Source organism: Pristiophorus japonicus, chromosome 12 (assembly GCF_044704955.1).
Source record: "Pristiophorus japonicus isolate sPriJap1 chromosome 12, sPriJap1.hap1, whole genome shotgun sequence".
NCBI lineage: Eukaryota > Metazoa > Chordata > Chondrichthyes > Pristiophoridae > Pristiophorus > Pristiophorus japonicus.
In genome coordinates, this window is record NC_091988.1 from 78,831,457 (window position 1) to 78,975,635 (window position 144,179).

The following is a 144,179-nucleotide window of genomic DNA, read 5'->3' on the forward strand; positions in this document are numbered from 1 at the left end:
TACACAGGGAGAGGGACAGGGAGAGGCACAGGGAGAGGCACAGGGAGAGGGACAGGGAGAGGGACAGGGAGAGGCACAGGGAGAGGGACAGGGAGAGGGACAGGGAGAGGGAGAGGGACAGGGAGAGGGACAGGGACAGGGAGAGGGACAGGGAGAGGGCACAGGGGGAGGGCACAGGGGGAGGGCACAGGGAGAGGGACAGGGAGAGGCACAGGGAGAGGCACAGGGAGAGGGACAGGGAGAGGGGCAGGGAGAGGGACAGGGAGAGGCACAGGGAGAGGGACAGGGAGAGGCACAGGGAGAGGCACAGAGAGAGGGACAGGGAGTGGGACAGGGAGAGGGACAGGGGGAGGGACAGGGAGATACACAGGGAGAGGGACAGGGAGAGGGACAGGAAGAGACACAGGGAGAGGGACAGGGAGAGGCACAGGGAGAGGCACAGGGAGAGACACAGGGAGAGGGACAGGGAGAGGGCACAGGGAGAGGGACAGGGAGAGGCACAGGGAGAGGCACAGGGAGAGTGACAGGGAGAGGGACAGGGAGAGACACAGGGAGTGGGACAGGGAGAGGAACAGGGAGAGGGACAGGAAGCGGGCACAGGGGGAGGGCACAGGGGGAGGGCACAGGGGGAGGGCACAGGGGGAGGGACAGGGAGCAAGGCACAGGGAGAGGCACAGGGAGAGGCACAGGGAGAGGGACAGGGGGCAAGGCACTGGGAGAGGGACAGGGAGAGGGACAGGGACAGGGAGAGGGACAGGGACAGGGAGAGGGACAGGGAGAGGGACAGGGAGAGGGAGAGGGACAGGGAGAGGGACAGGGACAGGGAGAGGGACAGGGAGAGGGACAGGGAGAGGAACAGGGAGAGGAACAGGGAGCAAGGCACAGGGAGAGGCACAGGGAGAGGCACAGGGGGAGGGACAGGGCGAGGGACAGGGGGAGGGACAGGGGGAGGGACAGGGAGAGGCACAGACAAAGACAGGGTGAAGGGCGGAATCATCACCAGCTGCCATGGGAAAGAGAAGAACAAAAGGGGGGGTGGGAAAAAAATATGGGCAGAGGTTATGATCTGAAATTGTTGAACTCGATGTTGAGTCCAGAAGGCTGTAAACGTGCCTAAATGAAAGAGAAGGTGCTGTCCCAGGACACCGAGGAGAACTCCCTGCTCTTGTTCGACATTGTACCATCGGATCTCTTACCTGAGTGGGCAGATGGGTGCCCAGAACTGTACGCAATCTTCAACTCAGATTCAGTTGTGTATGGAGTGGCACTGGGATAAGGAAGGAGAAAATGAGAGCTGAAAGAAAGTTAACTGAGTAACATAAAGAAAGAAATACAGAAATTGCAGAGAAAAATGAGAAACACAGAAACAAGAGAAATTAAAAGAAGCACGAACTCCGCAAGGATACTATGATATATTCTTACGACATCACTAACAAACGCACTCTATAAGATGGCTCCAACACGGAAACCTGTCATCATGTGACTTTCTCAGATATACCCTTTATTGTATTTACATCAGTAGTTGAATTACCACCATAGTCCACTACGTGGAGCAGTAGTGCACTAGGTGGAGTTCTATTACACTTCTCCCTCCTTAATGAAGAAGTAATCATAACAAAATAATCATACATAACTTGCAGGTTAGACACAACAAAATATATAAACTTATTTTTTTCCATATTTACAAATCAAACTTAACCACTGGTTTTCTGTTTCGAAGAGGATACATTCGCTCTCAAACAGAACTTTCCAAACATGGTGTCGAACTTAGACTCATTCTAGGCTGAGCCTGAGGAGAGTTTTTCTCCAAGGGCAACCCTTGATCTACATTTTGACTCTTTACAACTTCAGACTGTTGTAAGCCTGACTCAGACTCACACTTAAATTCTGCCTTTCTTTTGGACTTGTTTCTAGTACTTCTGATGTAGGATTTGTTACCGGTACTCTAGTTACTGGTAACAAGACTATCTGATTCATCAGAAATAATCGAATCATTCCAACTTTCAACTCTGTCCACATCTATAGATAAAATATGATCAATGTGAACAAACCTAACCTGTCTATGATCAAACATCTTGATCAAAGGTGAGGACCACCACACACCTCCACTACTCTTCCTGATAACCACTTTAACCATTTATGGTGATGCTCTTCACTCTAACCTTCTGATTCAATTTTACACTTCTCTCTCTTATTCTAGCTTTATCATGACTCTGTGCCTTGATTGTTTCTCTTCTACTCACTGCCAAATTTGGCTTTAACAATGAGAATCTGGTTCGTGGTTGTCGTTGAGTAACAACTCTGCTGGTGTTCTACCAGTAGTTGTATGAGGAATACTGTGATAAGTAATTAGAAAATTAGCCAATTTGTGGTCCAACGACAACTGCCAGTTCCTTGGATTTGAATCCAACGTTTGCTTGATGAGGGCACATTTTACAATTTGTACTGTGCGCGCTGCTGCACCATTTGAAGCAGGGTGATATGGTGGAACTTTGATATGTTTCACACCATTTCTGCTCATGAACTGTGCAAATTCTTCTGAACAAGATTGCGGCCCATTATCAGACACAATTTCTTCTGGGAGGCCATATGAAGAAAGCAATCTTCGCAAGTTGGCTAGTGTTTTACTTGTCGTTACTTTCTTCATCGGAAACACCGCTACCCATTTCGAATGACTATCAATCACAATGAACGATTGTTGTCCTTCTAGATCAGCAAAATCTACATATAACCTTTGCCACAGCCTGGGAGGCCATTTCCATGGCTGTAATGGTACTGATTGTGGTTTCTTGCTTACCGATTGCTATGTTGTACACTGACTAACGATGTACTCTATGGGTTGGATTTTCCGGTCCTTTGCGCTCCAGGTTTCGCCCTGAAGTGGCGTGAAAGACGGCGTTCAGGTCTCCTGCGCCCCTTCGAGATCCTCCGGTCCGTTTTTGCGACGGCACTCAGCAGCACCGCCACGAAGAGCTGCGGCGGGTGTGCAACACCATTTGTTGCAACACCAGCAGTAGTTTGGCCACTTGCCCAATCTGTCTGCCCGGAAGTATGCCCGCTATGACCGTCTGGGAAATCAGAACGGTCCAGTCATGCCGGCGGCGGTGAGGAAGGTAAAGAAGTCTGAAGATAAATGCGAGTGTTTGTTCCTTTAACTTTTTCAGCCATTTGTGCTATGCTGGCATGGGCAATGTTTTGGGAATATTTTTGTGTTTTTTTTTCAAGGTCTACCCCTCCCTCCCCACCCCCCCCACCCCCCCCCCCCACCCCCAGGCCTCTCTCGGAGCGCACACGGCCCGGCACTTTAGTTTGCGAGTTTCCCATTTTTGCGCCTCGAAAAGTGTTCAATGCCTCCCTTCGTGCCATGCACCCTGGCGCAGGACCCAGATGGCGAAAATTCCTTACCAAAGCGCAAACTATTCCCGGACAGTAACTTTCCCGCTGAAAGCAGAAAAGCCTAAAATCCAGCCCAATATCTTTATCGAAACCTGGCCACCATAAGTAACTGTGCAAAATTCTTGGTCAAGCACATTCCCAGGTGCTGGTCATGAAGATCTCCTAAATATTTGGACCTGAACTTATTTGGAATAACTACTCTTACACCTCAATCTTTATCCACTGAAAATTCATTCCTACAAACGTAGTATGAATAACTATTTTCCTCTAATATGTTGTTTGGCCAGCCATTCTCTATGTAATCATACACCTTTGACATAACTGGGTCACGATTTGTTGCTCTACCAATCTTTTCAGCTATGACTGGCAGTTCATCAATGTATGAAAAATAGAACACTTCTTCTTTTGAGTTCTTGCTCAACTTTCTCCTTGAGTACGTATGGTATGTGATGTGGCTTGCAGTAAACTGGCCTTGCATCCTTCTGCGCTCTGACACTCACCTTGAAGTCTTGGATTGGATTGCCTGCTTCGCGGATCACCTTCGGATAGTGCTTGATGATGTCATCTTTCAATGCAAATTTTGTTTCCACACTAAAAATCTAATTCCAATCCGGCTTCCGTGATCCCAACTAATTTCTACCTATCAAGGCAATCTTGTCTCCTGCCAGTAGAGAGGGAAGCTCTGAAACTGATCTTTGTATTTCACCGGTATGGTGATATGTCCTACTACAGGGATTTGCTCTCCTGAGTAGCCTTGCAACTCTAACTTCGATTTCTCCAGTCGAAAATCACGCAATAGCGATTCTGGTACTACGCCCATGGATGCACTGGTGTTGATTTCCATGAGTATCTTGGTTCCTGCAACATTTACTTGGATGATGATACTTCATTAATCGTTATTAGATACCCTCGTGCTCCTGATGATGTGCATCTCCAAAACCTCCTCATCCTATTGCTTCTCTTCAATGCTATATAGTGTCTGGCGATTTCTACTTCTAGAATTGAACATTGGTATACTCTTCAGTCGGCATGCCTTCACAAGATGCTCAGGTTTCTTGCAGAAGAAACACTCTGCCTTCACATATAGACAACTTTAAGCAATGTGTTGCCCTAGGCACCGATAACATGACTTCAAAGTACTTTTACCTTGGACAGTTGCTGAGCCCTTGGGGCCCAATTGCCTTTTAGTGTTAACCTGCAGGCGATTCACCTCGGTTGTCTGCCGGCTGGAAAGGACATGAAATTTTTGGGAGTATTGGTCGGCTATATCCATCGACATAGCTGTCTGACATAGCTGTACTTACATAACTGTACTTCTAGGAAGGTTCACAAACACAGAACCTTTTCTGCTAAACAAAAGTTAAATATTGTTCTAGCTAAAATGGATGCAGCTCCATGTTTGCTGGCCGTGCTTCTGCCTGTCTGTGTCTAATCAGAAAACACCACCCAGTGGTGGGAAACAGTAAGACAGCTACAGTGGCTCCAATCTGTCAAGAAGCACCACAGTCCATCACACTCAGAATTGGACACAAGCGGGAATGTATGAAAGCTTTGCTTAACATTGGTTGCAGGAGTCTTTCGACCTACTGCAGGAGATCTAAGCTGCCAATCCTCCAAATCAGCCCTATCAAAAATTGCCATTTAGATAACTCCCCTGATCTGTAAGCACTTTCAAATTATTTCATGGATCCCCCTGGAAAGCTGCCACAGTTTTCAGATGAGACGTTAAACCGAGGACCCATTTCAGGTGGTTGTAAAAGATCCCAAGGAACTATTCATAGAATCATAGAAATTTACAGCACAGAATGAGGCCATTTCAGCCCATCGTGTCCGTGCCGGCCAACAAAGAGCTATCCAACCTAATCCCACTTTCCAGCTCTTGGTTCGTAGCCCTGTAGGTTATGGCACTTCAAGTGCACATCCAAGTACTTTTTAAATGTGGTGAGGGTTTCTGCCTCTACCCTTTCAGGCAGTGAGTTCCAGACTCCCACTACCCTATGGGTGAAGAAATTTCCCCTCATAGCTCCTCGATACCTCCCCCCAATTACTTTAAATCTATGTCTCCTGGTTGTTGACCCCTCTGCCAAGGGAAACAGGTCCTTCCTATCCACTCTATCCAGGCCTCTCATAATTTTATACACCTCAATCAGGTCTCCCCTCAGCCTCCTCTGTTCCAAAGAAAACAGACCCAGCATCTCCAATCTTTCCTCATAGCCAAAATTCTCCAGTCCAGGCAACATTCTTGAAAATCTCCTCTGCACCCTTTCCGGTGCAATCACATCTTTCCTATAATGTGGTGACCAGAACTGCACACAGTACTCCAGCTGCGGCCTAACCAGTGTTCTGTTCAATGAAGAGCAAGTGAGTTCTTCCAGTGTCCGAGCTATCATTTATCCTTCAACCAACACCTAAAAACAGATGACCTGGTCATGCATTTTATTGCTGTTTGTGGGAGCTTGCTGTGAGCAAGTTGGCTATTGTGTTTCCCACATTACAACACTGACTGCACTTCAAAGGTACTTCATTGGCTGTAAATTGCTTTGAGGCATCCAGTGGCCATGAAAGGCACTATATAAATGCAAGTCTTTCTTTCATTATTATGCAGTGCAATATATTGTGATAGCATGCCCCACTGGCATTAAGTTAGTGTGTTATAAACCGGGTGTGGAGTGATCCATAAAATATATGTCAAATTATGCCTGTGGCACAATCCAGAAAGCACCAATTAATGGCCTGTGTGTTGGATTTAACAGAGCAGAAGATTAATTAGGCCTTCAGCAATGCTCCTACTTAAATCATTTGGCAGCAGTTAATTCCACCAGCTGTATTTGTTCAATTCTTCTTCAATGGGGCAGTTTATTGCAGGAGTTGATATTTGGTGACTTTGTTTTAAGAAGTTTTAAATGCTCCATTTTTACAAGAAATGATAATACCACACCCTGAGGGGTGGAAAATGTTTTTTCGGTTTTTTTAAATGGTGTTTTGCAAATCATTTATTATCAAAGAGATTTCTCTCTCTCGAGACCAGCATTAAATCAGGTTTACTACCCCCTGCCCCCCCCCCCCCGCCCCCCACCCGCACCACCCCAAAGCCGGGTCTCAGCCTAACAGAACACAACGGCCCTGAAATCCCACTCCTCTGCTTCCCGCGGGCGCTCGACAGAAAATGGTAAAAAGGATCCGCACTTACCTTATCCCGCTGCGCCCACCAGCGATCCCAGTCCTGAGGCCTCCTCTCCGTGCGCATCGGAGCGCGTGCACATCTGGACAGACGTGTGCTGGAGCTGGAGTCACATGGCACTAGGCAGCCAATCCAGGTACAGTATTTTCTCATTCATAATAATGGGAACCCCGTAAGTAGGAGAAAATATATATGTTTCCGATTTTTTTTTAAGTTGTTTGATTATGGTTTCAAATAAACTTACATTAGTGGACAGGGTTTTTAACATTAAAATGTGTTTTTTAAATTTTATCTTACTATATTTTTGTATGTTTTAAAACTCTTACGGTGGTAAAAATAGGTGATGCGCCTGCTTTTACTAGGCGCAAGAGTTCTCAGGACATTCGCTGGACAAGAGATGGGTAAATACCGCAATCTTGCCCATGCGAATGTCCTGGCTGTGGGGATACAGAGGATCAAGCCAGACGTGCCGAAAACTGGCTTTTACGATGCCTTCCCGGGTCCGTACACACTCTGTACGGACCCGGGGAGGTCGGGATTTCTGCCCCAATAAATGATAGGGCACTGAGAAGTGTAGAGGAACAAATGGACCTTGGAGTGCAGGTCCACAGATCCCTGAAGGTAGCAGGCCATGTAGATAAGGTGGTTAAGAAGGCATACGGAACACTTGCCTTTATTAGCCGAGGCATAGAATACAAAAGCAGGGGGGTTATGCTTGAATTGTATAAAACACCAGTTAGGCTACAGCTAGAGTACTGCGTGCAGTTCTGGTCACCACATTACAGGAAAGATGTGTTTGCACTAGAGAGGGTACAGCGTGTATTTACGAAGCTGTTGCCTGGACTGGAGAATTTTAGCTATGAGGAAAGATTGGATAGGCTGGGATTGTTTTCTTTGGAGCAAGGAGGCTGAGGGGAGACGTTATTAATTTGTGTAAAATTATGAGGTGTCTAGATAGAGTGGATAGGAAGGACCTATTTCCCTTAGCAGAGGGGTCAACAACCAGGGGGCATAGATTGAAAGTAATTGGTAGGAGGTTTAGAGGGGATTTGAGGGGAAATACTTTCACCCAGGGGTGGGGGGTAGGGGGGGCTATGGCATTCACTGCCTGAAAGGGTGGTAGAGGCAGAGACCTCACCACATTTAAAAAGTACTTGGATGTGCACCTGAAGTGCTGTAACCTACAGGGCTACAGACCCAGAGCTGGAAAGTGGGATTAGGCTGGATAACTCTTTGTCAGCCGGCGTGGACATGATGGGCCGAAATGGCCTCCTTCCATGCTGTAAATTTCTTCCACCTTGTCCAGAGCTGTAGAACCAGAGGACACAGCCTGCGCTCGAAGTGTGGTCAATTCAAAACTAATTTGCACAAAGAATATTTCAGTCAGCGAGTGGTCAATCTATGGAACAGACTCCCTAGGAAGATGGTGTCCCTCGGAACACTTGGGGGTGGATTTTTGGGTCTTGTGCGCCCCGTTTTTCGCCCCGGAGCGGCGGCAATGGCGGCGTTGAGGTGTTTTGGGCGGGTGGTCAACCTCCAGTGCCCCGCAGCGATCCTCGGGTCCGGTTTTGCGGCGGTGTGGAGCGGCACCGCCCGGAAGAGCTGCACCAATGTCACCAACAAGGCCAGCATTATTTCCCAGTCCTAATTGCCCTCGAGAAGGTGGTGGTGAACCACCTTATACAACTGAGTGGCTCGCTAGGCCATTTCAGAGGGGCAGTTAAGAGTCAAACACATTGCTGTGCGTCTGGAGTCACATGTCGGCCAGACCGGGTAAAGACGGCAGATTTCCTTCCCTAAAGAAGCGGATGGGTTTTTAAGACAATCCGATAGTTTCATCGTCACCATTACTGATACTAGCTATTTTGAAATGCGATGCTATATGGATGACATGGAAGACATTTTGCCCAAGGCAAGGCCTTGCCGACAGCATTAAAGTGAATGACCTGTTAATCTTATTTTTGGTGATGTTGGGGAAGAGTATTGCTGGGGACCCTGGAAGATCTACTTCCTCTTCTTTGAATAGACTCGCCTCTAACAGACGCGGACACAGTTTAACGTCTTAACCAAAGGATGCAGCACTCCCTCTGTACTGCACCTTAAGTGCAAGCCTAGATTTTGTGCTCAAGTCCTGGAAACCAAAACCTTCTGACTCAGAAGTGACAATGCAACAACTGGGCTAAGCTGATCCATCTAATTCCGATCCTTCTATTTTTTGAAGCTTTATTGCTCTAATAAAAACCCAACTAATTCACCAATGTCCTTTAGGGAAGGAAATCCGCTGTTCTTACCTGGTCTCCCCACAGCTCGGCTGCCAGATTTAAATGAGGCCAGGGAGGCTCAAAATCACAGGGGGGTCTCCTTGCTATTGGAGGCTGAACAACCCAGTCCGCCAGCCCCAAAAGACAAAATGGACCCCTTGGTCTTCAATCTATTGTGTCATCTTAAAATTTAACTCTTAGAGTACTCATAGCTCTGAGGAATCTCATCCTCATGGGACAGACATCTTTTTTTTTAAGTTTGCAGTACACACACCAAGACCTTGAAACAAACATTAATATTATCTTTGAAATTCTCTACCCCGGAAGGCTATGGATGCTCAGTTGATGAGTATATTCAAGACTGAATGGATTTTTGGATATTAAGGAAATCAAGGGATATAGGGATCAGACGGGAAGGTGGAGTTGAGGTCAAAGATCAGCCATGACCTTATTGAATGGCGGAGCAGGCTTGAGGGGCCGTATGTCCAACTCCTGCTCCTATTTCATATGTTCTTATTTTCTTATGTTCTAAAAGGGGCCAATCGTCTGATACCAGTGGGTGCTTTGGACACAAGACGGTAGGACCCGTTAACGGGGCGATAAGTCGACCGACCACATTTTGAGGCCGTTATTGCCCCCGTTAAGCCCCAGTCGAAGGCAGTGAAAACCAGCTCCTGACAGAATGAGCCTGATCCCGTCAGCACTGCTCCGTGTAACAGCAGAGCACTGAGCATATCGCAAATCGGTTTAATAACAAAAGCCTACTTTATCATAATACCTTATTTCCATATAAATCTTATGGCCGTTCATTTGGAACGCATCATATTTGGAAAATGAAATGATGATAAATGTAACAGGGAGAAAATCGTGCAAGTCAGTTATAGAAAACAGTCAGAAATAGAGAGTGTAGAATTATCTGCTGATATTGTTACATGGGTGCATCAGGATTGCTTCTCTCTCTCCCACCTTTCTCACATTTCCTTGTCCGCCTCTCTCTCTCTCTATCACTTTGCTCCACTCTCAAGTCTACTTCCCAGCCCTTGTTCTCGCCTCTTGTTCCTCTTTCCACCCATTGCATCTCAATTATGCCTTCTCCTTGTTGCTGCTTTTCCATCTTTACCTCCCCCATTCTGTTCATTTCACTCTCCCTCCCCGTACAAACTACACTAGCAGCATCCCCTCTGTTCACTGCTCCCATTCTCTTTCTGTGCCTCTGTTTCTTTCCCTCTGTTCCCTGCCTCCAATCTCTATCTGTGTCTCTATTTCCTTCCCTCTGTTCCCTGTCTCCACTCGCTATACTTGTCTCCATTTCTGTCTCTCTGTTCCCTGCCCCAAGTCTCTATCTGTGTCTTTATTTCCTCATCTTTTCTGTTTCCTTTTTTGCACCAATGCCACTAGCTAATTTATCCTCGGAACACCGGTGACACAAAGTCAATACCCCATGTGCTGAGCTACATGTTTGCAAGTCTAAGCCATACTGCCATGCAGTCAACACAACAGAAACAAGTAACCAAGATTGCACGCTAAGCTGGACTGTGTGCACTGGAAAATCTTTTCTGTGACTCCACATCTGAAGCAAAAAATATGTTTCCTGTTAACGTCTATTTGAAACTGCTAATATCAAATGTAGCCAGTGGTAGCACAGGCTTGGAACCAGCTTATTTCCTTCCAGTTACAGCACAGTGTAGCTGCCCTCATCACCCCATACTTGGCAACACAGCACAACACTCCAGTGCAGTGCTGAGGGAGTGCTGCGCTGTCAGAGGTGCCGTCTTTCGGAGGAGACATTAAATTAAGGCCCCCTCTGCCCTCTCAGGTGGACGTAAAAGATCCCATGGCATGATTTCGAAGAAGAGCAGAGGAGTTATTCCCTAGTGTCCTGGCCATCTCTTATCCCTCAACCAACATCACTAAAATAGATTATCTAGTCATTATCACATTGCTGTTTGCGGGAGCTTGCTGTGCGCAGATTTGGGTGCCGTATTTCCCACATTACATCAGTGACTGCACTTCAAAAAGTACTTCATTGGCTGAAAAGTGCTTTGGGAAGTATTGAAAGGACGATATAAAGAAATGCAAGTTCTTTTTTTTAAAAAAAGATACTAGCAGTAAGGTTTGATCTCGAACAAGACTGTAACACCATAGAAACATAGAAACATAGAAAATAGGTGCAGGAGTAGGCCATTCAGCCCTTCGAGCCTGCACCGCCATTCAATGAGTTCATGGCTGAACATGCAACTTCAGTACCCCCTTCCTGCTTTCTCGCCATACCCCTTGACCAGCTCGATTAGTAGCTATAGCTAGGAAAGTATACTACCGCTGTTTGTGCTGGCTGTTCAGAGCCTTTACAATATTTCCTGATGATTGACCTGTGGCAGCAGCCAGCGCAAACCGCATGCCTTGAGTGAAGGGCGGGGGTGGGGCAGTGGCGGGGGGAGGGTAGTTGAGGCTTCCTGCGTCTTCAGCCTTGACTGAAATGGCTCTAACAACATAATGGGATGTCACTCTGAATTTAGGCATTGTGCATCAATGTGAAAATCAATTTCAATCTCTTCACATTCCAAATACGTAAACGATTGTCCCTCGCATTTATTTATGGCAAAAATGACTTTTTCGGTAGGGGGTGGGGAGCTGTAATCAATAAGCAACATCACAGGAGTTGTCACGGTTTGAAATAAGATGAGATCTCATGCAATGTTATTTAAAGATCCTCATTCAGTTGGATGTATTTGATGTAGCGCTGGTTTTTGAATATGATTTACTTCAACATGTATGCTGCCTATTTGAATGTTTGAAATATGTTGTAATGTGGGAAACGCAGCAGCCAATTTGTGCACAGCCAGGTCACACACACAACAATGTGATCATGACCAGATAAATTATTCTTTGATGAGCCGTGGTTTAGTGGGTAGCACAACTTGCCTCTGAGTCAGAAGGTTGTAGGTTCAAGTCCCACCTCCAGAGACCGCCGCATAAAAATCTAGGCTGACACTCGCAGTGCAATGCTGCGGGAATATTAGGTGCTGTCTTTCGAATGTGATGTTAAACCAAGGCCCTGCCTGCCCACTCAGGTGGACATTAAAGATCCCATGGCACTATTTCGAAGAAGATGAGGGGAGTTATCCCCGGTGTCCTGGCTAATATTTATTCCTCAATCAACATAACAAAAATAGATTATCTGTTCATTTATCACATTGCTGTTTGTGGGAGCTTGCTGTGCGCAAGATGGCTGCCGTGTTTCCCACATTACAACAGCAACTACATGCCAAAGGTACTTCATTGACTGTAAAGCGCTTTGAGACCTCCGGTGGTCATGAAATGCGCTTTATAAATGCAAGTCTTTCTTTCTTTTAGTGATCTTGGTTGAGGGATACATTTGTTCAGGACTGCAGGCTCTTCTTCCAATGGCATTGTGGGATCTTTTACGTCCATCTGAGAGAGCAGACAGGGCCTCAATTTAACGTCCCTTCAGAAAGATGGCACCTCCGACAGTGCAGCGCTCCCTTAGCACTGCACCAGAGCGTCAGCCTAGATTTTTTTGCTGAAGTCTCTGGGGTGGGACTTGAACCCACAAGCTTCATGAACTCTGCTACCCACTGAGTCACGGCTGACTTCCCTCACTATTGGAGAGGTGAATGCGGCATGATAGGGCATGTTCATAGATGCCAGGCATTGTGGGTAGGGACAACTGCCACTACTATCACATTTAAAAATTGTTTTCTTCCCATTTGTCTTCATTTCAAGTTATATACACATATTTATATTACAGTAATTATATTAACAATGAAAGCTTCTGGCTTGGGATTTGCACTTTACTTAATTACTCCAAAGTATAAACAGAGAAACATTGAACGACTATTTAGTGATCGAAAGAATCATATATCACTAAAAGATCTTTCCCAATGGTACTGTTACTCATGCTTTAAAGCCATTTAATACTAACTAGATACAGAGCAATTTCAATGAAAATGGACGTTTGGGAGTCAAAAACAAGATTGTAATTTAATGGAGGTTTTCCAGTAGTGCCATAAAGTTTGAGAGCGAATTCTGACTGTTTATGCGCCTCTCTGAAAGAAAGAAAAAGAAAGACTTATACAGCGCCTTGCACAACCACCGGACATCCCAACACACTTTACAACCAATGTCGTGCTTTTTGATGTGTAGTCACTGTTGTAATGTAGGAAACGCGGCAGGCGATTTGCACACAGCAAGCTTCCACAAACAGCAATGTGATTATGCTCTGATCATCTCTTTTAGTGATGTTGATTGAGGGATAAATATTGGCCAGGACACCAGGGAGAACTCCCCTGCTTTTCTTCAAAATAGTGCCAAGGGATGTTTTACGCCCACCTGAGAGAGTAGACGGGGCCTCAGTTTATTGTCTAATCCAAAAGGCAGCTCCTCCGACAGTGCAGCACTCTCTCGGCACTATATTGGAGTGGCAGCTTAGATTTTTGTGCTCAAGTCTGATGGAGTGGGATTTGAACCCACAACCTTTATGATTCAGAGACAAGAGTGCTACCCACTAAAGCCACAGCTGACATATCTGCAACCTCAGCTTAGATCCTTAAAAGTAAAGCCATGTCTCTTCTGTGACTCTGCTCATTAATTACTTGTCCAGACTTGGGTTCAGTCAGAGACATTGAGTTAGCTCAGCTGAGCAAAGGTGACGAGAGGTTCTTTGAGTTGCTTGTCTTGGGCAGGGGAAGGAGAGCGGTGTATGGAGGTGGTGGGAATAAGCCAGGCTTCCCACTCCTGATTCCTATCTATTGTCTACCACTGTCGGACAGGATCGTTGGAACACAGGATCAGGACAGGCCATTCAGCCCCTCAAGCCTGTTCCACATTCAATCAGATCATGGCTGATCTGTACCTCAGACTCCATTCACCTGCCTTTACTCCATATCCCTTGATACCCTTTGTTGTGTATAGAAGAACTCCATGAGGCTGAGTACTGTGAGCTAAACTTAGGGTGACCTTAGTCTTCTTTATTACAACTCCAGAGTGCCTAAACAATATGGGAGCCAACCTTTTACACTGGCCCTGCACGTGTGCGCAAGTGACCATTAGGACTCCAATAGTCGCGCACTCCGGTGGCAAGTATTACATAGTTACATACATAACATCACTCCCCCCCGCGCCCACCCCCCAAAGTCTTCAGTACAAGTTATTTACAAGTTGAGGTGATCCGGAGCCCTTCGCTCTCTGGTTGATCGTCTAAGTTCAAACCCTGGCATGTGTGAGTTGGCCGGAAGATTGCTGCACTGCATCGCGGCTGGTCTGACCAGACTGTCAGGAATGGGGTTCATCCTTGTGATTGAAAGTGAGGTCGATTGCTGGTTGGGTGTGTGTTGGTGGATCGTCGATGGCGATGTCCTCTTCAATTCGTTCCTGGTTGTCAGTACATCGCAATTTGGTCTGATCTAAATGCTTTTTGCACGTTTGGCCATTTAACAGTTTGATTTTAAACACCTTATTCCCTTCTTTGGCCAAAACAGTGCCAGCAACCCACTTGGGACCATGACCGTAATTCAGAACAAACACAGGATCGTTAACATCAATATCATGTGAAACAGTCGCGCAATTGTTGTACATGTTCTGCCGGTGTCGCCGGGTTTCCACGTTATCGTTAAGATCCGGGTGGACTAGGGAGAGCCTGGTTTTGAGGGCTCTCCTCATTAACAATTCTGCCGGGAGAGCCCCAGTGAGCGAGTGGGGTCGCGTCCGGTAACTGAGCAGAATGCGAGACAAGTGCGTCTGCAGGGAGCCATCCGTCACGCGTTTCATGCTATGCTTGATTGTTTGCACTCCACTTGACCGTTAGATGCGGGCTTAAACGGAGCAGACCTGACAGGCTTGATGCCATTGCGGGTCATAAACTCGTTGAATTCCGAGCTGGTGAAACATGATCCATTGTCGCTGACAAGGACGTCGGGCAAGCCATGGCCAGCGATCATGGCCCGGAGGCTTTTAATGGTGGCTGTGGACGTGCTGGATGACATGATTACGCATTCAACCCGTTTGGAGTAAGCGTCCACAACTACTAAAAACATCTTTCCTAGAAAGGGGCCGGCAAAATCTACATGGATCCTGGACCACGGTTTGGAGGGCCATGAACACAGACTCAGTGGAGCCTCCCTTGGTGCATTATTCAGTTGCGAGCAAGTGTTGCACTGATGCACGCATGACTCCAAGTACGAGTCAATGCCGGGCCACCAAACCTTCATCTTGACTATGCCTGGGTGGGTACTGTGTAGGTCGCGTATAAACGTTTCCCTGTCTTTTTTGGGCAAAACCACGCGATTACCCCATAGAGACAATCCGACAAGATGGACATTGCATCTTTGCGTCGGTGAAACGGCTTAATTTCATCTTGCATTTTCCCGGGAACAGCCAACCAGTTCCCATTTAGGACGCAACTCTTTACTACTGATAGCACAGGATACTGGCTGGTCCAGGTCCTGATCTGGTAAGCTGTGACGGGTGACCCCCTCGCTCTCAAAAGCATCCATGACCAGTAGCATGTCTGTAGGCTGTGCCATTTCAACCCCAGTGGTGGGTAATGGTAGCCGGCTGAGAGCATCGGCACAGTTTTCAGTTCCTGGTCTGTGGCAGATAACATAGTCATAAGCGGATTATGTTAGTGCCCATCTTTGGATGTGGGACAAAGTATTGGTATTTATACCTTTGCTCTCTGAAAACAGTAAAATGAGCGGCTCGTGGTCAGTTTCAAGCTCAAACCGGTCCAAATAGGTATTGCTGCATTTTCTTAACCCCATATATACATGCTAATGCCTCTTTCTCGACCATACTATAGACTCTCTCAGCCTTAGAAAGACTTCTAGACGCGTATGCAACCAGTTGGAGGTTGCCCGCTACATTGGCTTGCTGTAACACACAGCCAACCCCATACGATGAGGCGTCACAACTAGCACTAAACGTTTACATGGGTCATAGTGTACAAGTAACTTATTTGAACATAGCAGGTTCCTGGCCTTCTCAAAGGCTGTGCCTTGAGATTTGCCCCAAACCCAGTCATTACCCTTACGTAGCAACATGTGCAAAGGCTCCAACAACGTGCTCAACCCAGGTAGAAAGTTACCGAAATAGTTGAGGAGTCCCAGGAACGAACACAGCTCCGTCACATTCTGTGGTCTGGGTGCATTCTTGATGGCCTTTGTCTTTGAGTCCGTGGGCCTGATGCCGTCTGCTGCAATCTTTCTCCCCAAAAATTCGACATCTGGCACCAGGAAAACACACTTGGAACATTTCAGCTGAGTCCCACTCTGTCTAGGCAACTTAGAACATCTTCCAGGTTGTGTAGGTGTTCGATGGTGTCACGACCAGTGATCAGGATTTCGTCTTGAAACACAACGGTGCGCGGAACAGATTTCAGCAAACTCTCCATGTTTCTCTGGAAAATGGCTGCTGCCGAGCGAATCCCGAAAGGGCACCTGTGGTATATAAACAGCCCTTTGTGTGTGTTGATGCATGTCAGTCTTTTTGAAGATTCAGCCAGCTCCAGTGTCATGTAGGCGGAGGTTAGGTCTAAACATCCCCCCCCCGTTAACATTGCGAACAGGTCATCCACCTTGGGCAGCGGGTACTGGTCCTGTAATCGTTACCTTGTAGTCTCCGCAGATTCTGACCATGCCATCGCTTTTCAACACTGGAACAATTGGACTGGCCCACTCGTTGAATTCAACTGGCAATATGATTACTTCGCATTAGAGTCTGTCTAGTTCGATCTCGACTTTCTCCCTCATCATGTACAGAACCTCCTGAGCCTTGTGATGGACGGGCCGTGCATCGGGGCCTAGATGGATCTATACCTTGGCACCTGTAAAGTTGCCGATGCCTGGTTCAAATGGCGAGGGGCACTTGCTCAGCACTAGAGCACACGAGGTGTCATCCACTGAAGATAGTGCTTTGATGTCGTTCCAATTCCATCTAATCTTTTCTAGCCAGCTTCTGCCGAACAGCGTTGGACCATTGCCTGGAATAATCCACAATGATAGGTCATGCACAGCTCCATCATACGATACCTTCACTGCCGCACTTCCAATGACTGGTATGAGCTCTTTGGTGTAGGTACACAGCTTTACATTAATCGGGCTCAGTTTCGGCCTTTGTGTTTATTGCCCCACAGTTTCTCGAAAGCCTTTTGGCTCATTATTGACTGCCTCGCACCCATGTCTAACTCCATGGATACTAGAATTCCATTCAATTTGACTTTCAGCATTATAGGAGGGCTCTTGGTTGTGAAGGTATGTACTCCATACACTTCTTCCTCGGGTTGAGTTGCCTGTGCTGTGTGATCCGCGACTGGTCGATCATCCTCTGCCACGTGGTATGTCGCAGCATGTTTGCACATTTGCTGGAGGTGCCCCATTGTTATGCAGCCTTTGCACACATAGTGCTTGAATCGACATTGATGGGCTCGATGATTACCCCTGCAGCGTCAACATGGTGCTAATGGATTCACATTCACCCCCGATTACGGGCTCTGAGTCAGCACAGGTCTTGCAGCTGCAGACGTATAGGTCCTGCCATATGCAGTTCGGCCTGCTAGCGACGTCATTTTATGCACAGCACTTGCTGGTGAGCTTCGATGTTGAGAAGATATATGTTTGGTGTTATTGTCCGTGGCCATGCATGCCTGGCTGATCGCGATGGCCCTGCTCAGGTCTAGAGTTTCTGCAGCCAGCAACTTTCAAAGAATGACCTCGTGGCTGATGCCCAGCATGAAAAAGTCCCGCAGCATTTCCCCCAACGCAGCTCCAAAATCGCAAGGTCCCGTGAGGCGTCTCTGGTCGGCGACATAATCCGCCACGTCCTGGACCCTGGAGCGATGGTGCGTGTAAAAACGATATCTGGCCATGAGGATACCCTCCTTCGGCTTGAGGTGGTCCCGAACCAGCGTGCACAACTCTGTATATTCCTTCTCCGTTGGTTTTGTCAGTGTGAGCAGATTCTTGATGAGGCCGTATATTTTAGGCCCACAGATGGTGAGGAGAACCGCCCTGTGCTTAGCTGTGTTAGTGTCTCTTTCCAGCTCGTAGGCCACGAAGTACTGGTCGAGGCGCTCGATGAAGGCTTCCCAATCATCACCCTCAACGAATCTCTCTAATATTCCAAAGGCAGCCATGGTTGCGTGAAGGTTCGTATTCTGTTTCTCGTCGCCAGTTATTGGGAATAGAAGAAATCCACGAGGCTGAATACTGTGAGCTAAACTTAGTAAAAGGCCGCGAGGTCGGGAGGTGCGTCGCTGAGTCAGGAGTCCGTGAGTTCGGCGAGAGGCGTGCCTGTGCAGCTACAGGGAGAAGGCAAAAAAGAAGTAGAAAGATATAGAAAGGTGATGTCACAGCCAAGGGGGTAAGTGATTGGCTGGTGATTGGTAAGTAGTTTTTCTTTTTTCTTTTCTATATCAATGAGTAACTTTTAGCACAGTTGTTGCCAATTTAAGGGTTAAGTCATGGCAGGAGAGCTCAGACACGTGTTATGCTCCTCCTGTACTATGTGGGAAATCAGGGACGCCTCCGGTGTCCCTGACGACTATGTGTGCAGGAAGTGTATCCGCCTCCAGCTCCTGACGAACCGCTTTGCGGAACTGGAACTGCGGGTGGATTCACTCTGGAGCATGCACGATGCTGAGAATGACGTGACTAGCACGTTTAGTGAGTTGGTCTTACCACAGGTAAAGGGTACACAGCCAGATAGGGAATGGAAGACCAACAGGAAGAGCAGTGCAAGGAAGGTAGTGCAGGGATCCCCTGCGGTCATCCCCCTGCAAAACAGATACATCGCTTTGAGTACTGTTGAGGGGGATGACTCATCAGGGGAGGGCAGCAGCAGCCAAGTTCATGGCACCGTGGTTGGCTCTGCTGCACAGGAGGGCAGGAAAAAGAGTGGGAGAGTGATAGTGATAGGGGAGTCAATTGTAAGGGGAATAGATAGGCGTTTCTGCGGCCGCAACCGAGACCCCAGGATGGTATGTTGCCTCCCTGGTGCAAGGGTCAAGGATGTCTCGGAGCGGGTGCAGGACATTCTGAAAAGGGAGGGTGAACAGCCAGTTGTCGTGGTGCATATAGGTACCAATGACATGAGGCGAATTTAGGGAGCTAGGAGCTAAACTAAAAAGTAGGACCTCAAAAGTAGTAATTTCAGGATTGCTACCAGTGCCATGTGCTAGTCAGAGTAAGAATCAGGATAGCTCAGATGAATACGTGGCTTGAGGAGTGGTGCAGAAGGGAGGGATTCAAATTCCTGGGACATTGGAACCGGTTCTGGGGGAGGTGGGACCAGTACAAACCTGACGGTCTGCACCTGGGCAGGACCGGAACCAATATCCTAGGGGGAGTCTTTGCTAGTGCTGTTGGGGAAGAGTTAAACTAATATGGCAGGGGGATGGGAACCTATGCAGGGAGACAGAGGGAAATAAAAAGGAGGCAGAAGCAAAATATAGAAAGGAGAATAGTAAAACTGGAAGGCAGAGAAACCCAAGACAAAAAACAAAAAGGGCCACATTACAGCAAAATTCTAAAGGGGCAAAGTGTGTTAAAAAAAACAAGCCTGTAGGCTCTGTGCCTCAATGCGGGGAGTATTTGGAATAAGGTGGATGAATTAACTGCGCAGATAGCAGTTAACAGATACGATGTAATTGGCATCACGGAGACATGGCTCCAGGGTGACCAAGGCTGGGAACTCAACATCCAGGGGTATTCAACATTTAGGAAGGATAGACAGAAAGGAAAAGGAAGGGGGGGTGGCATTGCTGGTTAAAGATGAAATTAATGCAATTGTAAGGAAGGACATTAGCCTGGATGATGTGGAATCGGTATGGGTGGAACTGCGGAATTCCAAAGGGCAGAAAACGCTAGTGGGTGTTGTGTATAGACCACCAAATAGTAGTAGTGAGGTTGGGGACAGCATCAAACAAGAAATAAAGGATGTGTGCAATAAAGGTACAGCAGTAATCATGGGCGACTTTAATCTACACATTGATTGGGCTAACCTAACTGGTAGCAATGCGGTGGTGGAGGATTTCCTGGAGTGTATTAGGGATGGTTTTCTAGACCAATATGTCGAGGAACCAACCAGGGAGCTGGCCATCCTAGACTGGGTATTGTGTAATGAGAAGGGACTAATTAGCAATCTTGTTGTGCGAGGCCCCTTGGGGAAAAGTGACCATAATATGGTAGAATTCCTTATTAAGATGGAGAGTGACACAGTTAATTCGGAAACTAGGGTCCTGAACTTAAGGAAAGATAACTTCGACGGTATGAGGCGTGAATTGGCGAGAATAGACTGGCAAACGATACTAAAAGGGTTGACGGTGGATAAGCAATGGCAAACATTTGAAGATCACATGGATGAACTTCAGCAATTGTACATCCCTGTCTGGAGTAAAAATAAAACTGGGAGGGTGGCTCAACCATGGCTAACAAAGGAAATTAAGGATAGTGTTAAAGCCAAGGAAGAGGCATATAAATTGGCTAGAAAAAGCAACAAACCTGAGGACTGGGAGAAACTTAGAATTCCACAGAGGAGGACTAAGGGTTTAATTAAGAGGGGGAAAATAGAGTACGAGAGGACACTTGCAGGGAATATAAAAACAGACTGCAAAAGCTTCTATAAATATGTGAAGAGAAAAAGATTAGTAAAGACAAACGTAGGTCCCTTGCAGTCGGAACAAAGAAATGGCAGACCAATTGAACCAATACTTCGGTTCTGTCTTCACGAAGGAAGATACAAATAACCTTCCGAAGACATGAAGGACAGTGGGTCCAGTGAGAAGGAGAAACTGAAGGATATTCTTATTAGGCAGGAAATTGTGTTAGGGAAATTGATGGGATTGAAGGCCGATAAATCCCCAGGGCCTGCATCCCAGAGTGCTCAAGGAAGTGGCTATAGAAATAGTGGATGCATTGGTGATCATTTTCCAACAATCTATCGACTCTGGATCAGTTCCCATGGACTGGATGGTAGCTAATGTAACACCACTTTTTAAAAAAGGAGGGAGAGAGAAAATGGGCAATTATAGACCGGTTAGCTTAACATCAGTAGTGGGGAAAATGTTGGAATCGATCATGAAGGACGAAATAGCAGCGCATTTGGAAAGCGATGACAGGATCGGACCAAGTCAGTATGGATTTATGAAAGGGAAATCATGCTTGACAAATCTTCTGGAATTTTTTGAGGCTGTAACTAGCAAAGTGGACAAGGGAGAACTAGTGGATGTGGTGTATTTCAAAAGGCTTTTGACAAGGTTCCTCACAAGAGATTGTTGTGCAAAATCAAAGCACATGGTATTGGGGGTAATATACTGACGTGGATAGGGAACTGGTTGGCAAACAGGAAGCAGAGAATCGGGATAAATGGGTCCTTTTCAGAATGGCAGGCAGTGACTAGTGGAGTGCCGCAGGGCTCAGTGCTGGGACCCCAGCTCTTTACAATATACATTAACAATTTGGATGAAGGAATTGAGTGTAATATCTCCAAGTTTGCAGATGACACTAAACTGGGTGGCGGTGTGAGTTGTGATGAGGATGCTAAGAGGCTGCAGGGTGACTTAGACAGGTTAGGTGAGTGGGCAAATGCATGCCAGATGCAGTATAATGTGGATAAATGTGAGGTTATTCATTTTGGGGGCAAAACCATGAAGGCAGAATATTATCTGAATGGTGGCAGACTAGGAAAAGGGGAGGTGCAACGAGACCTGGTGTCATGGTTCATCAGTCACTGAAAGTGGGCACGCAGGTACAGCAGGCGGTAAAGAAGGCAAATGGTATGTTGGCCTTCATAGCTAGGGGATTTCAATATAAAAGCAGGGAGGTGTTACTGCAGTTGTACAGGGCCTTGGTGAGACCTCACCTGGAATATTGTGTTCAGTTTTGGCCTCCTAGTCTGAGGAAGGATGTTCTTGCTATTGAGGGAGTGCAGCGAAGGTTCACCAGACTGATTCCAGGGATGGCTGGACTGACATATGAAGAGAGACTGGATCAACTGGGCCTTTATACACTGGAGTTTAGAAGGATGAGAGGGGATCTCATAGAAACGTATAAGATTCTGACGGGACTGGATAGGTTAGATGCGGGAAGAATGTTCCCGATGTTGGGGAAGTCCAGAACCAGGGGACATAGTCTTAGAATAAGGGGTAGGCCATTTAGGACTGAGATGAGGAGAAACTTCTTCACTCAGAGAGTTGTTAACCTGTGGAATTCCCTGCCGCAGAGAGTTGTTGATGTCAGTTCACTGGATATATTCAAGAGGGAGTTAGATATGGCTCTTACGGTTAAGGGGGTCAAGGGGTATGGAGAGAAAGCAGGAAAGGGGTACTGAAGGAATGATCAGCCATGATCTTATTGAATGGCGGTGCAGGCTCGAAGGGCCGAATGGCCTACTCCTGCACCTATTTTTCTATGTTTCTATGTTTCTGTGTGTGACCTTAGCCTTCTTTATTACAATTCCAGAGTGCCTAAACAACATGGCAGCCAACCTTTTATACTGGCCCTGCACGTGTGTGCAGGTGACCATTAGGACTCCAACAGTTGCGCCCTCTGGTGGCAAGTATTACATAGTTACATACATAATAAAAATCTATCAATCTCAGTCGTGAAAATTTTAATTGGCCCAGAGATGGGGTCTGACCAAGGCTCTGTACAACTGAAGCATCACTTTCTTCTCTTTGTATTCCTTGAGATAAAGGCCACAATCTATTAGCCTTTTTGATTATTTTTGATATTTGTCCACGAACTTTTAGTGACTTGTACGCATGGATACCTAAACCCCTTTCCTCCTCCACAGCTCCTAGTCTCTCACTATTCAGAAAATATTCTGATTTGTCTCTCTCAGGTCGAAAGTGGATGACCTCACACTTCCCCACATTGAACGTCATCTGTCACAGTTGTGTCCGCTCACTTCATTTGTCTATTACCCTTCACAGCTTCACGCACGCATTACACAATTTACTGTGCCTCCTAACTTACTATCATCTGAAAACTTATACAACTCTATATTCCTTCATCCAAGTCATACAACAACAACTTGTATCTACATTGCGCCAGTAATGTAGTGGAACATCCCAAGGCACTTCACAGGAATGTTAAGAGACAATAAATTTGACACCGAGCCACTTAAGGAGAAATTAGGTGACCAAAAGCTTGGTCAAAGAGTTAGGTTTTAAGGAGTGTCTTGAAGAAGGAAAGAGAGGTGGAAGGCAGAGAGGTTTAGGCAGGGAGTTCCAGAGCTTGGGGCCTTGGCAACAGAAGGCACGGCCACCAATGGTTGATCAATTAAAATCAGGGATGCTCAAGAGGGCAGAATTGGAGGAGCGCAAATATCTCGGGGGGTTGTGGGGCTGGAAGAGATTCCAGAGATAGGGAGGGTGCAGCCATGGAGGGATTTGAAAACAAAAAGTTTGAGAATTTTGAAGTCGAGGCGTTGCTTAACCAGAAGCTAATGTAGGTCAGCGAGCACAGGGGTGATGAGTGATCAGGACTTGGTGAGAGTTAGGACACGCGAGCCGGGTTTTGGATCACCTCTAGGTTATGTAGGGTAGATCGTGGGAGGCCAGCCAGCAGTGCGTTGGAATATTCAAGTCTAGAGGTAAAGGCATGGATGAGGGCCTTATATAGCACTATATACAGCAAGTCATTGCTACATATGGTGAAAAGCTGAGGCCCCAGTATAGATCCCTGGGAATACCACTTGTCACATCCTGCCAATCAGAGTGCATTCCCTTTCTCCCTACTCTGTGTCTCCTACCTCCCAACCAATTACCAACTCATCTCACAAGATTACCACCAATCCTGCACACTTTTAGTTTTGTTTATAATCTCTTGTACAGCACCTTATCAAATGCATTCTCGAAGTCCATATAGATAACTTCCATCGACACTTACCCTATTCACCATGTTTGTGACCTCATCAAAAAACTCAGCAAGTTTAGTCAGATATGGCCCACCCTTCACAAACCTGTGCTGATATCTCTCCAAGTGCTCAGTTCCCAAGTTCTTTTGTGTTGTGATTCTCCTGTTAATTGTGTTGCTGTTAATTAGCCAATCATCTATCCATGCTAATATATTACCCCTAACCCCGTGAACTTTTATCGTGTGCAGTACTCTGTCAAATGCCTTCTGGAAGGCTTTTCGTCTGGCTCCTTTTTTAAATAGGGGCGTTACATTTGCAGTTTTCCAATCTCAGAGGGTTAGAGAAGATTACAGAGATAGAGACGGGGCGAGGCCATGGAGGGATTTGACCTCGAGGATGGGATCTAGATCACAGCTCTGATGTTTACTTTTTATGCGGACCTATACCTTTAAGACCACTGCTCAAAACCAGAGAGTCCAGGTAATTGCAAGCACTTATGAACTGCTGAAGACAAAGGGTAGTCATTACTGCTTGTCAATTGCAGGCTGCAGATCAATGAAAGGCTGTTTCTTTTTTTAGGCTGCATTTTCAGTTGCCTAATGCCTCAGTTAGCAGCCAGAGGGGGCATTAATGGGAGGGCCATAATGAAAGTTTGGTCGGTACATTTGGCAGACCCATGGCGCATGCGTGGAACTCCGAATCAGGTCCCAGGAAAAGCCGAGCTTAAAGGCGCAGTATAGTAATGCACCCTTTAAAGTTCTCAAAATCACTTGTTTTCAACCTGCATTGTTATGTCTGTATGCCGCTGTAAATTCAGAGGCTCACGCAAGGTGCTGTGTGTAAACGTTGCACTGACTGTGACCTCCGCGGGAAGTGCTTCCTCTTCCCTTTAGGTAGCCACCAGTTAACGACTCTGCAAGCCTGTACCGACTGTCTTCCCAGACGTTGTTCATGGCGGGCACTCAGTGAGGCGACCGCACTGAATTTACTGACAAGCGTTTGCGCCCCACCAAAAATTCATTCGAGGCTCACCAGGGCAGTAAACTACTAGCGCCTGGCTGCTGACGATCAGTGACGATCCTGGCATCAGTCCTGGTGCAATGCCCACGCTTGCAACCCGGTCGGTAAATTCGTGGAGGTCAAGGGGGAGGTCGGGGGGGAGATCATAGAGGTTGGTGGGAGATTGTGGAGGTCAGGGGGAGATTGTGGGGGGGATTTAGATCACTGGGTTGAATCGCGAGGAGGAAACGGGCTTGCTTGAAGGGGCCAGGGTTAAGGATCCTGCTCAACCTGGCCTGCAAGCAGTGCTGACTGCTGCTCGATCCAGCCGTTCTTGTCTACCTTAATCTGCCGGGTTTGCCCAACCCCGGGAAACTTGGCCTGCAGTACATAAAGCTGAAAGCCTGTAAAAATTTGAGGCACACAGCCTCATTAACAAATGACCGTTTTGCCTCGATTGGAACGGGAACTGGCCGCTGTAATATATGCACTTGTGGGTATGCTCACAGGTTTGCAGAGCTGTTAATTGTGAGTGGTTCAGCCAGTCACATGATGTTCACAAGACTTAATAAAACCCCAGCCTGTTGAGTTCGGGGGATCCATGATGAGGAATGCGGTTGTGAGCCTGGTGGATGAACTGGTAACGTGTAGTGTGATTGTTAAACCTTTGTTAATAAGCCAACTAGTTCTTAATAGCAATGTGTTGCTATGAATTCTTAAGCAAAGAACCCAAGAAAGAAAAAAAGAAAGAAAGAAAGACTTGGATTTATATAGCCTTTCACGATCACCGGAAGTCTCAAAATGCTTTACAGCCAATGATGTACTTTTGGAGTGTAGAAGCAAATACAATTCAGTCGCATTCGAGGCGGGTTGCGGTTGGGTTCTGGATTTTAACCCATTCCCCCGACCCTCTCCTGCCCATCCAGGGAGTGGTTTAAATTTCCACCACAATCTCAAGGCTGTTATACGGAGCTGATGTTTGCGGGTGGGGGAGGAGAGGGGTGTGGGGCAAAGGCAGGGCATAGTGGTGCAACCTTCGGTGGCCTCCTTCCGCGTCGTAATTTTTCTATGATTCTATGAACTGAAGAAGGCCACATAATACTTTATCGGAAATGCGATCGGCGGCATGTAAAGCCAAGCACCGAGTGCAGAGTAAAGTCTAACCGGGGGGGGGGGGGGGCGGGGGGTGGGGGAGGGGCCGAGGTTTGCCGGGGAGAGAATGTGTTGGAGAAAATTACACCTCTGAGAAGGCTTGTCGGGCAAGTCACTGGAATTGAAATTCAGGAGAGTCCAATTTAAAAGCAGATGTTGCTACATTCTCGCTGGCTGTAGATTGAAATTGAGTTATTTGATGCATGAGACAGTCTGTGAGACACTATCTTGGGAAAAGCAGGTGGGACAAGATGAGATGATTACACTGAGGATAAGAAACCAACACGTGCAGGCTTCTTTGTTTTCTCCTTAACACGCATTAATCATGAGGTGATTTGAGTTTAACCCATTCGCCGGGCTAAATATAATTTCCTGTTAGGTTTGCCAACAATGTTGCCTCTAATTTTTTGTTTGGACTGCGCTGCCCCTTTAAGGGGCTGCGTGGGCTATTCAAAATTCCGTGCATGAGCGGTTTTCCTATTTATAAGCCGGGTCACCGGCTGCCGAGGACCTTCAGACTGCAGCGCGGCCACTCAGCTTAACAGGGCCGTTGGTCGTTGTAATGTATTTGCTTCATGCTTAAGAATTCAAAGCAACACATTGCTATTAAGAGCTAGTTTAAAACATGATAAGAACATAAGAAATAAGAGCAGGAATAGGCGTTTGGCCCCTCGAGCCTGCTCCGCCATTCAATAAGATCATGGTTGATCTGATTTTGGGCTCAACTCCACTTGCCCGCCCACTCCCCATAACCCTCGACTCCCTTATCATTCAAAAATCTGTCTATCTCCACCTTAAATCTGTCTATCTCCACCTTAAATATATTCAATGACCCATTTAATAATCACACTACACATTATCAGTTCATCCAGCAGGCTCACAACCGCATGCCTCATCGAGGATCCCCCGAATCCAACTGGCTGGGGTTTTATTGAGTCTTGTGAACATCACGTGACTGGCTAAGCCGCTCACAACTCAACAGCTCCACAAACCTTTGAGCATCCTCACAGGTGCATACATTACAGTCGTCAACCCTTGAGGTTTGCCCTGGAGTCTGTTAAGACTAGTCTCCAGGTCACTGCTGCAAGCAAAAACCCAGGAGAAACATCAGAGAGGCAATAAAAAAAATGTGTTTGAAGATTTACTGGTTATTGGTTATATAAACATATCGGAGACGGGGGAGTGTGGAAGTCCAATCCGGTAACAAGGAGTCTGTTTGCGTTCCGATTGGCCTGGGAAGGAGGGGTGCATGAGGATGGATGTGTCGGGCAGCTGAGTGTGGGGGCGGGGCAGCTGGAGACAGGAAGTCATGTGATGACACCCCTAGGAATAAGCCCAACCTCATTTTAAGTGTCACGTCCAAGGCGGATACTTAGGGTGGGGGATGGGAAATTGCACCCATATTGGGGGCGGTAATAGCCGTGAGTTCCTGCGCCAGGCGCGGACATTCTGCCTGGCTCGGGATATTGGGGTTACCGGCCCCGAGTGCAAGTGGAGAGCAAAATGGCGCACTGCACTTGCTCTGTGGGGCACAAGCAGGGCAGAAGCAATCCGAGAGGAGCACAGCGCTACACGCAGGGACGTCTAGGAAGGACCCTGCGCTTCATTAAAGGGGAGAGCCAAGCTGCTGACTCTGCAGGTCCCTACCTGGACCACCGGGGAGTGGGGTGCTGTGGCATCAGCCTGGCACTCAAGTGAGTGCCGGGCTGCCAGGTCGCGGCATAGACCTCGCGATCCTCCATGCAATGGCCGATTCTATTTTTTTCTTCCGAGCGCCACCTTCCCTTTAAGTAGCACCCCCCGAGCAGTGTATGGCCTGGTACGTGCCCCCTGAAGCTGCCGCAGCTTCAGAGCGTGCTCCCGCATTTTCACTCCAGGATGAAAACAGGTCGTTGCGCATAATGATGATGTCGTCATCGCCGGCGCAGTGGAACGGGCCGCTACCGGTTACCAGTTCCATGGGAGTTTAGCGGGAGTCGTTAGCGGTGCCGTGCCCAGGCAAAAAGTCATTTGTGCCTCGTTAGCGCTCCCAAGCGGGGTGCAAACAACCCAAATTTCTCCCCCAAAGATTTTTAAAAAGTGACTCAAAACTTTCATAAGAACATAAGAACATAAGAATTAAGAACAGGAGTAGGCCATCTAGCCCCTCGAGCCTGCTCCGCCATTCAATAAGATCATGGCTGATCTGGCCGTGGACTCAGCTCCACTTACCCGCCCGCTCCCCATAACCCTTAATTCCCTTATTGGTTAAAAATCTATCTATCTGTGACTTGAATACATTCAATGAGCTAGCCTCAACTGCTTCCTTGGGCAGATAATTCCACAGATTCACAACCCTCTGGGAGAAGAAATTCCTTCTCAACTCGGTTTTAAATTGGCTCCCCTGTATTTTGAGGCTGTGCCCCCTAATTCAGTTAAAGACTGAAATTGGAAACTTAGAGGAGATGGGGGAGCGATGGGCAGATGGGATGGTGATGATGGAGGGGGGAATGGGTGATGGCAGGGGTTCATAGGAAACCTAACGGAGAAGAGAGCACAGTGAAACATGTCACAACATAAAATAGCCAAATGAATAAATGAAATCCATGCCCTCAAAAAAACTTGGCTTCAAAAATTCATGCTGCTTCTCCAAAATCCGCAACAAAAATGCTGACAAAACAGCAGATGCCAAGAAAAAAAAGCCTCCAGACCGAGACGAGAGTGAGTTTTGGATTTCTGTTTGCCTTTAAAATTAGTTTAATTTCTTCAGGAAAAAAAATTAGTGCCGCAGTCAATCGCAAAAATCAGCCCCCTGCCTAGAAAATTGCCAAGAATCATCCTCCTATTAGGCTCTGAATAAATCAGATTTCATTTTTAAGGGACAATTCTAAACTCATTGGAATGTTTAAAAGCTTAAAGGTCACTCCCATTATGAATGCTTTTAGTTTGTGTTGAGCCATATAGACTGGTCCAACCCTGGTGTGTGGTGAATGTGTAGACTGGTCCATTGGTAATTCATCAGTAATGAGCACTTTGGAAGATCCAAGGACATGAAAAAGTGTTGTATCAGCAGTGGCTCAGTTGGTAGCACTCTCACCTCTGACACTGAGTGCAGTACCGTTGGATTGCTGCACTGTCGGAGGTGCTGTCTCTCAGATAAACTGAGTCCCGTCTGCTCTCTCAGGTGAACGTAAAAGATCCCATGGCACTATTTCGAAGAAGAGCAGGGGAGTTCTCTGGCCAATATTTATACCACAATCAGCATCACTAAAACTGACTATCTGGTCATTATCACATTGCTGTTTGTGGGAGCTTGCTGTGTGCAAGTTGGCTGCCGCGTTTCCCACATTACAACAGTGACTACGCTCCAAAAATACCTCATTGGCTCAAAAAACGCTTTGGGATCTCCGGTGGTCGTGAAGGTTGCTATATACGTGCAAGTTCTTACTATCTTTCTTTATAAATTAAAGTTCTTTCTTCAGCCTTGAAGGGAGGGAACCGAAAATAGGACTTGATAAGAAAGAAATTGCATTTATATTGGGCATTATAACATCGCTCAGAAACATTCCAAAGTGATCCACATGGAATAAATTGACTTGTGTTCCTCCTGTGGGTAACTCTGGCAACCATTCTGCACACAGCAAGATCCCACAAACAACCATAAAATGAACATGCAAGTAATCTTTTAGTTGAGAGAGGAATCTTGCTGTTTTTCTTCAATAAGTCCAAACAGGACCTCACTTTAATATTTCATTCAAGGCAAATTATCCCTGACAATACAGCATTCCCTCAGTACTATGTTGAAACGTTCCCCTCCAAGTTACATACCATCCTGACTTAGAAACATGTCGGCCGTTCCTTCATCATCACCGGGTCAAAATCCTGGAACTGCCTCCCTAACAGCACTGTGGGAGGACCTTCACCAAACGGACTGCAGCGGTTCAAGAAGGCAGCTCACCACCGCCTTCTCAAGGGCAATTAGGGATGGGCAATAAATGCCGGCCTTGCCAGCGATACTCACATCCTGTGAACGAATATCTAAAATAACCCGACAACAGTGCCTCTCCCTCTCTACCCCACATCAGGGCCTCTCTTTCCAAACTCGACAACGTACTGAACTATGCATTCTGTTCTTTTCTGGTCCAGTACAATCCTACACTCCCTCTTCTTGCAGAACCCCCCTCGGCTAAGGCACTAAAAAAAAAAGATGCCTGTAATATAACTCGCACAGACTACTGCCAAAATACCAGAACACTCATTCTGCAATATTAGAAAACGTTTTATGAACATAATGAATACTGACTGCAACAACTAGCTTGTTACTTGGCAAGTAATTGAGGAATGAGCGCAGCAGCCCTCAGCAATCCCATAAATAACAGAACACCAATCGTATTGTCAGCCTGGCAAAGGCTACGAGGCTGGGTTTTGAGCAGGGTGAATGCTTTGCTTTGGCAGTGAGCCACTACAATTGGGAAGGTTACAATTTGGAAAGAATAACAATGAGTAGCTAAGGGCAGAGGTAATTAATTATTTTTTTTTCATGGTGCAATAGGACTAGGAAAAATTCCCCTCCCCCCCACCCCCATTCAAGGGGAGGATGAAGATCTTTTGCCTGTGGTGGGACGGAGGAGCACAGTGGGTCAGTCTGAAGCCCTCCTCCTCCTCTCCCCCCACAGCACCCACCCCACTCCCCGATGCCTCGCCCTCTCCGATCCTGAAGGCATTGACTCATGTTGAGGAAACTCTATTTTTTTAAGCCAATTGGTCGCTCTTCATCTTTGAGCCCAAGTACTACATGCTGGCTGGCTTTTCAACTATGGAGGGCAGGGAGGGGTTGAAAGCTCAATCTTGTTGTCACTTGACATTCACACTTGCACATTTTCCTGCCGAGGCCGCAAGATACTGATCGGCAACAGGACACCTCGCTGATTTTCCCATCTCATAGGATCTTACAACACAGAAGGAAGCCATTCGGCCCATCGTGCCTGTGCCAGCTCTTTGAAATGGCTGTCCAAACAGTCTACTCTTTCTCCATAGCCCTGCAAAATGTTTTCTTTTCAAGTGTTTATCCAATTTAATCCTTTTGAAAGTTACTATTGAATCTGCTTCCACCGCCCTTTCAGGCAGCGCATCCCAGAGCATAAGAACTCGTGTAAAAAAAATTCTCATCTCCCTCTCTGGTTCTTTTGCCAATTATCTTGAATCTGTGTCCTTTGGTTACCGACCCTCCTGCCAGTGGAAACAGTCTCTCCTTATTTACTCTATCTAAGCCCTTCATGATTTTGACCACCTCTATCAAATCTCTTCTTAACCTTCTCTGCCCTAAGGAGAACAGCCCCAGCCTCTCTAATATAAAATAAAAACAGAAAATGCTGGAAATACTCAGCAGGTCAGGGAACATCTGTGGAGAGAGAAGTTCTGACAGAAGGTCATCGACCTGAAACGTTAACTCCAGATGCATCTCTCCACAGATGCTGCCTGACCTGCTGAGTATTTCAAGCACTTTCTGGTTTTATTTCAGATTTCCAGCATCAGCAGTATTTTGCTATTGTATCCAGCTTCTCCAACAACAACAACAAAACTTGTACTTATATAGCGCCATTGATGTAGTGAAACGTCCCAAGGCGTCTCACAGGAGTATTATGTGATAAAAATTTCACACCGAGCCGCATAAGTAGAAATTAGCGCAGGTGTCCAAAAGCTTGGTCAAAGAGGTATGTTTTAAGGAGCATCTTGAAGGAGGAAAGAGGTTAGAGGGGCGGAGAGGTTTAGGGAAGAAGTTCCAGAGCTTGGGGCCTAGGCAGCTGAAGGCGTGGCCACCAATGGATGAGCGATTATAATCAGGGATGCACAGGAGGGTAGAATTAGAGGAGTGCAGACATCTCGGGTGGTTGTGGGGCTAGAGGAGATTACAGAGATAGGGAGGGGCGAGGCCATGGGGGGATTTGAAAATAAGGATGAGAATTTTGAGATCAAGGCATTGCTTAACCGGAAGCCAATGTAGGTCAGTGAGCACAAGGGTGATGGGTGAGCAGGACTTGGTGCGAGTTAGGACACCGGCAGTCAAGTTTTGGATCACCTCTAGTTTACGTGGGGTCTCTCCACGTAACTGACGTCCCTCATCCCTGGTACCATTCTAGTAAATTTCCTCTGCACCCTCTCCAAGCCTTGATATCCTTCCAAAGATGTGGTGCCCAGAATTGGAACACAATATACTAGCTGATGCCTAACCAGTAATTTATAAAAGTTTAGTGTAACTTCCTTGCTAACGTCGATATGCACATCCCGGCATTGAAGTTTCTGCACTTTTCACACAACATCGGTGAGGCAGATGAGATGTCCAAATGTTCCACTGGGAAAATATATTAGTTTCCGTTGTCAGTCCTGTCACCACCTTCACCCCACGGCAGAAATAAAGGGAAGATCCTCTTGCCAGAGGGTGAGGTGCCAGTCTGTCATTTTACCAGCATCTCCCTGGGGAGGCCATATACTAGTGTAACGATCTGGATAAGATGGCATGCCGTTAAAAACTACCCATCACGCATAAACATTGACAACTCTGATTGTCACGCAAGCCGAGATTTTAAAGATGCAGGATTCTGTTAGTTAAAAGTGTAAGAGTTCTACTGTGTCGAGATGAATCTGTACACGTGAGTGTTCGCCCCCTGAATATTCGTGCTCTAAACTGGGTATTGTGATATCTTCTGTACGACCTCACAAACACACAGACTTTAAGATGGCTGATAACTTCAGGAACCTGTCAGGTGACCTGTCCCCTCTTTATTGTTGTAAACAGCAATGGCTGCATTACCACAGTAGTCCAGTGGGTGGAGCTATATATATTACATGTATCAATGCTTGCCACAGCAGAAAAGTTGGTATTTTGCAAGGTCTAATCACAAGATAGTTATGGATGACAATGGCCATTTGACCCACTCCAACTCACCCATCTACTGCCCCTTCCCATCAAAGCATCCAATTGCTTCTTAAATAACTCCGCTATCCTACTCAGAAGTCCGTTCCCAGTGTGGTCTAATTTTTGCTTGAAGAATTTTTCGACCAGGGTCCTATTTGCCCTTCCCCAGTTTGAACCTATCCTACAGCCATGGGTGAGCTTGAAGTTGTGCTCCAAATTTTCTTTTTTCTAAATCATTTAAGATCTTCAGTCCCACCGCAAGTGTTAGCATGCTTAGCTCTGAGTCAGAAAGTTATGAATTCAAGCCCCCTTCCAAGTCTTAAATGTACAGTCTAGAATCAGTTTTCACTCATTCTCGGGATGTGAACATCCCCTGAGAAGATGGTGGTGAGCTGCTTACTTGAACCGTGGCAGTTCATGTGGTGAAAGTCCTCGCACAGTGTTGTTAGGGAGAGAGTTCCAGGAGTTTGACCCAGCGACGACGGAGGAATGGCCGATATATTTCCAAGTCAGGCTAGTGCATGACTTGGAGGAGAACTTGGAGGTGCTGGTGCTCCCATGCACCTGCCGCCCGTACCTTTTTAGATGGTAGCGGTCGTGGGTTACTTACATAAGAACATAAGAAATAAGAAATAGGAGCAGGATTAGGCCATAAGGCCCCTCGAACCTGCTCCGCCATTCAATAAGATCATGACTGATCTGATCATGGACTCAGCTCCACTTTCCCACCCGCTCCCCATAACCCCTTAGCCCCTTATTGTTTAAGAAACTGTCTACTTCTGTCATCAATTTATTTAATGTCCCAGCTTCCACAGCTCTCCGAGACAGCGAATTCCACAGATTTACAACCCTCTGAGAGAAGAAATTTCTCCTCATCTCTGTTTTAAATGGGCGGCCCCTTATTCTAAGATCATGCCCTCTAGTTCTAGTCTCCCCCATCAGTGGAAACATCCTCTCTGCATCCACCTTGTCAAGCCTCCTCATAATTTTATACATTTCGATACGATCACCTCTCATTCTTCTGAATTCCAATGAAGCCCAACCTACTCAACCTTTCCTCATAAGTCAACCCCCTCATCTCCGGAATCAACCTAGTGAACCTTCTCTGAACTACCTCCAAAGCAAGTATATCCTTTCATAAATATGGAAACCAAAACTGCATGCAGTATTCCAGGTGTGGCCTTACTGTATAGCTGTAGTAAGACTTCCCTGCTTTTATACTCCATCCCCTTTGCAATAAAGGCCAAGGTACCATTGGCCTTCCTGACCAATTGCTGTACCTGCATACTATCCTTTTGTGTTTCATGCACAAGAACTCCCAGGTCTCGCTGTACTGCAGCACTTTGCAATCTTTCTCCATTTAAATAATAACTTGCTCTTTGATTTTTTCTACCAAAGTGCATGATCTCATACTTTCCAACATTATACTCCATCTGCCAAATTTTTGCCCTCTCACTTAGCCTGTCTATGTCCTTTGGCAGATATTTTGTGTCCCCCTCACACATTGCTTTTCCTCTTATCTTTGTATCATCAGAAAACTTGGCTACGTTACACTCAGTCCCTTTTCCCAAGTCGTTAATATAGATTGTAAATAGTTGGGGTCCCAGCACTGATCCCTACGGCACCCCACTAGTTGCTGGTTGCCAACCAGAGAATGAACCATTTATCCCGACTCTCTGATCTCTGTTAGTTAGCCAATCCTCTATCCATGCTAATATATTATCTCCAACCGTGAACTTTTATCTTGTGCAGTAACCTTTTATGTGACACTTTGTCAAATGCCACATCCACTGGTTCCCCTTTACCCACCCTGTTCGTTACATCCTCAAAGAACTCCAGCATATTTATCAAACATGACTTCCCCTTCATAAATTCATACTGACTCTGCCTGACCGAATTTTGCTTTTCCAAATGTCCTGCTACTGCTTCTTTAATAAGGGACTCCAACATTTTCCCAACCACAGATGTCAGGCTAACTGGTCTATAGTTTCCTGCTTTTTGTCTGCCTCCTTTTTTAAATAGGGGCGTTACATTTGCAGTTTTCCAATCTTGTCACTTATCACTTGCCACTTATCAGCCCAAGCTTGAATGTCGACCAGGTCTTTCTGCTTGTGGGCATGGACTACTTCATTATCTGAGGAGCTGCAAATGGAACCAAACACTGTGCAATTATCAGCGAACTTCCTCACGCCTGACCTTATGTTGGAGGGAAGATCATTGATGAAGCAACTGAAGATGATTGGGCCTAGGACACAGCCCTGAGGAACTCCTGCAGCAATGGGGCTGAGATGATTGGCTTACAACAACCACAACCATCTTCCTTTGTGCTAGGTATGACTCCAGCCAGGGGTGAGTTTTCCTTCTGATTCCCACTGACTTCAATCCGGAGGGAGCGGCCCCTGTTGTACGATTGGAGCAAGAGACCCTGTTGTTGGGTTTGGAGGGAGAAGCCCTATTGTAGGGTTCAGAGGAAGAGGTCCCGTTCTACGGTTTGGAGGGGCACCCATTTTGTAGGATTTGAAGGGACAGCCATTTTGTAGGGTTTGGAGTGGCAGCCATTTTGTAGGGTTTGGAGGGAGGAGAGACTCTGTTGCAATGTTTGGAGGCAGCAACTCTGCTTTTAGATCTGATATGAAGTTATAGTTGTGAATCCTTTGAGTTTTTGTAGCACGGTTCGTAAATATTGACTTCAGCGTGGATTTCAAGCTGTGAGTAACTACTTCTGAAACAGTCCTCGAGAATTGGAAAGAGAATTAAAATAATTTAAATCCAAAATAAACGCTAAAGCCTAACTCTTACAGAAAATCATTTAATGTCATTCATTTTGTTCTTGCTTGGGTGGCTGTTTTCCCAGAACCCGCATTGTTAAAGCAGCAAAGAGCTGAGTTTTTTAAGACACTCCAGTGCGGTACTGAGGGAGCGCTGCACTGTCGGAGGTGTTGTCTTTCGGATTTGAGATTAAACCGAGGCCCCGTCTGCTCTCACGGGTGAGCGTAAACGATCCCATGGCGCTATTTCGAAGAAGTGGAGGGGAGTTATCCCCGGTGTCCTGGCCATAGAATAATATCATCAAAATTTACAGCACAGAAGGAGGCCATTTGACCCATTGTGCCTGTGGTGTCCAAAAAAGAGCTATCCAGCCTAATCACACTTTCCAGCTGTTGGTCCGTAGCCCTGTAGGTTAGGTCAGTTCAGGTGCATATCCAAGGAGTTTTTAAACACCTTGGTTGAGTGTTTTTGCCTCTACCACTCTTGCAGGCAGTGAGATCCAGAGCCTCACCACCCTTTGGCCAATATTTATCCCTCAACCAAAATCACTACAACAGATTATCTGGTCACGATCTCATTAGTGGTTGTGGGAGCTTACTGTGCACAATTAGTCTACTGTGTTTCCTATATTAGAACAATGACTACAGTTCAAAAGTTCTTAAGGTGGCCATCAACCAGTCCAGGCAGCGGGCGGTCGAGGGGGTCGTTCAGCCCGACTACCTGCCTCTCTTCCGTGGTTACATCTGAGCCAGGGTGTCCCTGGAGGTGGAGCACGTGGTGTCCACCGGTACGCTTCCGCGAGAGGTGGGCGCCGGAGGAACTGGAGTGCATCATCACCTCTGGCAACCAAATTTTAATTTGAACCACATGTCTAAAGTTTAATTTTTTTAAGATTGTCGGTTTTAGTGCCGCCCCCCCTTTTAGCCAGTGGGCACTTGTATAATTTGTGTTTATGTGCCCTCAAAAAAAAACAAGTGGGCACTTGATTGAAAGTTTTTGGAGTGTGACCCCCCCTTTAACCAGTGGGCACTTGATTATTGTTTCTACAAAAATAGTTGTTGGCTGTTGGGCAAGGTGACCTCGATGGAGGAGGAGTGGGCTGGATGGCGCCTGAGGAGCTGGCTGGCCTATCCTGGGCCGACATCCGGCATGCGGCCAATGCCATCAAGCACTGGGCCCTGACTCCGTTAGGTGTGTCGAGCACGTGGGGCGATCCCGTCCGAACTGACCCCAGTCTGGACGGAATTCCTCATCGGCGCCAAGCCCCGAAACCTCCCTCGGGAGCTGGCGCCTCACAACTTGAGCCTTCTCCGGGAAATCCCCTCCGTGCCTTTCAGTTCTGCGTGGAGGGGATTCCTGTATGGGCTGCTCTTGCACACTCTCCACTTTGCCATCCTCGTCTGCCGTCCGGACACGCCATGGCGCACCATCTTACCGTTCGGAGGAGGCGGGGGTCCTCAATGGAGTGCTCTCTGCGCGGGAGTCCTCCCTTTATTTATTGGGGACTTGGCCTGGAGGGTGTTGCACGGAGCAGTCCCGTGCTTTAGGTTTTTAAGTCGGTTATATTATTTGAAGGTTACAATATTTGAAGGGGCTGCTCCTCAAATTCTGGTTGCATTTCAGTCTCAAGCTCCTGATCTTTGGGCACCTTGTGCGAAGGGGAGTGGGCAGGTCGGAAGGCTTCCTCGTTAGACTGCTCTTGGACATGGCCAAAGGAGCCATTAGCAGGTCCAGGCAACGGGCGGTCGAAGGGGTCGTTCAGCCCGACTGCCTGCCTCTCTTCCGCGGTTACATCCGAGCCAGAATGTCCCTGGAGATGGAGCAAGTGGTGTCCAATTGCGGCCTTCTGCGAGAGGTGGGCGCTGAAAGGACTGGAGTGTATCATCATCCTGGCAACCAAATTTTAATTTGATCCATTTACTGCTAAAAGTTTACTTTGTTTAATCTGTCAGTTTTTGTGGCCCATTTAGTCAAGACCAAACAACAAAATAGTTGTGGAGCTGTTGCATTGTGAGTGGCTTAGCCAGTCACATGATGTTCCCAAGGCTCAATAAAACCCCAGCCAGTTGGGTCTAGGTCATCCATGATGTGGTGTGCAGTTGTGAGCCTGGTGGATGAACTAGTAATGTGTCGTGTGATTGTTAAACCTTTGTTAATAAACCAACAAGTTCTTAATAGTAATGTGTTGCTATGCATTCTTAAGCAAGAACTCATGAAGCAAATATGTTACACCCTCCCCCTCTCTTTCACCTTCTATCTTCTCCCTCTCTCTCCCTCTTTCTCTCCCTCTTTGTCTTCCTCCTCACTTGCTCCCCATCTCCCTATCTGTCTATCTTATCCCCCTCTCTCCCCTCTCTTTTTCTCCCTCTCACTCTATCGTACCACTCCCTCTACCTTCCCCCCCCCCCCACCCCTCACCTCTCTCTCTCTCCCCCTCGGGTGGAACGGGTCTAAGGATTCTGAACCCAGAAGCTAGGAGTGGAGATTCCACAGCATAAAGCCAGCTGTAAATTGAGCACCAATTTAGCAATCCCTCTCTGAGGGGCTTGCAGGATGGATGGTGTGAAGAAATAGAAAAAAGGCTGCATTGGTAAAGCAGTGGATGCTTGACCGAGGTTAGAGCTAATGCACTTTGTTGGGGTAATGTAGAGGGAGCTTCACGTTCCATTTAGCTTACACCCACCCTTCATGTTGCCATAGGGCAGGTAGCAGTATAAAACGTTGTATTATGTCAGGCTGACAATCTTCCATGCGGCAATCCCCATGAAAGACTTGTAGTTAATTAGTGCCCTTATCACCTCTCTCAGAGCTTCTCATATGATGAATGGCTTTGAAGGGCAGCCATTTTGTGTAGAGTAAGGACCCACAAACAGCGATGAGATGAATGTTGTCGGTAGCCTTGATTGAGGGAGAAATGGTACAGAAAATAATCAAAAAGACTAATGGAATGCTGGCCTTTATATCTAGAGGACTAAAATAGAAGGGTGTAGAAGTTATGCTGCAGCTGTACATAGCCCTAGTTAGACCACACCTGGAGTATGGTGAGCAGCTCTGGGGACCACACCTTAGGAAGGATATATTGGCCTTGGAGGGAGTGCGGCATAGATTTGCCAGACTGATACCAGGACTCCAGGGTTTTAAATTACGAGGAGAGATTACACAAACTAGGGCTGTATTAGCTGGAATTTAGAAGGTAATGGGGTGATTTGATCAAAGTTTTCAAGATTTTAAGGGGTTGACTTAAAAGAGAGGTTAAGCAAGTTGGGTCTATACTCATTGGAGTTTAGAAGAATGAGAGGTGATCTTATTGAAACATATAAGATTCTGAGTGGGCTGGACATGATAGATGCAGAGAGGATGTTTCCACTTGTGGGGGAATCTAGAACTAGGGGGCACAATTTAAGAAAAAAGGTTGCCCATTTAGAATTGAGATGAGAAGAAATTTCTTCTCTCAGAAGGTTGTAAATCTGTGGAATTCTCTGCCCCAGAGAGCTGTGGAGGCTGGGTCATTAAATATATTTAAGGTATAGATACACAGGTTTTTGAGCAATAAGGGAGTGAAGGGTTATGGGGAGCGGGCAGGGAAGTGGAGCTGGGCCCAAGATCGGATCAGCCATAATCTTATTGAATGGCGGAGCAGGCTCGAGGGGCCAAATGGCCGACTCCTGTTCATATTTCTTATGATCTAACAGAAAGGGTAAATAGAAACTATCTCCGCTGGTTGTGGAGTCTAGGACTAGGAGGGGCATAGTCTAAAAATTAGAGACAGATCTTTCAGGAGTGAAATAAGAAACATTCCTACACACAAAGGATGGTAGAAGTTTGGAACACACTTCGCAAACGCCAATTGGTGCTAGATCAATTGCTAATTTTAAATCTGAGATTTTTGTTAACCAAATGTTTTAAGGGATATGGGCCAAAGGCGGGATTGTTGTGGAGTATTTAAATATAACACTCGACACAAGTTTGTATATGGAGAAAAGAGTTGTTTATTTTCACTCGATCGATCAAGGGAAAAATGGCTCACACCAGTCCCACGCTGGATACATCCCACCGCTCTCACTGAACAATCGTCGGGTTATTGTCTTTATACAGTCAAAATACATACAAAATCATGAAGATCCATGTGGAAGCTTTCCATTTGTTGTTTCCATGACGCGTCACAAATTTTCGCCTAACTACTATGATTACATTGGTTAATACAATTATAGCGACACAAAGTTTTGTTGCTTCCCCTGTGCGTCCTTTATCTGATTATTTACATGCTGCATCATTTTCATGCCTCTGAACTCTTCCTCCTCCTGGCCGATCTGCCCTCAACCAGCTGGGATGTTCTCAATCATCCTTTGTTTCCCGTTATCTCTTACCACCCTATGTAACCTAGCCTTGGAGTTTATTTTTCGTTGAATAATGTCTCCAACCTAGCCCAACTCTCTTTTTTTCTGTGATAAGGTGATTTATCTTCCTGAGAGCTCTAGTTCAACATTTTCCCTGTGTTCCGTAGCACGTGTCTTTCTTTTTTTCCTCAGCCTTGCTTATGGTTTTAATTTTACTTAATTAGGTTCCCTCTGATTAATTTTTTTCCTCTACAGGGCATGTGGAGTTGAGGTGGCAGATCAGCCATGATCTCACTGAAAGGCGGAACAGGCTCGAGGGGCAGAATGGCCTGCTCCTGTTCCTATGTTCCTAACACTCACCTCTTATATTGCAGCACTCCCTCAACATTGCCCCAAAGTGCTCTAGTTTATGTGCTCCAGTCCTATAGTGGGGCTTGAACCAATTGAGCCAAGCTGTCTCTTAATTTGTGAAGGCTGACCAAGTGGCAAAGCCTTGGCCATCTATAGGGGGCACTATCACCATTCTCAAGGGCACCGGACAGCCAGCCCTGTATTATGGACTGTCTTCAGTTCCTGATACAGAAAAAGAAATTATAATTGCATGTCCAAGTTTTATCCTTTAATTGGTATTTTCTAATTTTCTTTACAGTTCCACTTCTCAGAGCAAGCCCTCACAGCAGGCTTTGACACATGACAGGAAAAGTAATTAAACTCAGATTTCCAACATGGTAAACCTCAAGTAATCATGGCATTTAGTTTAACTGTTTAAAATAAATACACAACTAAGCCCCGTGTGAACTGGTCTCCTGGGACAATAAGATCTAGCCAGAGAGTATCCTATGGGATCACGCACTGCTCCAGATGAAATGGGGGAGTTGGAGAAGAACTCATCTCGGTCTTGCAGAAATATGTGGCAATTTCCTAGTGTTTGTGTTCAATTCTGCCAAGCAAGCCAGTGTAACTGGCAATGTTCCCTGTAGGCTGCACTATGTTCTCCGCGGCCTGTCCCTTTAAATTTCGGCACATGCGCAGTATTTACAATGTGAAAGCTTCAGAGCCGCGTGCACGGCAACTCGCAGATTACTGTGCGGCCGAGAGCACACGCGCAGCTTAGAGGAAACATTGGTAGCTGGTATATGATTACATTTAAAGGGGCCCTGCACTTCAAAGAGGCAAGGTCTCCAATGAGAAGTGTTTGGAAAACATTTTTATGTTGGCGAAGGAGAGAGCCGCGTGTTTCTGTCATGACGACATGCCCCCCGAAGGGTGTCACATTGATGAATTTGAATGTGCTTTCAACATGGGGTCTCTAGTACAACGGTCATCCACTGCATCAGGCCCGAAGGATTGTCAAACCGCTTGCACCATTGAGCTTAGTCACGCCGGCTCTCGATGTGCAGCCCTCCCACAGCTGAAGTCAACAACAAAGTCAATTTATGAGGTAGAACCATAAAACCATAGAAATTTACAGCACAGAAAGAGGCCATTTGGCTCAGTGTGCCCGTGCCAGCTGACAACGAGGTATCCATCGACCCTCCTTGTTACTTCCTCAAAAAATTCAATCAAGTTAGTCAGACACAACTTTCCCTTAACAAATCCATGCTGACTGTCCTTGATTAATCCATATCTTTCTAAATTAAGATTTATCCTGTCCCTCAGAATATTTTCAAATAATTTCCCCACCCCGAGGTTAGGTTGACTGGCCTGTAATTACTCGGTCTATCCCTTTCTCCCTTTTTTTACCAACGGTACAATGTTAGCAGTTCTCCAGTCCTCCGGCACCACACCTGTAACCAGAGAGGATTGGAAAATGATGGTCAGAGCCTCAGCTATTTCCTCTCTTGCTTCTCTTAGCAGCCTGGGATACATTTCATCCGGGCCTGGGGATTTATCTACTTTCAAAGATGCTGAACCCCTTAATACGTCCTCTCTCATTATGTTTATTTCATCTATTATTTCACACTCCTTCTCCCTGATTGCAATGTCTGCATTGTCCCTCTCTTTTGTGAAAACAGACGCAAATTATTCATTAAGAACCATACCCACGTCTTCTGCCTCCACACACAGATTACCTTTACGATTTCTAATAGGCCATTCTCTTTCTTTAATTATCTTCTTGCTCTTAATGTATTTATAAAATATCTTTGGATTTTTCTTGATTTTGCTTGCCAATATTTTTCATGCCCCCGTCTGCCCTCTCAGGTGGACATAAAAGATCCCATGGCACTATTGTAAAGAAACGTAGGGGAGTTCTCCCCAAGGTCCTGGCCAATATTTATCCCTCAATCAACTTCACTAAAACAGATTATCTGGTCATTTATTTCATTGCTGTTTGTTGAAGCTTGCTATGTGCAAAATGGCTGCTGCAATTCCTACGTTAAAACAGTGGCCGCACATCAAAGAAGTACTTCAGTGGCTGTAAAGCACTTTGGGACGTCCTGAGAACGTGGAAGGCGCTAGATAAATGCAAGTTTGTTCTTTCTTCGGTCAAACAGCTTGTCAAAGTTAATAGTCTAGGCTCATACATGCAAAATGGTCACAAGGTGGAGAGGCCACTGTCAGATGTTTAACTGTTTCCCAGCACTAGTCAACACCTACAAAAAGTGTTTCAAAGTGAAGGGGAAGTGTGGAATTCTCTTACCCCAGAAGGCTGTGAATGCTGGGGGTCAATTAAAGTTTTCAAGATTGAGATTTATAGTTTTTTGTTGGGTAAGCATGGCAAGGAGCAATGGAATCGGGCTACAGTTCAGCCATGATCTAATTGAATGGCATAACAGGCTCGAGAGACTGGCTGACCTACTCCTGTTCCAATGCTTTGGAGGGTGGGAGGGGGAGGAAAATTAGGGTCGAGGTTGGGTAGCGAAAAATGTTCAAAATTCTTTCCTTCCGATGTGGCGGTATGTTTCTGCTGCAGTGTCAGCTGTGGCTCAGTGGGTAGCACTCTCAACTGTAAGGGGTGGTTTTCAGGGGGTCAGCTTTCCCTTCTGACCTTATATGAGCGGTTTCGAATCACTCCCACACCCTTGGTTCTAGACTCTGGAATTATGAAGGGGCTGTGACAGACTTGGACAGACAATCGGTTTCAAGATAGGAAGCAGGTATGGCTTTATTGTGTTTAAAAGGAAGTAAAAGGCACACCTTTAATAACACACACTGAATAGTAATACCAATACACACTGAGGGGTACAACACGTTGAATAAAATCTCAAAGTACAGCCAAAAGAATACAGCTTAAACTCTAAATGGGGTAAAGAGGAGAATGCAGATACATTTACACAAGTTATCCCAGCCTCCCCCTCCCAATTCCCCTAACTAACTAAGTTATAGCTCTGGGGGTTCAGGGGGTTATGCTCACCAATCCCTTTTGACAGTTACCGGTGAATCGCGGTCTTGGGGTTTGCTGCACTTTGCCTTCTAGGCGAGCCGTACCCCGGACGGAGGAGAGGACTTAGGACTGCGTAGTCTTCAGTTGGGGTGAGTCCGCTGATGCGGTAAGTCGCGTTTTGGATGTATGGGGTAAGTACCCACTTTCTTTAGTTAGGAATAGTTTTAGTTAGTCCTTTTTGGTAATTTCTCACCTGTTGGTCATTCAGAAGTAGATTGTAGAGTATAAATAAATGTCGATTCTTCGGCTTTTGCTGAATTGGTTTCAATTGGTCGTTTCGCTGGTTGTGGTGGCCTGGGTTGTCAATTTGGTTGCTGACAACCTTCTGTTTCATGGGCCTCTTGCTGTCGGCATGCTCGGTCGGTCCTTGATGGTTTCTTGTAGTTTTCTCCACTACTCCATTTCTTCATTCCCGACCTCCTGCTGCTTGTCCATTTTCCCTTGTAAAACTGGGAATAGATATACCCCAAAAAGGCTTCCTTATCTCCTGACAAATCTGGCCCAGCTCTTTGTTTTAAGGGAGCTGCTCATTAGTTTTGAGCTCTCTTCTTTGTCAGAATTTGTCAGGCTTGTTCAGCAGTAATTTGATTATGATGTGGTAATGTGGAAAATCACTGGTTGGCATTGTTGAAGCAGTGTTTAAACTCTTGGGCCGTTTGGCTGGGCCCGTGATTTCTATCGGTCTATTTGCACATGCATACCACTAATGGTCTCCGGTGATTAGCCTGATAGCTCTTGATGCGTTTATGTCTTAGGGAGCGAATTTTTATGCCTCACAGTTCTTGTTAGTTATCGATTGACCCATTCTCCCAGACAAATTGAATTAGCTCCAATACCCAATTCCTGAGTGAAGTCCCATCCTCTGTTCCTGAGTGAAGTCCCACCCTCTGTTCTGGCAGTCTCTTCCTACATGCTCCTTTAGAGATTTTAAACTTGTAAAGCTCTTAGGTATCTTCCTCAGAATTTTTCCTAGGATACCAAAATGTTCATTGAGTTCCAAATTAAATTCCCTTTCCTATGAGTCCAAACACTGGGGGCGGGTCTCCATGAATGCATCCCCTTTTATCCCCTGCAGGCCTCGTCTGCCCTTTAAACTCATTTTAAAAGTCCAAAAAGGGATTCTTCTCCTCTGCAGGGGAAAGGTACAAGTAATCTTTGCGAAATATTGGTAAATTCTACACACCTCTGAGTCAGAAGGTTGTGGGTTCACTTCCCACTCCAGGGACTTAAACACAAAAATATAGGCTGATACTCCAGTGTAGTGCTGATGAAATGTCGGAGGTGCCGTCTTTCGGATGAGACGTTAAACCGAGGTCCTGTCTGCTGACTCAAGTGGACATGAAAGGTTACATGGCACTATTTCGAAGAGCAGGGGAGTTATCCCCGGTATCCTGGCTAATATTTATCCCTCAATCAACAGAACAAAAACAGATTATCTGGTCATTATCACATTGCTGTTTGTGGGAGCTTGTTTATGCGCAAAGGCCACGTTTTCCAAATTACAACAGTGACTACATTCCAAAAGTACTTCATTGGCTGTAAAGCACTTTGACTCGTCCGGTGGTTGTGAAAGGCGCTATATAAAAGCAAGTCTTTTCTCCTTTCTTTCTTTTAGTGTAAATGGGAAACTGATGGGACGGAAATGCAGGTTTCCAGAACTTTCCTCTCAACCAGTTCTCGGTTCATCATACGAACAACTAAACCCTTGAAAAACCAAATTAATTTAGTTCTTAATAGATCTCTGCTCTGTTTCTGTGCTTTCAAGGTCTTTGATTTTTTTGGGGGAGTGAAAATGTTCTTCTATGCTCGTGTGGTAAATTGCAGGCAATGAGAAAAGCCCTTTATTTCTGCGCTTCGAGCATTTTTCTCTTAAAAGCATGTGGACTCTTTGTACTCCATCTCTTTTCTTCTCCCATGCTGTGCCTCATTGATTTTCTGTAAGAAGATGCTTTATATTGTGTGTCCTTTTCAGTAATGTTCTTGCCCTGGATGACATGTCAGACAAATGGTATAACAATTGCATATTATGTGCGAGGTGCTATTACGCAATTGAGCTTTTAATTGAAATGCTTTTTCCCCCCAATGGCGCCTTCGGCTGTGATTGCGTTATCAAGATGCCATAGTTAGGGCTCCTAGATTGGATTTAAACAACATCAACAATCAAGTTTTATCACTGTTCTATTTCACAAACTCAACCTTGTAATCTTCAAACTATTAACAGCTGGGCTTCTCAAAGAAGATGATTGTATCCTTACAAAAGTGTCTTGGAGACATCTTAGCTAATTATACCGAATGTTATTAGGTTTCTTAAAGCTTTTGGAACTAACTTTTTATTGAAGGCCATGGGGTTTGGCCAAAAGTTACCATTTCCTCACAGTGCAATTTATTTTAATATGTAATCATGCTGGGGATGTGGGCGTCACTGGCAAGGCGAGCAAAGGTGCTATTGGGTAGGGAGTTCCAGGATTTTGACCCGGCAATGTGTAGGGTGTTCGTTTTACACTCTACCTTGATTTGTAGACCTCGGGAATTACAGGAAAAAGGACAACACGTGACGCAAAGTTTAGGCTTAACCCAGCTGTCAGTTTTATTACACAAAAACTAACTTAAAACTACAGCATAAGACTTCTGAGAGAATTGACCGAAGACCTACAATCACCCATCCAGTTAGTTGCTATAGCAGGAGATTGTAGGTTCATGGTTGTTGGTTCCGTGACCGGTTGTTCCTTTTCGACGTTCCCTTTTCGACGTTCCCTCTTCTGATCGTGTTCGTTCCGTTCCTTTTCATTCACCCCGAGCTGCTCCCAACTTGTGTATATATATCCATTTTATAAATAAAACACCCGCTGAGCTGAGGTTTTCGTTAATGTGTCTGGATCGATTCAGTGTTTGTGGAGGTCCGTTTGACTGACTGCGATGATGGGCCTGGATGTCTCCAATTTGCACACGGAGTCTACAGCGCAAAAGATAACTCCTTATCTTATGTACCATGTTCTCCAAAAATGTACGCTTTGTGGGATTTCTTTTGTTGTCCTGATTTCTTGCAGCCTTGTAGTCTCCAGAGGGAATTGGTTTTCCCCCTCCGGCCAATCAATCCAGGGGCTCTTTTGTGGGATTTGATGAATTGTATCAATCCCTTTGGTTCTATGCATAAACATGTCTGGCTCTCAACCACAGAGATTGGTTTTAATTGGTGATGAGCCACCACCTGCCCCAGGCTGGCGCCTTTTCCTCCCTTTGTCCAGTCAATCCCAAAAGCTTGTATTAAATCATTTTTAGTTTGTGGCCTCTTCCTATGCTTTCTGTAAAAGTGTGCCATCCTTACAGATGATGATGGAACAGTGATGTATGCTTCAAGTCGGAATGATGTGTGACTTGGAGGACAACTTAGAGATGACGGTGTTCCCATTCATCTGATGTCCTAGTCTTTTTAAATGGGGGAGGTCGCGAGTTTGGGTGTTCCTGTTGAGAAAACAGTGCTGTGGCATAGTAGCCTAGTGGTTATGATACTGGACTAGTAATCTCAGCATTTGAGTTCAAATCACAAATTAAAATTGAATTGAATAAATCTGGTCATTTTTGGCTGTCACCAGAAAATAAACGTGTAAAGGCGTTGAATTGTTGTGTAAAGAAAACTGGTTCACTAATGTTCTTTGTTGAAGGGGACTTGCCAGCCCTACCTAATTGATTCTTAATGCCCTCAGGACAACCTGAGATGGACAATTTGGGGGCGACATTGCCCTGTGCACCGATTGAGGGTGGTAACCCGCTCAGGGTGCGACTTCCTGTGCCCGGCACAGAGGTCTCGCCCCAGCTGCTGAATTGGGCTTACCGCCCATCAAAGGAATTGCATTCCAGTTCCTTTAGGGTCACGACGGGAGTGCTACACGGAAGCTCTGCATAATGCTGAGGCACTTCAACGCCACTCCTCTTCACTTAAAGGGGAGGGCCATTGTTCAGTCTGCAAGGCCTCCGATGGCCTCCGCTGGACCACCACGGCAGCGTGCGACTGGGCCTGTGGTCCGTCACCCAAAACGGAGTGCCAGGCTGCTCAACGGCAGCCCAGACCACACAAAGAAATAGGTAAGAACTTAGAACTCAGCAGAGGAGGACAAAGGGTTTGATTAGGGCAGGGAAAATGGAGTAATAGAAGAAGCTTGCAGGGATCATTAAGGCGGATTGCAAAAGTTTCTACAGGGATGTAAAGAGAAAAAGGTTAGTAAAGGCAAACGTAGGTCCCCTGCAGTCAGAATCAGGGGAAGTCATAACGGGGAACAAAGAAATGGCAGACCAATTGAACAAGTACTTTGGTTCAGTATTCACTAAGGAGGACACAAACAACCTTCCGGATATAAAAGGGGTCAGAGGGTCTAGTAAGGAGGAGGAACTGAGGGAAATCTTTATTAGTCGGGAAATTGTGTTGGGGAAATTGATGGGATTGAAGGCCGATAAATCCCCAGGGCCTGATGGACTGCATCCCAGAGTACTTAAGGAGGTGGCCTTGGAAATAGCAGATGCATTGACAGTCATTTTCCAACATTCCATTGACTCTGGATCAGTTCCTATCGAGTGGAGGGTAGCCAATGTAACCCCACTTTTTAAAAAAGGAGGGAGAGAGAAAGCAGGGAATTATAGACCGGTCAGCCTGACATCAGTAGTGGGTAAAATGATGGAATCAATTATTAAGGATGTCATAGCAGCGCATTTGGAAAATGGTGACATGATAGGTCCAAGTCAGCATGGATTTGTGAAAGGGAGATCATGCTTGACAAATCTGGAATTTTTTGAGGATGTTTCCAGTAAAGTGGACAAAGGAGAACCAGTTGATGTGGTATATTTGGACTTTCAGAAGGCTTTCGACAAGGGTCCCACACAGGAGATTAATGTGCAAAGTTAAAGCACATGAGATTGGAGGTAGTGTGCTGACGTGGATTGAGAACTGGTTGTCAGACAGGAAGCAAAGAGTAGGAGTAAATGGGTACTTTTCAGAATGGCAGGCAGTGACTAGTGGGGTACCGCAAGGTTCTGTGCTGGGGCCCCAGCTGTTTACATTGTACATTAATGATTTAGACGAGGGGATTAAATGTAGTATCTCCAAATTTGCGGATGACACTAAGTTGGGTGGCAGTGTGAGCTGTGAGGAGGATGCTATGAGGCTGCAGAGTGACTTGGATAGGTTAGGTGAGTGGGCAAATGCGTGGAAGATGAAGTATAATGTGGATAAATGTGAGGTTATCCACTTTGGTGGTAAAAACAGAGAGACAGACTATTATCTGAATGGTGACAGATTAGGAAAAGGGAAGGTGCAACGAGACCTGGGTGTCATGGTACATCAGTCATTGAAGGTTGGCATGCAGGTACAGCAGGCGGTTAAGAAAGCAAATGGCATGTTGGCCTTCATAGCGAGGGGATTTGAGTACAGGGGCAGGGAGGTGTTGCTACAGTTGTACAGGGCCTTGGTGAGGCCACACCTGGAGTATTGTGTACAGTTTTGGTCTCCTAACTTGAGGAAGGACATTCTTGCTATTGAGGGAGTGCAGCGAAGATTCACCGGACTGATTCCCGGGATGGTGGGACTGACCTATCAAGAAAGACTGGATCAACTGGGCTTGTATTCACTGGAGTTCAGAAGAGTGAGAGGGGATCTCATAGAAACGTTTAAAATTCTGACGGGTTTGGACAGGTTGGATGCAGGAAGAATGTTCCCAATGTTGGGGAAGTCCAGAACCAGGGGTCACAGTCTAAGGATAAGGGGTAAGCCATTTAGGACCGAGATGAGGAGAAACTTCTTCACCCAGAGAGTGGTGAACCTGTGGAATTCTCTACCACAGAAAGTAGTTGGGGCCAATTCACTAAATATATTCAAAAGGGAGTTAGATGAAGTCCTTACTACTCGGGGGATCAAGGGGTATGGCGAGAAAGCAGGAATGGGGTACTGAAGTTTCATGTTCAGCCATGAACTCATTGAATGGCGGTGCAGGCTAGAAGGCTGAATGGCCTACTCCTGCACCTATTTTCTATGTTTCTATGTAAGTGAGCTGACCCGAGTTGGCAAGAAATGTAAGATGGTGACATGGCTGGCGACCTCCCCTTTAAATTCCGCCCCTTGAACAGATTTTGGCCAGCTTTGCGACCCACAAAGTTGGTGTTCACACCTGCTCATGCCAGCCTCACAGGCCGCGGAGCAATTTCCCCTGCGGTGCTGATGGGTTGACGCATGACGTTGAGGGGTCATTGTGTTTCTAATGGCAGCCTCTGCAAAGTCCCAAGCAATTTCCCAGGAGCCAGAAGTGCCTCCCCACCACCCCCCCCCCCCCACCCTCGCCAGGCGAAAAGTGTCTTGCCCCCAGAGGTGCTAACGGGCCTCTCAAAATAGGGCAATTTCGCCCCCTTGCCAACATTCCAAGAACAAATTTAAAAAACCATCCCAATGTTGTCAAGTGGAGACTAAGGGGCTGATTTTCATCAAGGCCTCAGCCCGCCCAAGTGCCACTCAATGTGCCGCTGATGGCCGCCGTGATACCGGACAGTATTTTGGGCGGGATATTGAGGAAGAAGGTCCTTCGAAGGTCGGCGGGGGGGCAAATGGATGACGTACGCTGCCGATCTTGGCGGCAGCAGGTGGGAGGTCTTATTCTCGGTGGCAGAGGCATTTGCCGCCCAAGTGCCGCTGAGGATGGAGTCGGGCCCATGGAGGGTCGAAGAGCTGAAAATAAAAATCAATAACAAAACATAAAAAAACTATTGGAAGACCTTCAGGGGACCCCATCAAGGTAAGTTGCTGTGGAAAAACCAATTAAAAAATGTTCACAAACCTTTTTTCAATGACCTTCATATTTACCGTCGGGGACAGACCAGCCTCCTTGCAGCGGTTCACCCCTGTTCTGCCGCCGAGTCCCACCGACTCCCGCCCGCATCAGTATGGGATCTCAGCGGGCGGGAGGCCAATTGCAGCACTCAGCCATCCACTGACGTCAGTGGGTGGTTCCCGGCAGCTCTCCCCGCCCGCCCGTTCCAGCACACCTCCTTGACCTTCTCTACGGAAGCCATCTGATAACGTCCCCTTTCTTTTGCTGGAGAGGAGAGTGTAATGTATTTGCTTCATGGGTTCTTTGCTTAAGAATTCATAGCAACACATTGCTATTAAGAACTGGTTGGTTTATTAACAAAGATTTAACAATCACACTACACATTACCAGTTCATCCATAGGGCTCACAACTGCATACCTCATCGTGGATGATGTCGACCCAGCTGACTGGGGTTTTATGGAGTCTTGTAAACTCACATGACTGACTCACTCACAACGCAACAGCTCTATAAGCCTGTGAGCATGTTCACAGCTGCATACATAACAGAGCGGGTCCAGCAATGAATCAAAGATTTATCAATCTCTGACATTCAGGTAGGCATGAATGGATGTCTAGACACACATGGAACAACAAATCTGTCAATGACCACAGGGAAGGGGAGGGAAGCCCCAGACAGGCCACTGGACTGCATTGTTTATATGTCTGATCTGGCTGAATTTTTAATGGGTTTTATATGTACATCACCTCCCTCTTTGCGAATAGCTTTTTGGTCTTATTGGCTTCTTTATGTATGTGTCAGCCTTGGCTCAGTGGCAGCCTGTCTCACGCCTGAGTCATAAGGTTATAGGTTTAAGTCCCACTGCAGAGACTAGAGCGCTTAATCTGGGGCTGACGCTTCAGTACAGTACTGAGGGAGCGTTGCACTGTTGGAGATACAGGTTCGACCTCCCGAATCCGGCAACCTCGGGACCGAGGCCGAGCTGGTTTTCGGATTTTTCCAGACTTCGGAACGTGTTTCTAATGTTCCGAAGTCTGGAAACGCCCGAGTCCAGGTTCGGGTATTTCCAGATTTCGGAACGTCAGAAGCGCGTCCCGAGTCCGGAAATGCCCGGGCCCAGGTTGTGATATTTCCGGTTTTTGGACGTCATCTTGTAGTTCTTCTCCTTGCAGGCCTTGTAGTCCTTGCTTCCTCGCAACGCATGGTAAGCCTTCCTCTCTTGTTTTTGCAACACAGTACACCTGTACTCTGTAACTGTACTGAATGTGAGCTTCCTGATCTGTATCTTTTGCTACCATCTTCAAATTTGAAAAGGAATGTACAGTGCTCAAAGCGTGAAATATAATAACGGTTTTTATTTGTAAAATAGTTAAGTTATGAAATATAATATAAAACTGTAAATTAAGGCTTTTATTTGTTAAACAGAGTGAAAATAAACAGGTACAGTTACAATTGGCTGCAGGTTGTGCTTGAGGTGGAGGGCTCAGCTATGATGTCTGGGGCTGACGATGGGCCAGCAATAGGATTATCAAATGTGGAAATTACTGGTGTAGTTCCTCGCTGTAGGTCTTGAGCCTTCTGTTGCGACCTCTTTTGAAAGATATTTAATATTGTTGATTGTTTACATAATTTGGGATTTTCTTTCACTAATCTTTCCCGAATTCTGTAGACCTGCAGTATTTCTTCTTCACTTATGAAGCTTTGTTGCTCTAAGGCGTAAATTAATTCTTGACAAAGATTGATTGCTTTGTCAATCGGCACTTTTTCAACTTGATCACAGGCATCACCATCCTCACTGCTTTCATCCTTTTCTTCTGGATGTAAAACCTTCTGCATGATTTCTTCATCTGTCACTGCATGCACAATGGGAGCATCGTTGTCTATGTCTATGACAACATCATCCTCATTCAATTCCTGCACAGCTTCGCAAGTCAGCCCTCTTGCATAATCTAAAAGTTGAGCAACCATTGCTTTCTCCTTGGACACAGGAAAGCCTTGAAAGTCCTGAGCAGCATCATCAGCATCATCGTCAGCAAACATAGTTGCTGGCCAGATGTTATGCCAAGCATTGACCAAGGTGTCTGCAGTTACCAAGTTCCATGCATCCGCAGCTGACCATATGGCGTCCTTGATAGAGAAAGTTTTTGAGAATGCTTTTATTCCTATGCCTGTGTTCACAGCAAAAATACGTTTTTGTAGAGACACTTCATCGAGCTCAAAATTCATTGGTCCATTGGTTGTATCAGTGATGTAACATTTGGAGGTAAGTAGATTCCATGGACATTATCCTTTACCAGAAGCTCAGCATCGGGATGTGCTGAGCAATTGTCTAGCAGCAAGTATATTTTGTAGTTTTTCTCAAGGCCAGCTTCTGTGCAATGAGCACGTGCCTGAGGGACAAAATTCTTCTCAAACCAGTTCAGAAAGATTACCCTGGTTACCCATGCTTTCTTATTGGCATTATAATGCACTGGCAATACTCTCAAGCCCTTGAAATATCTTGGATGCTGACTTCTCCCAATGACTATAAGCTTACAATTATGTGTCCTGGGCGCATTTGTAGCAGCAAGCACAGCCAACCTATCCTTGGCGTCTTTTACACCTGCTGGCTGCGTTTCTTCTGCTGCTGATAATGTCTTTCACAGTATGTAGCACCAAAACAGTGCTGTCTCATCAGCATTGTACATTTGCTCAGGTGAAATGTTTTCATCAGCAATTAGTTTGATGAACTCATCAATATAATTTTCAGCTGTCTCATGATCTGCTGAAGCTTTCTCACCACATACTTTCAGTTGCCTGATGCCATGACACCTTTTAAATTTGGCTAGCCAACCAGAAGAGTACTCGCATTGAGTTTCAATCCCCAGTTGTGCATGGAATATTTTAGCTTGTTGCAATTGGGCCAGACAAAGGAACCATTTCTCTTACTCATTTCCTTATGAACATCATACTCCGCATAAAACTTCATGAGCTGTTCTTTCTGTTTTCTAATATCATAGATGGTGGAGAGTCCAACACCATACTCCTCACTCAATCTTCTCACTGAAGCACCTCTATCTAATCTCTGAAGTAACTCAACTTTCTTGGCAATTGAAAGTGAACTATGCTTCCTCTTTCCTTTATCTGAACCCACTGGGGTACAGGGACCTGTATCTGTTGGCCATTTTGACATGTTTGCAATGACAACACAAATTCCACAATCTTTACCTGTGCAGATCTTTAAATCGGGAAAAACACCACAGCAATGGAGTCAGGTTGGGTGGGGTCTGATCATGGGGTGTAGGTGGGTTAGCTGGGGTAGCCCTATAATGTTTAATGCTACTAATTTTTTTTTAAATGCTGAATTTAAAAGTGCATGTACAGTACAGGTGCAGGTAGTATTTTTTATTACAGGTACATGTACAGGTGTGCAAACTTAAAATTGCAGTGAGGTCAGGCCAGCTCAAGTGAGGTCGGGTCAGCTCCGCTCGGAGTGATGGGGCATGGCGATCCGATAGCATGGTTGCTGCTTTGGGGAGCTGCAGTGTGCTGTGCAGTTGGTTCTGGCCGGGAACTAGCGCGCAGGAGGGAGGGGACTTGCGCGCGGGAGCTTGGTTGATTCTGGCCGAAGGGTCTGTGTGTGCTGTGCAGAGTTGATTCTGGCCAGGGACTTGTGTGCTGTGCAAGGTTGCTGCAGACCCAGGAGCAGCGGCGCGGTGACTGTGAAGACCTGGCCTGGAACAGGTAGGATTGGTGTTTTTATTCTTGCAATGTTAGTAACTGTACAGTCGTTGGATTTAATTTTTTGACTTTCCACTAGGTACGGATGGCGGCGGAAACGGTTTGACAGGGTCGTCCGGATTCCAGAACATTTTACGGATTCCGGACGACCCTGCCACAAATCGGTCCGGAGTCCGGATTCTGGAACATTCTGGATTCTGGAACTCCGGATTTTGGAGGTCGAACCTGTACTGTCTTTCAGATGAGATGTAAAACAAAGGCTTCATCTGTCCTGTGAGGCGAATCTCAAATGCCTGTGGCAGTGTTTGAAAAAGAGCAGGTGAGTTAAGAACATAAGAACATAAGAAATAGAAGCAGGAGTAGGCCATTTGGCCCCTCGAGCCTGCTCCGCCATTTAATAAGATCATGGCTGATCTGTTCTCCCAGTGTCCTGGCCAACATTCATTCCTCAACCAACACCATCAAAAACAGATTACATGGTCATTGATCACATTGCTGTTTGTGGAATGGAACTGTTGTGTTTCCCTGCAATGAGAACAGTTTAAAAGTAATTATTCGGCTTTGAAGCACTTCGGTCCTGGTCCTGAGGTCATGGAAGACGTTATATAAATGCAAGTTAGTTCTTTCTTTCTTTCTTTCCCTCTTTCTCTCATAAGAACATAAGAAATAGAAGCAGGAGTAGGCCCTATGATCCTTCCAGCCTTCTCCGCCATTCAATAAGATCATGGTTGATCTTCGACCTCAACTCCACTAAACTCCAAAGAGTATAGGCCCAATCTATTCAGTCTTTCCTCATAAGACAACCCTCTTCTCCCATCAAGGGATCAATCTAGTGAACCTTCGTTGTACCGCCTCTAAGCCATATATGTCCTTTCTCAGATAAGGAGACCAAAACTGTGCACAGTATTCCAGCTGTGGTCTCACCAAAGCCTTCTACAATTGCAGGAAGACTTTCTTACTCTTGTACTCCAAACCCTTGCCATCCTAATTACTTGCTGTACCTGCATGCTAATTTTTTGTTTCCTGTATGAGGACAACACCTAAATCTCTCTGAACACCAACATTTAATAGTTTCACACTATTTCAAAAATATTTTCTTTTTCTCTTCGCCTGACCAAAGTTATTAGAAACATAGAAAAAAGGTGCAGGAGTAGGCCATTCGGCCCTTCAAGCCTGCACCACCATTCAATAAGATCATGGCTGATCATTCCCTCAATACCCCTTTCCTGCTTTCTCTCCATACCCCTTGATCCCTTTAGCCGTAAGAGCCATATCTAATCTCAATAGCCAATAACCTCACATTGTACTCCATCTGCCACCGTATTGCCCACTCACTTAACAGGCAGAATTTTCTGGTTGTCAGCGGGCGCGATCTGTGGTGGCTTGGGTGGAAAAGTGTTTTCTTTTGAAGACGGTTGGGACCATGCTGTCAACCCACTGTCACACGCCTTTCCCCACTGTCGGGTCTGCCAGCACCAAACAGACCTGACACACAGTGGCAGGGGAGACAATTGAAATCATTAGTGGCTTGTTTACAGCCTCAACAATGTTTTATTCACAGCTTATTGATTTTGACAGGTCGCCCACCGGTTTCCCACTGTGCCTAGACCTCGTTAGTGAAGCCATTGTTTCAGCTGATGAGTTGACAGCTTCAACTGTTAAGTCAAAGCTCACAGCTGATTAAGAAATGTTCTCTTAGACATTAGCTTCTCTAAACTGCATTTCCACTACAGATTCAGAATGCTGCAAGTCTTTACACAATTCTCCATCAAGTCTGACTTCATTACCTTGCCCACCATTGATCGATCACTTCTGTCATCTTTAATTCACCTGCCATCAATTCCATCAGCATCGATGCCCTTGAAACTCTCTGACCTTGGTCCTCAGAATCCCACCACAATCAGCCCCAACACCAGCATCACCAGGCACACCAGCAGCGCCAACAAGAACAGTAATCTTCTCCGCAATCACCTGATGCTGCACAGGAGAGAGAGCATCAGCGCCCGACCACGTTGCTGCCTGGGACCATGGCCACATTTACTTCACTTGATGCTGTACATCCTGGCTGCCACATGATGCACCAGGTTGGCACCACCCCACACCAACATCATAAAGCAACCCTATCAAGCCCAAGCCATTCCTTTCACACTCATCAGCATTGTGTGGTGGTGGTGGTGGTGGGGGGGGGGGGTACCGTTATGTCTCATCATTCACTGATACTCACTAAGCTCTTCCAAAGGTGTACACAAATCTGTTTAAGAATGTAAAGTGTTGAAAATAAAGATTGAAATGTTTGACACCACATTAACAAAAACTTCACATGAACATTGGCTGAAATATACAAGTGCTGACCATTGTGTGTAGTTTATCAGAGGAGCAGTTTGGAGTGCAAGGCTGGAGCTGTGGGCAAATCAGAAAAAGCTAGCCACTGCAGCAGCAGAATCAACAGCACGGAGGTCGGAAGCAGTGAGGAGCAGAGGCCGGAAACGACGAGGAGCAGAGGCCGGAAGCGGCGAGGAGCGGAGGCCGGAAACGACGAGGAGCAGAGGCCGGAAGCGGCGAGAAGCGGAGGTTTGGAAGTGGTGAGGAGCGGAGGCCGGAAGCGGCGAGGAGCGGAGGCCGGAAGCGGCGAGGAGCGGAGGCCGGAAACGACGAGGAGCAGAGGCCGGAAGCGGCGAGGAGCGGAGGCCGGAAACGACGAGGAGCAGAGGCCGGAAGCGGCGAGGAGCGGAGGCCGGAAACGACGAGGAGCAGAGGCCGGAAGCGGCGAGAAGCGGAGGTTTGGAAGTGGTGAGGAGCGGAGGCCGGAAGCGGCGAGGAGCGGAGGCCGGAAGCGGCGAGGAGCGGAGGCCGGAAGCGGCGAGGAGCGGAGGTCGGAAACGACGAGGAGCAGAGGCCGGAAGCGGCGAGAAGCGGAGGTTTGGAAGTGGTGAGGAGCGGAGGCCAGAAGCGGTGAGGAGCGGAGGCCGGAAGCGGCGAGGAGCGGAGGCCGGAAGCGGTGAGGAGCGGAGGCCGGAAGCGGTGAGGAGCGGAGGTTTGGAAGCCGCGAGGAGCGGAGGTCGGAGAGAGGTCCTGTGGGAAGGAGGAAGGGAGCAGGACAGTAGGAGTATGTTTGAGTTTGTGTGTATGTATTGGCACATGCGGCGGAGCCTAGTCTCCAGTCATCTTGGATCTCCTTGCCACTGGACCAAGACCTTGATCCATCAAGCCCGTGTGGTGGCTGGTGTGCAACGGCCACCCCACATTAAAAGAATTCACGCACAGGCAACTTCTAACATTTAAAATTAGTTCATTAGTCAGCTGAGTACTCATTTTTAATGTGGAAGCAAGTCATCCTTGACCCCGAGGGACTGCCTATGATGATGATGATGTTTGCATTAGGATGAAGGTGAATGTGAGGGGTAGCTCATGAGATGGGGTGTAATAATGTAGATAGAGAGCGATGGTTGGTGGTGCAAGGTAAGTTGGTGTAAGGATGTGCAGAGGTTGGGTAGGGAAGGCAGAGTGATGGGGATGTGATGAGTGGTACAGCAGGATGAGGTTGCGTGTGGTTTTGCAGTAATGTTTTGTGATCGCCCGAGCTCATTGAGAAGTTTGCGCCACCGCAGCCTGGTCCTCCTGATGACATCCTTGCTTGTGACCTCCTAAGCAAATGGAGGGAGTCATGGAAGAGCCTGGGTGCAACCGTGCACCTCTGCAGTGCTCGTCAGTGTTGGCAGTGTCTCAATGCTGTAGAACACTGACAGCACAACTGTCAAAATCAATGTGGGCCATGGTCCCTTTAAATAAACCGGCTGATGACGTGTCACCAAATGACGTTACCAGACCCACTTCCTTTAATTGGCCGGCAAACGCACAGCGTGGGCTTAACAAGCCCCATCAAGGGAAAATCATTTTACACAACAGGCTGGAGCCAGCAGCGAGGCTGGGATCCGCCACCAACAGTGCCCACCATGTAAAATCCAGCCCAGCCTGTCTATATCCCTTTGCAGCTTCTTTGTGTTCTCCTAACAGTTTACTTCTCCACCAAGCTTTGTATTGTCAGCAAATCTGGATACATTACACTTGGTCTCTTCGTCCAAGTCATCATCATCATCATCATCATAGGCAGTCCCTCGGAATCGAGGAAGACTTGCTTCCACTCTTAAAATGAGTCTTTAGATGGCTGCACAGTCCAATATGAGAGCCACAATCCCTGTCACAGGTGGGACAGATAGTTGTTGTGGGAAAAAATGGGTGGGCAGGTTTGCTGCTCGCTCCTTCCGCTGCCTGCGCTTGATTTCTGCATGCTGCCTGCTATGTCTTTAGATGCTCTGATAATGACTCCACGAGGCAATGTATTGTATTTGAACTGTAGTGACCTTCGTCCATTTAATGTAACTCCAGAGTGAGGATCACACCTGGTGGCCTGCTTTTTATACTAGGCCTGGCCCACCTGTACAGGTAACCTACAAGTCTCCCACTGCAGTGCCCTCTGGTGACACATCTTAGCGACCATACGGCTGGTGTACAAGTTTCTCATAGTAGTGCCCTCTGGTGGCACATCATTTGTAATAATACAAGCAGTAACATGTCTAGATACATGACATCACTCTCCCCCAAGTCCTTAGCGCAAATTGCCTTCATGCATTGACTGTGCTCTGGACTTAGCTCTATCTGGTTGACCCTTGGGGGGCCGTTTCCATCTTGGGTGAGTAGGTGGTGTTTCATTGGCAGTAGAGGTGCTGGTGGTTTCTGTTTGTGAGTCCATGACCACTCCATTCTCTCCCCCCCCCACATATAGATTATGCTGGTGGCTAGTTACATTCATATATATTTGTGGTACAGTTGTGAGGCAAGTGCATTTGACTGGTGAGGTACACTCTTGAAACATACTTGGACTCAGTGCTGGTGTCAGTATCAGTGCGCGAGGGCAAACTAGTTCCAGAACCGCTGGGTGGTATCCAGGTAGTCTGGTGGCAGCGCGGTGCCCAGTGCTGGCAGTGGGAACCCAGTTGGCTGAAGTTGCCTGCTCTCGGGGCCTTTGCCGTTGCTCCGAGAGTTGGGCAGGTTCACAGATGACTGTGACCTCCCTGTCCTTTCCTTGCACCCCGGGTCGCTGCTGCTCCCTGAGGGGCAGTCGTCCAGCAGTGCGCAGGGAACTGCTGACTCGCTTGCCTGGGCGTTATTTGGTTTGGGATCCTGGCTGGTCCCGGTCCCAGTTGGGAGGACCGTTGCTGGTGACCCTTCGTTCCCAGGTGAAGCCTTAGGGGCGATAGGGTTTGGGGGCTGCACCTTAGCGCGGTTTGCTCTTTCAGGCTCATGGTGGTTGGTGCCATCGGGTGCCTGAGAGCCTGGAGCCGATCGGGGCAGGGTATCGATACCGGTGCCGTTGCCCTCCTGAGGTCACTTGCTCTGCAGCTTGTCTATTTTAGCTGCTTGTGGCCACACTCCATGGTGCATCACTCTGATCCCAAGGACGCAGGCTACAGCATTGGGTAGCCTGCTGGACCTGTGTGCTCCCGATGGGTGTTGGCCCATTACATGATCAGAATGCAATTGAAATCCTACATCGCACAACGTTTCATTACTCATTGTAGATAAACTGTATCTCCAATCGCAATCGCACGACTTTTCTTTGCTTATTACGTATATAAAACTCTGATCATCAATTACAAGCTTTACATTTGACTCACAGTTGCTATTACATTGATTGAAAATGTGGAACTGTCCTTTAAGTGTGGTGGGTTGCTGGTTTCCTTTAAGAGAACCTTGCTAACTTTACCCCAATCCTCTTCTTCGTTAGGTACCATGTGTTGCTCCATCAGCGCTGCACCTCATGGCCTGGCCGTCACCATCTTTTTCTTCAGCGCTTCACCTCGTGGTTTGGGCACCATCTTTCCTCCATCCATGATGTCGACATGCTATGATCCTCTTCTCCCCGGGTTCTGCCACCGAAGCTGGGAAGTCGCCTCTGGGTCTGATTCTCTTCCTCCGGAGTCCTGGCACTGGAGCCTGGAAGGTGTGTTCGGGTCGCCTCAGCTGAATCATCTCCACACAGTCATGCTGAGCGGTCTGTACCTCAGGTGCTGTGCTGATCTGCTCTCTGGTGCCGGATCCAAATCCGGTGAGGGTTTGCTTTGCATCTGAGCACGGGGGACGTCAATCGCTGGAGAGATGAAATCTTCCCAGCTCCCAGCTCCAATGGATCTTCTTCATCCACCTTCTTCTGAGTAGTGTTGGTCCATCACCTGCAACAATCCACAGAGGTAACTTGTGCACCGCGTCATCATGGAGTACCTTTACATCCGCACTACCAACGACTGGGATAAGTTCATCGGTGTCGGTGAGCAGCTTTGCCTGAACCGGGACCAACTTGGGTCGTTCAGCTTGATTGTCCCATAGCCTCTCAAAGGCTTCTTGATTCATTGACTGGCTCACCCCCGTGTCCACCTCCATGAAGACTGGAACGCCGTTTATCTCGACTTCCATCCTCAACGGAGAACATTCGGTGGTGCAGGTAAACATGCTATATACTTCATCATGGGCTGAGCTGCCTCTCTAATTATCGTTTCATTCATGGCCATCTGCAGACTCTTCATCAACACAGTGAGTCATATTTCTTTTACACATTCGTTGGACGTGGTCTTTTGTGCTGGAGCCTTTACACACATAGTCCTTAAAGCGGCACTGGTGAGCCCTGTGATTCCCTCTGCAACGCCAACATGGAGCTACATGGTTAGCCCCCTCAGCGGACTCTGAGTTAAAGGACTCGGGGGCCTGTTCTCTCTCCCCTGAGGAGATTCACGTTCTACAGTCCAGCCTCTAAAAGGTGCCAGCCTGTGCACAATACCTGCCGGGTTTGAGTCCTGAGGATGAGTCATCTGCCTCGAGCCGCAGGTCGAGGTCATGAACGCCTGGCTCATGATGATGGCCTTCTGCAGTGTGACTGTGGTATCCGCAGATAGTAGCCTGTGAAGAAGGCCCTCATGTCCGATTCCGATGACAAAGATATCCCGTAGCGCTTCGGTGAGGTGGTCGCCGAAATCACACAGTGCCGCCAGCCTCCTGAGGTCTGCAGCATATTTCGCGATCTCCTGGCCTTTGGGCCATCGGTGGGTATAAAACTGGTGTCTGGCTGTGAGGATACTCTTTTTGGGCTTGAGTTGTTCTTGGATCAGTGTTACAAGCTCTTCGTACATCTTGGTCGTTGTCTTCGCTGGTGCCAGCAAGTCCCTGACGAGGCCATAGACGGTGGACCCACAACTGGTTAGCAGGATAGCTCTGCGCTTATCAGCCAGTGTGGCCGGGTTGTCGCCTGCCAGGTCGTTTGCTGTGAAGAAATGGTCAAGCTTCTCCACAAAGGTGTCCCAATCATCACCATCAGCGAACTGTCGCAACGTACCAGGGTTAGCCATTTTCGTGTGAAAGTCCGTAATCTCGTTGTCAATTGTTATGTCTTTAGATGCTCTGATAATGACTCCACGGGGCAATGTATTGTACTTGAGCTGTAGTGACCTTAGTCCATTTAATGTAACTCCAAAGTGAGGATCACACATGGTGGCCTGCCTTTTATACCAGGCCTGGCCCACCTGTACAGGTAACCTACAAGTCTCCCATTGCAGTGCCCTCTGATGGCACACCTTAGTAACTATACAGCTGGTGTACAAGTTTCCCATAGTAGTGCCCTCTGGTGGCACATCATATGTAATAGTACAGACAGTAACATGTCGAGATACATGACACTCTTGGCAATGAGACTCGAGATGCTCAGCGCCCTCCCGGATGCACTTCCTCCACTTAGGGCGGTCTTTGGCCAGGGACTTCCAGGTATCAGTGGGGATGTTGCACTCTTTCAGGGAGGCTTTGAGGGTATCCCTGTAACGTTTCCTCTGCCCACCTTTGGTTCGTTTGCCGTGAAGGAGTACGAAAGCATGGGCCTTACACTAAACATCCGTAAAGGTCCTCCTCCAGCCTGTCCTCGCTGCACAGCACTGCCCCCCAGTCATCAAGGTCCATGATGCGGCCCTGGACAATGTGGACCATTTCCCATACTTCGGGAGGCTCTTATCAACAAGAGCAGACATTGACGACGAGATTCAACACCGCCTCCAGTGCGCCAGTGCAGCCTTCGGCTGCCTAAGGAAAAGAGTGTTTGAAGACTAGGCCCTCAAAACTGCCACCGAGTCATTAATATAGATTGTGAATAGCTGAGGCCCAAGCACCGATCCTTGTGGCATCCCATTAGTTACAGCCCGCCAACGTGAAAATGACCCGTTTATTCGCACTCTCTGTTGTCGGTCCGTTAACTAATCCTCCATCCATGTTAGTATATTACCCCCAACTCCATGGGCCCTTATCTTGCAAAGCAGCCTTTTATGTGACACCTTACCACTGAGCCAAACTTGTCCCACTCACCAGTCCTCCTTCCCTCTCCATATGCTTAAATTGTGCTTCCTGCTGACTGATGATGAAAAATTATATGGCCCAGATATTTTATATCATATTGCCCCAATTAGAGGGAGGCTGTGTCGGAAACTTGCAACACCGAGAAAATTAAAAGGAAAAAAAAATAAGCACATATGCAGCTGTCTGCTGCCAGTGATGTGGTGAACTTCTCATTAGTTCATGAACAAGACTGTTTCATTGTCTTTTTACACACTGATTTGCTTGTCAATCTCATCTATTTAAAAACCAGCCAACCGTTTATCTCAGTCTATCTCGGCTGATTTAGTTACGACTGTCATCGAAACAGAGGTAATCTTGAGAGTAAGAAATGCCTGGGAATTGAGGGAATTAAAATTGGAATTTGAGATCGTGAGCACTGACTTGCTTGGTGTTTCAGCTCCTACTCATATTTCTTTTCTCTTTTTTTAATTCGTTCTGGAGGTGTGCGCATCGGTGGCAAAGCTGAGATTTATTGGCCATCCTTAAGTGCCCTGAGGGTTTGCCACCTTCTCGAACCACCGCAGCTCGTGAAGTTATTCTATGTAACGGTTTTGATATAACTGAGTAGCTTTCTGGGCCACTTCGGAGAGCAGTTAAGAGTTAACCACCTTGATGTGCAACTGGAGTCCCGCAGAAGCCAGACCGGTTAAGGATTGCAGGACAGTTGCTTCACAGAAAAAAATTGACTCCGGACCACATAAGGACAGACTTGAGGTAGGTTCTAAGGAGCGTCCTAAAGGAGGAGAGAAGCAGAGGTTTACGGGGAGAATTCCAGTGCTTGGTGCCTGAAGGAAGCCATTCAGCCCCTCACACCTGTGCCGGAGCTTTGAAAGAGCTATCCAATTCGTTCAACTCCCCGGCACTTTCCCCATAGCCCTGAAAATGTTTCCTTTTCAAGTATAGATCCAATTACACTTTCGAAAGTCAGTAATTAATCTGCTTCCACTACCAACTTTCAGGCAATGAATTCCAGTTCACAGCAACTCGCTGCATTAAAGCATTTCTCCTCATGTCCCCTCTGCTTCTTTTGACAATGACCTTAAATCTATGTCCTCTGGTTACTGATCCTTCTGCCAATGGGAACAGTTTCTCCCTACATATTCATCAAAACCCCATCATAATTTTGAACATCTCTATACTTCTCTGCTCTAAGGAGAACAACTGCAAATTCTCTAGTCTCCACGTAACTGAAGTCCCACATTCCTGATATAATTTTAGTCAATCTTTTCTGGTCCTGTAATTTCATATCCTCCTGTCTTGGAATAGCTTGGGGGCAATTCTGCCCTTTTGACACTCTCTGTAGGAACTGGCCTCAGCCCAGCACCTTTGCCCGTTAGCAATTTACCATGTTCCAATTTCTATTTTTGCTTGAGTTTAATTATTTATCTGCAAGTAAAAGATGTCACAGTAATGAAAGTTGACGAGTTGAACTGAGAATCCTCTGAGAGTATGTTGATAATACTCAAATGGAGAGAAGAATGAATTGTGTAACGGAAAGACTGACTTCATTATTGGGGATTAATCCTTATTTCCTCCCCAGCAAGAAGACAACAACTTGTATTTATATAGCGTCTTTAATGTAGTGAAACGACCCAAGGTGCTTCACAGGAGCACTATCAAACATAATTTGACACTGAGCCACATAAGGAGATTTTAGGATTGGGTGAACAAAAGCTTAGTCAATGAGATAAGTTTTAAGGAGTGTCTTAAAGGAGGAGAGGGAGATAGAGGGGCACAGAGGTTTAGGGAGAGAATTCCAGAGGTTAGGGCCAAGCAGCTAAAGGCCAATGGTTGAGAGATTAAAATCAGGGATGCTTAAGAGGCCAGATTTAGAGGAGCGCAGAGATCTTGAAGGGTTGTAGGGTTGGAGGAGGTTACAGAGATGAGGGCTTATGGGTGAATGGGACTTGGTGAGAGTTAGGACACAGGCAGCAGAGTTTTGGATAAGCTCAAGTTTACGGAGAGAGTAAAGTGGGAGGCCGGCCAGGAGAGCACTGGAATAGGCGAGTCTAGAGGTAGCAAAATCATGGATGAGGGTTTCAGCAACAGATGGGCTGAGGAAGGGGCAAAGACGGGAGATACTATGTTCAGTTAATAAGCAAACCTGAAAAACACAAAGTCTCCTGATGACTCAGTCTGTAAGGGCAATGTCCAGTGGGGCCATGAGTCCAGGGAGGTCTCAGGTTTGATCCTCATTGGCCCATCTCAACCGTAGCAACAACAGAGACATTACACCTGGGCTCTGATAGTGAGATTGGGAAGTGGGAAGAGAGATCAGCCAGAGTTTCCAGTCTTGATCTTCTGGTAATGCCTACTAGAAAAACACTTGCCTGCATTGCATCCCCCAACCCCCCCCCCCCCCCATGGTCAACTAGCCTAATGACACTGAGCGTGGAGAATGGCTACCTAGATGAAGGTACTTGACAGAGTCTTCAGGAGAAGGAAAGTGGTGTGATATGGCACAATCCTTGTGGCAAACTACTTAACCCCTATCCTACCCAGAATTCCCTCTCCTACTCTCCTGCCTGGCTGTGCTAGGTTAATCGTAGCCCCTAACAGTGCCGGTGCTTTGTCTATATGGCTATTCTTCAGTAAGAATTGGCGGACTATTCTTGCTTTGAGGCCATTGCAGCAAATCTGATCCCGTTTTCACCCAGCAGATTACATTCGCAGATACTGCACTTCCTCCCTTGATGGAAACGCAGGAAGCGGTGTGACATTCTTGTAGCCCTATTTAGAGAATATAGGCCTCTTCTACTCAATCTCTCCTCATAGGACAATCTCCCCATCCCAGGAATCAGTCTGATGAATCTTCGTTGCACTCCCTCTATGGTAAGTATGTCCTTCCTTAGGTAAGGAGACCAAAACTCTACAGAATACTCCAGGTGCGGTCCCACCAAGGCCCTATATAATTGCAGTAAGATGTCTTTGCTCTTATACTCAAATTCTCTTGTAATAAAGGCCATTTGCTTTCTTAATTTCTTGCTGTACCTGCATGTTAACTTTCAGTGATTCGTATACAAGGACAACCAGGTTCCTCTGGATACCAACATTCCTCAATCTCTCACCATTTAAAAAATACTCTGCAATTTAAATTGTTCCTTTTCTTGGCCAGGGAGATTGATGGGCATTGCATTAACAATTACCACATTGTTAATAATATGTCCTTACTGTACAGTATAAATGCACACGAGGCCCATACTTGAGAGAAGGGCACTCTGTGACCAGTAACCTTTATTAGCCAGCACTGAAGTGATGAAGGTGGGTGGAGCTTCCCCTTTTATACCTGAAAGTCCAGGTTAGGAGTGTTTCCCATAAGTTCACCACCTAGTGGTCAATGTTCTCACGGTGTACAACTTAGGTCAGTTTATACATGTGTTACAATGACAGTTGAATACATGACATCACCTCCCCCCCAAAGTCTTATTGGGATCACAGATTAAGTCTCTCTGATGGTTTATGCTCCCTTGTAGAACGCCTGAGTTGGGGCTCCGGTTGTTGGGCGCTGGCCTGAGTGTCTGCTGTTTGCAGTGCCTCAGGCCTGTCCAGACTGCCCACAGTGACTGGGCTCTCCTCCGGTTGGTTCCGGTGTTCAGTCACCTGTGGTGGAGTGAACTCTATATCGTGTTCTTCCTCTGCTTCTTCTATGGGGTTGCTGAACCTCCTTTTTGTTTGATCCACGTGTTTGCGGCAGATTTGTCTATTAGTAAGTTTAACTACCAGAATCCTATTCCCCTCTTTGGCAATCACAGTGCCTGCGAGCCATTTAGGCCCTGAAGCATAGTTGAGGACAAAGACAGGGTCATTGACATCAATACATCGCGCCCTCGCATTCCCGTCATGGTAGTCACATTGTGACTGGCGCCTGCTCTCAACAATTTCTTTCATGGCGGGGTGTATAAGGGATAACCTGGTTTTGAGCGTCCTTTGCATTAACAGCTCTGCGGGTGGAACCCCTGTGAGCGAGTGTGGTCGGGATCTATTGGCCAATAGGAGGTGTGATAAGCGGCTTTGTAGGGAACCCCCTTGGATTCTGAGTATCCCCTGTTTGATTATCTGCACTGCTCATTCCGTTTGAGGCCGGCTTGAACGGTGCCGTTCTAACATGGTTGATATCATTTCCTGCCATGAAGTCCTGGAATTCAATGCTTGTAAAGCACGGGCCATTGTCGCTGACCAAGACGTCCGGTAGACAATGGGCGGCGAATATTTCCCGTAGACTTCCTACCGTGGCAGAGGATGTGCTTGAATTGAGAATGTCACACTCGATCCATTTGGAGTAGACGTCTACGCAGGTCCTTTCCCATGAAAGGACCTGCGTAGTCCACATGGATGCGTGACCATGGCTTGGCGGGCCAGGATCAGGGGCTAAGCGGGGCTTCCATGGGTGCGTTACCCAGCTGGGCACACGTGTTGCACCTGTGAACACAAAGTTCCAGGTCTGCACCTATCCCTGGCCACCAAACGTGTGACCTGGCAATTGCCTTTATCATGACAATGCCCCGGTGCTCATTGTGGAGTTCTCTGATGAACATCTCTCTGCCCATCTGGAGCATGACTACGCGGTTTCCCCACAGTAGGCAACCGGCCTGAATCGAGAGTTCATCCTTGTGCCTGTGAAATGGTTTGAATTCCTCAGGGCATGCCCCGTACGTGGCTGCCCAGTCCCCATTCAGGACACATTTCTTGATTAAAGACAGTAGCGGCTCTCCATTTGTCCAGACTTTAATCTGACGGGCTGTCACAGGTGAGCCTTCGCTTTCGAAAGCTTCAACAACCATGACCATCTCAGCAGCATGCTCGGTTGTCCCCTTGGTGATGGCTAGTCAGAGCTTGCTGAGTGCATCGGCGCAGTTTTCAGTGCCCGGTCTGTGCCGAATTGTATAGTCATAGGCGCCTAACGTGAGTGCCCACCTCTGTATGCGGGCCGATGCATTTGCATTTATGGCCTTGTTGTCAGCCAAAAGGGACGTTAGGGGTTTGTGATCTGTCTCCAGCTCAAATTTCCTGCCAAACAGGTACTGGTGCATTTTTTTTACAGCATATACACATGCAAGCGCTTCCTTTTCTACCATCCCGTAGCCCAGTTCTGCCTGGGACAGACTTCTGGAGGCATAAGCTACTGGCTGTAACTGACCCTTGGCATTAACATGCTGCAACACATACCCGACCCCATAGGACGATGCGTCGCACGTTAAAACATGTTTCTTACATGTGTCATATAGCGTTAACAGATTGTTGGAACATAACAAATTGCGTGCTCTATCAAAAGCCCTTTCCTGGCTGTCCCCACAGACCCATTCGCGACCTTTGCATAGGAGCATGTGTACCGGCTCTAACAGCATGCTCAATTTGGGAAGAAAGTTACCAAAATAGTTCAGGAGACCCAGGAACGAACGTGGCTCCGTCGTGTTACAGGGTCTGGGTGCTCTCTGGATCGCTTCTGTTTTGGATGCAGTAGGTCTGATCCCGTCTGCTGCTACCCTCATCCCCAGGAATTCTACCTCTGGAGCTAGAAAGACGCACTTTGCCTTTTTCAGTCGCAGACCTACCTGGTCCAGTCTGCATAGCACCTCCTCCAGGTTGTAGAGGTGTTCTTCAGTATCGCGACACGCGATGAGGATGTCGTCTTGAAAAACCACTGTCCTTGGAATCGACTTGAGGAGGCTTTACCTATTTCGTTGAAAGATCGCGGCGGCCGAGCGAATCCCAAACAGACATCTGTTGTACTCAAACAACCCCTTGTGTGTCATGATGGTGGTCAGCATCTTTGATTCACTCACCAGCTCCTGGGTCATGTAAGCTGAGGTCAGGTCCAATTTTGAAAAATGTTTGCCACCGGATAGCGTCGCAATGAGGTCCTCCGCTCTCGGTAGCGGGTACTGGTCTTGCAGTGACACCCGATTGATGGTGGCCTTGCAATCACCACATATCCTGAACGACCCATCCGTCTTGAGCACTGGCACAATCGGGCTCGCCCAGTCACTGAATTCAACTGGTGAGATGGCGCCTTCCCTCAGCAGGTGGTCCAATTCGCCTTCTATCTTTTCCCGCATCACGTACGGCACCGCTCTGGCCTTGTGGTGTACTGGCCTGGCGTCCGGGTTTATGTGAATCACTACTTTGGTCCCCAGGAAAGTGCCAATGCCGGGTTGAAAAAGTGAGTCAAATTTGTCCGGGACCTGTGAGCATGATATTCGCTCCACAGAAGAAATTGCGTTGATATCGCCCCATTTCCAGTTCATGACAGCCAGCCAATTCCTCCCCAGCAGTGCAGGACTGTCCCCCGGGACAATCCAGAGTGGCAACCTGTTCTCCGAATCTTTGTGGGTCACGACTACCGTGGTGCTGCCTAGCACCGGAATGATCTCCTTTGTATATGTCCGTAGCTGTGCGTCAATTCGCAATAATTTTGGCCTCCTGGCCTTGGACGCCCACAACTTGTCGAACTGTTTGAAAGTCATCAGGGACTGGCTGGCCCCTGAGTCTAGCTCCATTGATACTGGGATGCCATTGAGGAGCACTTTCATCATTATCGGTGGCGTCTTGGTGTATGAACTGTATATGTGCTCCACATGAACTCGCTGAACTTCAGCTTCCAGCGATTTCCCCCCAGTGTCCATTTGGCCTCGTAGGACTTACATCGTCCCCGTCCTCCTCGTACATCAGCCTGGCTGCAGGCTTCCTGCACATACGTGTCAAGTGACCGCGTACATTGCAGTTTCTGCAGGTATATTGCTGATACCTGCAAGCTCTGGCTCCACACCTCCAACATGAGCCGTTGTTGGAAACAAAAGGTCCATTACCAGTCGATCGTCTCTGACTGTCTCTGTAACTGTCCTTAAGCGCACCATTGACAGACGTTGATGGCCCCATTACTGGCCGTATTGTCCCTTGTGATGGCATGAATCGCCGTTCAGCTAGCCATTGTTTCTGTTGAATTCCCCCTTTGGGTTCGACTACCTGCTCGGGCATATCCGATTGCCCCTGACTGCCTGGAGAACTGTGTGCTGCGTTAACAATGTTGACTCCCTGTCCATTTGCTGCATTTAAACCAAGATTTTTTTCAAACATCATTCTGGTCTCTTCCTCCCCTGAGATAAATGTCTGGGCCATCAAAGCCGCCATTTCCATGGTCAAGTCTTTGGTCTCAATTAGTTTCCTGAAAACCCCAGCGTGCCTGATGCCCTCAATAAAAAAGTCTCGCAGCATCTCCGCTCTACATGCATCTGGGAACTTACATCGGCTCACTGGAGATCTGCCATGAAGTCTGGAACGCTTTGCCCTTCTTGCCGCCGGTGTGTGTAAAACCGGTGTCTCGCCATGTGCATGCTGCTCGGCGGTTTCAAGTGTTCCCCGATCAACTTACTGAGCTCTTCAAAAGTCTTGTCCACCAGCTTCTCTGGCGCTAGAAGGTCCTTCATCAGGGAGTACGTCCTGGATTCACAAACCGTCAGGAGATGAGCCCTGTGTTTGTCGGCCGAATCCTGTCCCAGCCATTCCTTAGTGACGAAACTTTGCTGTAGTCTCTCAATAAAATCGTCCCAATCATCATCAACACAGTACCTCTCGTCTGTGCTGCTAGTGGCCATGCTCGTGTGGTTTAATTCCCAGTTTCTCGTCGCCAATAATATGTCCTTACTATACAGTATAAATGCACATGAGGCCCATACTTGAGAGAAGTCACTCTGTGACTAGTAACCTTTATTAGCCAGCACTGCAGTGATGAAGGTGAGTGGAGTTTCCCCTTTTATACCTGAAAGTCCAGGTTAGGAGTGTCTCCCACAAGTTCACCACCTAGTGGTCAATGTTCTCACGGTGTACAACTTAGGTCAGTTTATACATGGGTTACAATGACAGTTAAAAAGGAACATACGCTCCTAATTATCATACTTAACTTTCTGTGGTGAATTTTATGGACAAATAATATGCAAATCCAGCAAGTTCTTGAAAATAATGGGGAGGTTAAGGCGAGTTGCCATTTATGCGAAGCAAGTGGCGGAGCAGTGTAACTCACGGTGTATCTCTTCATCTCCTGAATTTACTGGCCAATTTAATTTTTTTTTAATTCATTCATGGGATGTGGGCGTCACTGGCAAGGCCAGCATTTATTGCCCATCCCTAATTGCCCTTGAGAAGGTGAGCCGTCTTCTTGAACCGCTGCAGTCCTTGTGGTGAAGGTGCTCCCACAGTGCTGTTAGGGAGGGAGGTCCAGGATTTTGACCCAGCGACAATGAAAGACCGCCGATATATTCCCACGTCAGGATGGTGTGTGACTTGGAGGGGAATGTGGAGGTGGTGGTGTTCCCATGCGCCTGCTGCCTTTGTCCTCATGGGTGGTAGAGGTTGCAGATTTGTGAGGTGCTGCCGAAGAAGTCTTGGCAAGTTGCACATTAATAATGGTGTGTGTCCAGCAAGTACTGGCCTAGTAACTCTCTAGCCCATGCGGGGCGGGCGGGTTAACGGGTATTGGAGGTGTGCCAGATTCTCTTTTAATCGAATGTGTGCAAACGAAAGCAAATCTCCAGGGGTTAGGTTGATAAAATGCTTCAGGAGAATTGATGTTCCATGCAAGGTAGAGCTGTCAACACTGACGCTAAGCTGAGAGGAAAGTTGTCCCATTGTAAAGATGGTATTTAACATCAACAACAGGACATTCCATTATCTTCTGAGTCGGAAATGCTCATTCGGATTGATACCTGACATTTATCAGTCGTTGACCTGATCTTTAAGTAGAAAGCAAGAGAGGAAGGGCGAAAAAAGATAATGATTACAGAAAGGGCTGAAATGTCTGTTTTGCTAGCTTACAGCATTTGCTATACATTACATCTTTTCTCTCCCTCCAATTCAAATGTCAATTTTCTGCTATACTGCCATGCTTGCCCATGAACTGCTAATGCTAATAAACTTCAGGAAATAATTTGCACAATTATGAGATTAAACTGTTCAAACTTAGGTTTTAAATACTGGCACCGTGTATCTTTGAGAGTCTTCATTCTTATTGGCCAGGCTACCACCTCGGACGAGCAGCTCAACAAAGCAAAGTATTGACTTTTCTGTACTGTAAATATCGGCCGTGCAAGAAATTAGTAAAATGCATAATTACACCTGCGATATTCACAGAGATGAAAGCGTGGCAGTTACTGCACGGTGCCTTATCTGGTTGGTGCAAAGTAGGAGGAAAAGAGAACAGGTTGAAATTATACTGGCTTAAAACGGACTTTGACATTTACTTAGGATCAGACAGAAGATGAAGCCCAGCACATCACAATTAAGAATGCAGATCTGTGATGGAAATGCTCCTCGTTTATTGATCCACGGCTGCTGAACTTATCAGCCGTGGCTCAGTGGGTAGCATTCTCGCCTCTGAGTCAGAAGGTTGTGTGTTCAATTTCTACTCCAGGAACTTGAACACATAATACAGGCCCCCAGTGCAGTGCTGAGGGAGCGGTGCCACTGTCAGAGGTGTTGTCTTTCGGATAAACCGAGCCCCTGTCTGCTCTCTCAGATGGACGTAAAAGATTCCATGGCACTATATCAATGAAGGGCAGGGAGGTGTTGCTACAGTTGTACAGGGCCTTGGTGAGGCCACACCTGGAGTATTGTGTACAGTTTTGGTCTCCTAACTTGAGGAAGGACATTCTTGCTATTGAGGGAGTGCAGCGAAGGTTCACCAGACTGATTCCCGGGATGGCGGGACTGACATATCAAGAACGACTGGATCAACTGGGCTTGTATTCACTGGAGTTCAGAAGAATGAGAGGGGATCTCATAGAAACGTTTAAAATTCTGACGGGTTTGGACAGGTTAGATGCAGGAAGAATGTTCCCAATGTTGGGGAAGTCCAGAACCAGGGGTCACAGTCTAAGGATAAGGGGTAAGCCATTTAGGACTGAGATGAGGAGAAACTTCTTCACCCAGAGAGTGGTGAACCTGTGGAATTCTCTACCACAGAAAGTTGTTGAGGCCAATTCACTAAATATATTCAAAAAGGAGTTAGATGTAGTCCTTACTACTAGGGGGATCAAGGGGTATGGCGAGAAAGCAGGAATGGGGTACTGAAGTTGCATGTTCAGCCATGAACTCATTGAATGGCGGTGCAGGCTCGAAGGGCCGAATGGCCTACTCCTGCACCTATTTTCTATGTTTCTATGTTTCTATGTTAAGAACAGTGGAGTTATCCCCGGTGTCCTGGCCAATATGATTATCTGGTCATTATCACATTGGCTGTTCGTGGGAGCTTGCTGTGCGGAAGTTGGCTGCCGCGTTTCCCACATTAAACAGTGACTACAGTCCAAAAAGACTTAATTGGCTGAAAAGCACTTTGAGATGTCCGTTGGTTGTGAAAGGCGCTATATAAATGCAAGTCTTTCTTTCTTTCTTTTATTTGGTTCTTCATTGAATACTAACATTCTGTTCCAACATAATCAAACATCTACAAAGATGATAGGTAATGAAATTGGAATGAATATACAATCATATGGATTTTTAATAAAAGACTTGCAAGTTGATGTAAAATGGTCTTTTGGTAAAGGAAGGAATTGAGTGCAAGACTACTTTATAGTATTGATTCAAATGCAAATTAGCTAAATTTCTTTCAGAAAATATCATTTTTGAGCACAGTATATGAGTAATATGGTCAGTGTCGTGTGCTTGGGAGGAACAGGTGAATTTAGACCTATGGTTCCCAAAGCTCTTCATCACGGGGGTTTTCCTCGCCTCATGTCTGATAGAGATTGATGGCTGTGATTAGTCAACAACTCCATTATCATCGTATCATACAACTACCAGGATCAACCTTGGCAAAACAAAAGCAAAATACTATGGATGCCGTAAATCTGAAATAAAAACATATTGTGCTAGAAATACCGAGCAGGTCAGGCAACATCTGTGGAGGGAGAAACAGAGTTGAAGGTTCAGGTCCTTGGTGGGTGGACCTTTGGTCTTTTTTCATCTTGCAATGCCTATGTTCCTACATCTGAATCACCCCTCCTCCTAATCAGTCCGACTCTTCCTTCTTATAGGTCACGTGAAAAAGCTTGGCATCAAATAAATAACCATTCTCACACCTCCAGCCTCTAATATATTTCTTCTTTCTCCATTTTATCAATAGTAATACGGCTATTTGTTCCACAGAATTTTCCTCTCTTGCTCCTCCTAAACTCCAAAAATGCAATCCTACAAAATCTTCCTCTGCATCTGACTAGGAGCATCACACTGCCTCCTGAACTTAACTCATTATTTCCCAGGACCAAGTTTCTGTCCCTTAAAATCTACAGGCTTTTAAGACCCAAGCTCGGTGTCATTTGACAGGGGAGTGGGTGGGCGGGGCGGTTATTTCTCCCCACTGGGTATAAATGGAACAGTGAGCCTTTAATAGTGCAAGACAAATGTTAATAGTGAACAGCGAAGGACCTTAGTGCATGGCCAATGCTGTGCACTATTAACCTTTGTCTTGCACTATGGACCTTGCCTTGCACAATGGAGCTTTGCCCTGCACTAGGGACCTTGGCCCTGCACAGTGGACCTTGGCCCTGCACAGTGGACCTTGGCCCTGCACAGTGGACCTTGCCCTGCACAGTGGACCTTGCCCTGCACAGTGGACCTTGGACCTTGGCCCTGCACAGTGGACCTTGGCCCTGCACAGTGGACCTTGGCCTGCACAGTGGACCTTGGCCCTGCACAGTGGACCTTGGCCCTGCACAGTGGACCTTGGCCCTGCACAGTGGACCTTGCCCTGTACAATGGATTTTGGCCCTGAACAATGGGTCTTGGCCCTGCACAGTGGGCCTTGGCCCTGTAATAGAGATCTTGCCCTGCACAATTGACCTTGCCCTGCACAATGGACCTTGCCCTACACAATGGACCTTGGCCCTGCACTTGGGATCTTGGCCCTGTACTAGGGATCTTGGCCCTGCACAATGGATCTTGGGCGTACACTATAGACCTTGGCCCTGCATAATGGACCTTGCCCTGCATAATGGATCTTGGCCCTGCATAATGGATCCTGGCCCTGCACTATGGATCTTGGCCCTGCATAATGGATCTTGGCCCTGCATAATAGATCTTGGCCCTGCATAATGGATCTTGGCCTTGCATAATGGATCTTGGCCCTGCATAATGGATCTTGGCCCTGCATAATGGATCTTGGCCTTGCATAATGGATCTTGGCCCTGCATAATGGATCTTGGCCCTGCACTATGGATCTTAGCCTGCATAATGGATCTTGGCCTTGCATAATGGATCTTGGCCCTGCATAATGGATCTTGGCCCTGCACTATGAATCTTAACCCTGCACAATGATTCTTGGCCCTGCATAATGAATCTTGGCCCTGCACTATGAATCTTAGCCCTGCACAATGATTCTTGGACCTGCATAATGGATCTTGGCCCTGCACAATAGATCTTGGTCCTGCACAATCGAGCTTGACCCTGCACGGTGGACCTTGACCCTGTACAGTGACCTTGATCCTGCACAGTGGACTTTGGTCCTGCACAGTGGACCTTGGTCCTGCACAGTGGACCTTGGTCCTGCACAGTGGACCTTGGTTCTGTACAGTGGGCCTTGGCCCTGTACAGTGGACCTTGGCCCTGTACAGTGGACCTTGGCCCTGAACATTGGACCTTGGCCCTGCACAATGGACCTTGACCCTGCACAGTGGACCTTGGCCCTGCACAGTGGATCTTGGCCCTGCACAGTGGACCTTGCCCTGTACAATGGATTTTGACCCTGCACAATGGACCTTGCCCTGCACAATGGACCTTGCCCTACACAATGGACCTTGGCCCTGCACTAGGGATCTTGGCCCTATACTAGGGATCTTGGCCCTGCACAATGGATCTTGGGCGTACACTATAGACCTTGGCCCTGCACAATGGACCTTGCCCTGCACAATGGATCTTGGCCCTGCACAATGAATCTTGGCCCTGCACTAAGGATCTTAGCCCTGCACAATGGATCTTGGCCCTGCACAATGGATCTTGGCCCTGCACAATGGATCTTGGCCCTGCACTATGGATCTTGGCCCTGTGCTAGGGACCTTGGCCCTACGCAATGGATCTTGGCCCTGCACAATGGACCTTGGATGTGCACTATAGACCTTGGCCCTGCACCTAAATTACTTAGTTAGAAAATAATGTTCTTTCTTAGGGATTGTTGGGCTGGAGAGAGGAAAGGCATTTGGCTGTTGACTGGTTGCACTATCCTCCGTCTGAGTCCCAACCTTTCATAGATCCTGATCTCTCACTAATATTACCTGCAGTCTGGAGTTGGAGATTCTCATGAGCAGGGCATGCAAATTGAAATATTGTGGATAAATATTGAAAGAGAAAGCTTAATGTCGTTTTCCCACAGAAGTTTCTTTTAATGCTGCCAGAATGAATTAATTCTGTATTTAAATGGTAACCAAGGATTAGTAGAGAATCTCATAGTGCTGGAGGAGATTTCTCGAGCTAGGCAGCAGGGAGATTCATGTACTGTTAATCAAAATGTGAGAAAGGGCAGGCAATTGCATTGAAAGGTTGGAGAGAGATATATTAAAACGCTTGAGCTGACATGTGCCTGGTAGAATCCTGGCAAATTATGAAGTAAACTGAAAGCAATGAACTATGAAAAGCATATTGTGAATAGTACCGAATCATATTGCGTCCCTTTCCATAGTGGGATCAAGGTCTATGAAAGGGAACAAATGCCGTGAGGTTGATGGCCGGTTTAGTGGATGCTTCGCAGCCATAAATGAGTCTTTAAGGCTTAGTAACAACAATGACAACTTGCATTTATTTGGCATCTTTAACCTAATAAATGTCCCAAGGCAAGTGCACAGGTGTAATGAAAACAAACATCGAGCCAGCAATACAGAGACTGAGGACTTAGATCTAAGATTGGTTTTGAGAAGGTTTTTGAGAGGTGCAAAGAAGGAGATTTAGGTGGGAAGTACCAAAGGACTAAGGCACTGTCTCCTATGAAAGACTTTGGGCTAAAAATTCAATAGATCCCAAAAACGGGCGCAGGGATAACGATGCACGATCAGCCCACACCCGTTGAAAAAAATGTAGGCAGCACACAAACTGCTTGCTAATGACATTGATTGCAACATTCAGCCCAGCGCTGAACACACTGCCATGTGACTGAACACTCAGCAGGGGCCCAAGTTCGTGCAAGGCGAGCTCCAATTAAAGCTAGCCTCCACTTCTTAAAGGCAGTCTGCACCTACAGACCGGTTAGCCTGACATCAGTAGTAGGGAAAATGCTAGAGTCTATTATAAAGGACGTGATAATGGCACACTTAGATAATATCAACGGGATTAAACAAAGTCAACATGGATTTTTGAAAGGAAAATCATGTTTGACAAACCTACTGGAGTTTTTTGAAGTTGTAACTGATAAAATAGATAAGGGGGAACCAGTGGATGTAGTATATTTGGATTTTCAGAAGGCCTTTGATAAAGTCCCACATAAGAGGTTAGTGTGCAAAATTAAAGCACATAGGATTGGGGTAATGTACTGGCATGGATTGAACATTGGTTAACTGACAGGAAACAGAGAGTAGGAATAAATGGGTCTTTTTTGGGGTGGTGGGTAGTGACTAGTGGGGTACCACAGGGATCAGTGCTTGGGCACCAGCTATTCACAATGTTTATAAATGATTTGGATGAGGGAACCAAATGTATTATTTCCAAGTTTGCTGATGACACAAAACTAGGTGGAATTGTGAGTTGTGAGGAGGATGCAAACACGCTGCAAGGCGATTTAGATAGGTTGAGTGAGTGGGCAAACACATGGCAGATGCAGTATAACATGGATAAATGTGAAGTTATCCACTTTGGTAGGAAAAACATAAGGACAAAGTATTATTTAAATGGTGATGGCTTCAGAAGTGTCGATATACAGAGGGACCTGGGGGTACCTGTGCATGAAACACAAAGGTTAGTATGCACGTACAGCAAGTGATCAGGAAGGCCAATGGAATCTTGGCCTTTATTGCAAAAGGGATGGAGTATAAAAGCAGGGAAGTCTTGCTACAGTTATACAGGCTATTGGTGAGGCCACACCTAGAATACTGCGTGCAGTTTTGGTTTCCATATTTACAAAAAGATGTAGTTGCTTTGGAGGCAGTTCAGAGAAAAGTTCATTAGGTTGATTCCGGAGATGAGGAGGTTGACTTATGAGGAAAGGTTGAGTAGTTTGGGCCTCTGCTCATTGGAATTCAGAAGGATGAGAGGTGATCTTATCGAAACTGTTAAGATTATGAGGGGGCTTGACAAGGTGGATGCAGAGAGGATGTTTTCACTGATGAGGGAGACTAGAACTAGAGGACATAATAGAATAAGGGGCCACCTATTTAAAACTGAGATGAGGAGGAATTTATTTTCTCGGGGAGTTGTAAATCTGTGGAATTCACTGCCTCAGAGAGCTGTAGAAGCTGGGTCAGTAAATAAATTTAAGATAGAGATAGACAGTTTCTTAACCGATAAGGGAATAAGGGGCTATGGGGAACGAGCAGAGAAGTGGACCTGAGTCCATGATCGAATCAGCCATGCTCGTATTAATTTGCAGAGCAGGCTCGAGGGGCCATATGGCCTACTCCTGCTCCTATTTCTTATGTTTTTATGTAAGAGTGAATGATAGCTCAACAGGCAAGAGAAAGGGCTCCAAAATTCTTGGATGCAGCACGAGAGGTCTTAGTCCAGGGGATGGAAAGGAGGGGACAGGTCCTCTACCTGCAGTGGTCCAGGAGGCTCTCCAGACACATACTGCAAAGATGGTGGGAGCAGGTAGCCGAAGAGGTCAGTGCCAGCTGTCTTGCCCCGAGGACATGGATGCACTACCAAAAGAAGCTCAATGACCTCACACGAGTTGTCAAGGTCAGTGAATGCAGCTTCAAATGTCGTCTCCCACCAATTGCACCACTCACATACTGTTCAATGCACCACACGCCCATCACTCACCTACCAACCATCTCTATCATTCACGACTCAAACCTCATATTCATAGCTTCACCTCACCTTTACACACTTACCACTGCTGCAAGCCCCACACTCACATTTCACACCTTGCACACACTTTCAGGTATTCAACCATGACCCAAACACATTGCACCACATTCACTGACACACTTCCCTCTCTCTTGCAGAGTAAGGTGGCTCATAACCACAACCAGCAGCAGCTAACCAGTGGGGTACAGGCAAGCCTGCTTATCTTTACTCAGGCTGGAGGAGACCATGTTCGGCAGTTTTGATGGGACCGTCACTGAGGCTGCAGCAAACAGCGAGGCTGAAACCATTGAAGATAATGGTATGCTCACACCTAATCCTCCTTCTCATATCCCACTTTCCCCTCATCCCATAATCTCTTCTCATCTGCAAGCTGCTGATGGTGTAACCATGCACGTCTTGCTTCCCCCACCCCCCCCCTCCCCTCGCCACAACCCTACTCTTGTGCCGTTCTCCTTTCAGATACCCAAGAACTGCAACCTGGCCATTAGTGCATGTGATGCAGGGTCTGATGGCCGATGTCTCAGCTTCCACTGCAGCACAAGCGGAAGTGACCCAACACCAGAGTGCTGCAGTGGATGCTCAGACTTCTGTCATGCAAGCCCAGACTACTCTCATACAGGTTCAGCTTGCTGCCATGCAGGCTCAGACTGCTGGCATCATGCTTGCGTTTACCAGTGTTGAAAGGGGCTTGCAGCTGCACAGTGCTCCAGGCATCCCACGCAGCTGGCTTTTCAATGCAAAAATCCCACATGTGCGATATTTTGAATAACCCTCATGGCCCCTTTAAGCGCCCCAAAAAATGTCAGGGAACATTGCTTGCAGGGTGACAGAAGTCCAGCAATCTGTCCTCTGACCGATTAGAGGATTGTGAGGCGCCGTTCCGGGTGAATGGCAGTGGCTCCATAGAGCCAGAACAAGCTGTCCTCTCTGAGGATGCCAGCATTCGTCCTCCTACCACTGCCACTCCACCATTGCCCTTGCTGTTTCCTGTCAGCCAGCCAGCCCAGGGCTGCTGCTGGCCATACCGAGAGGGTGCAGTCTACAGCCGGGCCCTCTAGGCCCAGAAGTGCTCGAGATCATTCTGCAAGGCTATCTACAGTCTCCCCCACTGAATGTCAGCACCTTCCACCAACCATGGTGCAGCCATATAGGAGGGCGGGTATTACTACAGCCCTGTAGACCATGAGCTTTGTGGTAGATTTGAGGGCCTGGTCTTCAAACACTCTTTTCCTCAAGCGGCCGAAGGCTGCACTGGCGCACTGGAGGCGGTGTTGAATCTCGTTGTCAATGCTGCTCTTGTTGATAAAAGGCTCCTGAGGTATGGGAAGTGGTCCACGTTGTCCAGAGCTGTTCCGTGGATCTTGATGACTGGGGGGCAGTGCTGTACAGCGAGGACAGGCTGGTGGAGGACCTTTGTCTTATGGATGTTTAGCATAAGGTCCATGCTTTCGTACATCTCAGTAAATACGTCGACTATTTGGCTCCTGTATGGCTCAGAGACATGGACCATGTACAGTAGACACCTCAAGTCACTGGAGAAATACCACCAACGATCCTACAAATCCCCTGGGAGGACAGACGCACCAACATTAGCATCCTCGACCAGGCTAACATCCCCAGAATTGAAGCACTGACCACACTTGATCAGCTCCGCTCGGCAGGCCACATAGTCCGCATGCCAGACACAAGACTCCCAAAGCAAGCGCTCTACTCGGAACTCCTTCACGGCAAACGAGCCAAAGGTAGGCAGCGGAAACGTAACAAGTACACCCTCAAAGCCTCGCTGATAAAGTGCAACATCCCCATTGACACCTGGGAGTCCCTGGCCAAAGACCGCCCTAAGTGGAGGAAGTGCATCTGGGAGGGCGCTGGGCACCTTGAGTCTCGACGCCGAAAGCTTGCAGAAATCAAGCGCAGGCAGCGGAAAAAGCATGTGGCAAACCAGTCCCACCCACCCTTTCCCTCAATGACTTTCTGTCCCACCTGTGACAGAGACTGTGCTTCTCGTATTGGACTGTAGAGTCACCTAAGAACTCATTTTAAGAGTGAAAACAAGTCTTCCTTGATTCCGAGGGACTGCCTATGATGATGATGATAATGGTGCAGCCACTGGGGTAGAACTTCGTAGGTGCACTAGAACAGGCAAAGGGACATGGAAGGCAGGCACTAAAGGAATGCACAAGGGTGATTAGTTGACATTTTTATGTAATATTGGATGGATTGATGTGTAAAGTTGATTTAGAATGTTTTGGTTTTCTGGTGCCTTTCATTTCAGCATTGTGGCCAAGACGATGCTATGATGGTCCATATTAGAGGGATAGTAAGGTGTCGGACAATTGGTGAATGTGGAAATTGAGTTGCGTTCACTGCAGCTGCAGTTGGATGAGTCGATCACGGACAACCTGGGCAGAAAGGACTTGTCTGGGTTGCCTCCTCGCTTCCACTTCCTCCTCAGCTGGTCGCCTTATGCCTGGTGGCAAGGGCTGTTCCCTCATCATGGCGAAGTTGTGGAGCATGCAGCAGACCATGATGAATCTTGAGATGTGCTACGGTGAGTCCTGCAGAGCTTCTTCAGGAAGCGGAGCTATTGTTCAACATCCCAATGGTCTGCACTATAATGTTTCATGTGGCAGCATGGCTCTCATTGGACGCATGCTGGCCACATGTGGTTGGGTTGTGGAGCAGAGCCATGAGCTACATGGTCAAGGGATAGCCCTTGCCGCCCAGAAGCCAACCTCTGGTTTGCTGTGGTGGCTCAAAGACTAAGAGAACAGCGCACTGGCTCAGAATAAAAACATCATGACTGCTGTCAGGATACCGGGCATTTACCACCATGATGTGCTGAGCGTGGTCACACACCAACTGCACACTTAACAAGTGGAAACCTTTGTGGTTGCGGTACATCTCAGCATTTAGATGCGGCACCCACAAAGCCACGTGCATGCAGTTGATGGCACCCTTCACCATGGGGAAGCCCATACCCTGGCAAAGCCATGTATAAGCTCCGCCTGCTTCTCTCTGTTAAGATGTTACAGATGTCGCCTGCTCCAGCCTGGAAGGATCCTGACGTGAAGAATTCAGGGTCTCCGTCACCTTCACAGCCATTGGCCACGCTGTCCTTGCCCTGGAGTGAGGCTGCAGGGCTGGTTGCAAGAGGTGAGCACCTCCTTCGTAAAGTTCAGACGCCTCACACACTGCTCCTGGCTCAGGATGAGGTAAGAGAATTGCTCTCGGAAGACCCTTGGTGAGTAAGGCCTCCTGCTGAGAGCCCACTTCCCCTCCTCCCTCTGCGAGCAGCATGTCCTCTTCTTTGCTGCCTCTGCTCCATCTTCCTGTAATGCTGCGGGCCAAGGAGGGATGACAACTAGAGCACCCATCACTGGGAGCAAGTGGTCTGACAGAATCCTTGAAGTCAGAAGCAAGGCCTTCTCCACTTCAGAACCTCTCCATCACCTCACCAACTTGCATGCTGATTGATGTCATGATCTGTGCACTCTGCATACTTCCGGCGCACGCTCCTAATGCCGCCCTAATGCCCTCACCAAGATGACGCCATTTTCGGCGCAAAATAGGACCCATAGCACTGAAAAACCGGGTGCTACAGAGATTAATTTTTCACCCTTTTAATTTTAATTTAAAAAAAATCTCTAAGTAGATTTTACTATGTGCAGGAATGAGACTCAGCAGTTTAAATTGTTCCCTTTCTGGGCCGCGGAGATCCATCGGCATGATATTAACAATTATCGTTAAAAGAGTACCTATGCTGTTAATTATAAGCCCTAAATTTCTGCGGAGGGTTTAGTGGGAAAGTGATGTGCAAACCCCAGCAAGCCCGTAAAAATAACGGGTGGGGGACGCGGGGGGAGTGGTCGCTAAGGGTGAGATGCCATTTGTGTGAGGTTAACAGGGGAGCAGCGTAAATCGACCAGTAAGTTCTGGAGATTCGAAACTCGTGCCGTATCTTCTTCCTGCAAACCTGCTGGCCGATTTGCACATTAATAACAGCGTGCATCGTGAACTCGCCGTTATTGTTCCAGGAAGATTTGACCCAATATGTTTCATAGTGCATAATAAGTTACAATTGTGTCCTCAGGGATGGTTTTAACTCAGAGTGTGCACTGATATTTATTCTCCAAAGATGTTAGCATGAATAAAGATGTCATCTCCATCCAGCTGTCCTGAATAAGTGATTACACAATGCCCCCATCTGGGGAATATGAAGCAGCAATTAAGTGAAGAGAATAGAGTAACACAATGAAAATAATTACATCAACCAGGATTAGTGGCTCCTTACCTCAACCCAGTGTGGATGATGAGTTGCAACTCCCTCTCAAATTATTTATAACAGGTCATTAAATTCAAATTCTGACCTCTAAGATATATGGGTACGGTAGTGCAGTGGTTACGTTACTGGCCTACCCTAATAATCCAGAGAAAGTGAGTCCAAATCCCAACGTGGTAGTTTAAGAATTCAGTTAAAAAAAACAGGAAATACTAAACTGGTGTTAGTAAAAGTTATCATTAAGATTTCGGATTGTCATAATAATTCCAACTGGTTCGCTACTGTCCTTTTGAAAGGCAACTTGTCATCCTTACCCAGTCGGGCCTCTATGTGACTCGAGTCCCAATGTGGTTGTCTCTTAACTGCCCTCTGAAGTACTCTGGAAAGCTACTCAGTTGTTTCAAACGTCTACGAAAGAGCACTTTCACCACACGGACTGCAGTGGTTCAAAAAGGTGGCGCACCACCACCTTCTCAGGGCAACTAGGGATGGGCAATAAATGCCAGCCTTGCCAGCGATGTCCACATTCCAAGAATTCATTAAATAAAAATCAGTACAGGGCTATTGGCGATTAGTTTTAGATTGCTGTTCTAAAACACTTGGGACAGACACAATGAACCGAGTAGGCTCCTTCTCTGCTGTAGACTTCTATGCTTCAAATGTCTTCTAATAGATTACTTTCTTTCACAGATCCTACTTTGAGTCAGTGTCAATCTCACTCCAAAAATCCTTTCCATAACTTGACTTCCTCAATGAGTAAATCTCCTTGTGCATCATTAAAGTCATCCATGTTCTGCTTGTAGATCCAGGTTCCTACTTTCTCCACCAGATTTGCCGGAATGGCTTTGGAATGGTTTGTATATTTTGATAACATCTTTGTGTAATTTCCACATCATTCACCCTGAATTCACATCTGCTGTCCAACTGGCAACATAAAATTGTTGTGACGGAATTTTTGCCAAGCATGGAGTTGGATTCATGCCAACCATTATATCCATTGGGTTGTAATCCAAAATTCTGGAAACTATTGAAAGGCTTGCTTGTTGCTTGCATTTTGGACATGGCTGAGGTAAAGATGGCCAAGTTTTCTTTTGAGAGAGTAATTGTATGATGGACTTGAAGGTCCAACTATCAACTACTATGGAGAAAGTAAGGAGGCTGGATTATAGAATTGAAGGGTTGCTTGATATAGATTAGATTCTTCTCTATGAAGGACCTGTAGATTAGTACAAGAGCTTTCTATACTTCTAGTTTAGAGTATATTCTTTCAGTTCCCTCTTATGATTAAGAACAGCTTGAATGACTCCTTCGAAGGTAAGTACCCTCCACTACTATTTAGACACTCACATAATAGATGTAAGCCCCATCTCATTATGAAATGTTTGAAGTATTTTTATGGATGCTCATTTCAGAGAGCTCTTCTAAAAAGAGATCAGCTTTGAAGAATGTATTGGTGATGAAACACATCTGTGATAAGGTAACCGGCCATTTTAGTTTGTGTTGCCATTAATCTAAGCAAGCAGAACTGCCAGTACCAGGCACGGCATTTATCTTCAGACCACTGTCCAAGAAGGTCCTTTCTGCAAATTCCATTTGTAAACAGCACTTTACATTGTAAATATTTCCTTCCAAGATTTTAACAGTGAATTGTTTAAAAGAAAAAGTCGAATCCCATAATATAGTTGTTCCCAAAACACCATAGAACCATAGATGCTTACAACACAGGCGGTCATTCGGCCCATCGTGACATCCAAAACTAATCCCACTGATCTGCTTTCGCCCCATAGCCCGGTATCAAAGATGTTATATATGCAGACTATAGATATACTCTCTGTGTAGTCACTGTATAGTTGCATAAGATGGAGACTTGTTTACCTGATGTACTATCAATAAGGTTTACACTGTGTATATACTATGATGGCACCACTAGAGGGTGCAACTGGTGGAGACTGGGGTTTCCTGCCCTGGTGGCAGGGGCTGTATAAAAGGGTAGCCACCATGCAGCTGCCTCACTCTGGAGTTACGAATAAAGGACCAAGGTCACTACAGTTTGAATACAACACATTGCCTCGTGGAGTCATTCATAAATACATTACAGACATAATAAAATATTTATAAAATTTGCACTTAGAGGGTCCCATTGTCTGAGGCAAAGCATTCCATGCTTCAATAGCCCACTGAGTGAAGAAAAAAAGAGACTGAATTTCCTCTTATAGATCTGGCCACATTTTTGCTTGGACTTAGCCAAAGATAAGCAACAAATTCTGTTTGCATCTAAATGACATTTAGCTCTCTTGGCACACTAAACTTGCATCAGAGCTCCAGAGAGACATTGCATCTGCTGGGATTGGGTGCTGTCCATCATCAGCCTGAATGTTACCTATGGATTGCAGCAGTTCAAGAAGGTGGCTTCTCAAGGGCAATTAGGGATGGGCAATAAATGCTGGCCAGCGATGCCCATGTCCCTGAAAGAATATGAAACAAAGTCCCAGCAATGAAACAGGCCATTCAGACAATCCGGTCAATGGCAGTGTTTTTCTCCGCATGAGCAACTTAGTCTAATCCCACTCTCCTCCTCATACCCCTTGATATTTCTTTTTTTCTAGTTGACTTTTAAATGAATTGATGGACTCTGTTTCCAACAATCTTTTCATAGAATCACAGAATGGTTACAGCACGGAAGAAGGCCATTCGGCCCGTCGAGCCCGTGCCGGCTCTCTGCAAGAGCATTTCAGCTAGTCCCACTCACCCGTCTTTTCCCCGTAGCCCTGTAAAATGTTTTCCTTCAGGTACTTAGCCAATTCCCTTTTCAAAGCCATGATTGAGACTGCCTCCACCACCCTTTCAGGCAGTGCGTTCCAGATCCTAACCACTCGCTGCATAAAAAAGGTTTTTCTTATGTTGCCTTTGGTTCTTTTGCCATTAAATCCGTGTCCTCTCAACCCTTCCGCCAATTGGAACAGTTTCTCTCTATCTACTCTGTCCAGACCCCTCAGGATTTTGAACACCTCTATCAAATCTCCTCTCACTCTTCTCTGCTCTAAGAGAACAACCCCAACTTCTCCAGTCTATCCACGTGTCTGAAGTCCGTCATCCCTGGAATCATTCTCGTAAATCTTTTTTGCAACCTCTCCAAAGATTTCATAGCCTTCCTAAAGTGCCGTGCCCAGAATTGGAAACAATACTCCTGTTGAGACCAACCTAGTGTTTTATACTGGTTCATCATAATTTCCACGTTTTTGTAACCTGAGGGGCAGAAATTGCCCTAGGCACCAATTGAGGGTAGTGACTTGCTGAGCTGGGACTTCCTGTGCCCGGTGCAGAAGTCCCGCCCCGGCCACTGAATTGGGCTTACTGCTCCTCAAAGGAAGTGGAGCACAATCTCACGCAACCATTTACTTTGAGGGCGGCTCCAGCGGTATTAATGGGGCAAGTTATCTGCGTAGCGCTGATGCGCTTCAACTCCCTTCCCCCTCGCTTAAAGGGGGGAGGCTGCTGCGCACTCTGCAAGGCCTCTGATGGCAGCCGCTGGACCACCAGGGCAGCGTAGTGATGGGGCTGCAGCCTGGCACCCAAAACCGAGTGAGGGCTGCACAATGGTGGAACCCGACAACGTTAGGGCGGATGACATGAAGCTGACCCGAGAGTCGGCAGAATGTTATGGATAGCGGCGTGGGGTGCTCACGGCCTCCCATTTGGCTTCTGGCCTGCGAGCGGATGTCGGCCAGCTTCGCAACACCCGCTCGTGCAGAGCGGAAAGGGGTCGGTGCGTGACACTGAGGGGCAGCTGTGCACAGCGATGACATCATCGCTGGTTCCGCGACGGCCTGGGGCGTTACCTGTGCGGCGAGGCATTGCCATGACAGTGCCTCCGCATACTCCCGGGTAATTTCCCAAGAACCAGTAGCACCCCCCACCCCATTCCTGCCCCCCCCCCCCCAAGGCGAAAAGTGTCTTCCGCCCCATTAGCGCCTGACGGGCTTCTCAACAAGGGGTAATTTCACCCCCTATGCCTCTATTCATGAAGCCCAGGATCCCGTAAGCATTTTTAACCACTTTCTCAACCTGCCTTGCCACCTTCAATGATTTGTGCATCTGTACCCCAGGGCTCTCTATCCCTTCAGGATTGTAACTATTAGTTTATATTTCCTCTTCTCATTCGTTTTACGAAAATGTATCACTTCACACTTTTCTGTGTTAAATTTCATCTGCCACATGTCCATCCATTCCACCAGCCTGTCTATGCCATCTTGAAGTCTATCACTATCCTCCTAACTGTTCACTATACTTCCAAGTTTCATGTCATGTGCATATTTTGAAATTGTGCCCTGTACACCCACATTCAAGTCAATAGTATATATCATGAAAAGCAGTGGTCCTAGAACCGACCCCTGGGGAATACTTTCTTCCAGTCAAAAAACAACCATTATCTCTGTTTCCTGTCACTTAGCCAATTTTGTAACAATGCTGCCATTGTCCCTTTTATTCCATGGGCTTCAACTTTACTGGCAAGCCTATTATGTGGCAGTTTGTCTGTTATGTCTTTAATACTCTTAGGAATGACTCCACGAGGTTTAATATTGTACTTGAACTGTTGTGACCTTAGTCCCATTTATTGTAACTCCAGAGTGAGGCACAAGAATGGTGGACAGCCTTTTATACTGGGCCCTGCACACCTATGCAGGTGACCCTCAGGTCTCCCACCGCAGTGCCCTCTGGTGGCACACCTTATATGACTATACAGTTAGTATACTTGGTCTACATACATGACATCACTTCCCCCCCAAGTCTTTAATGCACATTGACTCATACATTGACGGTGACCTGGGCTTTGCTCTTCCTGGTTGACCATTGGAGGGTCGCTTCTAGCTTGGGTGGGTTGGTAGTGAGATTTGTTGCCAGTGGAGGTCCCCGTGGTTTCTGATTGTGAGTCCATGACTACTCCATTCTCCCCCCACACAGAGATCATGCTAATGGCCCGTTACATGCAAATTGCATTCAAGTTCATCACATGGGTTTTACATTTACATCTTAGTACATTTGTTGGGTGGATTACAGTTGAATTTCTTTTTGTGTGGAACATTTACATGATCAATACAGGTATATCAGTACAGGTACACAAGGACAGTCTAGTGCCAGCACGGCCGGATGAGATCCGGGTTGTCTGGTGGCGGCGCAGCGCACCATGCTAGTGGGTCTGTGGGCGAGGTGAGATCATTTTGCTCGAGTTGTCGGAGCTCAGAGCTCTTGCCGTTACTCCTAGTGTCGGGCAGGCCCAAAGACAGCTGATGTGTCTGTGACCTCCTGTCCTTTTCGTTTGCACAGTGTCGCTGCTGCTCCCTGGGAAGCGGTCTGAGCGAGTGATCATTTCGTCCTTAAGCGACGGTGGTGCTGCCTCATCTTGTCTAGCATTTCTCAGGGAACTACTGACTCGCTTTCCTTGAGGGCACCGTTGTGAGCATTCTCTAGTTTGAGGTCCTGGCTGGTCCAGGTCCCGTTCGGAGGAGCCGTTGCGGGTGACCCTTCGATCTTGGGCATTGCCGTGGTGGTGAGTGGGTTTGTGGGCTGCGCCTTTTCCACCCGGCTGGTGGGCGACGGTAGCCGACTGCGAGTATAGGCACAGTTTACTGTTTCTGGCCCGTGGCAGTTCATGCCATCGGGTGCCTGCAATATTAAACCGATCTGAGGCAGGGTATTGCTACCGGTGCCTCTGCTCTTCGGGAATCGTTTACTCTGCGGCTTTTCTACTTCTGTCAGCTGTGGGGACACTTTATGATACATCGTTCTGGCCCCGGGGACGCAGGCTACAGCATTGGGTAGCTCACTGGACCTGTATACGACCGTTAGGTGTTCGCCCGCTACATTGGCTGATTGCAATTTGCACCTGACATCGCTCAACAACATTTTGCTCGTTACAGCTGGACTTTTACATTGGTTACCAATTTCAAGCAGTTCATTCAAAAATGGCGGGTCACTGGCCTCCTTTAAAATGGCCTTACTACTTTTACCCCAATCGTCTTCCTCGAGTGGACCACGTGTCATTGCTCCATTAGCGCTGCACCTCGTGGTTTGGACGCCATCTTTTCCCTGTCCATGATGTCGACTGCTGCGATCTTCTTTCCCAGGGATTCTGCCACTGAAGCTGGGAAGGCGCCCTCGGACCCAATCTTCCTCCCCAGGAGTCCTGCCACTGAAACCGGGAAGGTGTGTTCAGGTCGTCTCGGTCGGATCATCACCACGCAGTTGTGATGAGTAGTCTGTGCCTTGGGGGCTGCTCAGATCTGCTCTCCGGTGCCTGGTCCAACCGAAGGTGGGGGCTTGATCTGCCTCTGAGCACGGGGGACTTCGATCGCTGGAGGGATGAAGTCTTCCCAGTTCCAATGAACCTTCCCCATCCATCTTTTTCCAAGTAGCGTTGGTCCATCACCGGAAACAATCCACAATAGTAAATTGTGCACCGCGCCATCATGGGATACACTTACATCCGCTCTACCAACAACTGATATCAGTCCCTTGGTGTAGGTGCGCAGTTTTGCCTGAACCGGCACCAGCTTGGGTCGTTCAGCTTGATTGTTCCATTGCCTCTCAAAGGCTTCCTGGCTCATTACTGACTGACTCGCCCCCGTGTCCACTTCCATGAAGACTGGAACGCCATTTATCTCGACTTCCATTATCATTGGAGGATAATCTGCGGTGCAAGTATATACTCCATACACTTCATCCTGGGACTGAGCTGCCTCTCTTGCCATCTCCTCATAATCCCCGCTGGATTCACAGCCATCTGCTGACTCCTCTTCCACATGGTGAGTCACAGCTCTTTTGCACATTTGCTGGAGGTGGCCCTTTGTGCTGCAGTTTTTGCACATATAGTCTCTGAACCGACATTGGTGAGCCCTGTGATTACCTCTGCAACGCCAGCATGGTGCTACTCGACTTACATTTGCAACCCTCGGTGGACTCTGAGTTGGTCGTTGTTTTCTCTGGTACAAGCAAGTCCCTGACGAGGCCGTAGACCGCGGGCCCACAACTGGTCAACAGGATAGCTCTGCGCTTATCTACCAGTGTGGCCGGATCATCGCCTACCAGGTCGTTTGCTGCGAAATATTGGTTGAGCCACTCTGTAAAGGCTTCTCAATCTTCACCCTCTGAGAACTTTTCTAATGCACCGTTAGTCATTTTTGCGTGAAAGTTCGTAATCTCGTCGCCAGTTGTTATGTCTTTGATACTCTTATGAATGACTCCACGAGGTTTAGTATTGTACTTGAGCTGTTGTGACCTCAGTCCCATTTATTGTAACTCCAGAGTGAGGCACAAGCATGGTGGGCAGCCTTTTATACTGGGCCCTGTACACCTATGCAGGTGACCCTCAGGTCTCCCAACGCAGTGCCCTCTGGTGGCACACCTTATGTGACTATACAGTTAGTACACATGGTCTACATACATGACATTGTCGAATGTCTTTTTGAAATCCATGTACACTACAGCAACCGCATTGCTCTCATCAATTCTCTTTGTTAACTGATCAAAAATCACCATCAAGTTGGTTAATCACGATTTGCCTTTAACAAATCCGTGCTGGCTTTCTTTAATTAATCCACACTTGCCCAAGTGATTGTTAATTTTGTCCCTGATTATTGTTTCTAAAATCTTCCCCACTACCGAGGTTAAATTGACTGGCCCGTAGTTGGGTTTATCTTTACACCCTTTTTTGAACAAGGGTGTAAAATTGCAGTTCTCTAGTCCTCTGGCACCACGCCCATTTCTAAGAAGGATTGGAAGATTATGGCTAATACATCCACGATTTCTTCCTTCACTTCCCTCAGCATCCTAGGATGTATCCCATCTGGTCCTGGTGACTTATCTACTTTAAGTACAGCCAGTCTTTCTAGTACCTCTTCTTTATCAATTTTTATTCCATCCAATATCTCCTCTACGTCCTCCTTCACTATATTTTCTTCCATGGGGAAGACAAATGAAAAGTACTCATTTAGCACCTCAGCCGTACCCTCTGCTTCCATGTGTAGGTCTCCTTTTTAGTCCCTATTCGGCCCCACCCTTCCTCTTACTAACCGTTCACTATTTATATGCCTATCGAAGATTTCTGGATTACCTTTTATGTTAGCTGCCATTCTATTCTCATACTCTCTCTTTGCTCCTCTTATTTTCTTTTTCACTTTTCCTCAGAATTTTCTATATTTAGCCTGTCCTGCCGAGTCCCACTCCACAGTAGGGTGCAAGAATGACGGCCAACGTTTTTAGATGGGGTCATGGCAGTGACTCGTGGGCCAATTTTTAGGCCCTTGAGCCGCTCCACCATTGAATTAGATCATGGCTGATCTGCACAACTTCATTTTTCTGCCTTTGCGCCACATCCCTCGATGCCCTTAACTAACAAAATTCTAGCGATCTTAGTCTTGAAAGCTCCAAAGGATTCAAGGCCTTGGAGACCATACAGAAAAGGTTCACTACGGCGATGCTCGGAACGAGAAGCTTTAGTAATGAGGTGGAGCTAGAGAAACTAGGGTTCTTTTTATAGGAACACAGAAGGTTAAGAGGAGATCTGCTATTCAAATTGGTGAGGGGATTTGATAAAGTACACGGTGAAAAACTATTTCCTTCGGTCAGAGTGTCAGTTAACTAGAGGGCATTAATTCATTGCCAAGGGGCGAATACTTTGTTGCTAGGATATGGAATGACCTACCAGAAACAGTGATGGAAACAGAATCCATAATAGCTTTTAAAAGGTAAGTGCATAAATAGTTGAAAAAGAAACAAAACTAAAAGGTTATGGATAAGGGCGAGATTGCAACACAGAGTTAGAAGAGGAAGAAGCAGATTTAATAAATTGAGCTCAATGACTAACGTGTGATCTTCATCAGCAAGTGTTTCACTCCTACGTCTAGAACATTCATTCCTGGTACACAGACAAGGACTGTAGTCTCTGTCTATTCTTACACTTTCAGTGAAGTTACAATGGCGGAGAGGGAGCAGTTTCAAGGAAATTCCCTATGTTGAGCAGGAGGGAAGCCTGAACTGTCCCTTTAAGAACAACCTCAATTTGCTAAATATGCTTCTTCCTCTTCTAACTCTGTTATAATCTCGCACGTTTTATATCTTTCTAACTACATTACTTCATATACATTCCATGACCATTATACACTACGCATCAGCACGTCATGGCCTCTATCAAGAAGTTCCAGGCTCCCTATAAATATCTGACGACATCTAATGTTTGTATGATTAAGCTCCTGGTACATTTTTACTATGTTAAAGGCGCTGTCTAAATGCAAGTTTTATTATTGTTAACACTGCAAACTTGCCGTATGATTGCATCTAAACTTTCGTTTACTGAGCTCTCCTGTGTGGAGGATGGTTGGTTTGTCTTGGCCTAAGCCCAGAACACGTGTATTGAAATGTCAGTGCTTGATAGTGCGTGGTGAAGGACCGTGACCTTCTGTATACTGCCGAAGCGAAGCCCTACAGCCCTCAGGGGTTAACCGAGGCCTTAATAAGACGTGTGTCAGAAGTTCCCCGACACTGAGCTGCACCCTATAAATATCCTGTAGCAGAGGATAACAAGCAACTTCCAGCAAAACTGCATCGCACTAATTGGACGCCAGCGAGTCCCAAGGCTGCCAAGAGAAGTTGCAGAAATCTGTTTGGTTTTTAAAATAGAGGTGTCAATTAAGAACTCAGTGTCTGCGTGGGTGTCTGTACAGGTTACCGTTGCTCCTTCCATAATGAGTATTTAAAAAGAGCTGGAATCTCTCAATATTGGCAAGCAGGGACACACAGCCACACTACTGAGATGAGGAAATGTGCTCCACTGTAAATCTCTTTCTCACACTTCCAACCACTGCCTCCGCCCTCCCCGCCCGTTCTTTTTATAATTCCCCTTCGTCCTCATTGAGCAGAATGATAAAGAAAGAAATACAATTGGGCTATAAATCTTCGACTGCGCTTCACATACTTTCTCTATTTTGAACAATGCAACCGCAAGCAGCGCCTGTTGAAATGAATAGAATTGCAGTGTAAAGACTAATGGGATGCTTCTGGATTCATTGTTTCAAATATGGAACATGTTAAAATTCAAATCCGCTAATTAATCTTTACAGAAACCATCTGCAATGCAAAAAAAAAGAAAGAGCAGAATTTCCATGGGGAAAGATCTCGTCTGAATAGACAGCAAATAACCTGGCCCCGACCAAAAACAAAGCCCTTGAAGTGCTGATGGCATTAAAATAAGGCACGGCAGCAGAGGCAGAGACAAGGAAAGGTTTGCAGAAGGGATTTAGATCAGTTACGCTAAGTGGCAGACAAATGGAGACTGGAATTTAACACTGGTCCGGGTAAAGTACTGTACTTGGATTGAAAAATAATTTGTCCATCATTACTGCACAATGGATGGAATAAATTACCACAGGTAGTGTTTGAATCAGAGTTTTCAGCACAGAAGGCCATTCAGCCCATCGCGCCTGTGCCAGCTCTCTGAAAGAGCTATCCACACATGATCCCTTTGTGAAGTGAAACACATTCAGCCATTAATGACGCAGCGCACGTTTTCATTTTGCCAGGCCACTCCGCATTCCATAAAGCGCTATGCTGATTCATAGCACTGGCATATTCGCATCAGGACATAACCTGCTCAACAGTAATTTGCAGTTCCTACTGCAACAGGCTTGGGTGGAGCAGAAACACCAGCATGGACCTGTTGGGTCACATGGCCTGTTGCTATGCTGTAAATGCTTTGTGACTTTGCAACATTTCAAGGCCTGTCACATTGAATTTTCTTTCTTCACGGGAATCATTGGAAGAACAATTTTTCACAGAGTTTTTGATTTCCTGAACTCCCTTTTATTTTACAGGGACCCTGTGTTGTGCACATAAAAAAGAAAAAGACTTGTATATAGCACCTTTCATGACCACCAGACACCCCAAAGCACTTTACAGCCAATGAAGTACTTATTTGAAGTGTAGTCACTGTTGTAATGTAGGAAACACAACAGCCAATTTTACACAGCAATGTGACAATGACAGATAATCTGTTTCAGATGTTGATTGAGAGATAACTATTGGCCAGGGCACCAGAGATAAGTCCCCTGCTCTTAGAATCATAAAGTGGTTATAGCATGGAAGAATGGCATTTGACCCATCGAGCCCATGCCTCAGCTAGTCCCACTCCTCTGCCCTTTCCCTGTAGCCCTGCAATTTTCTTTCATTCAGGTGCTTATCCAACTCCCTTTTGAAAGCAGTGATTGAGTCTGCCTCCACCACCCTCTCAAGCCGTGCATTCCAGATCCTAAGCACTCATGTAAAAAAGTATTTCTCATGTCTCCTTTAGCTCTTTTGCCAATCACCTTAAACCTGTGTCCTCCGGTTCTCGACCCTTCTGTCAATTGGAACAGTTTCTCTCTATCTACTCTGTCCAGACCCCTCATGATTTTGAACACCTCTATCAAATCTCCTCTCAATCTTCTCCGCTCTAACGAGCTTCTTCTCCCCAGCTACTTCAGTCTGTCCACATAACTGAAGTCCCTCATCCCTGGAATCATTCTCGTAACTCTTTTCTGTGCCCTCTCTAAAGCCTTCACATCATTCCTAAATTTCGGTTCCCAGATTTGGACACAGTACTCCAACTGAGGCCGAACCAGTGTTTTATACAAGATCATCATAATTTCCACGCTTTAATACTCTATAACTCTGTTCATGAAGCCCAGGATCCCGTAAACTTTGTCAACCTGTCCTGCCACCTTCAATGATTTGTGCACATATACCCCCAAGGCTCTCTGTTCATGCACACCCTTTAGAATTGTGCCCTTTAGTTTATAATTCCTCTCCTCATTCTTTCTAGCAAAATGTATCACTTCACACTTTTCTACGTTAAATTTCATCTGCCACGTGTCTGTCCGTCTTTCGGATGAACGCCTCCGACCGGAGAATTTTTCCGAAAGTACCTGGAGGAGCGTGGATTCCATTGGGGAGGCCTTCGCTGCCCGTGCTGCGAAGCACCCTCCCATCCTCCAGGTTCCCACGCAGAAGATGCAGTCACGTGTGATTGATCAACCAATCACGTAAAGTATTCTCAATGAATAGCAATGGGAACTCTGTATCTATGAATTATCATTGCTATTAATTGAGGAAAAAAAAACAAACACTATGGGCCCAAGTTTCAGGCCGCGCCTAAAACGGCGCAGCCCGGACCTGGATGCCCATTTTTCGCGCCACAAAATGCACCTAAAAAAACTCACCTATTCTCCGGCTCCCTGCAGGCCCTCTGGAGCTGGGCGCGGCGCAGCATGAGCTGTGGGAGGCGGAGCCAGGTCCCTGCGCTGAAAACAGTGCCGGGACCTCTGCACATGCGCGCTACAGTGGGCGCACATGTGCAGTAGCTCCAGGCGCCCAGAACTGTGGGAGGGGCCCGAAGCACGCAACCCCTAGCCCTGGCCGAATGGGCACACTGGGGCTGCGTGGATAAGGCTCACCTCCCACCCGACCCGACCCGACTTGACTCCCGCTCTCCCCACCCCGGCATTCGCCTCCCCCCCCCTCCCGCCCCCGGCAACCCGACCTCCGCGACTCTCTCTCTCCCCCCCCCCGGCCTCCGCGACTTTCTTCCTCCCCCCCCCCCCGACCTCCGTGACTCTCTTCCTCCCCCACCCCCCCGACCTCCGCGAACCCCCCCGGACCCAAGACCCGAGACCCGACGCCACCTACCTGTAAATCCAGCCCGAAGTCTTGGGCCCGGCCGTTCAGCCTCCTTCTCTCCCTCCCTCCCCTCTCCTTCCCTTCCCTCCCCTCCCCTCTCCTTCCATCCCCTCTCCTTCCTCCCTCCCTCTCTCCTTCCCTCCCTCTCCCCTCCCTCTCTTCTTCCCTCCCTCTCTCCTTCCCTCCCTCTCTCCTCCCTCTCTCCTTCCCTCGCTCTCTCCTCCCTCTCTCCTTCCCTCCCTCTCTTCTTCCCTCCCTCTCTCCTTCTCTCCCTCTCTCCTCCCTCTCTCCTTCCCTCGCTCTCTCCTTCCCTCCCTCTCTCCTCTCTCCTTCCCTCCCCCCTCTCTCCTTCCCTCCCCCCGCCCCTTCTCCTCCCCTCCCCTCCCCTCTCCCCCTCCCCTCCCCTCCCCCACTCCCCTCCCCCCGTCCCCTACCCCCCTGTACCTCCCTCTTCCTTCCTCCCCCTCTCCCCCCCCCACCCTCCTTCTCCCCCTCCCCTCGCTGTCAGAAACACAGACACTGGCAGACAGAGAGTGAGAGACACACACACAGACAGACAGAGAGATAGAGACACTGACAGAGACACACTGGGGGGCCCATCCCAGCACGCTGTTGGAGGACTCCCGGTGCTGCAGTCGGTAAGTAGAAAATGTTTTATTTATTGATTTTTTAATTTTTTTTATTTTTTATTAATTTTTTTGGATTGATTTATTGGTTGATTTATTGATGTATTTATAATTTATTATTGATGATGGCTCTTTATTTGTAAAACTGAAGTGTTTAATGTTTGTAAACTTCCCTTTAAACCCCCCACACCCCATTCCCTACGCCTGATTTGTAACCTACGCCTGATTTTCTAAGTGTAGACAAGGTTTTTCTGAGCGTTCATAAATCTACACTTACTCCATTCTAAGTTAGTTTGGAGTATGTTTTCACTGCCTAAACTTTCAAAATGGGCGTAAATGGCCGGACACGCCCCCTTTAGAAAAAAAAATCTGTTCCAAACTAAAACTGTTCTAACTGACTAGAACTGGAGCAAACTAAATGCCGAGAATTGCAATTTCTAAGATACTCCATTCTAAACCAGTTGCTCCAAAAAAACAGGAGCAACTCAGGCCGAAACTTGGCCCCAATAACACCAAATAAAAAATAAAAAACACACTTCACATAATTAAAATTAATTGAAATTAAAGTTAATAAATAACAGAGAAATTTTTTTTTTACGAGTTTAAAAAATAATAATGATGGTTTAAAATAAATGTAATATAATGGGCAAGGTTTTTAAAAATAAAATGTTTTTTTTAATTTTATTTTTTATGTTGTGTGTTTTAAAACTCTTATGCCTGTAAAAGAAGGCTGTTTTTATCAGGAGCAAGAGTTTTGAGGACATTTGCTAGGCAAGGTATGAGTAAATGCCGCAATCTTGCCCCTGCGAATGTCCTCGCTCCCGATAGGCGGATCAGAAAAGCCGGTTTTCAGCACATGCGCATTGCGCGCTGAAAATCGGCTTTTGCGATGCCTTCCCGGGTCCGTACACACTCAGAATGGACCCGCGGCGGCCGGAATCTCTGGGCCAACAATATATAATCAAGAAATCATCTTCGAAATCGTGCCATAGGACCTTTTAAGTCCACCTGAGAGAGCAAATGGTATTTCTGCTTAGCTTCTTTTTTTGCCCATCTCACATAGCAAGAACACATATACCGGGCACATTTATACATAGAAATATTTTGTATTTATTTCAAAGCAATTTAGTCAGCAATTTTAGATTGCACTTCTCTCCATTGTGTTGTTTTAAGTCAGCGATTTTGTAGGTCTATCCCTTGGATTGTTTTAAGTTAAAATCAGCTTGTGATTGTTTCCAAATGATCCAGTGTATTTTGATGGCAGCGAAATATTCCTAGTCGACTGAGTGGCATTACATCAGTCTACAGCCTCTGACTTATTCATTCTGCAGGCACTCTGCTGGTTGACAGGGGTTTTGCTTGGAATGCAGGACGCTGTCTGAAAAAACAGCAGGGAGCCACAAGATGTGCTGAAGCAAATTTTGATATTTCAGTGATAGTATATCACGCGGGATCATGTCATCTCTGCAAATCTTTTTTCATGTTTTATGACGGTGACAGCCTGTAATATTCTTATGACTTGAACTATTTATTTATGAACTCTGTCTCTCCCCCACTCAAACTTTCTCTTAGTCTGCGTCCCTCTTACTCTCACACACACGGGGCTAAGAATGCAGCTGCGCAACACCCGTTGTTTGGGCACTAAGGGCTGTATTTTCGTTATGCAGCCGCTTCTGTTCGCTCCTCGGATGGACGGTAATGACGGAGGAAAAGCTTTCCGGGCAGGCAGCCAGCTTCCAGTGCCCCGCCGGCAACTTAGTTGCCGGTTTTGCGGGGGCGCAGAGTAGCACCACCCAGGAGCATCGAGCCGGCGTGCCACACCGCCAGTTTCCACTGCGCGGTGAGATTTGTTGTGCGTTGACCCTATAGCGCCGTGGTGGGACCGCCTGGAAAACCAGGTGGTCAGAGCTGTCCCAGTGTCGGTGAGTGATGGACTTGGTGAATGAGGTAAGTTGATTGATTTGTTTAGTCTTATTTTTGCGATGTAGCCTATTGTGGGGTGCTTAAGGCATTGAGAATGTTTCTTGTGCTTTTAGTTGCGATTTCTTTTTGACGCAGAAGTCTCTCTTAGAGTGCTCCATGGCCGGCTTTTTAGCAACGGACATTTAGTTGCTCAGCTGGCTTTGCACCCTAAAAGAGATGTGTAATCCCTCCCTTAGCACTCTGCCCCAGACTCAGGGCCCAGCTGATGAACTTTGATGTCTGAGGCGCAAACTTTTCTTGGGTGCTATAATTACCGCCCCGCCAAGAATAACGCCGCAAAATGGACGGTAACGAAAATCCAGCCCTAGGTGTGCTAAATTGGCATCCTGAGCAGCGCATGCGCACATATCTGGTACGGGCTGGGTCAGTCGACATTTTGGTGAGGGTGTTAGCGCCGGCACTGGGAGTACACGAGGTAAGTATGCAGAGTAGGCGGATCGTGACATCAATCAGCGTGCAATGCTGATTTTATGCCAGTGCTGCCATTTTCAATCTCAGCTCTGGAACTATTCTCCTACCTCAACCTCAGCGAGGAACAGTGCATGCGACATCTCCATTTTACTGAGGAGGTGCTGGTTAAAATCTGCCACCTGCTGCAGGCAGACCTGCAGCCTCAGTCCAGGGCGAGGACGGCATTGCCAGTGGCTGTAAAGGTGACTGTGGCCTTGAAGTTCTTTGCGTCGGGCTCCTTCCAGGCTGCAGCAGGCAACATCTGCAGCGTTTTCCAGTTTGCTGTCCGCTCCTGTACAAGAGAGATGAGTGAAGCTCATGCAAGTTGAGCTGAATACATTTCATTCTCTCCTGCCAGAGAGAAGCAGGTGAAGCGAGCCATTGTCTGCACACATGTGCTTGTATGCGCTGAATCACAATTCGGAGATGTACCATAACTGGAAGGAAGTCCACTCCCTCAATGTTCAGCTATGTACGACCATACTCAGCGCACCATGCAAGTCATGCTCAGTATCCTGGCAGCAGCCATGATGCCTTCATTCTGCGTCAGTCTGCTGTACAATCCGCTTTTCAGCCTCCACAACTAACCAAAGGATGGCTACTGGGTTACAAGGGCTAACCGTTGACCATTCGGCTCATGACTCCTCATGGTTTCCTCATGACTCTTATGCCATGAGGAAACCATGCTGCCACACGGAATCTGATAGAGCAGACCATTGGCATCCTTAGATAGCGCTTCTGCTGCCTGGACCGCTTTGGAGGAGCCCTGCAGTACCAACCAGAGTGCGTCTCATGATTCGTCGTAGTCTGCTGCATGCTCCACAACCTCCCCATCATGAGGATTCAGCCCTTGCCACCCAGCATACAGTGACCAGCTGAGGAGGAAGAGGAAGAGAAGAAGGTTGAGGAAGTGGAAGAAGAGGAAGCTGAAGGGAGGAGGCAATCCAGACAACATCTTTCTATTCAGGCTATCCGTGATCGACTCATCCAACTGCGGTACCAGTGAATGCAACTCCAATTCCGCATTCAACAGTAGTCCCACACATTCCTTCCTCTGATTCACCATCACAGCGGCCCCTTGGCCAGAATGCTTCAATAAAAGCCACCACAAAACATACATTTTAAACCAATTTTATGAATGAAACCATTACAATATTTCATTCAAAAGTCAACTAATCATCCTTGTGTATTCCCTTAGTTCCTCTCTTTGTGCCTTTGCCTGTCCTTGTGCTCCTACACAGTGCTACTTCAGTGGCTGCAGCATGGCTGGTGGAAGGCTGCTGACTTTCAGTGGGGGAAACTGCAGATGGCCTTGCAGGATGACCTCGAGCAGTTATGGGCCAGCTTCGGATTGCACCATCTCGGTATGGGTGGTAGGGGGGGGGGTGTGGGGGGGGGCGACAGCAGCCTGGACTGGCTGGCTGATAGGCAACAGCAAGGACACTGGTGGCTTGGCAGTGGTGGGAATACAATGCTGTCATGCTGAGAGAGGACAGCAGGTTTTCCCTGTACAGAGTCACTGTCACTCCCCCGGGGTAGTGCCTCAGCAATCCTAGTGATCTGCTGGAGGACAGATTGCTCTACTGTTCCTAGAACCCCTTTCAACACTGGCAAATCTAGCCATGATGGCAGCAGTCTGTGCTTGCGTGGCAGCAAACAGAGCTTGCATGACTTCAGTCTGAGCTTCCATTGCAGCACTCAGACGTTGGGTGGCTTCTGCTGTAATGGGCGCTGAGACATCAGACATCAGATGCTACATGATGGTTGGGTCCACAACTGCGCTAATGGATCAACCCGCCCATTCCTCGCTGGAAAGGATGAGCTCCAAGCTCTGAGAAAAGCCCTGTGCAAGGTTGGAGCTGGACTCCTTCGTGCTCCTCAACATTGAATTCAGGCTTTCTGGCAGGCCTGCCAATGCACCAAGCGTTTCATTGTACATACCCATCGGCCTTCTTCTGTAGGCCACCCCCTCGATTCCGATAAACAGTCATGAAGAAAATTACCCGGAAAATGTCATTATTGTGGGAAAGAAGGTCACTGGGCCAAGACGTGCAGGACAAAACAGCAAGGTCGCGGCTGGGGAAGAGGACGCAGCCAGGGATACAATTCAGCCAACAAACCAGGCTTGTCACAAGATAATGACTTCATAGAAGCATTTAAGCGACTGACAGCACAACAACAGAAGGAGTTACTTGGGATAGCAAAAAACGATTAGAGCCTGCTCTGGCCCCCCTCCTCACACTAATACAACAAAGGGGAGATGGGCTATATATAACTGTGAGGGTGGGCGATAAGGATGTGGACTGTCTTTTAGACACAGGGGTGGAATTAACATGCTTACCCCTACAATATGGAGACTTTTTGAAGTTGGATGGTAGGGCACGTACAGCCTATGGAGTTGGGGGCCATAAAATGGAAATTAAAATGACAACACCGGTACTTATAAGGCTGGGTCCACATGAACTAACCACGCCGGTCTGAATAGGCCCTGTAGATCAACCCCTTTTGGGAATGGACATTCTAATCCAAGTAGATTCATCGTTGCATTTCGAGGATGGTCGGGTGACATGGTCAATTAGAACTTTGAAGAAAGAAGAATTGAAGGAACACCCGATATGGGCTAAAGATAAGAACGATTGTGGCCTACTCCAAATGGAGCCTGCGGCATTTACCGGGACCAAGCCTCCAAGCACTAAACAGTATCCCATCAGTCCAACTGCCATCGCGGGAATCTTACTGGTTATTCAGCAATTGGAGAAACAAGGGGTGCTTATTAAAACGCATAGCTCCTCCAATAGTCCCGTGTGGCCGGTACAGAAATCTAATGAGACTGTTGATTATAGGAAAGCTAACCAGTGTATTGATCAAAAAGCTCCTTTTGTCGCAGATCCCTCCACGATTTTTAATGCCCTCAAACCGGAACATAAATATTTCTCAGTTATAGATATGGTCAACGGATTTTGGTCGGTGCCTCTGGCACCGGAGGTTCGACAGTGGTTTGCTTTCACTGTCCAAGGACAACAGTATACTTGGACCCGGTTACCACAGGGTTTCCACAACAGCCCTGTGGTATTCCACATGGCTTTACAAAGCCATTTGCGAGAATTACCCCCCCCCCCCTGTCAACCACAGTCATCCACTATGCAGACGATATCCTGCTAGCTTCAAACACGGAAGAACAGCATGAACAAGATTTATAAGCTTTGCTGGACCATCTTTGGCTGAAAGGACATAAAGCCAGCATCGACAAAGCACAAATATCCCAAGAAGAGGTTGTATACCTTGGACAAAAGATTTCACAAGGAAAGAGAGAACTTACCCGGGATAGAACTGCAGCCATTCGGGCTGCTAAAAAACCCACCACTATTCAGGAACCAAGGTCTTTTTTGGGATTGTGTAACTTTAACAGAAATTGGATTGACTCCTTCACACAGCTTGCTCAGCCATTGAATGATATCTTAAAGAGGAAACGTGCCTCTAAAGAAGCCATCACCCTCACTAAGGAACAGCAAGAGGACTTCCTGATTTTGAAAAAGACTTTGTGTTCGGCACCGGCTCTGGGAATCCCCGACAGTGGTAAGCCATTTACCCTGTTTGTCCATGAGAAAGAAGGATATATGACAGTTATACTGACACAAGAACATGGGGATCGCCAAAGACCTATTGTCTATTTTTCAGCAAAATTGGATGAGGTAGCCCTCAGATGGGGAAGTTGTCTAAGGGCCATGGAAGCTACATGTCGAGTGGTAATGACCACTGCGGGTCTAGTCCTCGACCAAAAGCTGATTGTCAAGTGTCCCCACACCATACACGCTTTGCTGTCTATAAATAGAATGTCTCAGGTGACGGCAGCTCGATGGACCCGCTGGACAGCAATTTTGGAAGCTCCTAATCTCCATATCATCCGGGCCAGCCCGGTTAATCCCGCAACTATGCTCCCGATGTCAGAATCGAGGGAGCAAGAGGGGGGAGAATGTGAAGAGCATGACTGCGTGGAGGTTTTACAAGAAACAGAAGAAGCAGCCTTAGCAGCAGAGGAGCCTCTACACAACCCAGACCTCATCCTGTTTACAGATGGTTCCTCCTTTGTTGACAATGGTACCAGAAAAGCAGGATGGGCAGTTACAACCTTATATGAGGTAGTGGCAAAAGGATATTTACCCTCAGGAACGTCAGCACAATAGGCCGAGTTATGGGCCCTATCAGAAGCATGTCGAATAGCAGAAGGACAGACAGCTATTGTCTACACAGATTCGCGTTATGCTTTTGGAGTCGCTCACGACTTTAGTCTGTTATGGCGGAAAAGAGGATTCCTCACTGCTGCTGGTACACCTATCCGAAATGGAAAAGAAGTCCGAGACTTACTAGAGGCCATACAATTACCTCAGGAAGTATCCATCCTGAAGTGTAAGGCCGATACCAAGGAAAATACCACGGAAGCACAGGGAAATGCCCTAGCCGACCAGGCAGCTAAAGATGTCGCCTCACAGGGCGCTCCCCCAGAAGAACCAACACTGTGTGGTCTGCCAGAAAAATAATTCTGGATCCACCACGGTAATGCACCAACTGAGGCCCCTTGCCCCTGTCGGACCATTCCAGCATCTGCAGGTTGATTATATATCTCTTCCTTCATGCCAAGGATACACTAACATTCTTGTCATGGTCGACAGATTCTCTAGATGTGTAGAAGCTGTCCCAATGAAAAGAGCCACAGCCAATTACACTGCAAAGGTCTTGTGTGAGGATTACATTCCCCGGTGGGGAGTCCCAAGTAGCATTGACTCAGATCAGGGAACACACTTCACAGGTGCTGTCTGCCAAGAAGTCTGTAGGTTACTGAACATTACGTGGGATTTACACTGTCCTTATCATCCACAATCATCAGGACAAGTAGAGCGAATGAATCGAACTCTGAAACAACAGCTTGCCAAATATCACCAAGAAGGAACACCATGGCCCCAGGCACTACCAATAGTGCTATGTAGCATTAGGGCAACCCCAAACAGAACTACAGGTCTAAGCCCATTTGAAATTATAACAGGAAGACCCATGTCTCTGCCAGGAACTATTGATTTACGGAAAGCTGATGTTCACTTAATGAGTGACACTTTGTTACCATTCTGTCAGAGCTGAACCAATGCTATTAGTTCTGTTTCCCGACAGGTATCGGCAGCTTGGGGTAATCCACCCGAAGGAGGACATGACATCATCCCGGGAGTCTGGGTGTATGTGAAAAAGTTGCATAAAGAACCTTTGGGTGCCAAGTGGGAGGGACCTTATCAAGTGTTATTGACCACTCAGGTAGCTGTTAAAGTCCAAGGAAAAAAAGCCTGGATCCTCGCCTCACACATTAAATGAGCACCCGTAACTGAAGCTGAAATCTGATAAGGACAATTACTTTTTGCCAAAATGTATAAATTTACTGTATTACTGACTGTAGGTATTCTAAGCATTTGCCTACTTCTTACTAGCCGACCCTCTGCACCAAAGGGAAATAGTAGGGTAGCCAGGGAATTACATGTAAATACCTTTTTATATATGTCATACATTTATGCCAAACAAGGTAACATTTCTGGTTGTTGGGTGTGTGCGCATATTCCTATTCACTCAAAGGGAGGGATTTCCTTGAGGTCAGTTCCCTTGAATATCTCGGAAATGGCTGAGTGGATAATTAATTAAAACAAAACAGGCAATGTGTTTCAGGATACGGAAAACTAGGCACATAAATGGAAGTCAGCAGGTTACAATCTGACTACCTTTGAAGGGGGATACCAACCGTGGTACAATAATTCCAAACGGCCCCCATATTTTGTTATCACTAATACAACGGGAATAGGAAGACCGGGGGAATCGGTCTGCCTGATTAGAAACATCAAAGGAGGCCAAAATATGGGGTACAGTAACTGCTCCCGGAATTATAATGTAATCAAGCCACGGAACCATCCAAACTGGGACGATGTGGGAGTTTTTAATGTAACGGGGATTCTGAATAAAACAGATGGAAAAGCCTGGACAGGCCCCGGAGTGTTGCTGACAAAGAAACAGTTAACATTCATTGTCTATAATGGCACCTATTGGGTGTGTGGCCACAAGGCCTACCCTTGGCTGCCCCAGAATTGGATGGGATCCTGCTATTTAGCCTACATTGTGCCATATATGTATCATATAAAGTCACTGTCGGAACATTTACACTGTCCTAAGAGAGCTATCATAGAAACAGAGCGGTTCTTTGCCATTCTGATCCTCGGGTATGGGACCGCCAAACTGGCAAGGGAATCCATTAATATGGCGTCCATTGTGGAACGGGTAGCCAACGATAACTTAGAGGCCCTAGTTAAAATCAATGCAGAAATGGTAGCAATCCGCACAGTAGCCCTACAGAATAGACTGGCCCTTGACTACATCCTGGCTGAAAAGGGAGGGACTTGCACCCTACTCGGAACTGAGTGTTGCACGTATATCCCAGATAGCTCCGAAGAAATTACCCACTTAGCAGCGCATATCCAAAAGGAGGTAGAAAAACTTAAGCACTTTGTGAAGTGGAGCCACTGAATGGCTAGGTTCAATAGGAACTTCATTGGTGGAAGGTTTAATTCTATTCATTGTAATTATTTTACTTTTATATTGTTTGTTTATGTTGATTAAATGTTGTTGCAACCAGGCGGCTGTAGCTGCAGCCCCGCAGGTGAGACACCTTGCAGGTACCAGCAGACCGTCTGGACGTGGCACAGGGGGATGTTTTCTTAAGGGAAGGTTGTTTACTGGTTGAATTAAGATATTGATTTGGATTAAATTGGAATAAGGTTAATTAACCTACTAAAACCAGACTTCCATTGTGGCCATGATGGAATTCGGGTTGGTGTAAATTTGTGTGGAAGCTACTAGTCCGGACATGTGGCGAAACACATCAACAAATTTTAGAAGGAAACTCTATTAACATGTATGAAATTATTTTGTAGAATGTTTAACCAGTGATACCTGATGTTTTATGATTCAGTTTGTGAAAGAATCAAAGCGGGGATTGATAGAGAATTCAAACAGGTTGCATTCAGACAGGCTGTGAGAATTCACAGACTTCCAAGTCAGAGCTGCTACGTGAGTGGGAGCATGTTGCATTCAGTCAGCAATCAACTTGACATTTTAGGACCTTTGGTAGCGAGCCAATTAAAGGTTAACCGAATATCAATTGAGCCAATAAGGTCAAAGAAGGCGTGTTTTTTTCTGTAAATTGCACCAGGTATAAGAACAGCCATTTTGGCCATGCGTTCTCAGAAGGACAAAGGCCTGGTTTAAAGCCAAGAGCTTGTTGCAGCTGCCAGAATAAAAGTTATGTTAAAACTACAACCGGAGTTCGCATTTCATTGAAAATTAAGAGATCTAACAGTGCCGCATGACTCCTGAGGTCGGCAGCATATTTTGCAATCTCCTGACCCTCAGGTCTGTGGTGAGTGTAGAATCTGTGCCTGGCCGTGAGGATGCTCTGTTTCTGTTTTAGTTGGTCGCGAATTAGTTCAGTCAGCTCATCGTATGTCTTATCCTTGGCCTTTGTGGGTGCCAGCAAGTCCCTGAAGAGACGGTAGACCTCGGGCCCACAACTGGTCATCAGTATAGCCTTCTGCTTCTCTGCCAATATGTCCGTCTCCCCTGCCGGGTCGTTTGCCACGAAATATTGCTCGAGCCTTTCCGTGAAGGCATCCCAATCATCATCCTCTGCGAAATCTTTTAGTGTGCCAAAGGTAGCCATAATCGAGTGAAAGTCTGTATTCTCGTCGCCAGTTGTTATGTCTGTAGTGCACTTATGAATGATTCCACGAGGCAATGTGTTGTACTCAAACTGTACTGGTCCTTTATTTGTAACTCCAGAGTGAAGCACAAGCATGGTGGGCAGCCTTTTATACTGGGCCCTGCACACCTATGCAGGTGACCCTCAGGTCTCCCACTGCAGTGCCCTCTGGTGGCAGCCTCTGCCACAGGGGCAGGAAACCCCAGTCTCCACCAGTTGCACCCTCTAGTGGTGCCAGCTTAGTATATACACAGTGTAAACCTTATTGATAACACATCAGGTAACAAGTCTCCATCTTAAGCAACTATACAGTGACTACACAGAGAGTATATCTATAGTCTGCAGATATAACAGTCAAGATCTCAGCGATCCTTTGGGCGGCACTTGGGCAGAACTTAGCTTCCACCAAGTTTGGGCCCTATGTCTCTCAAAAATGTCCCAAAGCACTTTATATGCATTATTTTGAAATACAGCAACAATTAGTATGTGCACAAATTAAGCAGTCATTTTATATAAAATTACATGGACCTTACAGCACAGAAATGGGCCATTCAGCAACTGATCGGTGCTGGTGTTCATGCTCCACACAAGCCTCCTCCCACCCCTCTTCATCTAACTCTAGCAGCAAAACCTTTGATTCCCATCTCCTTCATGTGTTTATCTGGCTTCCCCTTAAGTGCATCTATGCTATTTGCCTCAACTACTCCTTGTGATACCGATTTCCACATTCTCACCACTAAAAAAGTTTCTCCAGAATTCCAGATTGGATTTATTAGTGACTATCATATTTATGGCCCCTAGTTTTGGACTCTCCCACAAGTGGAAACATTTTCTCTACATCTACCCCTTAATAATTTTAAGGAACTCAATCAGGTCACCCCCTTAATCTTCTCCTTTCTAGTGAAAAAAGCCCCAGCCATTTCAAACTTTCCTGATAATATAATCTCTCAGTTCTGCTATCATCCTTTTCCATCTTTTTTGCACCTTTTCCAGTGCCTCCATATCCTTTTAATAATATGGCGACCAGAACTGAGCACAGTATTTCTAAGTGTGGTCTAATCCAGGTTCTATATAGGGCTAACATTAACTTCTCTGCTTTTCAATTCGATCCCTCTAGAATTCAATCCCAGTGCTTTGTTTGCTTTGCTGTAACCTTATTAACTTTGTGTCCAGCAAGCAGCAATGAGATGACTGCCCAGTTTTAGTTTTGCATTATTCAAGGGAAATGTCCTGCTCTTCTTGGCATCGTGCCATGGGATCTGTCTGAACCGCTACAATTGACTGATGGGTCCTTGGTTTAATGGGTCACCAAAAGAAGACCACTGGTGCTACTGCAGGACTCATAGAAACATAGAAAATTAGGTGCAGGAGTAGGCCATTCGGTCCTTCGAGCTTGCACCGCCTTTCAATGAGTTCATGGCTGAACATGCAACTTCAGTACCCCATTCCTGCTTTCTCGCCATACCCCTTGATCCCCCGAGTAGTAAGGACTACATCTAACTCCTGCTGATTCAGCCTGGGTTGAGTGCTCAAGTACTGGAGTGGGACTTGAACCTACTGACTCCAGAGTAGAGCAGGAAACTCCTAAAAGGACCTCGAGAAGGCAGGAGAAATATTACCCTGATGCTGCATGTTTAATTTTGACACGCTCTAATCACACTGGATGATGATACTTCTGTTTCAGAAGGGCGAAGATTTTGATTTTCAGTGTCTGAAGCTTTGGTTGTAGTTGGCACTCCACCATCTTTTTTTATTATTCGTTCCTGGGAGGTGTGCATTGCCTTTATTGCCCAGTCCTTATTGCTCGTGAGAAGGTGGTGGTGAGCCGCCTTCTTGAACTGCTGCAGTCCGTGTGGTGAAGGTGCTCCCACAATGCTGTTACGGAGGGAGTTCCAGAATTTTGACCCAGCGACGGTGAAGGAATAGCGATATATTTCTAAGTCAGGATGGCGAGTGACTTGGAGGGAAACTTGCAAGTGGTGATGTTCACATGCGCCTGCTGCCCTTGTCCTTCCAGGTGGTCGTGGTCACGGGTTTGGGAGGTCCTGTCGAAGAAGCCTTGGCGAGTTGCTGCAGTGCATCTTGTAGATGGTGCACACTGCAGCCACGGTGCACTGGTGGTGGATGGAGTTTAAGGCAGTGGATGGGTTGCCAATCAAACGGGCTTTGTCATAGATGGTGTCAAGCTTCTTGAGTGTTGTTGGAGCTGCACTCATTCAGGCAAGTGGAAATTGACCATTTTATCCTTCCCCACTACGGACCACCAATCTTCCAAGAAATGCGGACACTTCGTCCTCTTCTCACAGCTAAGTTCACGTCCACATCATCCCCATGCCTGCCCCCACCCCACACACAACTCCCAGGGTCAAACACCCTCCACTAGAATGTTAAGGTATTGAAAGTGAGATCTCCCCCACATTTCCCACCAAAGGAGATGAGAACAAACCCAACACATCAACCAATGTAAAACAAGTCATCCAAAATACAGTATTGTTTAAAAACAGCTCCCTCACCTGGTGGTAATGGCCTCAAAATGGGGTGGGTAGCCTTACTGCCCCGTCAACACCGGCGATGGCCGCTTTCAGTATTGAAATCAGAGTCCTATGACACTAATAGAAATTGTCCTGCGCTTCGGGCCTCCCAAGCACCATACTCTCCTTCCCTCCTTGATCTTGTGTCTCTATTGCCCCGTCTGGTCAACTATTCCAATTGTTCTTCCCTTGAAGTTCCTTTATGGTATTCTAATTGAAATTTATTTGTCACTGGTTTAGATTTATAACCTCTGTCCTATGATTCTGTCTCATTTTAAAATAATATTCAGATGTGACCTTATCTAAAGCATTTAATATATTATATACAGGCTCCTCTCCTTAACCACCTTTTCTTCAGGCTGAGCAGATTGAGTTTGTCGATTCTATCCTCAGAGTATCAGCTTTATACATTTGGAACCGTTCCTAAAGTCGGTCCGAGGAGGAGAACCAGCCTCCCCTCGATCGGTGCGTTGCGTTTAAGGAGTTCCTGATGAAGTTATGGCAGCCGATTGGGAAAACTGCCAAGGAAATTCCTGGTCCCAAGGTGGTGGAGATGGAAGATACTGAAGCAACATAGGAGAATGCAAAAGGACCAAGTATCGCTGTAAAAGTGTAGCACATTCTTTTTAAAGAGACAGGTATAAGTCAATCCATAGACTTACAAACCAAGGTAAAGATAAGAGCCCTGATTTTAACTCAGGGCGAGGGGCCAGCGGGACGTGCGTCAGACTCACCCTGTTCACGGGCGTGAGGCCCAGGCTATTTTAACTCCCAGGCCTCAGTTAAATATTAGGCCTGACTTCTGCTCGATTCTGGTGTCAATGACGTAGTGCCAGTAGGCGGGAGTGGGCGAGTGCAGCAGAGCGCCAATGCCATGGCCTTAAAGAGATGGCAAAGCAAGTGAACAGGGGGGGAAATGGCCCGGCCTTGTACAACTCTCTTTCCCTGCTCAATGGATGGCTCCATGTTCCCCCTCTACAGGACACAAGGTAGCATGTCATACAATCAGGATAAACACAAAGACATCGTGGCAGCAATCGAGGGTTCAAGAGAATGACTCTCTCGAGGGGCTCAGTGGGTAATTGTGGGGTCCGCTACTGAGACACAGAACAGCAAAGTGGTGGGTTCAGTTCTTCCCACCCAGGGCAGGTACAGCGCGAGTTAGATATAGTGTAAAGTTCGCTCTATACTGTCCCATCAAACACTCCCAGGGCAGGTACAGCACGGGTTAGATACAGAGTAAAGCTCCCTATACACTGTCCCATCAAACACTCCCAGGACAGTTACAGCAGCGTCAGCATGGTTTTATGAAAGGGAAATCATATTTGACAAATTTTCTGGAGTTCTTTGAGGATGTAACGAGCAGGGTGGATAAGGGGGAACCAGTGGATGTGGTGTATTTGGACTTCCAGAGGGCCAATAAGGTGCCCCATAAAAGGTTATTAAACAAGATAAAAGGGGTTGGGGGCAATATATTAGCATGGATAGAGGATTGGCTAACTAACAGAAAACAGAGAGTCGGGATAAATGGGTAATTTTCCGGTTGGCAAACAGTAACTAGTGGGGTGCCACAGGGATCAGTGCTGGGGCCTCAACTATTTACAATCTATATTAACGACTTGGACGAAGAGACTGAGTATAATGTTGCCAAGTTTGCTGATGATACAAAGATGGGTGGGAGAGCAAGGCAGCAGAAGCAACCCATCCGGATTTGCCCCTGGGATGGCAGTGGTGCACACGGCAATGGCATCATTGCCATACGCGCCGACCCTTTTACGCACCGTGGGGGAAATTGCCCCACGGGAGCGAGGTTGGCATGGATCGGTGCCACCAACAGCTTTATGGCTGGGCACCCCGTCCATCACGGCTAGCATCTTTCTTTTGTCAGCTGACTTTGCAGTCAGCCCGACAATGGCGGCCGCTGGTTCAGATGGGTTGCCAACATACCCCCTCTTGGGTACCGAGCCACTACCGAAACCCTCACTGTTGGCCCAGTAGCAGAGTTCGCAGCGGCCCTTCCTTTTAAAAGAAGGGGAGGGATGTAGTGGCGGGTTAGTGCGCACCCCTCTATCATCCCGCGGAGGCGAATTACACCTCCGGTACCGCCCCACAGATTTTTCTTATTCAAAGACCCCAATTCCGGGACATTAGCTGTTCATCTCAGCGAGCGCTAAATTTTCATTTAATTCAAATTATGTGCCCCAAACAAGGCTTGGGGCAATTCGTCCCTAGGGGCTTTTGAAGGAGCCATTCATCTTGTACAGCCTACTCTCCTTTATACCGACCAGTGGAAGTGATGATCCCAGTCCCACGGGAGTGGTAGTGGCACAAGGTGAGTGGTACATGTTGTCCTTTCTCAGACTGGCAGCACATCTGCTTCTTCTCCACCCTCCTAACCAATACCCATCATCGTGCCATTAAATCAGCTAGCCCAGATTGCCCCAGCAGCATTTAAGGGTGCAGCATTCTGTGGCCAGGCCTCAATAGGCTCGAGCTCCCAGAAGTCACTGGCCATGACCATCTCGGGAGCCACATGAGAAAGAGCAGCCTTTCATTAGTGCATTAATCCACTCGAGGAGCACCTCATAGAGCTAGGACACCTTCTGTTAAGAAAAGCACGATGAGTTGATGCTTGGGTGAGAAATAAATGGATGGCAATTATTGTGAAGGGTATTGAATATATGACTTTTCACATCCAATTATCTCAAATATCTATCCAACTCTTGAAAATACATTGCTTTTAGTGATAAAAGATGTAGAAGAGGATTTATTAACTTTATCACTGGCATTTGGACTAACTGCGTACCTAATAAATACTCATTCCTTACTATGCTGGGCACTTGGTGATGAATATCATGGTTCTGAGTTTTGAATGTTACCCTGATATAACAGCAATGAACATCCAGGATTATTTTACAGCTCTTGTTAGATAAATGGATTTATCCTATTGACTTAATCAAGAAGACTGTTGCAGACAGTAGCCTTAACATGTTGAGAGTTACACAGAGGTTGTTACAATTGCTTTACACAGATTGAGTCTTAACCCCCAAAAACGGGTGGCTTGGGATTGGATCAGATGTAACCATTCTATGATTCTATGTATATAATAATGTAATAGACGGGGCTCAGTTGGCACTCTCACCTCTAAGTCGGAAGGTTGTGGGTTCAAGTCCCACACCAGAGACAGATCTGGGCTGGATTTTCGGCCTTGCTCATTTTGGGGCGGTAATGGCGGTGGGGCGGTAAAGTTTGCGCCCCAGGACAGTTTGCGCCTTAATCAGCAAAATTCAGCTGCTGGACACTGAGTGTGAGGTGGCGCGCCAAGGAAGGCGTTGCACATCTCTCTTAGGCGCTAGGCCGGCTGACGGGGCAGCACGGGCCAGCCCACACTGCTATAGGTGTGCGTGCTCGGTCTGTGCAGCAAAGCTGGTCTCCAGTCATCCTGGTTAACCCTTGCCCACTGGACCAAGACCTAGCTCTGTCAAGCCCGTGTGGTGGCTGGTGTGCAACGGCCACCACACGTTAAAAAAAATCCAAGCACAGGCATCTTCCACCCTTCACGATGTAGTTCAGGATCTGGAATGTTAGGTCCTTCATTGAAACACCTATGCACTCATCCCTTTTTGGCATGGAAGCAAGTCATCCTCACTTCGAGGGACTGCCTATGATGATGAGGCCGGCTGAGAATGCGAAAATCCCGAGCTAAACAGTCGGCCTTGGAGCGCTCTACGAGGCAAAAAACCCACCAATAAATAACTCACTCCACCACAACATAATCACAAAAAAAAAAAAAAAACATATTCACCTGCGGCCGACATTACTTACCTCATTGCAGCTGCTACAGGTTGGACCGCCCGCTTTCACAGGCGGTCCCAGCACGGCGCTCTATGGAGTGCTACGGATCGGGTGAGAGCCAAATAATCGAGCTGGTGTCGCAACCACGGGCGTAGCACACTGGCTCAGTACTGCTCCATGCCCCGGCGAAACTGGCCCTGAAAATCTCAGCGGGGCACTGGAAGCTGACTGCCCACCCGGAAGAGTATACCACCGCTAATGCTGCCCTCCGGGGCGAAAACAGAAGTGGCAACGTGCTGAAAATCCAACCCTCTAGAGTTTATAACCTTTATAGAATATTGACAGTGCCATTGAGAGATGAACTTTCTTGAGAGTTCTCACTCTTCTCCAATCAAATTCACTGCCTGTTTGTCCCAACATGCCTCAGATTACCAAACCAAGAGGCTAGACGTTTGCTCCCATCTCTCCCCTCCTGTCCTGAAAGTGCTGACTCCCATTAGGGTTTGGGCACCACTGATGCTGGCAACCCTCTGTACCTCGCCCACTCTAAATGCATAAGCCTGAACACCAATCAACCAGAGGGAGCCTCACAGCCAAACTTGATCCTGCCCTCAGCTGGCATGCCCACGCTTTCCAATGATAGTGACCTTAGTCTACCCTGGCTAAGGTAGGGTGAAATAATTCAGTGTTCCACTCTTAAGTCAATAATCAGTAACCTCTAATGGAGAACGCAAACATGTAGAAAATAGTAATTCTGCAACCTTCTGAAACTTTGTCTGAGTACATGAAGGAAGCATGCAGAAAACTGTACTGATAGCAGAGAAGGAGGCCATTCAGCCCATCGTGCACATGCCATCTCTCTGAAAGAGCTTTCAGCTTAGTCCTATTTCCTTTTTCTTTCTTTACCAATTATGGGATGGGGGTGGTGCAAGGAATGGGTTGTATTGCTGGGTGGAGTAGACTTTTCTTCACCACTGTGCGTTTACTACCTAAAGGCCCATCCATCCTGAATCTTTCTTAGTAATGATCCGTTTTCCTTGCTGCGGGGCAGCAAATGGACACATCAGCTGGACGCGCACTGCAACTCTCCCCTCACGCACCATGCTCCAGTATGCGTCATATAAAAAGCATTTCTCCCTCGCAACTAATTCCAAAAATTGATGGACAAAGAACGATGCAAATTTCAGCATCCTTACTCAGAGGAAAATAAAACAAATCAATAGCCCGGGGACTCTAAATATTTCTGTGTATGAGCTAAACGCCTGCATAAAACAAAGTACTGTCCTATTATTTTTGAACAGCATTCCCTAGATGGCTTAGCCATTATTGATTTAGTGCACCTCAATTTGCATTGATTTTTTTTTTATCTCATTGAGTTTTCTTTAGACTATGCTCCAGACTTGTAACCAGCCGCCTGCCTATACAAGTGATGTGACAAACTGAACGTGGCTATTATAGACAAATTATATTTTTCCAATAATTGCCTTTGCTTATTCTACAAGAGATTACTAATCTATTTCTGCTGATTGATCATTCTTGGCTGCTCAGCTCACACCATCGTGAGGTTACTGCATTTCATCGACTGGGCCCCTGTGCTGGTTTTATATCAAATAGCCATTCTGCTATCTACACAACAGGGGCACACAGAGCTATGTAGCTCACAGCACAGGAGGAAGCCATTTAGCCTACAAGACTTGTGTTGGCTGTGTGATGGACTATGGTGCTTCTTGACAGATTGGAGCCACCATAGCTGTCTTACTGTTTCCTGCTACTGGGTGGTGTTTTCTGATTGACACAGACAGGCAGAAACACAGCTCGTAAGCCACATGGAGCTGCATCCATTTTAGCTAGAACAATCTTTAACTTTTGTTAATCAGAAATGAGACTTCTGTGTTTGTGAACCTTTCTAGAAGTACAGTTATGTAAGTAACCTCCTTATCCAATTTTTTGGGAATTATTGTATTTTATCTTTGATGTACAGTAAGAGATAAGTAACTTCTCTTTATGGCTGCTTTATAAATTGTTCCTGATGTATTACAAGAATTCTAGATCTGTCTTTATTCTTCTCCAACAGTTTTACACTGCATTTATTAAAGGATTTGGATTCTGAAGCTCTGACCTTTAGTCATATTTCTTGGTGTAGAGTTGAAGCTAGCTGGAGAATCAGAGTTATCGTTCACCGTACGTTACACTCTGACAGAACCAGTACAGGCTGCTTCTTCCTGCTCCTTCCCCATGACCATGTATCTTTCTCCACTTCAAATATTTATCCACGTTGCCTTTAAAAGGTACAATGGTCACTGCCTCAACCACTCCCTCTAGCAAAGCATTTTGTGCTCCAACAACCTTCAACGTAAAGAAATTATCCTCACCTCTCCTCAGTCAGTGATAATTTTAAATTGATGACTCTGCCAACCAGAGGAAATAGTCTTTCCCCATTTACTCTATCAAAACCTTTCATAATTTAAAAAAAATCTTGATTAAATATCCTCTTAGCCTTCTCTGCTCCAGTGGAAGTAGTTACATAGGAACAAGAGTAGGCCGATAAGCCCCTCGAACTTACTCCACTATTCAATTAGATTATGACTGATCTGCACAACGCCATTTTCTTGCCTTTGCTTAATATCCCTTGATAACCTTACGTAACAAAATTCTATCAATCTATGGTCTGAATTTTCGTCTTTGATGATTTCGGGGCGGTAATGTTTGCACCCTGGAACAGTTTGCATCTCAGTCATCGAAATTGGGCAGCTGGGTATGAGTCTGGGTCACAGCGCAAAGGGAGGCGATGTACATCTATTTTAGGGCGTTAGCATGGGAAAATCCCAAGCTAAAAAGCTGGGAAGGGAGCGCTCCGAGAGATGCCTGATGAGAAAAATAAACCTGAAGAAAAACCCCACAAAAACATTCCCAAAGCATTGCCCACACCACCACAAAATAAATCATAAAATAAATTAAAAGAAAAAGCAATCACACTTGCCTTAGGACTGCATTACTTACCTCTCTGCAGTCGGTATAGGTTGGCCACCTGGTTTCCTATGCGGTCACAGCGGGGCGCGTTGCAGGGCGTACGGGTCGGGCGGGAGTCAAACAGGGCCCCAGTGTCGCAACCAGGCACAGCTCTTCCAGGCTGTACTACTCCGCACCGCCGCAAAACCGGCCCCGAAAATCCCTGCGAGGTGCTGGAGGCTGATCACTCGCTGCCATTGCCATCACTCCTCGGCGAAAAACGGAGCGCAAAGGTCCGGAAAATATGCCCCTCAGTCTTAAAATTGACCCCCAGTATCCACAGCCTTTTGGGGGGAACATAAGAACATAAGTAATGGGAGCAGGAGTAGGCCATACAGCCCCTCGAGTCTGCTCCGCCATTTAATAAGATCCTGGCTGATCTGATCATGGACTCAGTTCCACTTCTCTGCCCGCTTCCCAAAACCCCTTATCCACTTATCGTTTAAGAAACTGTCTATTTCTGCCTTAAATTTATTCAATGTCTCAGCTTACACAGCTCTCTGAGACAGCGAATTCCACAGATTTACAACCCTCAGAGAGAAGAAATTTCTCCTTATCTCAGTTTTAAATGGGCGACCCCTTATTCTAAGATTATTCCCCCTAGTTCTAGTCTCCTCCATCAGTGGAAACATCCTCTCTGCATCCACCTTGTCAAGCCCCCTCATAATCTTATACGTTTCGATAAGATCACCTCTCAAGAGAATTCCAGATTTCCACTACCCTTTGGGTAAAGAAGTGCTTCCTTATTTCACTCCTGAATGGCCTGGATCTAATTTTAAAATTATGTCCCCTTATTCTGGATTCTCCCACCAGAGGAAATCGTTTCTCTGTATCTACCTTATCAAATCCTTTTTTTCATTTTAAACACCTGAATTAGATTACCTCTCCATCTTCTATACTCAAATTCCTGTATTTCAAACTCTCTTTATAACTATGAGACCAATTTTAACCTTCCCCCAACACGTATGTGGTGGGTGGGGAGTTAACATTTTGTTGCAGTGCCCTACTCACTCCTACTCATGTCGTCAGAGTCTGGTGTCATTCAGACCCTGAGGTTATTTTTACCATTTGTATTTGGGACCCAGTGCCGACCTCACCATTAACAGCAGGCACCAAGTGTAAAGTCCTGTCCCCTCAGTACAGATTCACACGAGGCATGTAGTGAAGTCAAGGTCACTCTGGACTTGCACCTTTATTTCACAGCTCTGGAATGCTGCACTTGCCTGAGACCTGTCCTTATATACCTGTCTCTTGCAAGTGCACCCCTGGTGGTAAGGTATGCTGGTGGTTACAGGTCATATCTTATTACAGTCATGTATAGCATGTTAGGATACAGTTATATATAATAATGTAAGATACATGACACCAAGAAACAGCAGGCCAAGAAGAGGGTCTGTCTTTAGGTTCAATCACTGAAGGATGCAGATTGGATGTTTAAAGGATGACTTCATCCACTTCTTTGTGGATAATAATAGTGTTACACCGGTTACATGCTGGCAAGAAAGATAGTTGAGATTGTTATTCAGGGTCTCACATTGGATTAAAAATCTATATTGAATTAAAAGATTGCTTCGATTTTTTGACGTTACTATTAATTAAAATATGCAATATGAAAAACATGATAAGGAACAATAAATTTAATCCTTGCAGAAAAAGTGAGCAATTTTGCGGAATGAATTGGTATATTTGGCTCTTGTAAACTAACCAGCTCCTCCAAGGGGTATAGGGAAAAGTGAGAATATGGTGTTGAGATGGAGGATCAGCCATGTTCATATTGAATGGCGGTGCAGGCTCGAAGGGCCGAATGGCCTACTACTGCTTCTATTTTCTATGTTTCTATGTTTCCACTACAATCCACTATGAATATGTCAAGTTGCCATAATCTTTCATTCCAAAAGAAGATACTTTTCTTTGTACTTTACTGACTGTTTTAGCAAGAAATTTATAGTATTTTACCTCATGTTAATATCCTATATTACCAATGGATGGTTTGTTACTGGAACCCTTTCCCCTGATCTGGCACTTTCATGAAATCATGCTTATGGTGTTGGCTACTGATTTTGTAGCATATTAAAGAAAGAAAGGCTTACATTTATATAGCACCTTTCATGTCCTCAGGACATCCCAAATCACTTTACAGCCAATGAAGTACTTTTGAAGTGTAGTCACTGTTGTAATGTAGGAAATGCAGCAGCCAATTTGCGCACAGCAAGCTCCCACAAAAAGAAATGTGATAATCTGTTTTTTACTGATTGAGGGATAAATATTGGATAGGACACCGGTGATAACTCCTCTGCTCTTCTTCAAAATAAAGCCACGGGATCTTTTACGTTCACCTAAGAAAGCAGATGGGATCTCAGTTTAACGTCTCAGCCTCAGTATTATACTGGAGAGTCAGGCTAGATTTTAGTGCTTAAGGGCTGGATTTTCGGCTTTTAGGATTTCAGGGCATTAATGGCGGCAGGGCGATCCCGATACTGCCTGGAAAAAGTTTGTACCTCAGTCAGCAAAATTAGGCAGCTTGCCCTGAGAGTGGGGCAGAGCGGTAAGGAAGGTGTTGCACACCTTCCTCAGGACACTAGGCCGGCTGAGCATGGGAAGATCCCGAGCTAAACAGCCGGCCTGGGAGCGCTCTAAGAGAGAGCTGAGGAGGAAAAAAAACTTGGAAAAAAACCCCAAAACATTCCCAATACATAGCCCACACCATCACAACATAAATCGCAAAAAAAAATAAAAGATAAACGATCACACTTACCTGAGGTGGACATTACTCACCTCACTGCGGCCGCTACTGATCGGACCACCCGTTTTCACAGGAGTCCCAACAGGGGGCGCTCTACAGAGCGCTAAGGGACGGGCAGCAACCAAAAATCAAGCCGGTGCCACAACCAGGGATGTTGCACATCAGCGGTAAGGCTGCGCTCCCCGCAGAAACTGGCCCCGAAAACCCCGGCGGGGCGCTGGAGGCTGGCCGCCTGCCCAGAAGAGCCCCGAAGAAATGTGCTTGTTGTGACGGCCGCTATACATCCCGTGGTCATCCAATTCATGAAGGCCTGGTGAGATAAGTATGCGCATGAGCAGTTCCAACTTCTCAGTCTGCTCAGAGCGGGAAAATGGAGGTGGAAAGAGGTCACCAGCGTGCCATCTGCTTCTCGGCCACGGCCGTTGCCGCATTAGTGGAGGCTGTGGAAAGGCGGTGGAATGTGGTACAACCTTCCAATGGAAGGAGGCCCACTCCTAGAATCTTCAGGAGGCTATGGAGCGAGGTGGCTCAGTACATGTCCGCCAAGAACACGGTAGCCAGAACTGCGACACAATGTCACAAGAAGTTCAACGACCTCACTAGGATCGCAAGGGTGAGTAGTTTTTCTACTAATGCTATAGTGTGAACCTCACTGTCTCATACAATGTCAAGTCTTTGCAGTACCTGCTCCTTCACTATGTGTACAAGGTCATGGTCTTTGTTGGTGAAGACACCATAAAAGTTCAGGCGCAGTTCAGCATTCAAGCAGTGCTGACCACCTTCTTCCCTACTCAGCCTGACCACTCCACGCACTACCATTTCACTCTTGATCTGCGTTCGCAATACTTCAGCCTCATCCTTCATCTTGGGTGGTTGTCACCTAATCCCACCGTTCACACAGCCACTCTGCGCAGCCACGCAGATCCAAACGGAGATCTGCACACTTCCATACAGTGGCAGCTATTCAACTATGGAAGGCACATGTGGAACACGATGAGCTGCACAGTCACTCACACCTTCTTGTGTTTATTCTTGCAGTCAAAAGTGGCACACAGCAGGCGCGAACAGAGGCGCAGCAGAGGAGAGGAGCCTAATCTCCAGGACCTCATGGGCACACTCTTCGCGTTTTATATGAGACCCTTTATCCTTGATACCACATACCTGACCCTCTTTACATATAAATGTCCATTGCCACCTCCTTCTTCCCTTCCTGCCCCCTCTCCTGCTGCTAACCACACTTCTGTTGCTTTGTGCTTACAGATGATGAGCCAGAAGCACAGCAGCCTGCCTGTGAGCCATCTACATTGAACGTCGGCGGAGACAATCAGGAAGGGCATGTAAGTCTTGCGACAGAGCGGGACCCTCCATCAGCAGCACCGAGTTTCCTGGTCCCAGGGGCCTGCAGCAACGCTCAGCACGAGGAGAAGCTCGGGGGCCAACTCTCCGGAGGGTGAGTCAGCCCATGAGTCCTGCTCAGAGACACTCAGTTGTGGACCTGGACTTGGAGGCTATGTCGAGAGAGTCCATGGTACTGCACCGTGAGCTTTTGGGTGCATTGGAAAGATATAGCACCAGCTTTCTGGCCAAAACCCCAAGAAAGAACTGTACTATTTGGCAAGCTTGTGGGGTGGCACTAAGGTGCATTCATATGCAAACAAACATTGTATACTGATAGGGTGGGTTAGGGGAACCCAGGCCGATTGATGTCATCACCATCTAAAGTGATTACTGGGTACAATACCCCGAGAGGAACTCAAAGGCACTATGCTGGGCATGTATTATAGACCCCCAAACAGTGGGCGGGAGATAGAGGAGCAAATATGTAGACAAACTGCTGTGAAGTCTAAAAACCATAGGGTAGTAATAGTAGGGTATTTTAACTATCCAAATATTGATTGGGACAAATTTAGTGTGAAGGATATAGAGGGTGCGGAATTCTTGAAATGCATTCAAGAGAACTTTTTCAGTCAGTATGTAACAAGCCCAACACGAGAGGGGGCGGTCTTGGATTTAATTTTGGGGAATGAAGCTGGGCAGGTTGAAGGGGTATTTTGGGGGAGCACTTGGGTGCCAGTGACCATAATTCAGTCAGATTCAAGTTGGTTATGGATAAGGACAAGAATAGGCCTGGAATAAAAGTTCCGAATTGGGGAAAAGCTAATTTTGCTAGGTTAAGGAGTGATTTGGCCATAGTGGACTGGAAACAGCTACTTGTGGGTAAATCAGTGTCGGAACAGTGGGAGGCATTCAAGGAGGAGATCCGGAAGGCTCAGGCCTTTAAAGAAAAAGGCTGGGAAAAATAATTTTAGAGCCCCGTGGATGTCTAGGGACTTACAGGGGAGGATTAAGAAAAAAGGGACGCTTATGTCATATACCAATGGCTAAATACTTTAAAATCTTTAGAGGAATATAGAAAGTTAAGAGGCAAAATTAAAAAGGATATTAGGAATGCTAAGAGAAAGCATGAGAAATTCTTGGCCAGTAAAATTAAGGAAAACCCTAAGATGTTCTATAAATATATTAAGAGCAAGAGGGCAACTAAAGAAAGGGTAGGGCCTATTAGAGACCATGAGGGTAATCTTTGTGTGGAGGCGGAAGATGTTGGTAGGGTTCTTAACGAATACTTTGCATCTGTTTTCACAAAGGAAAGGGGTAATGCAGATACTGCTATCGAGGAGGAGTGTGACATTCTGGATGAAATAAATATAGTGAGAGAGAAAGTATTAAGGGGTTTAGCAGCTTTGAAAGAAGATAAATCTCCAGGCCTGGATGAAATGCATCCCAGGCTGTTGAGCGAAGTAAAAGAGGAAATAGCAGAGGCCTTGACCATCATTCTCCAGTCCTCTTTGGATCTGGGCATAGTGGCGGAGGATTGGACGACTGCTAATGTAGTAATCTTGTTAAAGAAGGGAAAAAGGGATAGGCCGAGTAATTACAGGTCTGTCAGCCTAACCTCAGAGGTGGGAAAATTATTGGAAAAAGTCCTGAAAGACAGGATAAATCTGCATTTGGAAAGGCAAGGATTAATTAGGGACAGTCAGCACGGATTTGTTAAGGGAAGATCGTGTTTGACTAACCTGATTGAATTTTTTGAGGAGGTAGCCAAGCGGGTCGATGAGGGTAGTGCGTACGATGTAGTATATATGGACTTTAGCAAGGCTTTTGATAAGGCCCCACATGGTAGACTAGTCATGAAGGTTAAAGCCCATGGGATACAGGGCAAAGTTGCAAGTTGGATCCAAAATTGGCTTGGAGGTAGGAAGCAAAGGGTAATGATTGATGGATGTTTTTGTGACTGGAAGGATGTTTCAGTGGGGTTCCGCAGGGCTCAGTATTGGGTCCCTTGCTTTTTGTGGTGTATATCAACGATTTAGATTTGTATATCGGGAGTATGATCAAGAAGTTTGCAGACGACATTAAAATTAGCTGTGTGGTTGATAATAAAGAGGAAAGTCATGGGCTGCAGGAGGATATCAATCCACTGGTCAGGTGGGCAGAGCAGTGGCAAATAGAATTTAATTCAGAGAAGTGTGAGGTGATGCACTTTGGGGGGGCTAATAAGGAAAGGTATACATATTAAGTGGTCAGCCACTTAATAGTGTAGATGAACAAAGGGATCTTGGAGTGCTTGTCCACAGAACTCTTTTTGGGAGGAAACTAAAACATTAAATCGTGGCCCCCCGATCTGGAGGACACACCAAACATTTTCAAGGCCCTTTTTTTTGTGTTTTTTTTGTGTTTTTGTTTTTTTTAAAGTTTTTTTTAGGGCACTAAAATCATATTTTTTTCTCCAAGTGCCTCCTATAAAAGGGGAGGGGGACACTAAAAACACCGGCAATTAAAACAAATTAAACTTTAAAACATAAAATCAAATTAAAATTTGGTTACCGGGGGTGACAATGCACTCCAGTCCCTCCGGCGCCCACCTCTCGCGGAAGGCCGCGAACGTACCGGTGGACACCGCGTACTGCATCTCTAAGGACACCCTGGCGCAGATGTACGCACGGAAGAGAGGCAGGCAGTCAGGCTGAACGACCCCCTCGACCGCCCGCTGCCTGGACCGGCTGATGGCACCCTTGGTCATGCCCAGGAGCAGTCCTACGAGGAGGCCCTCGGACCTACCCGCTCCCCTCCGCACAGGGTGCCCAAAGATCAGGAGTGTGGGACTGAAGTGCAGCCAGAATTTTAGGAGCAGCCCCTTTAAATAATAAAACAGGGGCTGCAACCTCGTTCATTCGGTAAAAACATGGAACACGGACTCTTCCAGACCGCAGAAATTGCAGGCGGCCTGGGAGCCCGTGAACCGGCTTAAAAATTTATTGCACAGCACTGCTCCGTGCACCACCCTCCAGGCTAAGTCCCCGATAAATAGTGGGAGGACTCCCGTGTAGAGTGCCCTCCATCGGGGATCCCCGCCTCCTCCGGACGGCAAGATGGTGCGCTATGGCGTGTCCGGACGGCAGGCGAGGATGGCAAAGTTGAGAGTGTGCAGGAGCAGCCCGTACAGGAAACCGCTCCGCGCGGAACTGAAAGGCACGGAGGGGATTTCCCCGAGGAGGCTCAAGTTGTGAGGCGCCGGCTCCCGAGGGAGATTCCGGGGTTTGGCGCCGATGAGGAATTCCGTCCAGACGGGGGTCAGTTCGGAAGGGGTCTCCCCATGTGCTTGAGCCTCCTCGATGCACCTAACGGAGTCGGGTCCCAGAGCTGTTTTTAGCGACTCGATGGCATCGGCCGCGCGGCGGACGTTGGCCGAATTTAGGCGCCGCGCCAGCGTGTCCGGTGCCATCCAGCCCGCTCCTCCGCCATTGAGCAGGTCCCTGACCCTGGTCACCTCACCAGCCACAGCCCTCTCATCCGACCGCCACCTAAAACCTCGGTTGTGGAGGTACGGATTCCCGAGCAGCGGCTCCTGCAGGACAGCCGCCACTCCAGCCGATGGAGAGCTGCGCTTGGTGGAGACTTTGTTCCAGACCCTGGTGAGTTCCTTGTAAAAGACAGGCAGCTCCCGGAGGGCGGTCCTGACGCCCCCCAAGCTCACAAACAGGAGCTGCGTGTCGTAGTTGAGGCCGTGCTGCTGGCGGAAGAAATCCGTCGCCAGAGCACGCCACCTAGGAGGGGGCTCGACGTAAAGGTATCTCTGCAGGGTCTGAAGACGGAAAGTCGCGAGCTGAGCGCTGACGCACACCAACAACTGACCGCCCTCCCAAAGCGGGAGACTCAAGACCGCGGCAGAGATCCAGTGCTTCCTGTTGTTCCAGAAGAAGTCCACCAGCTTCTTCTGTATCTTGGTGACAAACGCAGGGGGAGGGGTCAAAGTGACCAGCCGGTACCACAACATGGCGGCCACCAGCTGGTTTATGACTAGCGCTCGACCCCTGTAGGACAGCACTCAGAGCAGTCCTGTCCAGCGCCCTAGGCGAGCGGCGACCTTGGCCTCCAGCTCTTGCCTTTTCGCCAGCCAGGCTTCCTCGTCGGGGCTAAGGTAGACTCCCAGATAAAGGAGATGGGTCGTGCTTCAGGCAAAAGGCCTGAGCTCCTCCGGCAGGGAGTCCACCCACCACTGACCCACCAGGAGTCCGGAACATTTCTCCCAGTTGATCCTGGCGGAGGATGCGGCCGAGTAAATCTCCTGGCACTCACGCATCCTCCGCAGGTCAGCGGGATCCTCTACCGCGAGGAGCATGTCATCGGCGTAAGCCGAGAGGACGACCTCCACGCCCGGCCCTTGCAGAGCCAGTCCCGTCAACCTCGTCCGCAGGAGGCACAGGAAAGGCTCCACGCAGATGGCATATAACTGGCCGGACATGGGGCATCCCTGGCACACCCCTCTCCCAAAGCGAAGGGGCGCCGTCAAGGACCTGTTCACCTTAATCAGACACTCCGCGGCGGCGTACAAAAGTCGGATCCGGGCGACGAAATGCGTCCCGAACCCGAAAGCGCGCAGCGTTCCGAACAGATCGTCGTGATCCACCCTGTCGAATGCCTTCTCTTGGTCAAGAGATAAGAAGGCGACCGACAGACCAGCCTCCTGGGAACAATGGATGAGGTCCCGGACCAGATGGATGTTATCGTGGATTGTCCGGCCCAGAACCATGTAGGACTGGTCGGGGTGGATCATGTGGTCCAGCACGGCGCCAAGGCGAGCAGACATCGCCCTGGCGAAGATTTTGTAGTCCGTGCTGAGGAGGGAGACCGAGCGACAGTTCTTAAGGAGGCGGAGATCGCCCTTCTTAGGCAGCAGGACGATGACTGCCCTGCGCCAAGAGAGGGGCATCTCCCCGGTCGCCAGATTTTCCTCCAGGACCCGCGCGTAGTCGCCCCCCAGGACGTCCCAGAACGCCCTGTGGAACTCCACGGTCAGCCCGTCCAGCCCCGGGGCTTTTCCCCTCGAGAGCCGGTCGAGGGCGCCGGTCAGCTCCGCCAGGCTTAGCGGAGCTTCCAGATTTTCGGCGCCCTCCGGGCTGACCTTCGGCAGGTCCTCCCACAAAACTCTACGCGCTTCCTCGCTGGGCGGCTCCGGAGAGAACAGAGCCCCGTAATATTCACGGGCCCTGTTGTTGACGCCCTCCGGATCCGAGACGAGAGAGCCGTCGTCGGCCAGCAGCGTCAAGAGCTGCTTACGGACACTCTGTCTGTTTTCCAGCAAGTAGAAGAAGGGGGAGCCGCGGTCCAGATCCCACAGGAACCGGATCCGCGACCTCACGAACGCGCCTCGGGATCCGACGAGCTGCAGGTCCTTCAGCGCAGCCTTCTTCGCTTCGTACACCGTCCGCAGGGCCGGGTCCTCGACGACTTGACCGAGACGAGACTCCAGGTCGAGCACCTCTTTTTCTAGGCGCCCGACCCTGGCCGCCCGCCTCTTGGTCGACCCCCTCGCGCACTCTTGACAGAAGACGCGGACGTGAGCCTTGCCCACGTCCCACCATAGCCTCAAGGAGGGGAAGCCCCCCTGCTTCCTTCTCCAGTCGGCCCAGAAACGACGGAACGAGTCCTGGAACCGCACGTCCTCCAGCAGCTGGTTGTTAAAATGCCAGTACGCGGACCCCGTCCTCGCGCAGAGCAAAGCGAGCTCCGCCCACACCAGGTGTTGGTCCGAACACGGCACCGGCCGCATGGAGGCCGCCGGGACGCAGGAAACGTACGCCCGAGACACGTAAAGGCGGTCAATTCTGGACCATCCTACTCCAGGCCTCACCCAAGTAAAGGCGCTGGAGTCGGGGTGGAGATTCCGCCAGACGTCCACCAAGTCGAAGGACCCGACCAGGTCCCTCAACTTCTCGATCACCGTCATGCTCTGCGGGGCACCGGAGCGGTCCCTCGCCTCGAAGGTGCAGTTAAAATCCCCCCCGAAGACAATGCAGTCGCCGACGTCGACGGAGCCAAGAAGAGCGGACACTTCTTCGAAGAAGCGCGTTTGCTGCGGGCCGGCCTGAGGGGCGTACACGTTCACGAGATGGAGTGGCACGTCCCCCAGGCGAAATGTGACGTGCAGCAAGCGGCCTGGCACGGGCTCCTCGACCCCCAAGATCTCCGGCTGAAAATGCGGGGCCAGCAAGATGGCCACCCCACTAGAAGTGGCGGTGAGGTGGCTCATGCGGACCTCTCCTTGCCATTCCAGGAGCCACGTGGCTTCGTCTCCTGGAACGGTGTGGGTTTCTTGCAGGAAGCACACCGCATATTTCCCCTCCCGCAGGAGCGAAAATTTATTAAATCTACGGCGTGCCCCTCTGCCGCCGTTGATGTTGAGGCTGGCTATGGTTATCTTCATGACAAAAGCATAGTGCAACCTCTACCTTAATCTATTGTGGGGGGGGGGAGGGGAGTCGTTTGTTGACCTCCACTCCTTCAGCAGCCCAGCGAGGAACCCTTTGAGCCGGCGCAGCTCAAGGCCTTGCGCCTTTGATAGGGGCCCGCCCGCGGCCATGGTTTTAGCGGCGACGCGGACGGAAGCGATGAGCAGCCCCGGCTCGGACCATCTTTCCAGGGCCAGATGGGCTCGGTTGCGGCGACCCTGGCTCTGGGCCAAAAAGTCCCAGAGTTCCTTTACAGGAATGAGGGGGGACTCAGCGGCGGGCACGAGGATATCCACCGCCTCACTGGCGATGGACTCTAGATCTTCTCCCTCGTCCCCCACCGAGTCCCCGTCCCCCTCCGGCAGGTCGCCGCCAGCAGCCGGCCCGTCGACCGCACGAGGTACGGCAAACGGCCCGGCCGCTCCATCCGTCCCTGGCTCTGCCCCGATCCCACCCCCAGGATCGTCGGCAGAGGAGTCCCCACTGGGCTCTTTTAAAAGCGGTGCTGGGTCGGGAAGCGATAGCGGAAGGGGTTCCTCCTCCGCCCCAGGAACCGGGGAACACGGAGAGACCTGGTTTAGGAAATTCTCCAGGTCTACTCAGTCCCCCAGCTCCAAAGTAGGGGGTGAGGGTTGGTGTTCTTCCCCCTCCCCGCCGCCACCCCCCGCCCCAGCGTGTGGATGTATGTTAAAAAATTTTTAATTTTCATTTTCTGCCGAGTCAAGCAAGTCCCGTGGGAAGTTGGATAAAGGCTGGGCGGGCTCAGGTTCGGACTTTCTGGCCTCGCCCGCCTCAGTCTCCGGGACGCTCGACCCGGCGGCAACGCATTCCTCCACTGGCCCCGCGTCCCCCACGACAGGCAGATCCTCCACACCATCCCCGGGAGGCAGAGGCTGGGCAGCCTCGACTGCCCCACCCTCCCCGGGGACAGACTCCTCTCGCCTACGGCGCAGTTTGGGGGCGCTGGTGGGGGATGCAGGACACGCGGTAGGCACCGACTCCTCCGCGGAGGGATGTTGTTCCCCCTCCGCCTCATTGGAGCGGCGCCTCCTTTTGTTCCTGGGGGTGCGCGGAGGCAGGGAGACCTCCATGTCTGCCGAGGCCTCCCGCTCCACTCCCCCCTTTTTCTTATCTTGCCCGCGCCCGGGCCCCTCTGCGGTATTGGTCAAGGGCTCGGGCACGGGCTCAGGGCACCCCGCACTCGCCGGTGACTGGGTTGGGCTGAGCGCGGTGATCAAATTGTCTGGCGCACGGAGGGGACCCGCCTCGAGATGTTTCGCCTTCCTCCGCGCCTTCTTTCTGATCGGACGCTCTCCCTCCCCCCCGCCGGAGGCCATAAAAACAAAGGCCCCCGACGATGCCCGCGCACCCACAGCTCCCGGCACGCGGACGCTACTAGGGGGAGGGGTGGCGGCGGCGCCAGCCTTGGCCGCCCTCGGTGGTTTGGCAGCCTTGGAGGCGGGGCAGTTCTTACGAACATGCCCCACCTCCCTACAGGCATGGCACCGCACGCCGTCCGACGTCCAGAAGACGCGGTAGGCAGTCCCCTCGTGCACCACATTAAAACTACCCTCTGTCGTCTCCTCCCGCGCCAGCCGGACAAAGAGCTGGCGGCGGAAGGAGAACACGTGGCGCAGGCTGTTCTCCCTGAGGCCGAGCGGTATGGGGTTGATCCCTGACCTTACCTCCCCCAGTTGGTGTAGGTGAGGGAGGAGGAGCCCAGCGGGAACAAAGGGCGGGACGTTAGAAAGGATGACCCGCTGCGCAGTGGCCTCGAGAGGGTCCACCGGCAGGAACATCCCGCCCACCGTGAGCCCCTTTTCAAGGGCCAGGTACACCGCCCGCTCCGACCCCAGGAAGAATACAGCCTTCCCAGACATCTTGGAGGCTGCAACAATGGCCGAGGGGCCGACTACCCCAGCCATCGCCCGCACGCACTCCTCAATGCTCATTGTGGGGTGAGTGTAGCTCTTGACCCCGTGTTTTTTTGTTATAAGTCTGAACGGTGGCAGGAGGCGCAGGAGGCGCCGTGGATGTGGACGCCGCCTGCACGTATGTCTTAGCTGGCCCTGCCACCGGCGTGGATGGGGTCGCCATCACGGGGTCTCTTTAAGGGCTACACCCACCCAAAAGTCACAGGCCTTAATGTTCTTAAATTGGCCTCGTTTAAGTGTCTGAGCAGAGGAGCTCTCAATGAGGCACACCTCTCCCCTAGTTGACAATTGGGGAGGGGCTTTGCTCCCTCTGCTCAGTTGTCTTAATTGTTTTTTTTTTCAATTAGGAGGAAAGGGCTCTCAGAGAGAGAGGGGAGAGACAGAGAGAGAGAGAAAGTGAGGGGGGGGGGAAAGAGGGAAGCTGCGAGGGCAGGTCTCCCCTCACAGCGATGGGTGGGTGTTTTTTTTTGGGGTGCACTCCCCAGATGGCTAACAAAACAGTCTTTGTAGATGGTCTTCGGGTGGGGGGAGAAGATGTCTTCACTTGGGGCAGCTGGAGCCACCCAGGCACACACTCCCAATGATGTTAAATAGGGTGATTAGTAATACTTCAGCCAGGTAGCTCCAGCTATCCCAGGCTAGGCAATGGGGGAGGGGTGCTTCAGTAGTGTGTGGGGCCTAGCTGTAAGCAAGACCCCCACACACACTTCCACACACACACACACCCCCCGCGATGTTCCGGGCCTCGAAGAAATCTTCTTTTCTCCCCCCACCGATACAACAAAGTCTTTAGGGGAATGCACCAAAACACACCCACCTTTGGTTGATGAAGTTTCTCCCTCCTTCCACACTGGATAGTTGTTGTTCTTTTTCCCCCTCTCTCCAACTCTTTGTAAAAGTAAAAATGATGTTGAATTTCCTGCTCTCCTCCTCTCCCTCTGGATGAATTGGAATTGGAATTGTCGTAAGCCCCTTCCTCCTCTTCCTGGGCTGTTTCACAGGGCTCACAAAGGCCTTCCAGGCAGGTGCTACAGCAGGCAGCTCCTTCTCTCACTACAGCACAGCTTCAACTGATTAGGCCACGCCTCCAACAGCTCCACCATTGGTCCACAGCTCCCTGAAAGAAGCAGGCCAGGTGGATAAGGTGGTTAAGAAGGCATACGGAATGCTTGCCTTTATTGGCCGAGGCATAGAATATAAAAGCAGGGAGGATATGCTTAAATTGTATAATACTTTTATTAGGCCACAGCTGGAGTACTGCGTGCAGTTCTGGTCGCCATATTGTAGGAAGGATGTGATTGCACTAAAGAGAGTGCAGAGGAGATTTACTAGGATGCTGCCTGGAATGGAGAATCTTAGTTATTGAGGACAGATTAGATAGGCTGGGTTTGTTCTCATTGGAGCAGAAGAGCTTGAGAGGAGACCCCATCGAGGTGTGCAAAATATTGAGGGGCCTGGAAATAGTGGATAGTAAGGGTCTATTTTTATTGGTGGAGGGGTCTATTATGAGGGGGCATAGTTTTAAGGTAGTTGGTGGAAGGTTTAGAGGGGAATTGACGGGGCGCTTCTTTACGCAGAGGGTTGTGGGGATCTGGAACTCGCTGCCTAGAAGAGTGGTGGATGCAGAAATCCTCACCACTTTTAAGAGCAGTAACTAGGGCTGGTAATTGGGATTAGACTGGATGACGTTTTGTTGGCCGGTGCAGGTAATAGAATACGGCCAGGGTGATCTCCTGGACTAGTTTCGATCGCCTGGATGGCTCGGAGAGAAATTTTCCCAGATTTTTTCTCCCTAAATTGGTCTGGGTTTTTTATCTGTTTTTTGCCTCTCCCAGGAGATCACATGGCTCCGGTTGGAGAGGAGTGTAGAATGTTTCAGTATAAGGGGTGTCGCAGTTGTGTGATGTGGACTGGTTGGGCTGGGTGCTCTTTGCCTTTCCGCCATTGTTCATAGGTTTATATGTAACCTTTAGGGCTGCTGACCAAGGGCCATGTGGCTCTTTGTCGGCCGGCACGGACACGATGAGCCAAAATGGCCTCCTTCTGCGCTGTAGATTTCTATGTTTCTATCTTTCTATGTTAGTTTATTTCACGGGAGGGTTCTTTTATTAATCACTGGCAACTTAGCATGGCAGGGCCTATTGGATAAGCCAGGGTTGTACTGTTTTGCACTATTTATGAGTGGTGTTGTTAATCTTATTAAACACAATACGGTTGAGCCCGAAAAACGTGTGTCCGACTCTGATCTGTCAATATAATCCCTATCGTCCAGAACTTGTAGTAGGAGGTGCATTTTCAGTACGCCCGAGAAAACCACCTACAAAGGCTTCCGCAGACCATGGATGCACTTGCTCTGAGGTTGGGGGAGGCCACCTCAAGCATTGCCAGTGCCTCTCGGCAGCCCAACAAGCCCATTCTTGCTCTGTTACAGAGGGTGATGGACTCAACAAGCGATAGTGGCGTCCCAGAGGTAATGGCACGTGCCATGGTTGACATGGCAGCAGCTATCGCATCACAGACCGAAGCCACGCAAGGCCTTCGTGATGTGATGCAGTTACTGGCAACAACTCTCAGACTGCTGCGTTTCACACTCAGTGTGCTGTGAGTTAGTCTGAGATTGATGCCATACAAACATTGACTTCTGCCATCCTCTCTGTGTTCCCCACAGTCCAACGGGGAAGTGATGGTGCCGAAGCAGGCCAACAATCTGTGCTCCCACAGATTGCTCTAGATGCTGAGGCTCTGCCCCAGGAAAGTGGAAATGGAAGGTACTGTCCTTGTTCAAGGTGACAGCATTCCGGCTCCCACCACTGCCATCCCAGACTGCTGACACCGATGCTGAGGTGGTGCAATCCGCAGCCTGGCCTTCCAGGCCCAGAGCTGGTCCAGGGCATACTGCTAGGCCATATATAGTGCCTGGCTTACAGACACAGCACCCTTGCTGCAGGCACTGCGGCCCCATTTAGGAGGAGCAGTAGGCGTGGGAGGGGTGTTAAGGAAAGGGGTGGCAAATCGCTGAGCAAGTCTCAATAAAGGATATCCTCATCCTGTTAATATCATTGTAAATATCTCGTACCTGTTGTTTGATGCCTGCTATTGGTGTTTGGGTCTGTGGCACATGGAAGCTGGTGTGGGTTTATAAATTGCAAGGGTGTTTGTATACATATATAGCTGAAGTTGATTGTGGGTTATGCTGGTTCAAGGGGCATTTGTTAAATTTTTTATTCGTTGCTGGTGAGGGGTTGTTGGTGTGCTGTTTGAGGCGAGACTTTTGATGCAGTTAATAAAATGTTCATTTGACCGTTTGCATTCCCGTCTTGTGTATTAATGTGGAATTTCACCAAAATGTGCCATTATTATATCACATAGCTCGGGCAATATCAGCTTCATTCGTCAGCTTCCTCCATTCAAGAGAAGCGATGCATTATGAGCCGCTGACGTGTGGCCCTTGCACCGGCAGCATTGCCACGGTGCTTCCTCCATGACTGCTGCTCCTCCTCCTCGTGTGGTTGGCCATTCAGGATCTCGGCTGGGTCCCCTTCCTCCTCCTCTTGAGGTTGGGCTGTGTTAGCGCGAATGTTTTCCCGCAAGAATCACTCGACACTCTGGGTCGGTTCCAACGCCAAAACGGCTTTTATTACGCCGGCGGGGAGAGAGCCTCTGGTCCAACTTCAGGCACTCCACTCCACCGAACAAAGAAATCCATCGATATTTATATGTTTTACAACAGTTCATTACAGTTACTTCAGCCCACATCAGCTGGACACAATCCAATCATAACAATTATAGATTACATATAGGTTTCTTTAACCCAATAGAATTCCCCTGATACCTCAGGGGCTATATATGTTCGGTTCTTGTCAGCTCAGGCTGATTCATGACCCTGTTATGTGATGCAAGACCCCCTTATCTCTGTTCCTAGGGGGTTCTGCTGTGTGGAGTCATTGATTAAGGACATTCCATACCAGGCACTATAATGGTTTGTTATAGTTATCTTGTCTCAAGCTGTTGATCCAAGGCATTCCCGATAGTGGACCTCACAGTGTCATTGCTCGATCAGCCTCAGTCAGCAGTTCATTGCTTGACTAACTGAGTTCCCATCATGCTTGGGGGAGCCCTACTGACAGCCATTTTATATTTGGCCATTTTAAACATATACGTGTATAGATATATTCAGCAGGTGCCAAATGCCCTACAACAATTCCCCCCTTCCGGTAAAGGGACTAGTCCTCGTCCCCTTTAACCGACCGCCCTATCTCCATTAGATTTTGTGCACAGCCCGATACTCCCTGCCTCAACGTGTTGGCCAGTCACGCGGTTTCAGGAGTCCCGGTTGCTTAGATCAAATTGACAAAGGCCAAATCCTCCTGCCCCTCTACTAGACAGGCTTTTTTAGTATCCAGGGACCGGGCATGGGTCCCTCTTCGTCGTGCGTGGTACCTGCATGCCTGGCAGTCCATTATGCCCCATGTTATTGCTAAGATCCATTGTAGCCCGACCAGTGTGTGTGAAATTATTCGAATCCAAGGATGGATGTTCACATTCATTCCCCAGTCCCAGACCTTTCGCCACCAACTCTGACTTTGTAAGTCTACATCGATATCTTCTTCCAGTACTTTGATTTTAGTTTGCAGTTGGTGGTAGAGCTTCACGGATTGACCCACCCTGAGCCTCAATTCCCGTAATACTTCTGTTAGATGTGGGATAGGGACCTGATCTGGCTCATCATAATCCTGCAAATGATCGTGGAGCTGATCGGTTACATTCATAACTTCGGGCTTCCGGCGCCTAACCTGGGTGATATGCACTTGCCTGATCGTGACAGGTCATAGCGGCGCAAAGCAAAAGTTCGGCTGTGGTATCGGGCACTGCAGGTCATTGTACTGGTATGAACGCTCGGTAGTGGAGACGCAGTATCTTCCCTTTCCTCCGTAGCCTGCCCTCGCAAAGTGCCTGTGTGCAGGCGCTATTTCTAATACACACCCGTCGGTTCGGTTAAACCCGCACTTGTCTAGCTCACCTCGGCCCACCGGGTGGGGACATACTGTGATCTCCCCCCTTTGCTTGCATCCTGTTAGGGAAATCCCGGTAAGTATGTCGTTTCGGCGAACGGCGGAGGTGGTGGTCAGATAGTAACGGATGGAGACATTTTCCCGTATTACTCCGATATTCTCTAGTTGGTACAGGGGGAACGGCCCTGAATCCAGCATGGCTATAGGGATCATCAGGACTACCCCTATCCCAGTAGTCCTACCATCTGGCAATCTGGAATCGCTGGGTATACTCGGGTCAGTCCCTTCAGAGTACAATTATCCAGTGTCCCCCTCTGGTTAGCCAACTGAGCCAAATGTGAACTGTCTATCCAATCGGGTACCTCCCCGCTTTGGATCTGATCTAGATTGTGGCGGATCTGTCCCACCATCCACAGACTATAAGCGTGACAGAGTTGCCCCTGTCTTTGCTTTCCTGTATCTTCTTTTTCTCTATCAATGAGGTGATTGATGGTTTTGGCGTGAGCTTCCAGGACTGAGATGCCATCCAACTGGATTTCGGCACCCTCCTTTGCTAGGTTGGCTTGGTCTTCCTGGCAATGCTCCACCCTCTCCAATAACCCCTTTATCACCCCTCTAAGCTGTTCCACCCTCTCGTTTAACCCTTGTATGTCTATCGAGTTTACTACGGAGGTCCCTGTATTGAAGCCGGTAGCAACATGATTAACTATTCCCCTCTTTATTCTGGGGGCTGACTCCTGTCCTCGGAATCTACTGGCATCCATTCCATCGGCAGCCTGCTGCATTACAACTTTACTTAATACATTGTACATTTTCCTTGACTGTTCTGTACAGTATTCCGGCATCTGGATGCCTGAAATATTGATCAGGAGAGACACAATTTCATGCTTAACATTATCATACAATAATTCCCCTTCGTTGTACATTATGATCCCATTTTCTGGCCCCTTGGTATTTATTGGACAAGGCAGTTCCTCGGGCAATGTAGTGGTTCGTCTGGGGCGTGGCGTCGGAGGGGGTGAGAAGCATACATACAATGATATTGCAGCCGCCCCCACCTCCTCGTAGTATCCACACAGCCCCACCCACTTTTTGTGGGTGACTAACGGTTGTGGTTGGGCAGCGGGCGCACAAATTATTCCAAATACATTTATCGAGCCCCCTGGCCTTCCTTCGCCCAATGCAACTGCTCCTTGTACCCGTGGAACATTGCACGCATACTTTGTCCTTATTCAGGTTCACTTGCAGCCATGCATTAAAATAAGTCCTGTCCTTGCTCCAGTCCTTGGCTGCTGGGATGCACATTCCATCCATTAAATTTAACAAGACTCCATAGTTCATGTAGTTGTTTATTTCCTGAGTGCGCTGCAATCCGTTGGTATCATCCAGTGTTTGCGTGGGTCTTAAGGTTCCCAATATTATGAGTTGAATCAGTCGTCGTGGTCCCATCTCAGTGAGTTTTATCTGCAATTTTAAACAGACAGCCTGGTCGTCACCAGGTGTTAGGTTCTGGTCTACTTGTGTCGCGGTCACTCTGTGGACTCGGAGGTAAGGGTTAAGTTATCCATATTCTTTATAGTCGTACCATCTCTATCACTTCATGTCCCTGTCTGGGCTGCCGTCGGTTTTGTATTTGAGCCTGCTGTGCTCGAGCCTGCACGATGACCCATCTAAATATTATCCAAACTCCAATCAACACCAATGCCACCACTATTCCTCCAAACATCCCAGTCTGCTTTACTATTAGGTTGGATTTGTGGACTACACCTACCCACCGTGGGGTACATTGGCTCTATTGCCATAGGTGATGGTGCTATGGCTGCGCACTGCACTATCCGTCTGGTCCCGTTTTTTAAAATCTCTTCCAGCCTGTTTATCTTAACTTTTAATTCTTGACCAGCTAGTTCTGTTTTATTTTTATTCTGACTATCCCACCATTTCCTCTGTCTGTCAGGTGAGTCTTCTTTATTTTAGTAAGAAATTCAAATTAGTAAGGTCCAGTGTAAAACAGTTGTCAATGGAAAGGGTTAACTCCTTTACAGGTTTGTAAGAAGGCCTGATGTCATTACATGACTTTGCGTAATCATCCAAATCTTTGTGCCTTCAAAACTTGCTTAAAAATTAGGAATCCGTTAAAACAGCAGAAATCATTAGTAAAGTGGTCATAATAAAAATCTTCTCATCGGGAAAGACAGCATTTTAGATTAAACTCCAAATTTTCTAAACTTCTAATTCAAGTACTTGCCAAAGATTTTTTTTTTAAACGAGACCACACATTTTTAATAGCTATTTTGTTTACTGAAATCCAATTTTCACACAAGCTGTATACATTCTAACATTTTTTTTTAACGATCCCGTTCACTGGGCAAATCTTGTGTTTTATTTCTCTCTCTGCTGAGTTCGCATAGCTTAGATCTTTTCTCCTCGTTATTTTCAAAACCCTCCTGCTTGTTTAGACAGTTCGGGACTTTGCTTGATACACAACGTCCATTTTGGAAATCTTTCAAACTGCAGTGAAACTTTCTCGTAATTTAAAATCATTATCAATGGAGAGTGTCTTTTACCTCTTCAAATTCTTTTTTTTTCTTCCAATTAAACCAATATCTTTTTCACAGCCGATATCAACTAGTATTTAGTAAGTTATGTCTTTTTCCATCACAAACACCCCTTTTTTTTCAGCACCTAATTAGTGCGTTACGTCTTTTTTTTTCAGATCCCCTTTCTTCAAATTAGGTTTTGTATTTTACATGGCGGGCTCGTGATTCCATAAATTCGTTAATTTAAAATCATCAGACAATCGAAGACACTTTTTCTTTCAAATTCGTTCAATTTGTTTACTTTCAAAGTGGCGTCTTTATCTTTTTCTTTTCTCCATAACTAGAACGGAGTCTAGCACGTAGGCTTTGAGGGCTGCTTTTCGTTATCTCAAAATGTTCCAGTTTCAAGGTCGTTAGAATGTCCCTTTTCTAAACTGCTAAAGCTTGCTGTTTTAACAATTTTCAAAAGTCCCTTTTACACCTTCGCAGATAGCTCACCACTCGCCCAGGAGTTTGACCTGATCCCTGAAGGTATTTCTAGATTGTTTCCAAACCTTTTAGTTTTATTTCCTCAATTTTTCTTTAAGAGATCAGATTTAATTTAATAATTTTTTTTTTTTTAGTTTGAATCCATCTCAGTATTTTGCTGTGCCTTCTCTTAATATCTCAAAATCCCAATTCAAATTTTGTAATTTCAATCTTTATTTGAAACTCTTTTTTTTTCTGAGCTCGAAGCTTTCGTGTCAAGGTTTTACACAAAGGAAAATGGGAGTGTACTTCCCTAGCCTGCAGCCTCGACACACCCACACAGGCTTCTTTTTCTTTAAAGGCATTACAGCTTCCCTTCTCTGTTCTTTATCTTATTCCTAGACAGACATTCACAAAAGTCTCCTTTCATTCAACAAAGTTTATTGTTTAGCTGGCTCTATTCTTGGATCCATACTTCACTTAAGATAATCACTATCAGGTTTTTTTAAATTTCTTACATATTGATTTACTTCCTCTGTTAATTTTACATGGGCTCGCAGTATCAAGACCACAGCCTTTTCATCTTTATCTTTCTTTTCCTTCTCCCGCCATTCCCGCTGATTTGCTGGGGGTCCTGGGGGTCCCATCCTGACTTAATCATCTTCTCAATTAGTTTCTTTTGTTTTTCCGCCAGGTGGTGGGTAAGGGACCCTTCTGGTCCCCACTCGAGGTTATTTGCTTTATTGGCCATTCCTGGGTAGGACTAGAACCATTAGGAATCTACTCTCAGAGGTCCACTTTCTACCTCGCGTAACTTGTAGTAGACTGTCTCCTGGCTACTGTCAGGTCACAAGTTCTGCTGTTACACAAACTTATACAATTCTTAAAATGCGTTTAAGCAATTCCCGCAGTGCCCCATGCCTCCTTCACAGGTTTAGCTTCCGTTGGTCGCTGTGCATCGCCTGGTCTCTGGTGTATATTTTCAAATCACACTACTGGGCCCGGGAAGTGTCGCTCGGTATCACGATCCCACGGTCTAAGTGTGTTCCCTGCGCCTACTTAGTTCCTGGCCGTCACGTGGGACAAAAGTCCTCTTAATTCAGGCTCAGGCTAGGCGTTTGAGATATTAGACCGTCTCCTCGTGTCGATCAACCGGCTTCCACCTTCCGCACCCTTTATAATTAAACATTTTTTATACTCACCCGGGTTTTTCCAAGGGCGTCCAGTGACTCCGGGAAAGCCAGTTCGTGATGCCACTGTTAACGCAAAAGTTTTCCTGCAAGAATCACTCGACACTCTGGGTCGGTTCCAACGCCAAAACGGCTTTTATTACGCCGGCGGGGAGAGAGCCTCTGGTCCAACTTCAGGCACTCCACTCCACCGAACAAAGAAATCCATCGATATTTATATGTTTTACAACAGTTCATTACAGTTACTTCAGCCCACATCGGCTGGACACAATCCAATCATAACGATTATAGATTACATATAGGTTTCTTTAACCCAATAGAATTCCCCTGATACCTCAGGGGCTGTATATGTTCGGTTCTTGTCAGCTCAGGCTGATTCATGACCCTGTTATGTGATGCAGGCCTCCCTTATCTCTGTTCCTTGGGGCTCTGCTGTGTGGAGTCATTGATTAAGGACATTCCATACCAGGCACTATAATGGTTTGTTATAGTTATCAAGCTGTTGATCCAAGGCATTCCCGGTAGTGAGCCTCACAGGGTCATTGCTCGGCCAGCCTCAGTCAGCAGTTCATTGCTTGACTAACTGAGTTCCCATCATGCTTGGGGGAGCCCTCCTGACAGCCATTTTATATTTGGCCATTTTAAACATATACGTGTATAGATATATTCAGCAGGTGCCAAATACCCTTCAACAGGCTGCAATCCTTACTGGCAATGCCTGGACCCTCATTATGGCCAAGTTCTGCAACATGCAGCACACCATAATGAATAGCAACACCTGTTGAGGGCAGTATTGAAGGCTGCCTCCAGAGTGGTCCAGACATTGGAAATGCTGCTTCTGCACCTCTACTGTCTTCTCATTTAAGTTGTGTGTGGCTGCAAGGCTGTCATTGTAGCATTGCTCTGCTTGGGTGGTGGGGTTGCGGAGGGGGTCATTAGCCAGGTGGCTAAGCCGTATGTTTTCTCCACGAGCAGCCAGCCGCACCCTTCCCATGGTGGCTCAAACATTCATGACACAAGCTCTCACACAGGATGAACGCATCATATGCGCTGCCAATATAGCGGGCATTCACTGCGAGGCTGCATTCAGGGAGTGGTATGCTTTTCTGTTTCGGTAGACCTCGGCAATCTTGAATGGTGCTCTTAAGGCCACGTGTGTGCAGCCAATGGCTCCTTGAACTATTGGGAAGCCCGCTATCCTGGCAAAGCCACATTTCTGCTCATCCTGTTTATCCCTGCCCGTTGGGAATGTTATGAACTCCATTCTCCATCTGTACAGAGCCTGTGTCATGTCACGGATGCAGCAATGTGCAGCAAATTGAGAGACACTGCATATGTCTCCTGATGCAGCCTGGAAGGAGCCAGAGGAGTCGAAGGTCAGCGCCACAGAGACCTTCACTGTGACAGGCAGCACAGTCCTGGTGCCAATGTCAGGCTGCAGGTCTGCCTGTAGGAGATGGCATATCTCTGTGAGGGCCTTCTTTTGGTAGCGCAGACTTCTGACATACTGCTCCTCCGACATGTCCAGGTATGAGCGTTGCTCCCGGTAAACCTGTGGGGGGTAAGGCCTCCTGTCCTGACGTCAATGGGGTCTCCTCAGTCGTGGGCCGAAATAGCCAACAGCCCTTCTATCTTGACACTGCCTAGTAATGCAGCCATTTAACTCTCAAAGTCAAGTTGCTAGTGTAAGGGATAAATTGTAGGAGTTGCAAATAGGTGGTCAGAACAATGCTGAAGATAGTGAACTAATCAATATTAGGAGGGTCTGAGAAATTGCCTATGTATGTAACACCTGCTTATGTAGGTATAGCACAAAGCAATAACACATTAAACTGTATTCTTAACCTTAGTAACACTTAACTAGCCGAAGTCAGCAGTTCTTGATTAGAAGTCTCTGAGGAAGAGATAAGGAAGCCAGTATTTTGGTACAGTTACTCCAGGCGATGTGCAGTCTGGGGCAGAGGGCAAATAATGGAACAATACAATCATGGGAGATGGACAGTTGCATATACCACTCAGAGCCAATCTGCTAAGAGTTGACGAATCAATCTAGCTCCGCTGATAGCAATAGACTTATTGATAATTTTGTAGGAGGATATCTCCTCTCCAAAATCTGAATAAATTATACTTAAAAACTCTTGTATTTCGAAGGTTTATACTGAACCTTCTCGTAAACCTGAGGTTTTGTTTGTTTACTTCCATGGTCGTTATACAGTGGGAGATGGACGACGTGTCGATTATCTATATCAGTTAATCCACCCCGAGGAAGAGAAGCCTTCCTTTTACCCCAACAGACGGGAGAAGTGGCGATTACCTATATCAGGTAGCCCGCCCCAAGGGAGAGAAGCCTCCTTTTTACCCCTACACTAGGAAGCTGGAAGGTTAGATAAATCTGCTGCTGCAAAGTAAGAGGTTCACGCACCGTGCTCTGTCAAAACGTTACACTCACTGTGACCTCCGATTAATCCGGTTGCTCCTTCCTTCAAATAGCCTCCAGGTATTGCCTAAAGAAGTTGGGACCACCTGGTTTCTCCGGTGTGTTCAGCGCTAAATGAGGCGGAGACACTTAATTTTCCAAGCGGGGCGCTAGCGGGTCATTGCACGCATACTGACGTCATGATCTGACTGAAGTTAGATGGAGAGGTGCTCGTGTTTTGTGCCGTCGGCAAACCTGAACCAAATTTCCTGGCGGGGCGTTATAGCCTGCATGGCCGGGCGGTAAGTCATTCGCGATGCATTAACGCCCCTCTGGGGCACTAACTAAAAAGCTGCACAACCGAATTTCTTGCCCTAAAAATCTTAGATGTGCACACACTTCCTGGCTGCAAAACCTTACTTCCTGGTGCCATCTTTTTGTCACATTTTTGTATCAACTTTACCATGATAAATTCCTATGTTTTAATTTATGATGGGACCTACCCATTTAAACTCGTCACTGTAATTACACCCTTACACCAATGGCGGCACTGTTGTTTTTTCCTCCTGTTGCTCAGCTTGTACTCGAGAGGAGCTCCTCTGCTCTAATCAACAAATTGCCATAGATTTTGCTATTTAACTACAAACAATAATATAAAATAGAGTATTATATTAAAATAATGACAATGTATGATTTTAAAATGAAGACTGAGTTATGTTTGCGCACCCTGGTTCAATTATTTCCCCCCCCTCCCCCCCAACGTTCTTAAATCCTGCTTCATCCCAATACTACTTGGTCTTGTTTGTCTGTGTGCAGTGTCATGGATTGACTAGTAATATACAAAAAGTCTTGCATGTAGCAAGCATTTCCTGTAAGTGTCACACTTACTTCCGGTAACATGTTCACCGTCACACTTAATAACCGCTTCACCAATATTTATAAAACAGCAATATTCTCCAACTCAGCAAGAGCACTGCCAGGGCAGAGCTGCTAGTACAAATACACTTTTGACATACAAATCATGTCATCCAGGTCTATATACACAAGGGAAAGGTATGCACCATGTTGTGTACATCTGGTGCTTGAAACATGTATGGGAAATTGTATTGTGGGATCAGACAAAATGTTGGGAAAAAGGAAATTCAATATTAAACTATGTCTCAGACAACTGGGAGTTGAGTTCACTAAAGTTTCCACGAAAGGTTTTCGCACATTTCATGACCAGTATAATTCACAGGTTCAGTAATTGCAATTCATGAGCTCAGACAATAGGCATTTTCGAGCTGGTAAGATAGCCTGGGGTTATGGGAATAGCTTAGCAAGATTGCTGCACGTAGAACTGCAAATACAATTCTTGACAAGAAATAAACCAAAACGATTGTTCAGGAATTCCAAATCAACTTTTATAATATACTTTTTATCTGATGTTTAAATGTTATATTAACTGTTAGCGCAAATCCTGATTAATTTTGATGGCCATTTGTTCTCTTGTTTTATGCCCATTTTTTGTCATGCTGTCAGTATTGTTCGTACAAACGTTGGGTGATTGTATAGGGCATGGAATTGAGTCAGTGACAGAAAACAATGTTTGCACAGCATTTACTTATTGCCTTGAACTGTCAATCCTGTGGGATTGTTATTGAATAAATAAACTCGCGTGCCTTTTCAGCATATATTTTTCTCTTAATAACAGAAAGAATGTCTCTGCTCTATTATGTAACTTCTTGTGCATGTGTTATTGTCAAGAACCACCATCCCCAGCAGGAATTGAACTTGCAACCTTTGTGTACGCATAGCGAGCTTGTTTAGGCCTTAGGCTATCAATAGCAACTGCAAGATGGCTGTTCCTTCTTTATCAGTATGTGTGGAATGTGATTGCCAGATAATAAAAGAAAGACTTGCATTTATATAGTGCCTTTCACAACCTTAGGAGATCCCAAAGCGCTTCACAGCCAATGAAGTACTTTTTGATGTGTAGTCATTGTTGTAATATAAGAAATGCAGCAGACTATTTGCGCACAGCAAATTCCCACAAACAGCAATGTGGTAATGACCAGATCATCTGCTTTTGTAGGTGTTGGTTGAGGGATAAATATTGGTCAGTACACTGGGGAGAACTCCCCTGCTCTTCTTCGAAATAGTGCGATGGGATCTTTTACATCCACCAAGAGGGCAGTTTAAAGTTTCCTCCAAAAGACGGCACCTCCGTCAGTGCAGCACTCCTTCTGTACTGCACTAGAGAGATTTTGTTCTCAAGTCTCTGGAGTGGGACGTTGTAATGTATTTTCTTCATGGATTCTTTGCTTAAGAATTCATAGCAACACATTGCTATCAAGAACTAGTTGGTTTATTAATAAAGATTTAACAATCACACTACACATTACCAGTTCATTCACCAGGCTCACAACTGCATGCCTCATCGTGGATCCCCTAAACCCAATTGACTGGGATTTTATTGAGTCTTGTGAACATCACATAACTGGCTAAGTCACTCACAATTAAACAGCTCTACAAACCTGTGAGCATACATTACAGACTTGAACCCACAACCTTTTGACTTAGAAGCTACCACTGAGCCATGGTCGGATATCTAGGGGAATGAATCATAACTTATGTTGGGAGAGGAACACACTGGGATTTCACAACCATTCAGTTTAACTCTGAGGTGCATTTACCTATTGCAGCGTGCGACTCCCAGCACAAGGGTCTCCCACAGCTGACCAAACCGGGAAATCATACTGGCCTCCATTCAGCCAACTGTTGCCCTGGATCTGCAGCTGTACATAACTGAACGGATGGTTGCAATACACTGGGCAAAAATAAAATTGCAGAGGACTGTATTTAAAATTGAGAATCCTAGATGAAGCACACCAGTAAGATTGTAAAGGTTAAAACAGAAGGTGAGATAAATCAGGACTAAACGATGCTCAGTTCTTTTTACAATTCATTCTGAGTGGCTTGTTTAGGTCACATTGGAGGGCAGTTAAGAGTCAACCATGTTGGCATGATTTGCACTTGAAGTGCTGAAACCTACAAGGCTACGGACCAAGAGCTGGAAAGTAGGATTAGGCTGGATAGCTCTTTTCAGCCGGTGTGGACATGGGCCGAATTGCCTCCTTCTGTGCCGTACATTTCTATGATTCCATGGGACTGCCAGTTAAGAATGCAGGTTTCTTAAACAAGTTGAGTTTTTATATCAATCCAACAGCTTCATCACCACTTTTACTTACACCGGCCTTTTAATGTATTTCCAAATCATTTTTAACTGAATATTAAGGGATTTAAACTCGCATTTTCCAGATTATTAGTCCCAAGCCTCTAGATTGCTGGACCAGTACTATAGCCACTACACTATGGGGGAGAAATTCGGGAGTATCCCATTTGGGGTTAACTTTTGAAAGCTGGGAATCAGTAGCTTCAGGCGCTAATGATTCCCAGCTTCAAAAAAATTTAGTGTTTGCGCTCCCGGAGGCAGGCGGGATGGTAGCTGTGAAGTGCTGCACAATGCTACCGCGTTCTAAGGATCCTTCCCTCCCTTAAAGGGAAGGGCCATGGCTGCAGGCTCTGCAATGGGACTAGTTAGCTGGAGCCGACAGCAGCCGTGATCCGGCCAATTAACCTGATGCACTGCAGCAGAGTGCCGGGCTGATCGATCGCGGCAGAAGAGGAATTAAAAAAATTGAAAAGCAGCATTGTAGAAATTTTTGCACTTACCTCGGCCACCTCCGCTTTTACTTTCACCCCCCGAAGCTCCCAGCCTCCCAAACAACACCTCCTGCAGCTGTCTGTGTTTTCGCCCGGCGATGCTGCAGGGGGCAAAATTGAAGTTCGGGTCCAGGGCACTACCAGAGCAATGCGCAGGGCAATGATGTCACGATCTCCGGGCAAAGGAGATCAGAGTGCAATGTCTTACCGCCACTGCAAACCTGCTGCTGAAATTAGCGGGAGTGGGTTATCTCGGCGTGCCCACCCAGAGGCGATAACGGGAGATGCTAAGGAGGCCAATTTCTAGGCCTAGATTGTAGGAGGAAATGAAAACTGACAGAAGTAAAGAATTGGTTAAATATTCATTCTGGGGATATAATCGTTGCTGGGAAGGCCGGCATTTATTGCCCATACCTAGTTGCCCTTGAGAAGATGGTGGTGAGCCGCCTTCTTGAACCGCTGCATACCATGTGTTAGGTAGGGTGTTCCAAGATTTTGACCCAGCAACCATTAAGGAATGGTGACGTATGTTCAAGTTGAGATGGTGTGTGACTTGGAAGGGAACTTCGAGGTGATGGTGTTCCCATGCACCTGCTGGCCTTGTCCTTCTAGGTGGTGGAGGTTGCTGGTTTGGGAGGTGGTGTCGAAGAAGTCTTGATGAGTTACATTTTTGAGATCCTGAGGTGAATGACTTAAGAGTGGGAGAATGTGTTGAGTCTTGACTTCAACACATTGGAGATGCAGGAAAGAATAGGAATATATAAGACGGCCCATTTGAAATTTGGAAAGAATGAATGAGGAAAGTTCAAAGGAGCAACAGCTTATTTGGTAGAAACTCCATTATTAGCCATAAAGGAGATGACCACTGCTGTATAATTGAAATTGTTGGATAATCACGAATGTTACACGCATGTTATGGCAATACCCTTGGCAGAAGGGAATAGAGACAAATACAATACAAATAACCTACTTCGACCTTAGTTTTTCTTGGGCTATGTGGTTGACTAATGCCATAAGCTG